General features: G+C 42.2%; 3 protein-coding genes across 9 annotated transcripts; all 3 read left to right on the top strand.

Moving 5' to 3' along the window:
• The first annotated feature begins 23775 nt into the window (after positions 1-23775).
• LOC139368481 (proto-oncogene tyrosine-protein kinase Src-like) lies at positions 23776-68924 on the top strand. 3 transcript variants are annotated; one of them, XM_071107413.1, is made up of 12 exons: positions 23776-24152; positions 56443-56707; positions 57043-57142; positions 60112-60129; positions 60771-60869; positions 61324-61427; positions 62776-62925; positions 63084-63239; positions 63775-64031; positions 64167-64320; positions 64538-64669; positions 64932-68857. In XM_071107413.1, exons 2-12 carry the CDS (start codon positions 56452-56454, stop codon positions 65138-65140), a joined length of 1635 nt encoding a protein of 544 aa, XP_070963514.1. In that variant the 5' UTR covers positions 23776-24152; positions 56443-56451; the 3' UTR covers positions 65141-68857. The 3 variants fall into 3 exon arrangements, with proteins under 3 accessions (XP_070963514.1, XP_070963515.1, XP_070963516.1); XM_071107414.1 differs by lacking the exon at positions 60112-60129 and having other exon boundaries at positions 64932-68924; XM_071107415.1 differs by lacking the exons at positions 23776-24152; positions 60112-60129 and adding an exon at positions 47463-47596 and having other exon boundaries at positions 64932-68877.
• Positions 68925-73218: 4294 nt separating this feature from the next.
• On the top strand, positions 73219-95028 carry LOC139368480 (F-actin-monooxygenase mical1-like). 3 transcript variants are annotated; one of them, XM_071107411.1, is made up of 26 exons: positions 73224-73314; positions 73738-73857; positions 75881-76182; positions 76581-76788; positions 78446-78553; positions 78728-78823; positions 79012-79167; positions 79591-79691; positions 80601-80858; positions 81121-81236; positions 83218-83344; positions 84094-84181; positions 85393-85540; positions 85805-86001; positions 87257-87357; positions 87907-87969; positions 88352-88565; positions 89165-89235; positions 89480-90125; positions 90276-90488; positions 91181-91299; positions 91377-91490; positions 91784-91877; positions 92094-92187; positions 92467-92540; positions 92717-95028. In XM_071107411.1, the coding sequence occupies exons 3-26, from the start codon at positions 75925-75927 to the stop codon at positions 92923-92925; spliced, it is 3873 nt and encodes a 1290-aa protein (XP_070963512.1). In that variant the 5' UTR covers positions 73224-73314; positions 73738-73857; positions 75881-75924; the 3' UTR covers positions 92926-95028. The 3 variants fall into 3 exon arrangements, with proteins under 3 accessions (XP_070963511.1, XP_070963512.1, XP_070963513.1); XM_071107410.1 differs by lacking the exon at positions 73738-73857 and having other exon boundaries at positions 73219-73314; positions 90270-90488; XM_071107412.1 differs by lacking the exons at positions 73224-73314; positions 73738-73857; positions 75881-76182; positions 76581-76788 and adding an exon at positions 76812-76831 and having other exon boundaries at positions 90270-90488.
• A 12953-nt stretch (positions 95029-107981) lies between these two features.
• On the top strand, positions 107982-117906 carry LOC139368479 (calcium/calmodulin-dependent protein kinase type 1D-like). Of its 3 annotated transcripts, none has more exons than XM_071107408.1 (11): positions 107982-108056; positions 110283-110391; positions 113882-114007; positions 114141-114215; positions 114594-114856; positions 115065-115140; positions 115513-115704; positions 115969-116056; positions 116390-116706; positions 116866-116975; positions 117120-117906. In XM_071107408.1, exons 2-10 carry the CDS (start codon positions 110306-110308, stop codon positions 116927-116929), a joined length of 1287 nt encoding a protein of 428 aa, XP_070963509.1. In that variant the 5' UTR covers positions 107982-108056; positions 110283-110305; the 3' UTR covers positions 116930-116975; positions 117120-117906. The 3 variants fall into 3 exon arrangements, with proteins under 3 accessions (XP_070963509.1, XP_070963510.1, XP_070963508.1); XM_071107409.1 differs by lacking the exon at positions 107982-108056 and adding an exon at positions 108131-108195; XM_071107407.1 differs by lacking the exon at positions 107982-108056 and adding an exon at positions 108301-108636.
• Positions 117907-118367: the final 461 nt, after the last annotated feature.

The raw sequence follows: 118367 nt of genomic DNA, 5'->3' as shown, positions 1-118367 counted from the left end.
CTATCTGGTTGTGTTTTGAGAAACCCATCACAAAAATACAGAACAATTCCTGTGAATGTTAGAGAGCTTGGGCTGGTATCTAATTTCCTCATCAGCATATTAATTCCTTGGACCATGTTGATCGTGTTCAGCTTCGGGTATGAGATGTCGAATTTCGATAGCCTCCACTTCCTCGGCAGTAACAAAGGCGAATGCCACATCTGCAATTGGCTATGTTTCTGTTAAGGTGTCCAGTGATTTTCTTGTCGACATTTAGAAAGTGCTCGCATAGAAAATAGATGCGACAATTGCCTGCTAGGGTGAGTTTCCATTTAGGCTAACTATCTTGTGTCGATAAAAGCAGCATAATGACATCACACCTAAGAAACATTTTTTTGTTGTTGCAAAAACCTATGGTCAGTGTCGAATACAAATGTGGTGGTTGAAGTGTTTCCATTAGCCATTTTGGCAAATTGCACGTTAATAAATTGGCCACAGCCTGTAGGCCTATGTGTCATGTGTCAGGTAGCCCGCGAAAGCCTGCATGTATAGAATGCAATAATTGACTAATATTTGCCAGTCTAATAATTATCCTGTGCCAACCTATCGCCACAGTCCATGCCAGGGTGGAACTTGCACTCATGTAGATCTGAAATAATTGGATGGTGAAACTAGAAAAGCAAGGCGAAGCAATTCGGGTATTCTGGAAAATCAGGACAATCCTTGTCCTGCAAAGAAACATACATTTTATAGCTGAAAAAAAGGGATTTTGCAAGCAGTAGGCATTTAGAAGTAAATGTGGGTGGAGTGGAGTTTTATAGTTATGTGGGTGACATCAAGTGCCTTCAAAATTATTCAGCATTTTTTTTAAAACATTGTTTCCATCATAATTTGTCACAATAAAGAAAGTTAGACAAAAGACAAATCCACCTGTCAAACATATAAAAAATTTGTTGATCTTTAGAAAATGTTTGCTATTGGCCTATCTGCGTTTCCATTATGGAATAAACCTGGGTCAATGGAAAACTGCCTATAGAGCCCCACTGTGGAGGTGTAATAATACCCATAAAACCTAGCGGTCAAACAGGGAAATGGTTCCAATAATTTTTCCACCATTCATTTTTCCCATTGGGAATTTTAGAAACACTTAAAATAAGGGCTGTGTTTCTTGTAGTCTTACCCTGGCGTGACGTTTTGATAACCATGCAAATCTCTCTCTGACAAGGTGACTGTTATCAATATATTAGGCTCTATTTACTCTCAGATTTGAAAATGCTAATTAGCATCAAAGTAAACATCATGCAAGACTACAAATCCCTGCAAGCTCCTGCACGTCATCTCTAGCTGACACCTATGCTAACAGGTATTGTGACAATTTAAAACATGCACGAGACAGTTCACAGAATTGTTAATTTAAAGAAATGTAGCCAATTTATTCATTGCTAAATTTAGCTACCGTTCTCAATCAAATCATATTGTATTGGTCACATACACTTGTTTAGCAGATGTCATCGTGGGTGTAGTGAAATGCTTGTGTTTCTAGCTCCAACAGTGCAGTAATATCTAACAAGTAATATCTAACATTTTTACAACATATACCCAATACACACAAATCTAAGTAAAGGAATGGAATTGAGAATATATAAATATATGGTCAAGCAATGTCAGAGCGGCATAGACTAAGAGTAGAATGGAATATAAACCACCGGTCAAAAGTTTTAGAACACGTACTCATTCAAGGGTTTTTCTTTATTTTTACTGTTTCCTGCATTGTACAATAATAGCGAAGACATCAAACTATGAAATAACACATATGGAATCATGTAGTAACCAAAAAAAGTGTTAAACAAATTAAAATATGTTTTATATTTGAGATTCTTCAAGTAGCCACCCTATGCCTTGATGACAGCTTTGCATACTCTTCGTATGCTTTTCCAACAGTCTTGAAGGAGTTCCCACATATGCTGAGCACTTGTTGGCTACTTTTCCTTCACTTTGCTGTCTGACTCATCCCAAACCATCTCAATTTGGTTGAGGTCGGGGGATTGTGGAAGCCAGGTCATCTGATGCAGCACTCCATCACTCTCCTTCTTAGTAAAATAGCCCTTACACATCCTGGAGGTGTGTTTTGGGGCATTGTCCTGTTGAAAAAAAAGAAGTCCCACTAAGTCCAAACCAGATGGGATGGCGTATCGCTGAAGAATGCTGTGGGAGCCGTGCTGGTTAAGTGTGCCTTGAATTCTAAATAAATCACAGACAGTGTCACCAGCCAAGCACCCCAACACCATAACACCTCCTCCTCCAAGCTTTGCGGTGTGAAATACACATGCGGAGATCATCAGTTCACCCACAACGCATCTCACAAAGACACAGCCGTTGGAACCAAAAATCTCCAATTTGGACAAATATAAAATATATTTAGATTTGTTTAACACTTTGTTGGTTACTACATGACTCCATATGTGTAATTTCATAGTTTGATGTCTTCACTATTGTCACATCTTCTCCCGCTTCCTCTCTCTGGCGCTCATTGTCGACAGTTTACTCATTATTATGCACACCTGCCACCATCGTTACACGCACCTGCTCCTCATGAGACTCTGGTCTCCATTACCTTCCTGATCACCTCCCCTATATCTGTCACTCCCTTTGGTTCTTTCCCCAGGCGTTATTGATTCTGTTCCTGTGTTATATGTCTGTATGCTACTTGTGTTTCTTGTTTTGGTCCATGGTTCATTTATTTATTAAATTCCCTCCCTGTACCTGCTTCCCAATTATTAGCGTACAAAGGGAAGCAACAGGGATGTTTTATTTATTTTTTACTGGTGATGTCGGGTCCAAGGGTGGCTGCTGAAGCAACTGGGGATGCCTCAGCTGGCTCATCAGGCTTCCATGCCTCAGCTGGCTCGACATGTTCACAAGCCCCGGTTGGCTTGTCAGTTTTCCATTGCCGAAGCTACCAGGGATGTCTCAGCTACCTCGTCACGCTTCCATGCCTCAGCTGGATCGACAGGTTCTCAAGCCTCGGTTAGCTCATCAGGCTCCCATGCCTCAGGCGGCTCTACAGGTTCCCGCACCTCAGCCGGCTCTACAGGTTCCCGTGCCTCAGCCGGCTCTACAGGTTCCCGCACCTCAGCTGGCTCTACAGGTTCCCGCACCTCAGCTGGCTCTACAGGTTCCCGCGCCTCAGCCGGCTCTACAGGTTCCCGTGCCTCAGCAGAAGCGACCGGACCGCTCCTGGTCCTTTGGACGTCCCTCTGGTTGGCATCCTGCGGCTTGAGCCGTGTATCAGGGATGCGGTACTGTCACGTCTACTCCCGCTCCCCCTCTCTGGTGCTAGGTCTCGCCAGTTTACTCATTATTACGCACACCTGCCACCATTGTTATGCGCACCTGCGCCTCATGAGACTCACCTGGACTCCATCACCTTCCTGATGACCTCCCCTATATCTGTCACTCCCTTTGGTTCTTTCCCTAGGAGCTATTGATTATGTTCCTGTGTTATATGTCTGCACACTACTCGTGTTTCTTGTTTTGTTCCATGGTTCGTTTATTTAGTAAATTCACTCCCTGTACTTGATTCCTGATTATTAGCGTACACGTTACAACTCTTATTCTACAATGTAGAAAACAGTAAAAATAAAGAAAAACCCTTGAATGAGTAGGTGTTCTAAAACGTTTGACCAGAAGTGCACATATGAGACGAGTAATGCAAAATATGTAAACATTTAACAAAGTGACTAGTGTTCCATTTATTTAAGTGGCCAGTGATTTCAAGTCTATGTAAACAGGCAGCAGCCTCTAATGTGCTAGTGATGGCTATTTAACAGTCTGATGGCCTTGAGATAGAAGCTGTTTTTCAGTCTTTCAGTGCCAGTGTTGATGCACCTGTACTGACCTCGCCTTCTGGATGATAGCGGCGTGAACAGGCAGTGGCTTGGGTGGTTGTCCTTGATTATCTTTTTGTCCTTCCTGTGACATCGGGTGCTGTAGGTGTCCTGAAAGGTAGGTAGTTTGCCCCCAGTGATGCGTTGGGCAGACCGCACCACCCTCTGGAGAGCCCTGCAGTTGAAAGCGGTGCAGTTGCCGTACCAGGGGGAGATACAGCCCAACAGGATGATCTCAATTGTGTATCTGTAAAAGTTTGGGAGGGTTTTAGGTACCAAGCAAATTTCTTCAGCCTCCTGAGGTTGAAGAGGCGCTGTTGCGCTTTCTTCTCCACACTGTCTGTGTGGGTGGACCATTTCAGTTTGTCAGTGATGTGTACGCTGAGGAACTTGAACATTTCCACCGTCTCCACTGCTGTCCCTTCGATGTGGATAGGGGGGTGCTCCCTCTGCTGTTTCCTGAAGTCCATGATCATCTCCTTTGTTTTGTTGACGTGGAGTGAGAGGTTATTTTCCTGGCACCACACTCCCATAGCCCTCACCTCCTCCCTGTAGGCTGTCTCGTCATTGTTGATAATCAAGCCTACTACTGTTGTGTCATCTGCAAACTTGATGATTGAGTTGGAGGCGTGCTTGGCCACAAAGTCATGGGTGAACAGGGAATACAGGATGGGCCGAACACACACCTTTGTGGGGCTCCAGTGTTGAGGATCAGTGAAGTGGAGGTATTGTTGCCTACCTTCACCACCTGGGGGTGGCCTGTCAGGAAGTCCAGGACCCAGTTGCACAGGGCGGGGTACAGACCCAGGACCTCAAGCTTAATGGTGAGCTTGGAGGATACTTTGCTTTCTTGGGTACAGGAACAATGGAGGCCATCTTGAAGCATGTGGGGACCGCAGACTGGTATAGGGAGAAATTGAATGTGTCCGTAAACACAACAGCCAGCTGGTCTGCTCATGCTCTGAGGACGCAGCTAGGGATGCCGTCTGGGCCGGCAGCCTTGCGAGGATTAACACTCTTAAATGTCTTACTCACGTTGGTCACAGAGAAGGAGAGCCCAATGTCCTTGGTAGCGGGCTGAGTTTGTGGCACTGTATTATCCTCAAAGCGGACAAAGAAGGTGTTTAGCTTGTCCGGAAGCAAGATGTCGGTGTCCGCGACGTGGCTGGTTTTCCTTCTGTATTCCGTGATTGTCTGTAGACCCTGCCACATATGTCTCGTGTCTGAGCCGTTGAATTGCTACTCCACTTTGTCTCTGACGTTTGATTGCCTTAGATGGTTAATCCAGAGATTCTTACCTTTGCCTCGGTTTGGCAGTCCCGTCCAGATCATCATGGCATTTGTAGTTCTTTGATAGCCACATTAGCAGCTAATTATAATTTCATTTTGGGTGGGTAATTACAAGCGAATATATTGATAAAAGTCACCTTGTCCTAGAGAGATTTACAAAGTTCTCAAAACATCATGCCAGGGTAAGCCTACATGAAACACAGCCCTTAGTTTAAATGTTTCTAAAATCCCCTATGGGAAAAATGAACGGCAGAAAAACATTTGGAACCATTTCCTTGTTTGACCGCTAGCACATCAGAAGTTTTATGATTTGCTGTCGGTGCATATGTACCTGCCCTGACTTTACTCTTCGACTTCCGTCTACAGTTGGCTACTTTCAGCTTACCACTCGCGTGCCCAGTATTACTCAATGATAGACAAACAATAGCCCTTGTAGACTTCAATAAATGACTGCTGTACTGTTTTGTAGTTTACCGCTTATAAACTATGTTTTCTGGGTGAAGCCTGTGTGAAGCCTGGGTGAAGCCTCTTTTATTGACATGTTGTTACATAATGCACTTGAAGTGAAAAAAGCCGTATTGATCAAGATGTGAGCCACAGGGAATCTGTCAAAGTCTATCCATACTGTAAATAATATACAAATATGCATTTAAGATTATATGCTGTCAACTATGTGATTACCACCTATATTCTCATTACTTGGCTACAGCGTCCTGGGCCAGATCTTTAAAATAAACCCTTCAACAGGCAATCACTCCTAGATTTGACCTTTCCAGACTAAGAATAAAAACAGGCATATTTGCCTTTCAGCTATAGGATTTATGAGAATGTTATACCGCTAAAGGCCTGTAAAGGGCAAAGAGAAAGTGTCTGATAGTGTCGATAATAGACTAACATAGAATGCACACAATTTAAAATTTGACCCACTCTTTTTAGTCATACCACTTTCACGCTATTACAGGTGATTCTATTTTTTCTTATTTTTTTCTTTTATAGAGTTGGGTAGGATTTGAATGACCAGTTGAAAAAAGTTGTGATTAAGGTGGGCCAGAGAGAGGGCAGTTACTATTATGTGCTGCACCAGTTTAGCGATTTCAGATGGTCACACTCATTAACAAGACCACACCTTGCCACACCCACCAAACGGGAACAAACCTACCTCATTCCTCTTTAGGAATGTAGTGAACTAAAATTAAAAGTTGTTTAAACTATAAATAGTAAAGTACAGATACCCCCCAAAACTACTTTAAGTAGTACTTTTAAGTATTTTTACTTAAGTACTTTACACCACTATAAATTTCACATATAGGCTAGGACGTACTTAGAATTAAATACAAATTATACTAAAAATGACTTATTAGTGCCTTTGAATTTATTTTTAGAAGCACAAGTTTGGCCAGTCTGTGGCTTCAGGCTCATGCAATGTTGCCTGGAGAGTAGGCCAGGAGCGGAGAATATCCTCTCCACACTTGCAGAGCCACTGGGGATGCTTAACATCCTTTTGGCTGTTCTTGACAGGCTGGGTAGAAATACAGAGTTGCTTTTATTTTTATAGGTAGGCCTAAAGGTTTTTAGGCAAAATAATGTCTATTGGGCCAAAATAACAGATGGTCTATTGTATAGATAACAGAACAAAAAAATGAACGAAACGTTTAAGAGATCGGATTTTTAGTTTCTAAATGATTTGCTACAATGACACACTGAGTTATCTAACCACCTAATTTCCTTTCATTTACAATGTGGATGTAATAAGAAAACTATCATGCTTTTGGGATACTTGTCTTTTCAGATTCCATGATAATTTTTTAGTTGTAGACGCAACAACACGACACTCCCTCTCTTGCTCCTGGTCATCATCTTTGTAAGTCACCTTGATTTTGGACCTGTGTGTTTTATCAGTTTCTTTGTGAGAATATACAGCAAACTGCAGTACAGTAGCTAAAGCAAGGGGCTATAGCAGCACACAAGTAGACTACAAATGCATGGTGGGTCAGGGCATGAAGTGAAGTGAGCGCTACTGGAGCTAAATTAGAGTGGGCGAGAAGGCCAAGTCTCCAGCCTTTGGGAATCTCGCTCCACACTCCAGTCAAATTGGGATCGCTGTGTTCCAGCTCCACTCACATACACTATATATACACAAGTTTGTGGACACCCTTTCAAATAAGTGGATTTGGCTATTTCAGCCACACCCATTGCTGACAGATGCAGGGGCACAACTTTCACTAGGGACGTGGGGGACATGTCCCCTCCACATTCTGAAATTGCATTTTTGTCCTCCCCAGTTTTATCATTGAAATGTGATACAAAACACGGCACCGGTGTGCTTTAGGACAATGCGGACGCCTCCGAGTGGTCGGGTGGGCTGTTTGGAGTGTTTATCCGACTAGATAAAAATAAATAAATAAATGATGCCCCCCTACTTCTAAAACCAAAGTTGCACCCCTGGACAGACGTATAAACTCGAGCACACCGCCATGCAATCTCCATAGACAAACATTGACAGTAGAAGGTCTTTACTGAAGAGCTCAGTGACTTTCAACATGGCACCATCATTGAAAGCTACCCCTTCTAACAAGTCAGTTTGTCAAATCTCTGCCCTGCTAGAGCTGCCCCGGTCAACTATAAATCTTAATCTTGGAACACCATCTAAATCTCCCATAAATCAAATCAAATTTTATTAAATTGGAATGCCGACTGTGGACCAGGCCTAACCGCCCAACATCATTGTCCGACCACACTAAAGCTCGTGGCTGAATGGAAGCAAGTCCCCGCAGCAATGTTCCAACTTCTAGTGGAACATCTTCCCAGAAGAGTGGAGGCTGTTATAGCAGCAAAGGGGGGACCAACTCTGTATTAATGCCCATGATTTTGTAATGAGATGTTCGACAAGCAGATGTACACACACTTTTGGTAATGTAGTGTATTCTATTCTTAAGAGTGTCAAATCTGGTTAACAAAAAAGGTAATGGTTTATTTGCTAGGTGTGGCTTATTGATCGAATAGAAGTTTCGTAATGATTAGGTTGTTAGAAGTGTACTGATACAAATAGGAAACGTGACATCCCAGTAACTAAAAAACAACAACGTTATATCAGAGGCCAGTTGTCTCAGTGACTGCTGCTGGGCTAAGAAATATGCACCTCGTCCTGTTTTCAGTGTTCCCTATGGGAAATCAGACTAGTGACACAAAACCAACCAGTGGCCAGAATTACATTACACCCGGGTTGTTTTAGAAACCCCATTGACAATGCATGGGAAATGGTTAGGGCTGTTGAGCCAAAGAATCCGCACGCTGGGACAACTAGCAAGCTGAAGTTAGCTAGTGAGTCACAGAAATGTACGTTCAGCCTGTTAATTACTTCAGTCCAATTGGATTTACCTTACTAAATCAGCATGGCTTAAATAACATATTTAATTTTTCGACTTTGACATTCTTGCTGGATAGATAGTTTGATAGCTAACACGCAAGCACTGCTAGCTAGCTAATGCTAACAACGCTAGGTATGTGGATGCCTCTAGTTCCGAAGAGCAGCAGACCAATAAGTTAACTTTGCTTTCAAACTTTGTGATCATCTCTAGTGGTTTTACATGCAACCATTGCTAACTAGATGGACCTTTAGTTAAAAAGACTGTTGGTGCCATTGGTTGTCTCTTTGGAGCTAAGTTAACTAGTTAAGCTAATAGCTTAAATTAGATACTATTATCGAGCGATTACACATTCATGCAGATGTGGTGGTGCCACATTGTCTTTATCCATACCATAGCTGCTGCTATTGATATGCCTTTTACTTGAGTGCTCTACCCTCTTTGCTAGGTCTTCCTTGAATTTTTTGTTTGTTATTTTTGACCTGGTGAAATAAGCTAACGGTTGTGTGTACTCTCACTAGATTGAATTGTGCGGTTCGGTTCGGTGGTAGATTTTCAAAAGAAAATAGACGTGCAGTATATCATCAGCAATTCGCAATCAGATGAGATAAACAGCTAACCCACCTTGAATTTCATTCATAAATGTGTCCATTTATTGTTGATATTACAATTCTTTAGGTCCTTCCAAAACCCGAAGCCCCCTGTCCCCAGCAGGAAAGACAAGGAAAAGTGTTGGCTTAAGGTACAACTTCCTATTGAGGAAATGTAAGATAACTCAACTAGAGGTCGACCTATTTCCCATGTCGATACCGATTACCGATTATTGGAGGACCAAAAAAAGCAGATACCAATTAATCGGCCGATTAAAAAAAATTAATGTATTTGTAATAATGACAATTACAACAATACTGAATCAACACTTATACATCAATAAAATCTATTTAGCCTCAAATAAATAATGAAACATGTTGAATTTGGTTGAAATAATGCAAAAATAAAGTGTTTAGGAGAAGAAAGTAAAAGTGCAATATGTGCCATGTAAGAAAGCTAACGTTTAAGTTCCTTGCTCAGAACATGAGAACATATGAAAGCTGGTGGTTCCTTTTAACATGAGTCTTCAATATTCCCAGGTAAGAAGTTGTAGGTTGTAGCTATTATAGGAATTATAGGACTATTTATCTCTATACCATTTGTAATTCATTAACCTTTGACTATTGGATGTTCTTACAGGCACTTTAGTATTGCCAGTGTAACAGTATAGCTTCCGTCTCTCTCCTCGCTGCTACCTGGGCTCGAACCAGGAACACATCGTCAACAGCCACCCACGAAGCAGCGTTACCCATGCAGAGCAAGGGGAACAACCACCCCAAGTCTCAGAGCGAGTGACGTTTGAAACGCTATTAGCGCGCACCCCGCTAACTAGCTAGCCATTTCACATCAGTTACACCAGCTTAATCTTGGGAGTTGATAGGCTTGAAGTCAAAAACAGCTGCTGGCAAACGCATGAAAGTGCTGTTTGAATGAATGCTTACGAGCCTGCTGCTGCCTACAATCGCTCAGTCAGACTGCTCTATGAAATCATAGACTTAGTTATAACATGATAACACACAGAAATACGAGCCTTAGGTCATTAATATGGCCGAATCCGGAAACTATCATTTCGAAAACAAATAGTTTATTCTTTCAGTGAAATACGGAACCTTTCTGTATTTTATCTAATGGGTGGCATCCATACGTCTAAATATTGTTGTTACATTGTACAACCTTCAATGTTATGTCATAATTACGTAACATTTTGGCAAATTAGGCAGCCCAAACCGTTGCATATACACTGACTCTGCGTGCAATGAACGCAAGAGAAGTGACACAATTTCACCTGGTTAATATTGCCTGCTAACCTGGATTTCTTTTAGCTAAATATGCAGGTTTAAAAATATATGCTTCTGTGTATTGATATTAAGAAAGGCATTGATGTTTATGGTTAGGTATACATTTGAGCAACGATACGCACTGCATCGATTATAGATAGATAAACTAGTAATATCATCAACCATGTGTAGTTAACTAGTGATTATGATTGATTGATAGTTTTTTTTAAGATAAGTTTAATGCTAGCTAGCAACTTACCTTGGCTTCTACTGCATTCGCGTAACAGGCAGTCTCCTCGTGGAGTGCATTGAGAGGCAGGTGGTTAGAGCGTTGGACTAGTTAACTGTAAGGTTGCAAGATTGAATCCCCGGAGCTGACGAGGTAAAAATCTGTTGTTCTGCCCCTGAACAAGGCAGTTAACCCACCGTTCCTAGGCCGTCATTGAAAATAAGAATGTGTTCTTAACTGACTTGCCTAGTTAAATAAAGATTAAATAAAGGGGTAAAAAAATAAATAAATCGGTGTCCAAAAACACAGATTTCCGATTGTTATGAAAACATGAAATGGGCCCTAATTAAATCGGCCATTCCGATTAATCGGTCAACCTCTAAACTCAATGTCATATTTAGAGTTACTGACATGAAGAGAAGCATATACAAGCACTCAATCAATGTTGTTTTACATCGGCAGTTGTCACAAAGTGCTTATACAGATACCCAGCCTTAAACCCCAAAGAGCAAGCAATGCAGCTGTAGAAGCACAGTGGCTAGGAAAAACTCCCTAGAAAGGCAGGATCATATGAAGAAACCTGGAGAGGTGCCAGGCTCTGAGAGGTGGCCAGTCTTCTTCTGGCTTCAGGGTTCTATAGGCGCAGACAGAAACAGCATGAAACTGGATCAGTAGCACGACCAGGTGGGCTGGGGACAGGGACAGGAGTCATCAGGCCAGGTAGTCCTGAGGCATGGTCCTAGAGCTCAGGTCCTAAATTCTTTATTTAATTTAAGTGTAGACTATGCCCGAGAGGTTTTGTAACTTCACATGATTTAGCCAACTTGTCAATCCTAATCTGAATATTTGATATCCTTTTTACTGTACAATGTTGATAGTATTTTTTTCCAAAGCTAATCACTGAATGTCCTACTACAAAGATGTGGTCAGGTTGACACACTTCTGAGTGTAACGGCCGTTGTTGGTGGTGGAAGAAGAGGAGGACCAATGCGCAGCGTGGTAAGTGTCCATATTGATTTAATAGAACAGAACAATCGAACACTGAAACAAAACAATAAAGTGACACCGACCGAAAACTAAACAGTCCTGTACGGTGAATACACAGAACAGAAAATAATCACCCACAACGCAAGGGTGAAAACAGGCTGCCTAAGTATGGTTCTCAATCAGGGACAACGATTGACAGCTGCCTCTGATTGAGAACCATACCAGGCCAAACACAGAAATACCAAATCATAGAAAAAAGAACATAGACTGCCCACCCAACTCACGCCCTGACCATACTAAAACAAAGACATCACCAAGGAACTAAGGTCAGAACGTGACACTGATTCACAATAACACAGAACACATACACCACAGTTTGTGAGTGCAAGTACAATGAGCAGTTGGGAAAATGAAGTCTGCTGCGTGGTTGCCCTATACACTCACACAAACACACACACTTCATTTAGGTTAGTGTGTAGTCAAGGCTTTGTCATTAACATAATATTGTGCCTATCGTTCAGATCTGCCAACTAGGCTCGGTGGGTGACAGGTGTTTCCACCAAGCTGTTCCAGACCTGGAGTGGCACTCTGGACCTAGAGGCTTGTAGACTTGAGGTAGTGTGATGTGGTCCAGATAATTATCGCACACACGTATACACACTCACTCACTTAATCACTCTGTTTTGTATAATTATTTTCACTTAAGAAAATTGTGCCGCTCTCTTTTAGATCTGACACCCCTATTAGCTCAAGCATAGCCCTCATAGATGCAGTCATCTGCTCCTTTCACCTGTTACACTGGCCACGACAGGTGATACAGGGAATTATCACATACAGTACCAGTCAAAAGTTTGGACACACCTTGGACACAGTTTTTCTTTATTTGTACTATTTTCTACATTTTAGAATAATAGTGTAGACATCAAAACTATGAAATAACACATGGAATCATGTAGTAACCAAAAAAGTGTTAAACAAATCTAAATATATATTTATTTTAGATTCTTCAAAGTAGCCACCGTTTGCCTTGTTGACAGCTTTGCACGCTCTTGGTATTCTCTCAACCAGCTTCATGAGGTGGTCACCTGGAATGCATTTCCATTAACCTTGTTAAAAGTTAATTTGTAGAATTTCTATCCACCATAGGGGTGGCTACTTAGAAAAATCTAAAATATATTTTGATTTGTTTAACACTTTTTTGGTTACTTCCATATGTGTTATTTCATAGTTTTGATGTCTTCACTATTATTCTACAATGTAGAAAATAGTAAAAATAAAGAAAAACCCTTGAATAAGTAGGTGTTTCCAAGATTTTGACTAGTACTGTACATGTATACACATATCCATAGTCTCCATCACTTGGGGCTCTATTCAATCACATCCGCTTTAGCCGACATCCGCATAGTGTTTGTTTTGGTGGTGTCATTGGCGGTGTAATCATTATTTCTAAAACGTCCTCTCACTGTCAATTGCGTTTATTTTCAGCAAACTTAACATGTGTAAATATTTGTATGAACATAACAAGATTCAACAACTGAGACATAAACTGAACAAGTTCCAAAGACATGTGACTAACAGAAATGGAATAATGTGTCCCTGAACAAATGGGGGGTCAAAATCAAAAGTAACAGTCAGTATCTGGTGTGTCCACCAGCTGCATTAAGTACTGCTGTGCATCTCTTCCTCATGGATGGCACCAGATTTGCCAGTTCTTGCTGTGAGATGTTACCCCACTCTTCCACCAAGGCACTTGCAAGTTCCCTGACATTTCGGGGGGTATTGGCCCTAGCCCTCACCCTCTGATCCATCAGGTCCCAGATGTGCTCAATGGGATTGAGATCTGGGCTCCTCGCTGGCCATGACAGAACACTCACAATCACACACAGTATGAGCAGTATGGCTGGTGGCATTGTCATGCTGGAGGGTCATATCAGGATGAGCCTGCAGGAACGGTGCCACATGAGGGAGGAAGATGTCTTCCCTATAACGCACAGCATTGAGATTGCCTGCACTGACAACAAGCTCAGTCCGATGATGCTGTAACACAGCGCCCCAGACCATGACGGGCCCTCCACCTCCAAATCAATCCCACTCCAGAGTACAGACCTCGGTGTAACGCTCCTTCCTTCAACGATAAACGCGAATCTGACCATCACCCCTGGCGAGGCGAAACCGCGACTCGTCTGTGAAGAGCACTTTTTGCCAGTCCTGTCTGGTCCAGCGACGGTGGGTTTGTGCCCATAGGCGACATTGTTGCCGGTGATGTCTGGTGATGACCTGCCTACAACAGGCCTACAAGCCCTCAGTCCAGCCTCTCTCAGCCTATTGCGGACAGTCTGGGCACTGATGGAGGGATTGTGCGTTCCTGGCGTAACTCGGGCAGTTGTTATTGCCATCCTGTACCTGTCCCGCAAGTGTGATGTTCGGATGTACCGAGCCTGTGCAGGTGTTGTTACATGTGGTCTGCCACTGTGATCAGTGGCAGCTGTCCGTCCTGTCTCTCTGTAGCTCTGTCTTAGGCGTCTCACAGTACGGACATTGCAATTTATTGCCCTGGCCACATCTGCAGTCCTCATGCCTCCTTGCAGCATGCCTAAGGCAGATGAGCAGGGACGCTGGGCATCTTTCTTTTGGTGTTTTTCAGAGTCAGTAGAAAGGCCTCTTTCCTAAGTTTTCATAACTGTGACCGTAATTGCCTAACGTCTGTAAGCTGTTAGTGTCTTAGCGACCGTTCCACAGGTGCATGTTCATTAATTGTTTATGGTGCAGTGAACAAGCATGGGAAACAGTGTTTAAACCATTTACAATGAAGATCTGTGAAGTTATTTGGACTTTTACAAATTATCTTTGAAAGACAGGGTCCTGAAAAAGGCACATTTCTTTTTTTATATAGCCTACACTTTCTCGTTCGGAACTCACGAGTAGGATGGGTGTGGCTTTGTGACAATGATAAAGAGCAGCTGCATACCGATTTTACAACTCCAACGTAGTTAAACCTCAGACACCGCCAAAACATCAGCTATGCGGGAGTCGGCTATCTGCGGCAGGTATTCTAGTTGTTAGAGTGTTGGGCAAGTAACAAAAAGGTTGCTAGGTTGAATCCCTGAGCTGACAAGGTAAAAATCTGTATTTTTTTAACCTTTATTTAACTAGGCAAGTCAGTTAAGAACAAATTCTTATTTTCAATGACGACCTAGGAACGAACAGTGGGTTAACTGCCTGTTCAGGGGCAGAACGACAGATGTGTACTTTGTCAGCTCGGGGATTTGAACTTGCAACCTTCTGGTTACTGGTCCAACACTCTAAACATTAGGCTACCCTGCCGCCCCATTCAGCCACTGAACAAGGAAGTTATCCCACTGTTCCTAGGCTGTCATTGTAAATAAGAATGTGTTCTTAACTGACTTGCCTTATTAATTAAAGGTAAAAAAAAATCTTTAGTATCTGATTGAATCTAAAAACGTGTGCCTCTCTCTTTCTGATCTGCCACCCTCTGCAGTTCAGCTGCAGCCACAGCAGTCCTCTGCAGTCCTCTGCTGCACCAGGTCCTACTACACTGGCCGTGAAGGGAGAAACTTTTATTACATTAACACACACATTAACTCAGAGCAACAGATGTGCACACACAAACATGTTGTTGAGCTATATACTTACTGCCACTTTGTGCATCTCTCTTTCAGATTTACCATGCACTCCACCAAAGGCCGAAAGCCTCACCCAGACGTGCGTACACTGGGCCTATCAAGACTGACAAAGCAGAGATGGGAGAGTGACAAGGAAAAATAAAACATAACATGCACACACTCCTTCTCGCTGTCACACACACACACACACATTATCCCCAATGTAAATCATTTGTAATTACTTGTTTATTTTATGTATGCTCCATTTTATTTTAGGATTGGAGATATCTACTCCTGCATATCCATTATCAACATCTACATAATGAATCTAAATAGCTATCAAATCCAAGTGTGATTAATAATATTGTAAAAGAGTATTGCTTAATGTGTACAGTTTGAGGAAATTCTGTGTGCTTTTTCTGTTGAAAAACATTACTCCCTCTCATCTCTCTCTCTCCCTCACATACAGCATATACAAGGTTCCCAGGAGTGGCAGGCAGATAGTTTATTGTCCTGCAAAAGTGTTTTTAATGTACTAAGGCCCCTAGCTACCCATCACATTGCTCTGGCCAAACTAATGTTTGTTCTCCACAATGGATGTATGTAGCAATTTAAATTCAGGGTGAGTCATCAGGCAACCAAGGCCAAGGCATGGAGAGAGAGATGACCTGGAGGGAGTTCCAGACCTCAGCTTTTTATGAAGCAGAAAAGCAGAGATGGGTGGCTGACAAGGAAAACATAAAACAACCTGCACACACTCTCTCCTCTCTCTCTCACACACACACACACACACACACAGTCTGTAAATATATAAATACATTGTAAGATATCTAGTAAAAAAGGTTTATCATAAAAATTATCATTAATAACGGACACAATTATATAATTAATACATAGAATAATAATACATAAGAGTGACCAATAGTTACTGTATTGTGATTGTTTAAGTGTTATAATTAGTCAACAAGTAGTGCCCCAAGGGGGGATCGAACCATGTACCAAAAGCAGCAGAAAAGGTCAAATAAGGTCACAAGGTCACAAAACTGTTCATTATGGCTATACAAGTCTGGCAACAACGTGGTGCCTTGTCGTCACTAGTTACCACAAACACAAAGTCATATAATCCCAACTATTTATACAATCTATCTTCTCAAAATGTGATTTTAAACCTAATTCTATCCTTAACCACACTACTAACCTTATGCCTAACCCTAACCTTAAATTAAGACCAAAAAGCACTTTTTTCTCCATACATTTTTAGGATACAGTTTTAACTTTGTGGCTGTGGTAACTAGTGGAAACCGTTGCACCTGTTCACATGCATATCCGTTCTCTCATTGGCTAGAATGTTCCCACCTGATCTTGCCTTCTCCAACTGCCTTCCATTTTTGAAGACATGGGACACGTTCGAGTGTATCGTTGGTCACCGCCTTTCAAAACGTGTTGTGTTATGTGCATAACAATAGTCTGACTTGCTCCCACATGTAGACTGCATGGACTTTACAGAAATCATGTGATCAAAGGTAATGAAATTGACTGCAAGCTGCTCTTCACCAACTTCCTCCTGTAGCCTTGTCTGCATTGTGGGAGGCACTATTGTAAACCAATCAATTGGGTGTTTTTGTTTGATCCATCTGAATGGGACCAAAGACATGTCTGAAACAGGAACCAACTTCTTGTATACAGTGGATAACCTATATACAAATTAATGTGATATTTGATACTCTCGGTAAATAATTGAACAGTGAACACACATCATTTCAGTTTGTGAGCGTGTGATATGGGTATTGGAGCCATGTTATTTTGACATTATAAAGAAAAACTTTGATAAACAATGACAACACTGGGATGTTGGTCTGAGCATTGCTGTTAGAAAATCACTGCCCAACTTTTGGCCATCGAAGATGCACCTCCCCCACTTCACTACTCGACTTTTGTCTACAGTCGGTAGCTTTCGCTTACAACTCAAACACACCCATTGGTAGTGTTTGAGAGCATCAAAACGACTGCAGGTGACTGACTGATCTACAAACCTTGCATCATAAATAACAACTAATTATTGGTAGATCAGTCAGTCACAATTGAACCATTATACATTGCGGTTTTGATCCTCTCAAACACCACTTATTTTCATTGATGTTAGAGCAGCCACTACAGTATCTGGTCAATATAGTGGATAGTCTATAAAATAACACAAGAAATCTGTTATTTCTTACATTTTTGTAGAGAAGATCATAGTCACCCAATTTTACGTATCTTATGATGAGCTGTAGACCATGCTATCGACCTAGAGAGTTTTCATATATATTCTTTTTTGCTGTCTATTTACCGACCCAAACCGATTCTGGCACTAAGTCTACACTCAATGAGCTGTATACGGCCATAAGTAAAGAGGAAAACGCTCATCCAGAGATGGCACTCCTAGTGGCTGGGGACTTTAATGCAGAAAAACTTAAATCAATTTTACCAGCATGTTAAATGTGCAACGAGAGGGGGGGAAAAAAACAACTCTGGACCACCTTTACTCCACGCACAGAGACTCGTACAAAGCTCTCCCTTGCCCTCCATTTGGCAAATCTGACCATAATTCTATCCTCCTGATTCCTGCTTACAAGCAAAAATTAACGCAGGAGCACCAGTGACTCGTCAATAAAAAAGTGGTCAGATGAAGCAGATGTTAAGCTACAGGACTGTTTTGCTAGCACAGACTGGAATATGTTCCGGGATTCTTCTGATGACATTGAGGAGTACACCACATCAGTCACTGGCTTCATCAATAAGTGCATCGATGACGTCGTACCCACAGGGACTGTACATACATACCCCAACCAGAAACCATGGATTACAGGCAACATCCGCACTGAGCTAATGGGTAGAGCTGTCGATTTCAAGGAGAGGGATTCTAACCCGGAAGCTTATAAGAAATCCCGCTATGCCCTCCGATAAACCACCAAACAGGCAAAGCGTCAATACAGGACTAAGATCAAATCGTACTATATGGCTCCGACGCTCGTCAGATGTGGCAGGGCTTGCAAACTATTACAGACTACAAAGGGAAGGACCATCGAGAGCTGCCCAGTGACACGAGCCTATCAGACGAGCTAAATTACTTCTGTGCTCGCTTTGAGGCAAGTAACACTGAAACATGCATGACAGCATCAGCTGTTCCGGACTACTGTGTGATCACGCTCTCCGCAACCAATGTGAGTAAGACCTTTAAAGAGGTCAACATTCACAAGGCCGTATGGCCAGACGAATTACCAGGACGTGTACTCAGAGCATGCGCTGACCAACTGGAAAGTGTCTTCACTGACATTTTTAACCTCTCCCTGTCTGAGTCTGTAATACCAACATGTTTCAAGCTGACCACCATAGTCCCTGTGGCCAAGAACACGGAGGTAACCTTCCTAAATGACTACCGACCCATAGCACTCTGTAGGCATGAAGTGATTGAAAGGCTGGTCATGACCCACTCCAATTTGCATACTGCCCCAACAGATACAACACAGATGACACAATCTCAATCGCACTCCACACTGCCCTTTCTCACCTGGACAAAAGGAACAACAATGTGAGAATGCTGTTCATTAACTACAGCTCAGCGTTCAACACCATAGTGCCCACAAAGCCCAGGAGGTAAGGGTAGGCAACAACACCTGCCACGCTGATTCTCAACACTGGGGCCCTTCAGGGGTGTGTGCTTAGTCCCTTCCTGTACTCCCTGTTCACCCACAACTGCATGGCCAAACATGTCTCCGAAACCATCATTAAGTTTGCTGACGACACAACTGTGGTAGGCCTGATCACTGACAACGATGAGACAGCCTATAGGGAGGAGGTCAGGACCTGGCAGTGTGGTGCTTGGACAACAACCTCTCCCTCAATGTGAGCAAGACAAAGGAGCTGATCGTGGACTACAGGAAAAGGCTGGCCGAACAGGCCTCCATTAACATTGAAGGGGCTGTAGTGGAGCGGGTCGAGAGTTTCAAGTTCCTTTGGTGTCCACATCACAACAACCTATCACGGTCCAAACACACCAAGACAGTCATGAAGAGGGCATGACAACACCTTTTCCCCCTCAGGAAACTGAAAATATTTGGCATGGGTCCCCAAATCCTCAAAAAGTTATACAGCTGCACCATCAAGAGCATCCTGACCGGTTGTATCACTGGCTGGTATGGCAAATGCTAAGCATCTGACCATAAGGTGCTACAGAGGGTGGTGTGTACGGCCTAGTACATCACTGGGGCCAAGCTTACTGCTTGCTATTAATGACCTATATACTAGGCGGTGTCAGAGGAAAGCCCCAAAAATAGTCAAAGACCCCAGCATGGCAAGCGGTACCGGGGAACCAAGTCTAGGACCAAAAGGCTCCTTAACAACTTCTACCCCAAGCCATTGGACTGCTGAACAATTAATGAAATGGCCACCGGACTATTTACATTGAACCCCCCCCCCCACTTACATAGTCACTTCACCCCTACCTACATGTACAAATTACCTCGACTAAGCTGTACCCCCGCACTTTGACCCCCTGTATATGGCCTCGTTATTGTTATTTTATTGTGTTACTTTTTAAACATTTTTACTTTTGTTTATTTGGTAAATATTTTCTTAACTCTTTCTTGAACTGCACTGTTGGTTAAGGACTTGTAAGTAAGCATTTCACTGTAAGGTTGTATTCGACGCATGTGACAAATAAAGTTTGATTTTGATTTGAGTAAACCGGGTGGTAGCCGGCTAGTGACAGTGACTAAGTTCAGGGGAGGGCATTGGGTGGAGGCCGGCTAGTGATAGATATTTAAACAGTCTGATGGCCTTGAACTAGAAGCTGTTTCTCAGACCATGGTCACCTGCATGCTTGGTGGCCACACCCCTCCACATGCTACAAGACAGATCTCATAAACAAACATTTGTAAGACAGATGGCCCAGTGGGAGTGGTATTTTTGGAGGTAAATCTGGGAGAATCCTAGATGTGAGAAATGTGCGGGAGGACATGAGACAAAGGAATGTGTAGTATCGGTGGGAAAGGTTGTGTGTGTAAACTGTAGGGCTACCCATGGTGCTGGAGATCAGAGGTGTCCGGTGAGAGAAAGGCAGGTTCAGCTTACCAGGATCAGAGTAGTGCAGAAGGTGTCGTATGCTGAGGCAGTGAAAGTAAGTAATAGAGGAAGATGGGTCCAGGTTCATTGATCCTAAGAGGATCCCTGTGAGTAGGCCGAGGACCAAAGTGATAGGAATAACATGTGCTTCAGTAAGTTTTTTTTTTTTTTTTTTTTTTTTTTTTTTGGCATTCATGTTCATGGTTGTCAGTTGTACCGCAGGAATTGTACCGCAGGAATGGAATGTAAATCACAGAGGACAGAAGTTGTGGTGGCAGCTGCAGAGAAGAACTTGGGTGTTTTAGATTTTACAGCAGATGAGTTACAAGATGTTTTGAACTATAGTATCATGTCCTCCCAGCCTGCTGGCCTGGAGTAGGATCCGATCAAGGTAGTGGAATAGTGGTTTTAATGGGTGAAGGGTTAGCTGGTAGGGCCATTTATTTTCATGAATTGCAATGAATTCATACTGGAGAATAGTAGGCTGATACACAGTCAATACAGTAGGTGGCGGCATGCACCTGTAACATTTGTTTGTGTACTGCCATAATACTGAAGAAGAACAGTTGTAATAACTGCTTTAGACTGGCAAATAGTACTGCTTTAGACTAGCAAAGTAACTATACTGAACCGAAATATAAATGCGACATGCAATTTCAAAGATTGAGTTACAGTTCATATAAGTAAATCAGTCAGTTGAAATAAATAAATTAGGCCCTAATCTATGGATGTCACATGATTTGGAATACAGATACCTGAAAAAGAAAGGTAGGGGATTTGATCAGAAAACCAGTCAGTACCTGGTGTGACCACCATTTGCCTCATGTAGCATGACACCACCTTTGCATAGAGTTGATCAGACTGTTGATTGTGGCCTTTGGCATGTTATACCCACTCCTTCAATGGCTATGCGAAATTGGTGGACATGCTCAATGGGTCACATGTCTGGTGAGTATGCAAGCCATGGCAAAACTGGGTCATTTTCAGCTTCTAGGAATTGTGTACAGATCATTGAGACATGGGGCTGTGCATTATAATGCTGAAACCTGAGGTGATGTTAGCGGTTGAATGGCATGATAATGGGCATCAGGATCTCATCACGATATCTCTGTGCATTCAAATTGCCATCGATAAAATACAATCGTGTTCGTTGTCCGTACCAATACCATAACCCCACCATGTGGTACTCTGTTCATAATGTTGACATCAGCAAACAGCTCACCCACACAACACAATACACATTGTCTGCCATCTGCCCGGTACAGTTGAAACCGGGATTCATCCGTGAAGCGCACACTTCTCCAGCGTGCCAGTGTGCATTGAAGGTGAACATTTGCACACTGAAGTCAGTTATGATGCCGAACTGCAGTCAGCTCAAGACCATGGTGAGGACAACGAGCACGCAGATGGGCTTCCCTGAGACGGTTTCTGACAGTTTGTGCAAAAATTCTTCCATTGTGAAAACCCACAGTTTCATCAGCTGTCCGGGTGGCTGGTCTCAGTCGATCCTGCAGGAGAAGAAGCCGGATGTGGAGGTCCTTGGCTGGCATGGTTACACATGGTCTGTGGTTGTGAGGCCGTTTGGACAATACTGCCAAATTCTCTAAAACGAAGTTGGAGGCGGCTTATGCTACAGAAATGTACATTAGATTCTCTGACAACAGCTCTGGTGGACGTTCCTGCATTCAGCATGCAAATTGCACACTTTCAAACTTGAGACATCTGTGGCATTGTGTTGTGTGAAAAAAACTGCACATTTTCGGGTGGCCTTTTATTGTTCCCAGCACAAGGTGCACCTGTGTAATGATCATACTGTTTAATCAGCTTCTTCATATGCCACCTGTCAGGTGGATGGATTGTCTTGTTAAAGGAGAAAAGCTCACTAACAGGGATGTAAACAAATTTGTGCCCAACATTTTAGAGAAATGTTTTTTGTGCATATGGAACATTTCTGGGATCTTTTTATTTCAGCTCATTAACACGGGTCCAGCTCAAGGAACAACAACAACAATGGGTCCAACACTTTACATGTTGCATTTATATTTAGGAAGAGGTTGTCATTTCATGGATTCTGTGACGGAAGCAACCACATGAGCAAGTGGTAAGCAATTTAGGTCCCCAAATTTGTTTTGCACCAAGTCAAATGAAAGTATTGTGAAAGAGGTGTTATTATTGTATCTACATCAAAGTAGATCATTTTAAGATTGTTCTATACATCAGTTTGGGTCTCTATACACATCAATGGGAGGTACTAAATCTAGTATGAAAGTGCATCCTTGTAGTTGTGTGGGCTAATATAGGCAATGTTTGCCATGGTAAGTTTAGCCAATGGCCATGAGGTAAGTTGAGCTAATCAATGGTTCAGTCAATAGCAAGTTGAAATTGAAGGGTTTTCTTCCCAGGTGTAATGCAATGCATTATCGCTGGGATTTGAGGTAAGAACATGTCCTATGTTATGTGTGAAGCCTGTGTTAAAATATGCTTAGTGATTAAATTACAAAAAGGTCATGTGATATAAATATAGACATTGTTTTAAAAATGTAGTTGTAATACTCTGTACAGAAATTTTCAGGCGTCTTAGATGCCTCTTAAAGCTGCATTATGTACCTTTTTGGGCGACCCGACAATTCAGACATTTTTGTTATAGATATTTCATTCTCATTGAAAGCAAGTCTAAGACGCGCTAGATCTGTTCTATGCTTCCCGTGCTTAAATTTAGTTTTTGCATCTTTTACTTTGAGGTTTGGTACACCAGCATCAAACAGCTGAAAATATATTTCACAGCGGTTTAGATGGTAGAATGATTCTCTACTACACTATACTTGCTTGTTTTGCCAAGATATTAGATTATTTCCAGGGATACACAACATCCTGAAATCTATGTACATATGTTTGTGATAAAGAATAATATATTTCCCTTGACCGCGTGATGCTGAAAGTAAAAAATGACTAAATTTACGCCACCCTCCCATATATTGTTTTTCTATATTTAGCCTACTGCCCTAAAATGATAGCATATTTTCATTAACCTAAAAATGTAGACTCAAGGACTGTGCCCAAAGTAGGTCCGTTGATTTTTAATGACCTGCAGTGAGAAATGGACAAATTGCCTGTCAAATTATAATGCATGATTATGTATAATAAATGCATATCTAATTGTGAACATGACCCGCCTTATCCCAATCACAGCCAATGGCAACATTGTGGATACTTCCAAAATAGAGTATGTGTGTGGACTCCCACATTTTTGCGGGCGGTGCTCAAATGCGGAACAATTCAAATGAGCCTAAAGCTAATTATGCAGAAACAGTCTATTAGGTCTCCATAGTCAGCTGTCCCAATACTCCAAATCCCTCCCCTTACCCCCTCCTATCCCACACTCTGCCACCCTCTATGTTTTGGTCCTGAATTCTCTCTGCTTGTGTGTGTGATTTACTACGCGCAGCACTGAACGCAGTAGCCTAGATATTTTTCCATCGCAAAATCTAGCCATTTCTTAGGCAATTGTCAACCTGCTTGAAAGCCTACTCCCTTTTCATAATTATTGGGATTAAAATTATTGCAGCAATCAGACTAGTTCTGACTGCCTACGTACAGTGATTATCGGGCATTCCCCGTCATGACCTAGCCCGCCCCTCTGGTTGAATGGATGGGAAACCTCATTAGTTCGACCATAGATTTTCTGCTGTGAACGTCGTCTGTAATCTGTTATCATTTTTGGGTTTACTTCGATGACGGATCTGTTTTCTGTCGTTACATTCGATGAACTATTGTCCATCTGGTAAATAAACGAGCAACGCAATACACTGGTACGCGTTAGGGTAAGTGACTTGTTATTTTGGTATACGATGAAACCATTGATTGAACAGAAACAATGTATCACAAATGTATCCAGTCCGGCAATATTTATTGAAATGCATTCTGATCTCAACAATTCTTCTGATAGGCTACAGTTGATATGAAATAGCTGGATCAGGGTGCTGAGGAGGGGCTTTAAATCCAATAAATGATTTGAATGCATGTTAATTGTGTGCTTACCATTTTACATAGATATTCAGTAGCTAGTACTATGATTGGGACACAAACGCCATTGACCATCGCATCATATTTTTCAAGTAGCTACATGTGTATGCCAATATGTAAGTCAATCAACAATACACTAGTGTGTGAGGGGGGTGATATGTTATAAGGTGTTGATATACACTGACTATACCAACCATTAGGAACACCTTCCTCAGAACAGCCTCAATTGGTCGGGGCATGGACTCTACAATGTGTCAAGCGGTCCACAGGGATGCTGGCCCATGTTGACTCCAATGCTTCCCACAGTTGTAAAGTTGGCTGGATGTCCTTTGGGTGCTGGACCATTCTTCATACACATGGGAAACTCTTGAGTGTGAAACTCAGCACCGTTGCAGTTCTTAACACAAACCGGTGCGCCTGCATCCTACTACCATACCCTGTTCAAAGGCACTTAAATATTTTGTCTTGCCCATTCACCCTCTGAATGGCACACATACACAATCCATGTTTCAAATGTCTTAACAATCCTTCTTTAACCTTTCTCCTCCCCTTCATCTTCACTGGTTTGAAGTGGATTTAAAAAGTGACATCAATAAGGGATCATAGCTTTCACCTGGATTCACTTAGTCAGTCATTGTCATGTATACTCAGTGTATAGACCGGTCTCTGCCGGTGCCTATGTCCTATTTACTAAACTATGGGCTGTGTCATATGCTCAGGATTAGTGTTATCCCACTCAAGATGGCTGGCCCTCGCTTCATATTTGTCGCCAAACCCACCAGCTCCAGGTCATCTATAAGTCTTTGCTAGGTAAAGCCCCACCTTATCTCAGCTCACTGGTCACCATAGCAGCAATTGAATTTATCCAACACAGAGTTGTCATAGTCCTTAAGCATTTTTGCAATTCGTTCCAGTCATTGGCAGCAGAGAACTGGAAGGAAAGTCGGCCAAAGAGGAGTTGGCTTTGGGGATGACCAGTGAAATATACCTGCTGCGGGTGTAGCACGTGCTCCAGCAGGTATATTTCACTGGTCATCCCCAAAGCCAACTCCTCTTTGGCCGCCTTTCCTTCCAGTTCTCTGCTGCCAATGACTGGAACGAATTGCAAAAATCGCTGAAGTCTTATCTCCCTCACTAACTTTAAGCATCAGCTTTCAGAGAAGCTTACAGATCATTGCACCTGTACATAGCCCATCTGTAAATAGCCCACCCAACTACCTCATTCCCATATTGTTATTTATTTTTTGCTCCTTTGCACCCCAGTATCTCTACTTGCACATTCATCTTCTGCACCTCCATCACTCCAGTGTTTAATTGCTATATTGTATTTATTTCGCTACTATCGCCTATTTATTGCCTTACCTCCCTAATCTTCTACATTTGCACACACTGTATATAGACTTTTCTATTGTGTTATTGACTGTACGTTTGTTTATCCCATGTGTAACTCTGTTTGTCACACGGCTTTGCTTTTATCTTGGCCAGGTCGCAGTTGTAAATGAGAACTCGTTCTCAACTGGCCTACCTGTTTAAATAAAGGTGAAATAATTCAAATAAAAAAAGATGACTTAGACAAATATTGACTCTTAATGAAGCGGTATCCTAGCATGTCTAATTCCTGTTTTTGAACATACGGAATGAATTATGTTTTCCCCAGTTGAGTATGGCTATAAAGAATAATGACATAAAACTCTGTTTCAGTGTTGAGATTTAGGGAGTGGTCTACACTTGAAGTAATGGGTTCGCCTCAGCCTCATGGCAATTGAATGTATCCAACACGGAGTTGTCATATTCCTTAAGCACGCACACATAAGTTACACAGTATACATTCACTTTGTTTACGCCCTGCTGAGTGTGTTGTCTTGTACCTTTTTGATCTGCCTGAAGGCAAGATATTGTGTGAACAAAAGGCAAAAATCTCATCTGAAATCCAGAAATTCACCCAGAATTTAGAATCACAAATTTGCCAAGGAATTTCATTCTATTGAATTCGCCAGAAAATGGTCAACTGTTCATCGATTTATTAGATGAATTGAAAACGCATCCTAAATTGAATATGAACTAGGAACCATTCAGTTGTGTGTTCTGTGAGGATGAGGATGAATTTAGAGTGCATGAACAGTAAGCCTATATCTCTTTCTCTATTATTGAGGAATTATGTTGTTTGGCAGAGCATTCTGAAGCTATTAACATCTCTGTATAGGCTATATCCTTTCCAAAAATCAGTTAATCTGTCTCCCAAAATCTGACACACAGATTTACGCTCCATGGATATTTAGTTATACCGTTGTAATGCCCCAAAGCATACAATATGACGAGAAGAGCACTGCAGTCTTTAAGATTTAATTTAAAATGTGCTTCTTTTGTAATAAAACAATGGGATATTTCAATATGATTTTGCCGATTTCTTGGGAGCCATCCTCTCACTCTCTTACATGTCTTTTCAGCTGGCCAGTCAGGCATGGTGGTGAAACACTCGTGACTAACAGAATCTTCCCTGGCTGATTTGGGGGCCATTGTCGAAGGAAAGGCCTCACAGACAACACTTAATGGCCCCTTGGAATCCTATGAAAGAATGTCAACCAGTGAAAGCTTTGGCGCTTCATATTGGTTCCGATGAGATCACTGCAAAGTGGCTCTTGAAGCAGAAATTCCTGTCAATTGGTGGATTGGCCCCTTTTGTTCCCCCTATATACTGAATCACTCTGTCTGACAGGGCAGTACACTACACTGGGCCTGGCGGTAGTCAATGACTTGCTTGTTTCTGAAGCCAGGCGTCCAAGCCTTGAGAATGATCTGCCTCGGAAACAAGTTGTGACTTCCTTTCATAAAATGTCTTTGTTGTGCTCATAATGAAAAAGTAAAATGGAAAGGGCATTTCGACAGGCCTTGTAGAACTACTTGAGGAGTGACTCCATTACCATGAATCTCACTTGAGGCCGTCTAATATGTACAGTTTTGACCCTATATTATTGTCTTGAATTGAAATGTTAACCTAATTTGGCTGTAGGACTCAATCTGGGCAAATAGAATGAAAACAGAACAGTCTAGTTAGTTTTCTAGTGAAGATCATTTCAGGTGAGTTGCTCCAGGTCACTTCAGGTCAGAGGAGGATTCATTTGAGGAAACGTCTAACTACTTAATTTGCGATAATATTATGAGTAGGGGTCTGGTTTTTTGGGCCCGGGGAATAGGATAGAAATGATGAACAAATGGTGGGATGATGAAAACAATAAGCCATACAGAAGTATAGACGTACTGTTTTGTTGGTCCAAGTAGAACAGCGCAACGTTCCCTGATATCTGATGCCAACAATCCCCCTAAGTTTTGGCCTTCGGATGTATGATTCACAGTCACACTGCTCAGTGGAGTTGTATTGGTACTTTGGCTAGCTGGCGCGAGCACTGTGACTGTGACAGCCTCTGAACTCATTGAATTTTTCATGTGGCAGACGCACACTCTGACAGACACCAAACTTCTGTTGCTCTATCTGGCCCAGTTTTGGTGCTAATTAGTGCCCAGCGATGTTCAAGGGCAGCCATTTTAAGAGGGGAATGGAAATACCACCTGTTCTCTGTTGAAGCAGACTTTGTTTGGGGTAGTATTTCCATAAATGGTGGAAGAGGACAACTTATTTTTCCTTTAATGCAGGCCTATCCTTTATTTAAACAGGGCAGACACATTAAGATTGACATCTGTTTTTAAGGTGATCCCTGGCCAAGTGAGCCCTGGCCATCTTCACAGAGCTGGGTGGGGCTGTCTAAGCCTCATTGTAATTTACTGACAAAGCTTCATGTAAAAGTGTGTTTGTGAACGTGTGTGTAAAGGGAACCAAACGTATGACCTGGAGTGTATTCCCAAGTTACAGGTTACAGTCAACTGAGCAGTGAACACCCCGCAGGATGTCACCTGAGTTGCATAAGTAGATTTACGTAAGGGTGCACAATATGCAAAAGTCAAACCATTTGTTAAATCAATGTTGTTAGTGTTTGGCTTAGCAACCACTGTATATGATAATAAGAATGGAAAGGAGTTGCACAGGTAGCTGCATGGAGAGAGGGCTGGGTGAGTGACTGCTATCTGTGGCTGTTCCTGTGGCTGGAGACATTTGAATTGAATATCTGATTGTGGTTCATTGAGCGGAATAGAACAGAGGAAGGACTGTGTCCTCCCAGCCCTCCCAGGGTTTCAGGCTACTGAGGCTAGTCACTTCCTGTTCTGGCCTAGCCTGCTCTGTGAACAGGGTGACAGGGGCCATACTTCTCATCTCAATCCCTCCACTGTTGCAAGGGAGTGTGGATGGGAGGGCTATCAGTCAAAATATCTTGTATGGATTTTCTCCCCCCCCCACTTGTCTTGACAGGAAATGGCTCCTTTGCATTCAGAGGTGTCTCTCTGTCTCCGTGTCTTAATGCAGTCACAGCTGGGCCACTAAGTCAAGTTGTATGACTGCTTGCGGCTTGGGACTCACCTGGTTGATAAATACAATTTTGAGATGCAGGACCAGCCTTGGTCTTTGTTCCTCTGCCCTGCCTGAAAATCACTATATTGGAATGGATTTTATGTAAATGTTGTATTGACAAAATTTGCCTCTCAAGTTGGACTTGCTGTCCTTTACCCTGTGGTTGTAAAATGACTGAAAAGACAACACAATCTTTTTTTTTTTGTCTGTACATTTTAATATGAGCACAAGAGGATGTAGGTAGATAACAACACAATCTCAGATCCTCTCATTTACAGGGGAATGGAAACACACAATTCTCCTTTCTGGATTCACTGTGTGACTTTAGTGTCTATCGTAACAAAAGACAGACCACACCTGCATCACTGTGATTCCTGTGGGGGCTATTTGTTGACAACAACCACTACTAAGCCAGAGCAGGTCAAGGAGAAACAGATAGGGGAATTATCTGTGAGTGGGAATGGGTTCAGTCATGCTTGAAAAGCAGCCTTTATCTATAACTGAGAACCTGTTCCAGTCCTCACATGGACAGACGAGCAGTTTTCCTGAGTGGTGGCCTTAGTTGCCCCTGAATGCCCTGATGCTTATCTGTGTGAGTGCGAGAGCTGCTCCCTGGGGTCCTCTTCCTCCTCATCAGTCGTCTGAGCTGAGCAGCAGCAGCCACGCCCTGGGGACTGGAAGCTATACAGCTGGTGTATTTATTAGTGCACACTGTAGCAAAACATTATGCAATGAAAAGCAAAGCTAAGCGTTTCTTATTGGATAAGTCCAGGTAGTCCCTCCCTGTTGCAGTCTGTTTTCTTCTATTTAGTGCCTAATGAACATGGCCCTGCTGTCCCCTACCCAAAGAAAGTTGCCCCTGGTCCTCACGCCTGAATGGCAGTGTTAATTTGAATATTGAAATCCGGCTCTGTGGTGAACAAAGGCTGATATAAAAGCAATGGAGGATATCGCTCCATTGATGGGGCCCTCACCCTAAAATCAGTTTTGGAAATTATATGTTTTGATGATCATGCGCAATTCCACGATAACAGAATTTTCACTTAAACATTGATTAAATAAATATAAAAATAAGAAAGTTTAACAAACCATACAACTCTGCACAAGGACTACTTTTAACAATTTACACAATTGTTTTAATATATACATTTATTAGAATGACTGTGCAGATGCAAAGTTCGGTAACAGTTTGTCCTCGTTTTCCAAAAACTCTGTTAAATATATGCTCCGAATTAATAAGATTCAACGATGTCTGCTGAAAGAATGGAGGCATGGTTGAAAAAATCGAATCCAATGTAATTTGCCACGTGCTTCATAAACAACAGGCGTAGACTAACGGTGAAATGCTTACTTACGGGCCCTTCCAAACAATGCAGAGAGAGGAAAAAAATAATAACACAAGGAATAAATATGCAATGAGTAACGAAAAGTTGGCTATATATACACAGCGTAGCAGTAACAAGTCTGTGCAGGGGTACGAGATAATTGAGGTAGATATAGGTAGGGGTAAAGTGACTAGGCAACAGGTTCCAGACTTGGTGCATCGGTAACGCTTACCTTGCGGTAGCAGAGAGAACAGTCTATGACTTGGGTGGCTGGATATTTTAAACATTTTTAGGGCCTTCCTCAGTGCCTGGTGTAGCGGTCCTGGATGGCAGGGGAGCTCGGCCCGAGTGATAAACTGGGCCGTTCGCACTACCTGCTGTAGTGCCTTGCGGTACGATGCCAAGCAGTTGCCATACCAAGCGGTGATGCAGCCAGTCAAGGTGCTCTCACTGGTGCAGCTGTATAACTTTTAGAGGATCTGAGGGCCCAATGTGATCGTGTATGTGGACCATGTTAATACCTTAGTGATGTGGACACCGGGGAACTTAAAGCTCTCGACCCGCTTCACTATAGCCCCGTCGGTGTGTGCTCGGCCCTCTGTTTCCTGTAGTCCACGATCAGCTCCTTTTTGTTTTGCTGATGTTGAGGGGGAGGTCATTGTACTAGCACCACACTGGCAGATTACAGACCTCCCTATAGGCTGTCTCATCACCGTTGGTGATCAGGCCTACCACCACGATGTTGTCAACAAACTTACTGATGGTGTTGGAGTCGTGGGTTAACAGGAAGTACAGAAGGGGACTAAGCACAGGGGCCCCGTGTTGAGGGTCAGAGTGGCGGATTTGTTGTTGCCTACCCTCCCCACCTGAGGGCGGCCCGTCAGGAAGTCCAGGATCCAGTTGCAGAGGGAAGTGTTTAGTCCCAGGGTCCTAAGCTTAGTGATGAGCTTGGAGGGCATTATGGTGTTGAACGCCGAACTGTAGTTGATGAACAGAAATCTCACATAGGTATTCCTTTTGTCCACGTGGGAGAGGGCAGTGTGGAATGCAATAGAGATTGCGTGATCTGTGGATTTGTTGGGGCGGCATGCAAATTGGAGTGGGCCCAGGGTGTATGGGATGATGGTGTTGCTGTAAGCCATGACCAACCTTTTACAGCATTTCATGGCTACAGATGTGATACTACGGGCGATAGTAATTTAGACATGTTACCTTGGCGTTGTTGGCACAGTGACTATGGTGGTTTGCTTGAAACATGTAGTTATTACAGACTGGGTCAAGGAGAGGTTGAAAATATCAGTGAAAACATTTGCCAGCTGGTCAGCGCGTGCTCTTAGTATGCGTTCTGGTAATCCGTCTGGCTCTCAGCCTTACTCACTTCGCCGGAAAGTGAGGTCATACAGTCGTCTGGACAGCTGATGCTCTCATGCATGGTTCAGTGTTGCTTGCCTCGAAGTGAGCGTAAATGCATTTAGCTTGTCTGGTTGGCTCGTGTCACTGGGCAGGTCGCGGCTGGGTTTCTCTTTCTAATCCGTGATAGTTTGCAAGCCCTGCAACATCCAACAAGCGCCAGAGTAGGATCTTAGTCCTGTATTGATGCTTTGCCTGTTTGATGGCTCATCAGAGGTCATAGTGGGATTTCTTATCAGTGTCCAGACTAGTGTCCCGCTCCTTGAACGCGGCAGCTCTATCCTATATCTCAGTGCGGCTGTTGCCTGTAATCCATGGCTTCTGGTTGGAATATGTACGTACGGTCACTGTGAGGACGATGTCGTCAATGCACTTATTAATGAAGCCAGTGACTGATGTGGTAAACTCCTCAATGTTATCGGATGAATCCCGGAACATATTCCAGTCTGTGCTAGCAAAATTGTCCTGTAGCTTAGCATCTGCTTCATCGGAACGCTTCCCTATTGAGCTGGTACTTCCTTTTTGAGTTTTTGCTTGTATGCAGGAATCAGGAGGATAGCGTTTTATGGTCAGATTTGACAAAGCGAGGGCGAGGGAGAGCCTTGTATGCTTTTCTGTGTGGAGTAAAGGGGATCTAGAATTTTGACGCCTCTAGTTGAACAAGTTTGGCATGCTGGTAAAATGAGGTATAACTGATTTCAGTTTCCCTGCATTAAAATCACCGGCCACCAGAAGCGCAGCTTTCTTGAAGTGCGTTTTCTTGTTTGCTTATGGCCCTATACAGCTTGTCGAGTGTGGTCTTAGTGTCAGTATCAATTTGTAGTGGTAAATAAACAGCTACGAAAACTGGTAAATAGTATGGTCTGCAGCTTATCAAGAGGTATTCTAACTCAGGACAGCAAAAACTCTGGACTTCCTTAAAGGGTAGGTAGCATAAATATAACCAATTGTAGCATATGGATTTGCATTAGAATGCCCATCAAGAGTCCCAATGCAAAGTTACAATTATTACATAAAACTGATCAGAATGCCGGGGGAAAAAACATATTCGGGGTGTGACGTAATATGAAGGACGGGCAAGCAGCCTATTCCCTATAATGTAAACTCCAACAGAAATACCTTCAAATGTATAACTTCAAATTGAACCAAATTGTTTGCTCTCATGACTACTGGTTTCAATTTAATTTTCTGCCAACTTACAAGCAAATCATTTATGGTTACAAATCAGTTTGCAAGGTTGCTAGCCAAATAGCCTGCTAATTTTAGCCCAACCAGCCTGCTAACTTTACATTAGCACTGCGCGAGTCAGACAGTTGCTATCAACACCTAGCTTCCAGCTACATTAAAGTAAACCAAAGTTTTGGAAATATACCACGCAATCTAACCAGTTATCAAATAATGTCACTGGTATATGCTGTTATCTTGGCCAGAAAGCCAGCCAGCTAAAGTCAGTTATTTTAGCCTAGCCAGATAACTAGCCTAGCTCACGGTTGACATAGTTAAGTAATAAACGAGAGAACAACTAGTTTTGACTGCATTTTATGTTTTTGAATAATACAAGTTCTAAATATGCTTAGTTTATGACCAATGTTCCCTCTAATTTATTTTCAGCACTGAGCAAATTTCAGGTCTGCTGAGCGCAAACTTGAACGTTGTGAAAATTCTGTGCAACATTCAGCGTACGTTTACTGTAAACACTGAGGCTGAACCCGCTTTTAAGTTACAGTTTCAGACAAAAGGTCAAGAAGGCTACTTTGGCTATTTGTTCATAATGTCAGCCTACCAGAGTGGTCTACCATAAAAAAATGGAGCAAATGTATCCCATAACTTTTTATTATGGAAATAGCTGTTCTGTCCTTCAGCCTATAGTAGCAGCCAATGTGTGGTGTTCAATGTAGGCCTACATTCCATGAGACTTTTGAAAAGAACATGCAGGGCTTGACATTAACCTGTTTATCCACTTGTCCTTCAGACAAGGAGGTGACTGAAAATGTTGTTTGATGCAATAAACCACTTTAAAAAAATTAAATGCATTATTATTCCATACCATTATTACAGAAAATAAAATAAATTTTGCTACCCTCTGCCTATTGGCTACTTAGCCTATTCAAGCCCATTTAAAATACAACGCTACCCCTTTTAAGACCAAAAAAAAGCTCATTACCCACTTTTCAAAGCTGTCTAGAAATGTACACGTTTTGTGCTCTTGTAGGAAGCAATCCCTCCCCCATTGCTGACTACAAGTTATCTATAACTGGGCTAATAATTAACTAACTATCAACGGATATGAACACGTGCACACGTGGCTACATGCAGCTCTCGCTTTGATCTCAAAACAAGCGCACGACCGCTCTACTCACGACCGCTCATGCTGTAAACACAGTCAAGTTCAAAGTGAATGGCACAGATCCATATATGGCAATGGTATAGGCCTATTGCAGCTCTGATTGGTTATGCCGCACCGGGTCTGTGTAGCATTATGCCTACAACAAAATGTACTGCATAGTTAGTTTTGCATACTAAGTCTTGCATAGTTTGTTTTGCTTCGGTATGTTGCGTTGAAAGTGACTAATATTGCGTTGATTCAATCACAATTCCAACAGTAAAGGGAAAAGCTATAGTGAATGTTTCTACTTTTGTAGAAAGATTTTTTGTATTTAATTTGACCGTTCTGTTCTGCAGGATAGTTATTGTCTCATTGAAGAAGTGCTCTTGTCTGAAGCCTCAAGAGGAAAATATAATCAAAGTTTTAATTATTTCCACGCTAATTACGAACCAAACACTGATTCAGTCGGTTCTATAATATATGCCATTTAGCAGACGCTTTTATCCAAAGAGACTTAGTCATATGTGCATACATTTTACGTATGGGTGGTCCCGTGAATCGAACCCACTAACCTGGTGTTACAAACACCATGCTTTACCAACTGAGCTACAACGGACCACACTTCTAAATCCAAACATCCACTAGTCTGAAGAAGTCTGTGTTGTTGATGAGAACAACGATCAGTCTTCCATTAGTTCTGCTTATTTTTTTAAAGAATGGAAACACTCCCGTAACCTTTTTCCTACTCTAAGTTATTGTAAAACGTTTCTATGGCCTGTGGCATCATGAACATCTATCCACATCCTGGGCGTACGGTGTCTCTACCTGTTCCCAGAGCATTCCTCAAGTGGGGTGTGTTAGTGGGAGAGGAGATAGGACCTGCCTTATCCTCCAATCTACATTCCTCAACCATGACTGGGGCTGCCTCACTCTCTCTCACTGTTGTAACAAACCTGAATGCACAGACTGTACGTAGACACACAGCCCGCCCAACAAACCGACCCACTACACACACACACACAAACCTGGTTGTCTCATTCCTCATTCCTGTTGATGGCTCATACCTGTAACGGAGACTAATATTTGGGCTTGTGTGTAAGCACACGTGTTTAGAGTTGCTGTGTACTGCCATTTTACATTTATTCACTTTTCCTGATGGAATTCTCCAATCTATTATAGACTATATATACGAAGGTATGTGGACACCACTTCAAATAAGTGGATTCTGCTATTTCAGCCACACAAGTTGCTGACAGGTGTATAAAATCAAGCACACAGCCATGCTATCTCTATAGACAAACATTGGCAGTAGAATGGCCTTACTGAAGAGCTCAGTGACTTTCAACGTGGCACCATCATAGGATGCCACCTTTCCAACAAGTCAGTTTGCCAAATTTCTGCCCCGCTAGAGCTGCACCGGTCAACTATAAGTGTTGTTATTGTTAAATGTAAATGTCTGTCCTCTGTTGCAACACTCACTACTGACTTCCAAACTGCCTCTGGAAGCAAAGTCAGCACTGTTCATTGGGAGCTTCATGAAATGGGTTTCCATGACCGAGCAGCCGCCCACAAGCGTTACTTGGCTTTGCGCAAAGCCAAGTGTCGGCTGGAGTGGTGTAAAGCTCACCACTATTGGACTCTGGAGAAGTGGAGACGCGTTCTCTGGAGTGATGAATCATGCTTCACCGTCTGACGGACAAATCTGGGTTTGGCGGATGCCAGGAGAACGCTACCTGCTCGAATGCATAGTGCCAACTTTAAAGTTTGGTGGAGGAGGAATAATGGTCTGGGGCTGTTTTTCATGGTTCGGGCTAGTCTTAACGCTACAGCATACAATGACATTCTAGACAATTCTATGCTTCCAACTTTGTGGCAACAGTTTTGGTAAGGCCCTTTCCTGTTTCAACATGACAATGCCCCTGTGCACAAAGTGAGGTCCATACTGAAATGGTTTGTCGAGAACTAGACTGGCCTGCACAGAGCCCTGACCTCAACCCCATCGAACACCTTTGGGAGGGATTGGAACACTGACTGCGAGACATGCCTAATAGCCCAACAGTGCCCGACCTCACTAGTGCTCTTGTGGCTGAGTGGAAGCGAGTCCCCGCAGCAATGTTCCAGCATCTAGTGGAACGCCTTCCCAGAAGAGTGGACGCTGTTATAGCAGCAAAAGGGGGACCAACTCCATATTAATGCCCATAAACATTTTTGATGAGATGTTCGACGAGCAGATGTCCACATACTTTTGGTCTTGTAGTGTATATGTTTCCCTGATGGGACTTCAGATTTCAGAGCTACATGGATTTTTCTTAATGGTAACAGTACTAGGCACTGCTGCCTAGATCAGAAGTTAAATGGTCAAACCCCTGAGTTACTGAAGGATGCAGCGCTCTCGGGTCTCTGTGGATGCTGGCTGGTCAGATGTTAGCTCAGCTGCTCTGATGTTCCCTCCCTTTGAAATAAGATTGAAAAGTGCTAGAAGCATCATTGAAGGGTTATACTTCATAGAATCTCATTGCCTTCTGTAGGCTTTGTAACATGTTTGCTAGTTTTCTCCTTTATTATCCTATATTTCTGCCCTTGTCATTTATGTTGCATAGTTTTGGTAATCTGTTCTGACAGAGTTTTTATAATGTGAACAAGCAAAACCGTAGGGAAGAAAATACATTGGCTATATTTTCTAATACATTTCTATACGGATCGGTGTGTTTTTCAACTACTTGTAGTTGACTAGTTCAGTAATATTTGGGAAGCAGGCAAAGAGGATGTTTTTCCTTGTCATGTGCCGTAATAGGCTGTGGATGAAATTGGTATATTTTATACATTTTCCTTTTAGAAAAAAGAAGAAATCTGCGCACTACTCTTGATAGTAACAGTGCTCTTTAATTAGCTTTACGTATCGGCCTCACGGACTTCGTCATAGCTTTTGAGAGTTTTTTTTTGTTTTCCTAGAGATCTTAATGATGAAATGCTATGTATGTTATGTTATGATGTGAATATGAATTATGTCCCCATTTCAGATTAATCTGACGTTTTTCTTGTGCTGTACCCAATGATTTATGAAAACTTGCTTGGTCGGTCGATGTCCTCATTGTGGTTTTACAGATGTGTTTTAATGTTTTATGTACACACTTTGTGAATATTTATGAAATGCACGTTGTATTTGGTAGCACTTATTTGTTTCTCCCTCGACTCCAACCCCATTCGATGCATGGAACAGATGTGGGTGGGGCTATGTCTACATGTAAAAAAATAAAAAAAAATTAAAAAAAACTTTATTTAACTAGGCAAGTTAGTTAAGAACAAATTCGCAAAGCAAGGGGAAAAACCACTCCAAGTCTAAGAGCGAGTGACGTTTGAAACGCTATTAGCGCGCATCCCGCTAACTAGCTAGCCATTTCACATCGGTTACACCAGCCATTAGGCTGATAGGCTTGAAGTCATAAACAGCGCTGTGCTTGCGAAGAGCTGCTGGCACAACGCACAAAAGTGCTGATTGAATGAATGCTTACGAGCCTGCTGCGGCCTACCATCGCTCAGTCAGACTGCTCTATCAAATCATAGACTTAATTATAACATAACACACAGAAATACGAGCCTTTGGTCATTAATTTAGTTGAATCCGGAAACTATTATTTCGAAAACTAAACTTTTTTTATTTCAGTGAAATACGGAACTGTTTGGTGTTTAATCTAACGGGTGGCATCCCTAAGTCTAAATATTCTTGTTACATTGCACAACCTTCAATGTTATGTCATAATTACGTAAAATTCTGGCAAATTGGTTCGCAAAGAGCCAGGCTGCCCAAACTGTTGCATGTGCCCTCACTCTGCGTGCAATGAATGCAAGAGAAGTGACACAATTTCACCTGTTAATATTGCCTGCTAACCTGGATTTCTTTTAGCTAAATATGCAGATTTAAAAATATATACTTCTGTGTATTGATTTTAAGAAAGGCATTGGTGTTTATGGTTAGGTACAGTCATCCAACGATTGTGTTTTTTTCGCAAATGCGCTTTTGTTAAATCATCCCCCAGCGTTGCATCGATTATATGCAACGCAGGACACACTAGATAAACTAGTAATATCATCAACCATGTGTAGTTAACTAGTGATTATGATTGATTGATTGTTTTTTATAAGATAAGTTTAATGCTAGCTAGCAATGTACCTTGGCTTCTACTGCATTCGCATAACAGACAGGCTCCTCGTGGAGTGCAATGAGAGGCAGGTGGTTAGAGCGTTGGACTAGTTAACTGTAAGGATGCAAGATTGGAGCCCCCAAGCTGACAAGGTGAAAATCTGTCGTTCTGCCCCTGAACAAGGCAGTTAACCCTCCATTCCTAGGCCGTCATTGAAAATAAGAATGTGTTCTTAACTGACTTTCCTAGTTAAATAAAGGTATAATTGTTATGAAAACTTGAAATCGGCCCTAATTAATCGGCCGTTCCGATTAATCGGTCGACCTCTACTACCTCCAGTATGTGACGATTTCATTTCACAGGATTTGTTTTTGATCGGAAGCTGTAGAGAGGGGTAAGAAATGGCACTTCTGTAGCAAAATATCATATTCCTTCCATTTTTCTTCAAGTATTACATTCCCTGATGTGGTGGTGCATTGCTCAGTTATACAGTTTAAAGCTGTTATTTTTACCCAAAGTCTACCTTTAATAGACCAATAAGAAAGAGTTCCAAACCTTTCAGTGTTCCCTTTCCTACCACTCATAAGATGTCAAACACCCGGGGGCAGCAGCACCTCAACGGTACCACTGATGCAACTCATCACTATGAAGTTGTGCAGCTGTTCCTGTATGCCAGTGATCATAGAGAGGCGTGATCACTTCTCCTTTGACACCTTGCATCGTATTTATTTACTTTCTGAAAATAGACACGCCTTATCGCACCATGCGGTTAAGTTTGAACCAGGAAGCTTCAGCTGCTATTACGTTTCTGCTCGTTCTTTTCAAAGCTTTTTACTGATGCATGAAGGGTGCATCATCGCTTCAATCGAGCGTCTAAATATTTTCCCATAGCCTCTCCCCCTCCATCAACGCCTCTGACATCGCATGGCCTTAGTGGATGACGAGAGTAGCCAGCGTAACATCATTGTTTCCTTTCATTTTTATCATAAGTAAACTGATTCAATAAGACAGATGAGCTCGTTTTACAACGGAAAAAAACCCTAGTGAGTTAGGGTTGGAAGAGGAACTGCCAAGATGAGTTGGAGTTTGATTACCTGTTTGAATATGAACCACATGCCATATTCGTGCCCAGTAGCACATGTCCTAGCAAAATTATTGCTTGAGAAATTGATGTTTCCTAAAAAAGCTTTCCTAAAAATAAATTAAATACCATTTTAAATTCTAAAACGAGCATGGTAAGGTACATATTTGTTACGCACAAAAAAAATCCATCTTTAATTGGAGATTCTGCTGAATTACATATCGATGAACCATCTCTTTAAGATCCTTAACTCTCAATGCAGGAGAAAGTGACTAAGGCTTTGGGTTGCTTGCTTCAGTCTCTTCTATATTTATCTGAAGATATTTTGCTAAGATAGCAGTCGTGAATCCTGAGCCCTGAAATCAAACACGCTTTTGTATAGACTGTTTCACAACATTACTGTAACTGAATAAACTGCTTTTATAACGGCCTAATCTGTATGGCTTCTAGAGCTGACCCCAATTTATATATTTATATATATATATATATGTATGTATATATGTGTGTGTGTGTGTGTGTGTGTGTGTATATATATATATGTATGTATGTATGTGTATATATATGTATGTATATGTATGTATGTATGTATGTATATATATATATATATATATATATATATATATATATATATATATATATATATATATATATATATATATATATATATATAGTACCAGTCAAAAGTTTGGACACACTTAATCATTCAAGGTTTTTTCTTTATTTTTACTATTTTCTACATTGTAGAATAATAGTGATGACATCAAAACTATGAAATAACACAGATGGAATCATGTAGTCACCAAAAAAGTGTTAAACAAATCAAAATATATTTTAGATTCTTCAAAGTAGCCACCCTTTGCCTTGACAGCGTTACACACTCTTGGCATTCTCTCAACCAGCTTCATGAAGTAGTCACCTGGAATGCAGTTCAATTAACAGGTGTGCTTTAAGTTAATTGGTGGAATTTCTTTCCTTAATGTGTTTGGAATTTATTTCCTTAATGTGTTTGAGCCAATCAGTTGTATACCAGTTAAACGTTTGGACACCTACTCATTTAAGGGTTTTTCTTCATTGTTACTATTTTCTACGTTGTAGAAATACTTATTTATTTTTGCCCATCTCAGTGAACTAATCCATTGCGGAGGCCTAGACTAAAAGCCAATTTATGCTTGATCCAAAAATGTGGTCAGAGACTCCATATGGAGGGTGTGACACAATTGCGGAGCTTCCAGAGGCATGCAGAGGCCAAATCGAGCTCTGTACCACATCGCCATGTGACTCCCCAATTTTGAAAACAATGCCAAGGGCTCTGTATAGCTCCGCACTGGCATGATTGGTTGACCCTAGGTGGGGGCGTTTCATCCTGTATAAACACAAACTCACTTCTCTGACTCCAGCTAGGCACTGCTCCGTGAAGCGCAAGAAGTATGAATGCCTTGATTTCTGCCGAGGCCATTTCACCGTGAATGCTGCATCTCCAATGCAGACATAGGATTGACCATGTGCCCAGATGCCCAATGCACTGCTTTCTCCCGCTTTATCCCGCAAATTTGTGCACATTCATTGTTTTATAACTTCATTGTGTGAATTGTTTGCGTTTGATTGTTTAGTGTATATGTATTCCCCATCCCATGTAGTACATTTACCGTTAATTCCTATAACTTCAAATCTACAATGTTTCTTACTTTGGTCATGGTCATTTATTTTAATGCATTCAATATTATTCCATAATTCTTCCTGTTCTCATTGTCAGAGTGGACACGTTGTTTGCAGAGTGCACCACCTATGCTACACTTGTGAGAAACAAGTTTTTGTTTGATTTAATTCCACTTTTGAGTTCTGTCAGTTCAGTCATTGTCTTTTTGTTTGCAGTGCTCTTGCGAATAGAAGTAGGCCTATAGGCTACATGTCCTGCGTGCAAATGTAGGCATATAAATGTGCCCATTTGGGGATTTGATAGTATTTCTTATTTTTCTTAACCCACCACTATTGACCTGTGGAGCTTCTCAAAGTAATGTTTTCTTCACTTCAAACAGCAAGCAAATTAAGTCCGTTTGTACATCCATTGAGAATTACACTAGTTCCTCAATGTATTAGATTTTTATTAGAGCTCTCTCCCTTTCGATAACCATTCAGCGTGAAAGGGAAAAATGTCATGCTCTGATCCAGTGGAAACGTCATAAAATAGGCTTCTTATCAGTGCTTGACTTGGATTGAAATCGGTTCTGGTAATCGTTTTTGGTGCTGCTACTTCACAATACTTTTGAGCTAATATTCTATAAGAGGAACAGGAGCACAACAGAAGCTCCTGCCCAAGTCAAGCACTCCTTCTTATCCCTTGCGCAAATAGTCTACAGCTGTGTCTGTCCCGAGCTCACTGGCTCAGGAAACTCTGAGGGCCCAGAATATTTTATACAATGTTGCAAGTTTGCTAGTGCAAGCTTCTGCCAGACCCAAGTTAATGGTTGATACAATGTTTCAAGTTCGTTGCAGATAAGCCATGTGTAGCCAATGCGATTTATAGGATATTTATTTTCATCCGGATATTTTGTCCCTGCAGCTGCAATGTAGACTATTTTTAAATAGTTGGCAATGGCAGTAGAAATTACTTTTTAGGTTTATCATTTTCATTTAGATTTGGATAGAATTTTGATTAATCACATGACAATGATTTTGAGATACGAAGATGTTATTATAAATCAATTGATAAATCAATTTCATGGAACTTTCCATATGTAAACAATAGAAACTGGAACGCAGATCAGTAGAAATGGTAAGATATAAATTGGCATTCCACATTAGAAAGGTTGTCGAGTCCTTGTGTAGCCTGTTACCGGCAACTTCGGGAGAGTAATGGCAGAATCTGCAAATGCCAGCAGGAGCAGGAAGAGAATAGTTGGGTCAGGTGAAGTTAAAAAAAAAAAATCTAGATATCTGGCACCCTCTTGAGGCATCAAACCATAAGCTTAAAGCATCAGACAAGCGCTCTCTCTCTCTCTCTCTCTCTCTCTCTCTCACTCACTCACTCACTCACTCACTCACTCACTCACTCACTCACTCACTCACTCACTCACTCACTCACTCACTCACTCACTCACTCACTCACTCACTCACTCACACATATAATTTGATTTTATTAAAACACACAGGGTGTGTCTATATATGGAAAAATATATTTTTAATTTTCGAGTAATCGATTGGTCAAAAGAACAGACTACTTTCGGTCTACCAAGATTTTTTTTTTTTTAGTCGGGGACAGTCCTAGTGGCTTCATGACTGCTCTGAAGCTGTCCACATCAGTAGTGGTTTTTGTTTGCTACCTCCTTATTAGTTAAGCAATGATGATCACTTTTGGCACTCTAGGACTTGCCTCTTTTTGATAGTCTCGTGATTCAAAACAGTCAACCAATTTTTGCTTTTCAATTCCAAAATCAGTCAACAGCTTGAACCTGTTACAGAACCTCAGAGACGGAAAGAGTCATATTTTGTAAATCCACTTCCCAAACTTGTGTAAGCTAACCATTTTTAATTCTCCATGTCTGTCTCTTAAGAGCCTCTTATAAGCCACTAGGCATGGTACAGCAAAGTCTGTGTTGGGATGGTTGTAGGCCTATGGCTCAGTCAGTCAGAGTTGCGTGGAAACAGTGCTGTGCTTCTGTCTAACATGGGATTGTACCTCGGTGTGGGCTAAATCTGTGGATGATTCACACACACAGAGCTGCTGTGGGACTGGGGCTCGTCTCCTACTGTGTGTGGCTCAGATCAGATGGGCCAAGCTTGCCTGGGTGGGAGGCTCACTGCAGGGATGGAGAGAGACTGGCGTGCTGCGCTCTGCTAGCTCGGCCTCAGCTCTGCTCTTGCTTGCCACACTCTCAATTTGGTTACAGAATAGTTGTCCTGGAATGACTATGCCTCTGAATCATGGTTGCAGAGAGCAGTGAGGGTGCTAGAAGTTGCTCCTCTCTACTCTTGTAACGCTCTCTAATTTTGTGATGCACAATATTGATGTGTCCTATGCTGAGTGACTTGACTGAATTATAAGAGCATAGAGAATGTGGAGTGGTATAAGTTTGTGCTTTGAGAGATGATGTGGGGTGGTTCTGCTAGGGAATGAAGAATGAGTGAAGGAAGGAATGAAGCAAGGGAGAGTCGATTAAAGAAAGCAAAAGGAGGGTTGAAAAAGTGAAAATATCCTTATTTTTCCTTACTTTTTTGTTGCTCTACGGTAAGTGAAGTACCTTTTCTATTTTTTTACACTCCCTCCCTCTATGACGTCACAGGAACTGTCCTCTGAACTAATCCCTTCTTATACAAAATGGCCCAGATTATTTTTTGAGTTGAGCCTAAATTCCCAAATGATTTAATATGTGTTGCAGTGAGATTAAGAACTGGTGATAACAGGCCTTTAGAAAATCCATGGATCTGGGAACCCTGCCAGACCAGTGGCTCATTTGTTGTTGTGAAGTCGTAAATATGAAAGGCCTGCCTGAAGAGACAGGGTTGTAAAGGCCAACCAGCCTCAGCCTCTGAGGCTTTTTTGAGAGCGAGAGAGCTGTCACTCTGCGCTCATGGTCACACTGACCGGATGTTTTGTTTTAAAACCGAAGGTGATGTGAACTTAGTTTGGGTTAAGTTCACATCACCCCCCCCCCCCCCCCCCCCCAAACACACACATACTTGAGCAGTGAACGGGAACAGGACTCTCCGCAGTACAGTAGACTCTTAAGAGACTGCTGGGGAAAGGAAAGTGGGTAAACGCTGCGTCCCAAATCATAGCACTGCCGCAACGGGTAATATTTTACCGCAAACTCTGCACCAGAAGCAAACTCCTTCCTCTGCTACTCTTTCGTCCGAATGAGGCTACAATACATTGAGTTTCCCAAATGGCACCCTATCCAATATGTGGTACATTGCTTTTGACCGGAGACATATGGGCCACTTTTTAAAGGGAATAGGCTGCCATTTGGGATGCAGGCCTGTGTTTTTACAGGACTCTCTGGAGATCAAACATAAATGGAAAGAATTTTCCGGGTGATTTCACTTCAGTCGCTCTCAGGACATGACCGGCATCCAACCTGATAGCTCCGAGACAGCCAGGGAGACTTCCCTCTCTCTCTCTTTCTCTCTTTATCTGATAAACTTGCTGCTGTTTTCTGCACATTTCTCTGAAAAAGAAAAAAAGTGGGTGTACAAGTGCATTTTGGCCGTTGCTTGTGGAATGCCAGTGTCCTCTCACTCACTCACTCTGTCTGTAGGGGAGATTTACTGTTGGGTGCCTTCTCGTATTTAGCACACTGCGGCAGATGGATTTGTCTAGGCAGGATAAGATATGTGCTCGCTGCATGTAGAAGTCCGACCGGTATATCCGGTCTTTCAATTTTGTTGTAGCCATCTTGTTCTGTTACAGCTAGTCTTGACTCTCCATATGGGATGTCATCACGGCATAGCTGAACACGATTACAGAATTGATGTTGATAATCTGGAGAGAACAAGCAGACGGTGGGCAGTGACGCAGGAAAAGGAGGGCCGAGCCAAAGCCTCCCACTTTCCTTGCTTTCCCTTAAGTAATTACTTAGAGAGCATTAAGATGAAGGAATACATCCAGGGCCTGATCCATGGCTGTGTCTAAAAAAAAAAAAAATAAAAGTTACATCTGTAGCCGTCAACTCCTCGCTTCCTCCATTCTTGTTTCCTCAGTTCCTCACCAAGCGTATTGGAGGAGGGACCTTAGATCCTCTCCTTCAATTCACTTTGAGAAGAATTGAGGAAGCAAGAATGACAGTCGGTAACTGTTTCGGACACAGGACCACATGCTGCAATTCCCTGGTTCAATGCTGGTCTAACTTGCCCTCAACCTTCTTTTTCTCAGGGAGTTGATGTGGAACTTCTGCCTAAATGTGAACATCGTTGAGCAATGACATGAAACCGTAGCCTCAGATATTTCGCCCATGATCCGACCTTTCGATACTTGATGTACAGTACCTCAGTGTTTTGATATGAGTATTTATATGAATCCTTCCTTTAGCATCCCCAGTTGACTATACCTGTGGCTCAGACTTGTCTCCAGCTGATAACGATAGTAGTAGCCTGGGAAGCAGTTCACATGTTATGTAACAGGACAAGAGTTGAGCTATATGTTGATTTGTTGTTAGAACCTATGCGGTAAAATCATGGATTGGCCACAAAACGGCCGGCCCGATTTTAATTTAAAGGAAATGCATAAAGAAATACTAAATGAGTAACTTCGTTGGGGTTTCAACTTACTGAGAGTTAACCTGTGTATTCTACCATTATATGTCAGTCACTGACAGTCACTCAATTAGCCCATGTCAGCTAACATTTTTTTAGGTGAGTAAATTAGTTGGCTAGACGATCAATTTGTAGTAATCATGGACGAATTAGCGACCGATATATAAAAAAACTGCAAATGTTTCTCTCCAACCTATGGCAAAAGGTGTACAATTGCAGCAAACCTGTTTTAAAACTACAACATTTTCTTTACGCCCCATAGCAAAATGTGTAGAATTGCAGGAAATTCACAACTTAAATGTTTTGTTCGCAAGGTGGGGGTGGGCCCAATAAATTGTACTTAGGGCCCCCAAAAGGCTAGGGCCGGCTCTGACTGCATATTTGGGTATGCAGACCAACGACCAAAAATCTGATGAGTTCAGATTTTGGGTTGCCTCCACCTCCATCAAAGTTGCCCATCCCTGGGTTAGATGTACTATAAGTTGCACACCATGTGAAAGAAGAAATTTAGTTTTTCCTGGCCTGAGCCTAAAAAAACACACACTGTACCGAGCTGTCCAGGTCTCAGATGCATACAGCATATTAAAACAATATTTGATGTCTTACTCTTACTCATGCAAATAGAATAAAATCACAATGATTATCTCTCCACCTGTCTGGCACCTGTTGTTCTGTCACTCATGCAATGGGAGGACTGTGGAAGGAAGGCTAGTGGATAAGACGGAATTTAAATGTCAAGCCTCACCACTGACGTCAGACTGCCACAATGACAACTTTCAGGCTCATTATGTTTGGTCTCCCCTGTGGCGATTTCTCCTTCTCATGAGTTTTGTTTTGATTTCCTCTGTGTGGTTTTCAGCTGTCTCACTGGAATGAGCATGCAATTCTCACTTACATGGCTTCAATCTTAGCCTGAAAAAAATCTAATCAAGCAGGTCGCTGTTTTATTACTTTCATAATATAATATGACATTTTGCTGACTATTTTCTCCAAAGCGACTTACAAGTAGTGTGTGCATACAAATTGATATGGGAAAGGGAGATACCTAGAGATTTGTCCAACTGAATGTATTCAACTGAAATGTGTCTTCCGCATTCAACCCAACCCCTCGACAGATTTTTACCTTGTCGGCTCATGGATTCGATGCTGCAACCTTCAGGTTACTGGCCCAACGCTCTAACAACTAGCCTACCGGCCGCCCCATATGGGTGGGCCCAGCGGAAATCAAACCCACAACCCCATGTCGTTGAACACGCCATGCTCTACCAACTGAGCCACGAAGCACCACCATTCATGAGTAAATGATAACTTCTCGATTATCAGTAAGGAGCTAAAAAATTAAGCAAAAACACTGAATTCATCAGGGATTTCTTTCTTTTTTTTATCAATGTGTTATTGAATTAATAGGAAATGTTCAGACAAAGAAGTGATTTAATAGATTAATGACACCATAGCCTTTGAATAGTCTGTTTCACTTTCCTAGTCGGAGATGATCCTTTCAGAAGAAACAGAAAAATGAAGAGAGAACAACAACAGAATATACAAAAAAAACAACAACGGCAGCGAAGTGAAAAGACGACCCCCCCCGCCCCCCATTCAGCCAAAGCCCATGAGACTGGCAGGATTTGGAAACCATTGCTGGTTTCTTGTGCATAATTATCCCTCATCACCCCCTGCCTTGCTGCCAGAGGGATTTTACTGGGTTTCTTTCTGCATCGTAGTGAGTAGAGCAGGTGCTTAGTTACCTCAATCTTATTAGTCAATGAGGCACTGACAGGACCTCGCTGGTTTATTACACAGTGTACATGCACAAAGGGCAGAATCTGGGTGGTATAGCGCTCTCTCTCTCTCACACACACTCACACGCAGTAGCTTGGGCATGGGCAAAGTGCTGCCTGTTTCAAACCATGCAGTAGCCGAGCCAACGCAGGGCGATCCAGGTCGGATCTATAGTGTGAATCGAGTCTATTCAAATAAATTGTGTTTGATTGTAAAGGCTTGCTGGGAGTGTGAGCTGACAGTAGAGTTCTTTGTTTGAGCAGTAGTGTAATAGAGGAAGGGTGGAATGCCCCAGAGCTCAGACTTTGAGACCCATCTGATGTTTACTTCACTCAGCTGTCTGAGACGTGGGTAGATTTGGTCAGATCTGACAAACAAGCTTTGGTGGAGTTTTGTTTTTGGATGTTAATGGGAGGAAATTCTGTCGGAAAAAAAAGAAAATAGGGATTTTTTCTCTCAGATCACATGGTATGTTAAGCTCTTGTTGCATGCTATAGTCTAAAGCTGATCTAGATATTACATTGATTTCCACTTATGAAATGGGTTCAGCGTATTCACTAAGAAACGTATGTGTATTACTAAATAAATACCTGAGACATATTCAAATAACATCTCCATCATGAAAGTGCCAGTTGTGTGAAATGTGACTGGTCATTTGATGGAGACAGTGAGATGGTAGAGGAAGTGTCTGAAAAGGCGTATTAACCATTCAACCACAATCAGAATCACTTTATTTGCCAAGTAGCCTACATTTACACATGCCCAGAATAGGTGCTGCCAGCAATAGACAATGTACAGACAGAATAGACAGTCAACATTGTCACCATACAGAATAGACAATATACTTTATTAAAGACAGTAAACAAACGTAAAACTCTGGAGTATAGGCTGATTTACAGTGAGGATATTTAATATGCAGTGGATGAGACACACAAAAGACACAAAGACTGGCTTGCTGTGCTACCCGTCCTCTTTGTGTCTGCTCGAGTGTGTGCACTGACTGCGCTCTAACCTGGCCACACTGTTTTAGCGACTGTACAGTAAAACTACCCCGTTGTACAGACATACCCTTGGGGGACATATCGACTTCCTTTATCCCCATTGCCCCCTCTCGCTCCCCACCATCCCCCCTTTCCTTCCAACAACCAGCCCCCTCACACACCCTGACGCCGGCTGGGCTAGAAATGTAATGAGCCCCCCTGGTTCAGCTTTTCTTCCTCATGAAAAGTGAGTGTGTGTGTGTGTGTGTGAGTGAGAAAGATGGAGGCTGGCAGGATAGACTGGCTGCTGCTGTGTCCTAGTCTACATTGGATCCATAGGAATCTCCTCAGCTGTTTGATAAGCAGCAAGAGGCTATGGGGCCTCCGTCTCCAATCTCCTGGCTGCCTGCCAAGCATGTGTGTGCGTGTCTCTCCTCTGACAGATGAGAAGCATGGATAGGTCTCAGAATGTTCCCCCTGGTGAAAGAAGGGTGTTTTTTCTTTGTGTGTCATACATTTTTCCAGCGTGTCATCAGTACATTGCAAGCCTCTGAGAAGCTGTCTGTCACCCTAGCCTTGCTACCTTGGTTTAGTTTAGCAGGATTATAGACAGACACATGGCAGCCTGGTGAATGACTCCACTACCACACAATGACTGACTCCATAATTAGATCAACGGGATAGAAAGTAGCTGAATCCTTTGGATCTTACTTTGGAATTTGGTTTAGTTACTTTGGAGTTTGGTTTAGTTACTTTGGAGTTTTGGTTTAGTTACTTTGGAGTTTTAGTTTAGTTACTTTGGAGTTTTGGTTTAGTTACTTTGGAGTTTTAGTTTAGTTACTTTGGAGTTTTAGTTTAGTTACTTTGGAGTTTTAGTTTAGTTTATTAGAATCCCGAATTAGCTACTGAACATGCAGCCGCTACTCTTCCTGAGGTCCACATAAAATACAAAGTACATGACAAAGTACAGAACAGTTATAGACAATAACAACATATTACAGATGCACAAAGATCATGCCCCCAAAACGTGCTAACCTCTCACCATTACCAATAACAGGGAGGTTAGCAATTTTGGGGGAATGATATTTATGCATCTAACTTTCTCACTCATTATTCATGATTCATTCAGGATTATCCGTAATCCTGGTAGCATCCACATTAATATAGAAGTGTTCAGAAATATATTCTTATTTACAGTAAAAGTAACTCCATAATGACACACTACATTATTTACCATAAATTTCTACTGGGCACAAAATAATCTGAAACACGACCAAAATGAACTGCAAATGTATCCAACAAGTTTGTAGAGTCACAAGCTTGATGTAGTCATTGTGTGCTAAGAATATGGGACCAAATACTACACTTTTGACAAAATGTTATACATCAAGGAAATTTGTCCAAATACTTGACACCTTGAAATGGGGGGACTAGATACGTAGTGCTTTAATTTCTAAACAGTAAAACAGACATGTACATGACCTCAAATGAAAGGTGACATTCTGTGCTGTCGCCTCATGTGAAAACATTTGATATCAAATCAAATGATATCAATGAGACAAATGACAAGTTTAAGCTTCGCTGTCCAAATAAATACATAGGTTAGTGTGTATCCATCCATAATAGTAGTGGAGGATTGAGTGCCTAAATTATCCTGGATCTAGTGTAATGATTACATGCACTAAACTGTGATTAGACTGAGATGCATCATGTGTTTATAACTGGAGCCTCTTCCGAAGAATGCCGGGAGCTTCGGAGTAAAGAGGCAAGAGTCTTTAAGAGATCTTAGTGCCTTAATTGCACGTTAAAGTGTAAACTCTCCTCATAGGTCATTGTTATACTCTGGACAAAATCTCTGGTGGAATTGCAGCTCTTGGTTTTTCTTTTTTCTTTGATTTAACCTCCTTTTATCCAGGCTATTCTTCTTGAGATAAAAAGAGAGACCCGCTTTGTTTTAAAGCTGCTACAGTACATGCAGTACATGCAACAACCAAATACAGGCTGGTTGTGTGATTACACAGACTGATTCAGCAACATTGTCAATATTTATGCTCAATTGAACTCTATCCAATTATGTGTCCGAGCCCATTTGTAAGCCTTATGGCCGGATGGACTGAGTCGCCTTGGGCAACATGTTCACAGCATTCATTTGGAGCAAATGAGCTCGAGCGATGGCACGGCAGCAGGTCACACTATTCACCGGGTGGTAGGGGGATGTGAATGAGAGGTTAGGTTGGGTACCGTACAGCCAACCCTTTGCCCTGACTGGTAGTGAGTCTATTGATCCTGACTCATTAATATCAGTGTGTGGAAACTAGAGCTTGGCTACATGGGTAAAAATCCATATCGCAGTAAATTGCCTGAATTGATGCGATAACCATAAATAAAAATATACGTTTAGAACGCCATACTTTTTTTTATTATCCTTTAAACTACTCCTAGTTTAGGTTATAGCCATCATTGTCCCATTTAACAATCACCCATATTAGCAAACGTATTTCATTTCAAACTTCACATTTCCCTAGTATGGGCTATTATCGTTATGAACAATGTCAGCAAAATGCCCGCGATAAGTGATCGGTATTGTCGGCAACGATCATTTTCGGTGTAAACTGAAGTCTGTGGCTATGTCCTCTGCCCTGTGCCATTGACTAGTGTTGTAGTGCCACTGCAAAAACCATGATGGCGGAGAGCAACGGGCTCTGCCATTTGAACACTGGAGGCCATACAGTGGCACAAAGCCATGATGGCGGAGAGAAAAAAGATCCAAGTCCATACACTTTAGTTGCTGATTTCTTGCTCTCTTAACATGATCTTTCCCATTCTGTCTTTTCTGTATTTCATACATTTCATATTCAATCATCTCTCTTGGGGTGGAGAAGCCTCTGTTTGGTATGTTGTGGGTGGGTGTGGGTGAAAGCTAGGATGAGGGGTCTTACAGCTGTGGCTTCCTGTCTGGTGGCTGAGGAGTGGCAGCTGCAAGCCCATCCTTAGGGAAGCATTGGTTAAGCATATATTATTGCTGCACATGACTACTTCTGTGGGTTAGAATATAGCAACTGTATGGCTTCCCATGTATCTCTGGTTTCTGCTCTTGGCCCTGCCCTCTTAAGCAGACTGGGATCAGCGAGGTGAGTGTTCAAATATAACATTTTTTATCAAAGTTTATTGGTCACGAACACAGATTTGCAGATGTTGCACTGTGAGTGCAGTAATGCCTAGCAATACACACATTAACCAAAAATGTAAAATAAAGAAATTAAGAAACATCAGAACGAGCAATGTCAGGGTCCAGAATATAAATATTAGGGTTGTCCCCGACAAAAAAAAACAAATTGTTGAGTCTTCTGTTCTTTTGACCAAACGATAGGTCAAACTTTTAAAATGTGTATTTTTCCATCTATAGACACTCCCTATGTAGGCTGCTGAGCTTGTCTGACGCTTTAAGCATTGCAATTAAAAATGAAGACATACAAATGACTAAAGAGGGAGCCAGAGATAAATATAGCCTAACTAGAAGAAAGGGAACCTGTTCCTGAGCCTCCTCCACCCGCTGCTGCTGGTTTTAGCAGATTCTACTGTTATGCTCCTGAAGTTGCCGATAATAGGCTACACCAGCGGTCGCAAACTTTTTCCATTTGGAGTGCCAAGTTATCTTACCATTTCTACTGATCTGAGTGCTAGTTATGATTTTCATATACACATTTTTGTGGAACAGTTTTTAATTTAATTTATAATAAAGACTATCTTAATGTGGTTTAATAAAAATTCTAAATGAAAATGATACAAATCTAAAACTCATATTGCCATTGCCAATATGTAAAAATAGCCTACATAAAGCCAACAAGGAACTTGAAACATTGTATAAACTATAGTATTAACTTGGTCCGGCCTGAAGCTCGTGCTAGCGAGCATTGTATGGAATATTCTGGGTCCTCAAGGGTTTTCCACACCAATGCACTCCAGACAAACAGACACAGCTCTAGGCTATTTTGTGCAAGGGATAAGAAGTACTCAGGTAGGCCTATTTTTATAATGTTTCCACCGGATCAGCGCATCACATTTGTTTCCCCTGTCATGCCGAGTGCTAATCGAAGGCAAGAGAGCTGGAAAAGTTTTTACAATAGGCTACGTTGAGGAACTATTGCCATTCTCAATGGATGTTAAAACAGACTTCACTTGCCGTTTGAGGCGAAGCAAAAACAAATTTGAGAAGCGCCACAGTGATGGAGAGTTAAGACCATCAGAAATGGTATCAGATCCCCAAATTGGCACATTTATAGGCCTACACTTGCACGTAGGCCAGGTAGACAAGTCTGGAGCGCTCCGAACAAAAGACAGTGAGTAATTGACAACTCATAAATGGAATGAAATAAACACAAACCTTTTTCTCACCAGTGTAGCCTAGGTTGTGTGCTCCTCCTCTCCTCCAATGACAATGGAAAGACTGTAGTAGTAATAATAATAATCTCAGCAAAAAAAGAAACATCCCTTTTTCAGGACCCTGTCTTTTCAAAGATATTCCGATTTTTACGAATTAACTTCACAGATCTTCTTTGTATAGGGTTTAAACACGGTTTCCCATGCTTGTTCAATGAACCATAAACAATTAATGAACATGCACCTTTGGAACGGTCATTGAGGCACTAACAGCTTACAGACGGTAGGCAATTAAGGTCACAGTTATAAAAACTGAGGGGCCTCAGCTCTCTCCCCTATCGGGGTTAGGTTTGGGCCACGGAGCTCCGACCGCCGAAAGAGGCCTTTCTACTGACTCTGAAAAACACCAAAAGAAAGATCCCCAGGGTCCCTGCTGATCTGCGTGAACGTGCCTTAGGCATACTGCAAGGAGGCATGAGGACTGCAGATGTGGCCAGGGTAATACATTTAAATGTTTGTACTGTGAGATGCCTTAGACAGCACTACCGGGAAACAGGACGGACAGCTGACCGTCCTCGCAAGTGTAACAACACCTGCACAGGATCGGTACATCCAGACATCACACCTGTGGGACCGGTACAGGATGGCAACAACTGCCCGAGTTACACCAGGAACGCACAATCCCTCCGTCAGTGCTCAGAATGTCCGCAATAAGAAAGCCTGTTGTAAGGCAGGTCCTCACCAGACATCAACGGCAACAACGTCGCCTATGGGCACAACCCCATCATCGCTGAACCAAACAGGACTGGCAAAAAGTGCTCTTCACTGACGAGTCACGGTTTTGTCTCACCAGGGGTGATGGTCGGATTCGCGTTTATCGTCGAAGGAATGAGCGTTACTCTGAGGCCTGTACTCTGGAGCGGGATCGAGTTTGGAGGTGGAGGGTCCGTCATGGTCTGGGACGGTGTGTCACAGCATCATCAGACTGAGCTTGTTGTCATTGCAGGCATTCTCAACTCATTACAGGGAAGACATCCTCCTCCTTCATGTGGTACCCTTCCTGCAGGTTAATCCTGCAGCATGACAATGCCACCAGCCATACTGCTCGTTCTGTGCATGAAGACAGGAATGTCAGTGTTCTGCCATGGCCAGTGAAGAGCCCAGATCTCAATCCCATTGAGCACGTTTGGGACCTGTTGAATCAGAGGTTGAGGGCTAGGGCCATTCACCCCAGAAATGTCAGAACTTGCAGGTGCCTTGGTGGAAGAGTGTGGTAACAACTCACAGCAAGAACTGGCAAATCTGGTGCAGTCCATGAGGAGGAGATGCACTGTAGTACTTAATGCAGCTGGTGGCCACACCATATACTGACTGTTACTTTTGATTTCTACCCCCCCCCCCCCCCCCCCATTTGTTCAAGGACACATTATTCCACTATTCTGTTAGTCACATGTCTTTGGAACTTGTTCAGTTTATGTCTGTTGTTGAATCTCGTTATGTTCATACAAATATTTACACATGTTAAGTTTGCTGAAAATAAACGCAGTTGACAGTGAGGTTTCTTTTTTTGCTGAGTTTATATGGAATACATTAACAGAAATGTCTGTAACCAAACAAGCGTTGTAGATTAGAAATGATTGGAATTGGCCTCCCATGTGGGGCAGTGGTCTAAGGCACTGGATCACAATGCTAGCTGTGCTACTAGAGATTTGGCACTAGAGATTCTGGGTTCGAGTCCAGGCTCTGTCGAAGCCGGCTGCGACTGGGAGACCCATGGGGCGGCACACAATTGGCCCAGCGTCATCCGGGTAAGCAGAGGGTTTGCCGGCAGGGATGTCCTTGTCACATCACGCACTTACAACTCCTGTTGCGGGCCGGGCGCAGTGCACGCTGACACGGTTGCCAGGTGTACGGTGTTTCCTCCGACACATTGGTGCTGCTGGCTTCCGGGTTAAGTGGGAATTGTGTCAAGAAGCAGTGCGGCTTGGTTGGGTTGTGTTTCGGAGGACGCACGGCTCTCGACCTTTGACTCTCCCGAGTCCGTACTGTGGGGTTGCAGCGATGAGACAAGACTAACTACCAATTGGATACCACGAAAAGGGGATATTATTTTATTTATTTTAAAATATAAAATAAGGAATTATGGGAATTAACCTCTCTGGGATATGTGGGAGCTGGTAGCGTCCCACCTCGCCAACAGCCAGTGAAAGTGCAGGGCGCCAAATTCAAAACAACAAACATCTCATAATTAAAATTCCTCAAGCATACAAGTATTTTACACCATTTTAAAGATAAAATTCTCATTAATCCAGCCACAGTGTCTCATTTAAAAAATGCTTTACAGCAAAAGCACCACAAACGATTATGTTAGGTCACCACCAACTCACACAAAAACACTCTTCTAGCCATTTTTCTAGCCAAAGAGAGGAGTCACAAAAAGCACAAATAGAGATCAAATGAATCACTAACCTTTGATTTTCATCAGATGACACTCATAGGACTTCATGTTACACAATACATGTATGTTTTGTTCGATAAAGTGCATATTTATATCAAAAAAATCGCATTTTACATTGGCGTGTTACGTTCAGTAGTTCTAAAACATGCTGGGATTTGTGCAGAGAGCCACATCTATTTACAGGAATACTCATTATAAATGTTGAGGAAAATACAAGTGTTATACATGGAATTAGAGATGTACTTCTCCTTAATGCAACCGCTGTGTCAGATTTTTTTTTTAAACTTTACGGAAAAAGCAAACCATGCAATAATCTGAGTACAGCGTTCAGACAACAAAGCAGCTAAAAAGATATTCGCCATATTGTGTTGTCAACATTAGTCAGAAATAGCATTATAAATATTCACTTACCTTTGATCTTCATCAGAATGCACTCCCAGGAATCCCAGTTCCACGATTTATGTTTGATTTGTTCGATAATGTCCATCATTTATGTCCAAATAGCTTCTTTTGTTAGCGCGTTTGGTAAACAAATCCAAACGCGCGTTCAGGTCCAGCCTTAACGTCGGACGAAAAGTTCAATATGTTATATTACAGCCCGTAGAAACCTGTCAAACTAAGTATAGAATCAATCTTTAGGATGTTTTTATCATAAATGTTCAATAATGTTCCAACCGGAGAATTCCTATATCTGTAGAAAAGCAATGGAACAGAGCTCGCCCTCATGTGAACGAGCGTCACGAGCTCAAGGCATTCTGCCAGACACCTGGCTCAATCAGCTCTCATTCGCCCCCACTTCACAGTAGAAGCCTGAAACAATGTTCTAAAGACTGTTGACATCCAGTGGAAGCCTTAGGAAGTGCAATATAACCCCATTTACACTGTATATTGGAATGGCAAAGAGTTGAAAACTACAAACCTCAGATTTCCCACTTCCTGGTTGGATTTTCCTCAGGTTTTCACCTGCCATATGAGTTATGTTATACTCACAGACATCATTCAAGCAGTTTTAGAAACTTCAGAGTGTTTTCTATCCAAAACTACTAATGATATGCATATATTAGCATCTGGGACAGAGTAGCAGGCAGTTTACTCTGGGCACCCTATTCATCCAAGCTACTCAATACTGCCCCCCTGTCACCAAGAAGTTAATGGTAAATGTACTACTGGTGAGCCAACCCTGCGGCCTCCAATGGATCAATCAACGCAGACAGGCGTGAAATATGATATGTCTCATGTGCTATATATATTTGCTACTGCTCGACTAAAAAAATCTTGGCCTATTGACCAAACAAAATAAATATACAGTATCTAGGTATCGAATGGTGTTTGGCTGAAGATTATTGTAGCTATTCTAAGCCTATACCATCATGTAGAAAGGAGAAGTCTGAACTGTGCAATATAGTATTGGATTAATTAAACAGCTCAAACTCCTAGCATTTTATTGTCTTTGCTTAAAGTGCAAACGCTCATAAGTCTCTCTGTCTGTCTTACAGGCTTAGGCCATGGGGGGAACCAAGAGCAAGCCCAAAGACACAGGCCTTCGGACACGGAGTCTTGATGGTAACATCAGTTTAGGAGGAGGGGGTGGCAGCTACAACATCAGCCCCGCCCAGCACGCCCTCACGCCCAATCTGAGTCCAGCAGTGGGCGGAACACGCCGGTCCACTCAGCCGTTGATCAATACCCCGGAGCTGGCACTGTTTGGGGGAGTGGAGTCCGCCAATAGTGTAACGTCTCCTAACAGAGGGACACTTGCAGGTAAGACTGTAGGGCCCAGATACCCCACTAATACCTAGAATGGAATATAAATAAATTATTAAATCACTATAGTGATTAATTTCACTAAAGGTAAGATTGTTATCTAAAACAGGCAGAGGTGCATTGAATGCTACTTATTTGATGCTACTGACTACTGTAGTACATGCACATCTTATTCAGTACAATGTATGTTTGATACCCTTAATGGAAAAGCTACACAGTTTACTCTGCACATATGAATAGTACTGTATTTTTAAAAATGGTATTGCAATATCACTTAATATTTGATGACCCATCCTCTGAGGTATGAGTGTCTGTCTGCCTCTCCCCCACAGGAGGTGTGACGACGTTCATGGCGCTGTATGACTACGAGTCTCGCACTGCCTCCGATCTGTCTTTCAGGAAGGGGGAACGGCTACAAATAGTGAACAACATGTGAGGCAACTCCACACACACTGGGATGAGTTTTTCAAGTTTCACATTTTATTAGTCGTATGTACGGGAAACGCATGATATACAGTTGAAGTCGGAAGTTTACATACACAGGTTGAAGTCATTAAAACTAGTTTTTCAACCACTCCACAAATGTCTTGTTAACAAACTATAGTTTTGGCAAGTAGGTTAGGACTTCTTTGTGCATGACACAAGTACATTTTCCAACAATTGTTTACAGACTATTTTATTTAACTTATAATTCACTGTATCCCAATTCTAGTGGGTCAGACGTTTACATACACTAAGTTGACGGTGCCTTTAAACCGCTTGGAAAATTCCAGAAAATGATGTCATGGCTTTAGAAGCTTCTGATAGGCTCATTGACATTGTTTGAGTCAATTGGAGGTGTACCTGTGGATGTATTTCAAGGCCTACCTTCAAACTCAATGCCTCTTTGCTTGACATCATTGGAAAATCAAAAGAAATCAGCCAAAAAATTGTCGACCTCCAAGTCTGGTTCATCGTTGGGAGCAGTTTCCAAACGCCTGAAGGTACCACGTTCATCTGTACAAACAATAGTACAAACAAAAGTATAAACGCCATGGGACCACGCAGCCGTCATACCGCTCAGGAAGGAGACGCGTTCTGTTTCCTAGAGATGAACGTACTTTGGTGCGAAAAGTGCAAATCGATCCCAGAACAACAGCAAAGGACCCTGTGAAGATGCTGGATGAAATGGGTACAAAAGTATATTTATCCACAGTAAAACGAGTCCTATATCGGCATAACCTGAAAGGCTGCTCAGCAAGGAAGACACCACTGCTCTAAAACCACCATAAAAAAGCCAGACTACGGTTTGCAACTGCACATACATTTTGGGGAAATGTCCTCTGGTCTGATGAAACAAAAATAGAACTGTTTGGCCATAATAACCATCGGAAAAAGGGGGAGACTTGCTAGCCGAAGAACACCATCCCAACCATGAAGCACGGGGGTGGCAGCATCCATGTTGTGTGGGTGCTTTGTTGCAGGAGGGACTGGTGCACTTCACAAAATAGATGGCATCATGAGGAGGAAAATGATGTGGATATATTGAAGCAACATCTCAAGACATCAGACAGGAAGTTAAAGCTTGTTCGCAAATGGGTCTTCCAAATGGACATTGACCCCAGCATACTTCCAAAGTTGTGGCAAAATGGCTTAAGGACAACAAAGTCAAGGTATTGGAGTGGACATCACAAAGCCCTGGCCTACAAACCTGACTCAGTTACAACAGCTCTGTCAGGAGGAATGGGCCAAAATTCACCCTACTTATAGTGGAAAGCTTGTGGATGGCTATCTGAAATGTTTGACCCAATTTAAAGGCAATACACTCAATTAGTATTTGGTAGCATGTAAACTTCTGACCCACTGGGATTCTGCTGAAAAAATAAATGAAGCTGAAATCAATCATTCACTCTACTATTATTCTGACATTTCACATTCTTAAAATAAAGTGGTGATGCTAACTAACCTAAGCCAGGTCATTTTTACTAGGATTAAATGTCAGGACTTGTGAAAAACTGAGTTTAAATGTATTTGGCTAAGGTGTATGTAAACTTCTGACTTCAACTGTACATCGTCCAACGAAATACTTACTTGCAGCTTCCTTCTAAACAATGCAACAATAAGAATAATTAAAATAAAAGAATACAAACATAAACTAAATGGCCCAGTAGAATAGAATAAACATATTAGCATTAGATGAGGATGGGGACATATCCCCTGGGATAGACGCACATGCCCCCCCCGCATTCTCTCTCTCTCTCACACACACACACACCGTAGTCTGCATGTCTGGTCTCTTGCTGCGCTGGCTGGCTGTTTTGCCCCCAAACCCTGTGTCAGTCACCCGCCCTTTGTAAAGCCCGTAACCATAGAAACAGTCTCCCTTTACCAGTATCTGTTTTGTGTGAGCTGACACGTTTTTGTTGTAGATTTCCTATTTTCTCCTGCTCATTCACAAAAGTACAGCTGTTCATCTCACTGGTGCGTCCACTTGGAGGCTGATATGTTTCTACCCCCTTCCCGTTTGTTACTAGCCCCTTCCTGCTGCGACTACTTCCTGCTGCGACTAGCCCCTTCCTGCTGCCTCTACCTTAGTTGAAGTCTTGCTCGATAATTGTCTGCGAAATAACTGTCATTGAAACGTATATGTTAAAGTGACAGAAATGACCATTCATTCTAATAATGTCAGTCTGTGCTGCTTTTACAAATTTGAGTCTTTCTCTAATCAATAGAAGTGCAGTGGACCATATTATTCTAGTGAGCCGAGCCCCCAATACTCTAGCTATAACAAAGTGTTGACCTAGAAGGCCTGAGCTGAGGACAATAGAACTATAGTGGATTATTGTGATTAGTGCATCTGCCCCCGAAGCTGCTACAGCTATTCCCTTAGGGTTACCAGGTCAAATACGTCAACTCTGTGAACTCACCGATTTATGATAACCACAAGATAATGTTTCACCATTTCCTGTGTTATGAGCCAACCCGTTCTCAGCTTTATTTCTGCACCATGCACTTGGTATAATGTTCTGAAGCTTTCTTGGTGTTAATATTAGGTCTGCACCTATCATATTATCTGTCCTCTGTTTTAGGTATGCTGCTGAATGTCTCTTCTTTCTATGCAATCAGTCAATAACCTTGTTTCCATGTACATACAGTATGATCTTTAGACAGACTTCTGGTTTAATGGCTGTACTGTATATCTTTGCAAAGGGAGCTAGGTTCCGCTGTAGTGTTGGGATGAGGGGTTGGTGGATACCTGTTGTAATGGTTCTGTGTACTGGATCTCTAGCTACGAATCTGCTTCGCTAACATGCTTTCTGTCTCTTTTTTTTTTTTTAACCTCATCCACCCCCTTCGCATCTATTCTCTCTCTCTCCATCTCCCCAAACTATTTCTCCGTACCTTTTTGTAATTGTATGTAGGAGAAAGTTGAACAGCAGGTCAGTGAAGCTTCTCGTGTCTTTTGTGTCCTTCGTGTGTGTGTGTGTGTGTGTGTGTGTGTGTGTGTGTGTGTGTGTTCACGTCACTAATACATCATAGTTGCTGGTTCACATGATAACTTCCCGGCATTTGGTTAATGGTTTCATAGTACACGTCTGTGTTTGAATCCACCCTGCATCCATTCCTTTAGTATTCCTAGTAGTTGTAGGGTTGATTTCCTGGACACAGATTAAGCCTAATCCTAGAGAATCTATTGGAGTTTAATGGAGAATCTTCATTGACGCATCCTCTTAGTCCGGGAGTTTTAATCTGTCTTCACGAAACCGCCCTGTAGTCTACGGATATTGTAAATAATTTCCTCCCGTTGAGTCGACCCTGTATGAGCGTGTGTTACTGTTTCACCGTAGTCCCTGTCTATGCGAAATAGAAAGCTCCATGTGAAGAAGAGCCTCTGTGAAGACTATATTCAATATTTGCCTCCCAATGTGAATGTACAGTGTGCAAAGGGTTTCCTTCACTCAAGAGTCCTGTCTTAAGTATCCCACCATATGAAGTAGAATCCAAATCACCCCACGTAAACTGGAATCACAAACTTGCAAAGGAGACCATCTGTGAAACCGTTCCGTTCTTGTCTCCGCAGAGAAGGGGACTGGTGGCTGGCTCGCTCTCTGACCACTGGAGAAAGTGGTTACATCCCCAGCAATTATGTGGCTCCTTCCGACTCCATCCAGGCAGAAGAGTAAATCCCTCCCTTCTCTCTCTCTCTCTCTCATCCTCTATTTATCCATCCCACCTTTTCTTCTCTCTCCTGTAATTTCATTGTAATCAAGAGTTGAAAATAAAACTGATGGAATTCAAAAGGAGCTCCATCTACAGTATCTCTCTATGCACCTTGAAGGCATACACACTCCACAAGCTGACATGCACATACACACACGTGGATAATAACACACACACAATCTAACCTGTGTAATGATTCCATTTCTTACCTCTATCCTACCAGTCATCTCAGATTGCCTATGGCTTCCAGGTAAGGGGCAGTAATCAGAATGCAATACTTCTTTGATTGGGGCATGCACAGAAGGCAGTTCTCTCTCTCTCTCACACACACACACAGCCACACTTTTTTTTTCTTTCTCCCTTCCTCTTAACCTGGTCCCTGTGTCCCCTGCTCTCTTCCCTCTCTTCCCTAGGTGGTATTTTGGGAAGATCACACGTCGCGACTCGGAGAGGCTCCTCTTGAGTTTGGACAACAGGAGAGGGACGTTCCTGGTGAGAGAGAGTGAGACCACCAAAGGTGAGTGTCTGAGGCTGGCATCTCCAGTGGAAACACCTCACAGATTACACCAAAGCATCTCCACTGACAATTAAGACCACATTGGAATGCTGGCCCGGGGATCAAGCCGTGTAGCTGTGCAACCATGTTCTTTTAAAATAGCTGTTTCGCAACCCTTTTATGTAGAAAAAGCTAACCTCTGATTTGTAAAATAAGAATTGAGACAAGGATTGTGTATGTGTGCCATTCAGAGGGCGAATGTGCGACAAACAATGTGGGGTCCTTTTGAAGGGGGTATAGAAATACACGTCGGGCGCACCGGTTTGTGTCAAGAACTGCAACGCTGCTGGGTTTTTCACGCTCAACAGTTTCCTGTGTGTATCAAGAATGGCCCAACACCCAACGGACATTCAGCCAACTTGATACAACTGTGGGAAGCATTGGAGTCTACATGGGCCAGCATCCCTGTGGAACGCTTTCGACACCTTGTAGAGTTCATGCCCCGACAAATTGAGGCTGTTCTGAGGGCAAAAGGAGGGGATGCAACTCAATATTAGGAAGGTGTTCCTAATCATTTTTGAACCTTTTATTTAACTAGGCAAGTCAATTAAGAACACATTCTTATTTACCAAGCATGTGACAAATAAAATTAGATTTGTGGATTCGATGTGACGCCCCTGGGGCACAGCGGAGTTCGATGCCTCTGATCGTCAGCGGCTGCACTACAGCACAGCCACAGTAGTGTCGCGCATACACGCTCTCCATGGGCCGAGCTCAGCGGAGAAAGAGAGAGGGTAAAGAGAGGTGGAGGGAGGGGGCGGTTGGGGGGCGTTGCCGGGAACTGAGTGGGAGCAGTGGGGAGCCCTCGGGTGAGTGAGTAAGACAGAAGTAGGTCATTGAGGAGCCAGGGGCGCGTTTAGCAGGGCACTGTGTATGTTATGTAAACATGCCTCTAGATAACAAAGAATAAGGAATCATGTCGGCTCTATTCGTGAAATCTCTATCTGCAACGTTCGACAACCAGAGGCATATCACCCAGTTTAAACAGAGAAGGAAGGAGGGGGAATTGCCCAGGGGTTCTTTGAGTTCACTTGTCAGACTGGCTCACTGGGCTGGTGCCGCCCTCTGGTGGCAGACTGGATGTATTGTTTTGTTTTTGTGGGACCACAAGGAATGGAACTTGTGAACACAAAATGACACTAATAAAGCAATTTATTTCAAACTATTCTTCCTTTGGGCCCCAGGAAGACTAGGAGTCGCTAAAGGCATCATCTAATGGAAATGTGAATAAAGGATTAGACAATATTTCTTGCCCAAGGTTATCTTGCTTTCTTTACTGATTTCCTGTCTCTAATGTACCTCTTCCTAGGTGCCTACTGTCTGTCAGTCCTGGACTATGACAACACTAAAGGACTGAATGTGAAACACTACAAGATTAGAAAGCTGGACAGTGGAGGCTTCTACATCACCTCACGCACTCAGTTTAACAACATACATCAGCTGGTCACACACTACCACAGTGAGTCACACACACATTGCCAACACTGTACAAGTGTAAACATCTCAACCAATTACTTCTAAGCAAATACCTCTGAGAAGAGACTATGTGTGATGAACAAATAACACTACCAGAAGGTGATATTAGAGCTCACCGTGTTTTCTTCCCTGTCCTCTCAGAGCATGCAGACGGACTGTGCCACTGTCTGACGGAGGTATGTCCCGTACTAAAGCCTCAGACCCAGGGCCTGGCCCGCGATGCCTGGGAGATCCCTAGGGACTCTCTATGCCTCGACCTCAAACTGGGACAGGGATGCTTCGGAGAGGTCTGGATGGGTAAGACAGCCTCTCTCCACTACGAGCTAATTGAATTGTATATAGGAGTATGAATAGTGTGTAAATAGTATATATGTTGTCTCTTGGTGACTTTCCAATATATAACTCTTATTTAATATATATATATATATATATATATATATATAATAATGTAACCGTTCTGTACTTTGTCATGAATTTGTACATTTTTATGTGGACCCCAGAAAGAGTAGCTGCTGCATGTGCAGTAGCTAATGGGAATCCTAAAAAAAACAATACCATCTCTGCTATGTTGTGATTTAATCAGCTACTTCATGAATCAGTTAATCAGTGGGATCCATTCTGATCTTCAGCCTACTCCCTAAACCAGCTGATCCTCTCAAACAAAGCAGAGGGTACTGCCATGTAGAGGAACTAAACATGTCTATAGAGTGCATTTGTCATTGCATCAACACATTCCTTGGCAGTTGGCACCTATTTGACAGTTTTGAAAACATAATCTGACGCTGGAAATGGTTACCACAACAACACAACTAGCTGTGCAACCTTTATGTAGGCACGTGGAACGGGACAACGCGGGTAGCGGTCAAGACCCTGAAGACCGGTACCATGTCCCCCGAGGCATTCCTTATGGAGGCCCAGGTCATGAAGAAGCTGAGACATGAAAAACTGGTCCAGCTGTACGCCGTGGTGTCTGAAGAACCTATCTATATTGTCACGGAGTACATGGGACAAGGAAGCTTGTTGGACTTCCTGAAGGGAGACATGGGCAAGATGCTCCGCCTTCCTCAGCTGGTTGACATGGCCTCACAGGTAAGCAAGTTTAGAGATGGTCAGTGTAAATACCGTCTAGTATTACACACACACACACACACACACACACACACACACACACACACAAACACGCTGGCTGTTTTAGTCAAACCTAAACATGTGTCTTCTCGTCAGATTGCCTCAGGAATGGCGTATGTAGAGAGGATGAACTACGTCCACAGAGACCTCAGGGCTGCCAACATTCTAGTGGGAGACAACTTGGTTTGTAAAGTGGCTGACTTTGGACTGGCCCGTCTCATAGAGGACAATGAGTACACTGCCAGGCAGGGTAAGACCAATAGAGGGGGCTGATTACCATCTCTTCCTTTTGTCTGTCTGTTTTTTTCTCTCTCTCTCTGCTCTCAATGTTTTGGCCCGCCAGACCAATTGGCATGCGTTGAAGCCATCGCCCATCAGACCTTATTGGCATCGTTTTTATTCTCAGGTTTTCTCACCACAACTTGAATTACAGAGTCTTGTCTAACGTGTGTCTCCTACCCTTGCAGGAGCAAAGTTCCCCATCAAGTGGACGGCTCCTGAAGCTGCGCTGTATGGCCGCTTCACCATCAAATCAGACGTCTGGTCGTTCGGGGTCTTACTGACAGAACTGGCCACCAAGGGGAGAGTACCATATCCAGGTAGCAACTGTGAATCTTCAAAGATGTCGCTTTGGTGAAAGGATCCCTTGTCTGATAGAGTTGCTTACCACTGTGAGCACATCCCAAAGATGCACACTGCTGGCAAGCGAGTCTACCTATGTGAAGACACTGTTGGCCTTTAACCTTTTTTGAAACCATGAAGGTCAATGCAGTATCTATCTCTCCTGCCATTCGGTACCTGTATAATGATGTTTGTGTTCTCCCCCTCCCTTTCCTCTCTCTCGCTCTCTCTCCACCCCAGGCATGGTGAATCGGGAGGTGCTGGACCAGGTGGAACGTGGTTACAGGATGCCTTGTCCTGCTGAGTGCCCTGACTCCCTCCATGACCTCATGCTCACCTGCTGGAGGAAGGATGCTGAGGAGAGGCCCACATTCGAGTACCTGCAGGGCTTCCTGGAAGACTACTTTACCTCCACTGAGCCACAGTACCAGCCCGGGGAGAACCTTTAGTCGAGAACCTGAGGTACTATAGGGCTCATGTTGGAAGGGGAGAGGGGAACGGTGCTTTGGATACAGCCAGACTGACCTCTGTTGCACCTGGAACTGAACTCCCAATGACCACACACCTACTCCTGACCTATATTATAATTATTCAATGTGACGATATCGTTATTTTGTTACTTGATTGATGTTGATATCCTTCTGATTTTGAAAAGGACAGCACTAATCTACTGGTTTATTTTGAGTTCATCTACATTCACACCTGTCAGTTACTGTGTGCTCCTATTGACATTGTGCGGTAGCTCCACCCCCCCTTCATTTATCATTGGACATGAGTAGCAACCAACTGTATGGATCAATTCAGTCCATCTCTTTAGAGGTACACCTTTGGAGATCTAAAGAAATAACAGATTTCTCATATCCCTATTGGTTCCTCTCTACAATGAGATTCCATGTTTAAGGATGGGTTCTTGTTCTGGTATGTCTTCCAATCTATTCCCACAGACTGCTTGAGAAGCAACTCTGAGGGGTACTGTTGTCAGGATATCGCTTTATGTTTTTGATCAAATTTGTTCTAAAACCTGGAATATTTGGTATTATAATCAGGCCACAGTTATTTCAGATGAACATTTCCCCTCTACATTGTAGCCATTCTTGGCAGCTTGAGGTGCTGTTTGTAGTTGACCGAGGTGGGCGGAACTTTCACTACGCAGACACTTCCATGAAACAAATTAGAATTGCTATGCATGGAATACCCCTCCCCAGGCACTCTTAAAGAAGTTGAGAGGAGAATATTGTTTGTTATTTTTCATTTTATATTCACAGCGTTTCTAGAAGAAGACTTAAAAAAGGCTACTGACGATCACTCAGTCTCCTCTCAGGAAGGGGACCATGAATCCTGCTGCAATGTTTTTGTGCCAATGCTGTAAATTTACTATTTTCTACTCTCTTCATTGTTTTAAAGTTTTTGTTTTTTCTTACTACAAAGCTCAATAAGCGTTGCCCTGTAATTATACACACTATTTGTAAATCATTCCCAAACGTGTGTTTGAATAATACCATCCATCTGAATAATACCATCCATATTCCATCAAATATCTAAGGCATGTATTTTAAGGCTTTGGTTGTTCAAACATTCAGATTAAAACTCCAATGTTCTGCAATGGTTTTTAGTTATTTTCAGGAAAGGAGTAACCCTAAGACCTTTCACAATCTATTATTTGAGAAGTGATATCAGTGCAGCCGCTGGTTGAACGTAGACTCAGCGAAATGACGTTGCCACGAGCAGCACTGCAGATATTGAGATGAGCGAGATGCAAAACTTCACTATGTCATATCGCTGAGTCTACCTTCCAAAAGTAAGTGGACATCTGCTCATCGAATATCTCATTCCGACTTCATGGGCATCAATATGGAGTTGGTCCATATTGTCTAGAATGTCATTGTATGCTGTAGCATTAAGATTTCCCTTCACTGGAACTAAGGGGCCTAACCCAAACCATGAAAAACAGCCCCAGACCATTATTCCTCCTCCACCAAACTTTACAGTTAGCATTATGCATTCGAGCATAGTTCTCCTGGCATCCGCCTAACCCAATTAGTCTGTCGGACTGCCAGATGGTGAAGCTTGATTCATCACTCCAGAGAACGCGTTTCCACTCCTCCAGAGTCCAATGGAGGCGAGCTTTACACCCCTCCAGCCGATGCTTGGCATTGTGCATGGTGATCTTAGGCTGGTGTGCAGCTGCTCGGCCATGTAAACCCATTTCATGAAGCTCCCAAAGAACAGTTATTGTGCTGACGTTGCTTCCAGAGGCAGTTTGGAACTCAGTAGTGAGTGTTGCAACCGGGGACTGACTTGTTGGAAAGGTGCCACATTGAAAGTCACTGAGCTCTTCAGTAAGGCCATTCTACTGCCAATGTTTGTCTATAGAGATTGCATGGCTCTGTGCTTGATTTTATACATCCGTCAGCAACGGGTGTGGCTGAAATAGCTGAATCCACTCATTTGAAGGGGTGTCTACATATTTTTGTGTATATATAGTGTATTTAGTGGTTTTGTTTTCATTGAATGATTGAGAAATTATTCTGAAGATATGAGAGGAGCAGGTTAGCATTTTTCATCATGAACCTTGTTCTGGAAACAGCTCTGCAGAGTGGTCTAGCTGGCACAGCCATAAAATCTGATTTTAAACCTAACCTTAACCGTAACTACACTGTCAACACGTATGCCTAACCTTCAATTATGACCAAAAAGCTAATTTGTGTTTTCATGAATTTTTACATTATAGACAATTTTGACTTTGCAGCTGGCTTATCTAAGGCAAAATCGCTCAGTTGTGCCTCCAGGACAAGACTCACGACAATAAACGTCAACCTGCGTGAGACGACAGAGCTTCCCAGTGGCCTGAGAAGCTGAATTGCCATTTTGAACGTCCACTGTCATTGGGCAATTGTACATAAATATCCTCAGTGCTACTATTTTTTGTTGTTGTATATATCCTGTTTCTAATTTATTCATATTATTAAAGGTCCTTTTGATTTGTCTATTTATTTTCAGCATCATTCTGCCTGTTGCCATGTCTACGGTACATCCCACTATTATACTGGGAGCTCATCAGTGACGATTGAAGAAACATTGTTTTTTTTCTTTTTCTATTGTTTTACATCTTTCTTTATACGCCTGTCTTTTGTACCACTTTTTACTTTGTTTCCATCTTTTTACGAAGCCATGCTTATTGGTACTACATCTGACTGAGGAACTGCCCGAGGGACATGGTTGAAAACAAGCTTTCATCAGTGGTGCGTTCAGTACGTTTTTGTTTAACGTTCTGGAACATTCAATTGAACGGAAACGGTACTGAACGGCCAGTTGAAAAAACGTGGTTGGGTTGGGGAACGCTATTAGCATGGCCACTGCCCTGTTTTAAATACGTCACTCATTGCATCAAGCCACACCCACGCAAAGGCAGCAAACGTACCTCAATATCTGTTCAAGAAGGTACAAGAACATTTTTGGGGGAACGTTGTAGTTCAGTACAAACTGTTCCGCAAACGTTTAAGCAAACTGAACGCACCTCAGGTTTCATCTTCCTCGTTTCAGAATAAGAGAGCACCTTTTTATGTAGCCTCTAAAGGTGCCACTGATTCTATTTTGGCTATGAAAAATTGCATTCATCAGTCATACGTTAACATGTCGAAGTCTTTCCTACTCTTAAGGCCATTGATGGGGAGGCTGGCTTGCGAACTGAAGGTCAGTGTTTTTTTTTTTATAGAAGACAGCTGATGTACAGTGCTGTGGTACAGCATGGTTTCTATGTTACTGTGGCAAGAAGACTTGCATCAAGAATCTGAACTGGGTATTGTGGTACTGTAGGGCTTCTTGAGTGCTAAGATTTCATAAACCACTAGAAATTCTACACTGTTTTCATTGAATTCTCAGACATTGGCCTAGATTATTAATCTGAGTTATGTTTTCTGTCCTGTGAATATATGGAGCAGCAGACTGACTAGTCTGTCGTCTTAATCCTAATCCCCATTGTATGATCATATTGATAAAACAAGGACGTCTCCATTGACTTCTTTGGGTCTTTTTCACCTCAACCTATGCAGTTTTTTGGATCTGTGATATTCCTTTTGTATAATCATTTTTACCGTATTCAGTGGAAAATGCAAAAATATTGCCTGAAATTCTTACTATTGTTTAAAATTCAAATGACAGTTGGAATAAAATGTGTACATTGCAAACTGTAATCTGACAAATGTTGTAAAGTGCATTAAATGATGTTTCTTATATTGACTATAACAGCATTGGTTGAGCAACCAGGCAGTGAGTCAGTTGATGTCTATCAGTTTACAGTAAATAGTGGTAATAGTGGTAAAAATAAAATTGTATTCTCTCAATTTATTAACAAGCCACAGAGTGACCTCACATAAGGTCATGATCCCTAACAGACTAGAACTTTATACCTTTCATTTCATTCTGAAGTGACGGCTTCCTTTCGGTGAGTTTATACAGGGTGAAGGTAAGATGCAGTGTCACAATGTCATTTTATCCAAAAGCCTCCTGTAGTTCAAGGTACTGAGAGCTAGGGTTGGTCTAGATAATTGCATATCTTTGAGATACTAACCCAATGTCTTTTTTTAGAGGTGTCTTTAAACAATATAGCTTGGTAAACAAATAGTATGCCAAATCCATATTGTATGTTGTTATGAGGCAGTAGATCTAGGCTACTGTAGGCCTGTTTGTGGTTGTCAGATCATTCGATATAAGATGTGATTGAGTACAAAACAAAGAAGTAAACATTTGTGTTATATTACTTCAAGTGAAGCGATACCCTTGTTCAGTGGTGAAAAAAGTACCCAATTGTCGTACTTGAGTAAAAGTAAAAATACCATTTTTAAGTAAAAGTGAGTCACCCAGTAAAATACTACTTGAGTAAAAGTCTAAAAGTATTTGTTTTTAAATAAACTTAAGTATCAAAAGTCAATGTAATTTCTCAAATATACTTCAAGTTCAAAAGTAAAAGTATAAATAATTTAAAATTCCTTATATTACGCAAACCAGACGGCACCATTTTCTTTCTTTAAAAAAACATGTATGGTTGGTCAGGGGCATACTCAAACACTCAGACATCATTTACAAAGGAAGCACTTCTGTTCAGTGAGGCAGTAGAGATGCCAGGGACGGTCCAATTCTCGCACTTATTAAGAGAACATCTTCCTATCCTGCTAAGCATTCAAAATGTAACTAGTACTTTTGGGTGTCAGGCAAAATCTATGGAGTAAAAAGTGCATTATTTTCTTTAGGAATGTAGTGAAGTAAAAGTTGTCAAAAATATAAATGATAAAGTACAGATAACCAGTTTTTTGGGGTGAGTACTTTTTAAAGTATTTTTACTTAAAAGTACTTCACACCACTGTCCTTGTTGCATAATATGCAGAAACTCCCTCTTTTATTCATGGTCATCACTAGTTACCACAGCCACAAAGTTATAATTATGGCTAAACCCACATTTTTCTACAATTTCTCTTCTTAAAATCTGATTGTAAAACCTGACCTTAATCCCAACCACACTGCTAACATTGTGCTTAACTCTAACCTTAAATTAACCTCTACAGGATCGGTGGGTCCCCTGCTGGATGATTGAGCTAACCTAGACTAATGTGATTAACATGAGGTTGTAAGTAACACAAAAAAAATCCCAGGACTTAGACATATCCGATATTGGCAGAAAGCTTAAATTCTTGTTAATCTAACTGTGCTGTCCAATTTACAGTAGCTATTACAGTGACAGAATACCATGCTATTGTTTGAGGAGAGTGCACAGTTATGAACTTGAAAAGTTATTAATAAACCAGTTAGGCACATTTGGGAAAATGTTGAACAGAAAGGCAATGGTTCATCGGATCAGTCTAAAACTTTGCACATACACTGCTGCCATCTAGTGGCCAAAATCGAAATGGTGCCTGGGCTGGAATAATACATTATGGCCTTTCTCTTGCATTTCAAAGATGATTGTATGCTGTCCCTAGGAGAGGTGCGTCACTTGAGTGGGTTGAGTCAATGACATGATCTTCCTGTCCGGATTGGAGGTGTCCCAGGATGGTAAGTTGGTGGTTGAAGATATCCCTCTAGTGGTGTGGGGGCTGTGCTTTGGCAAAGTGGGTGGGGTTGTATCCTGCCTGTTTGGCCCTATCTGGTGGTATCGTCGGATGTGGCCACAATTTCTCCCGACCCCTTGTGTCTCAGCCTACAGTATTTATGCTGCAGTCGTTTGTGTCGGGGGACTAGGGTCATTCTGTTATATCTGGAGTATTTCTCCTGTCTTATCCGGTGTCCTGTGTGAATTTTAAGTATGCTCTCTCTAATTTTCTCTCTTTCTCTCTTTATCTCTTTCTCTCTCTCTCTCTCTCTTTCTCTCTCTCTCTCTCTCTCTCTCTCTCTCTCTTTCTCTCTCTCTCTCTCTCTCCTTTTTTTTCTCTCTCTCCTTTCTTTCTCTCTCTGAGGACCTGAGCCCTAGGACCATGCCTCAGGACTACCTGGCCTGATGACTCCTTGCTGTCCCCAGTCCACCTGGCCATGCTATCTGCTCCAATTTTAACTGTTCTGCCTGCGGCTATGGAATCCCGACCTGTACACCGGACGTGCTATCTGTCCCAGACCTGCTGTTTTCAACTCTATTGACAGCAGGAGCGGTAGAGATGCTATGAAAATCCAACTGACATTTACTCCTGTTGCACCCTCGACAACCACTGTGATTATTATTATTTGACCCTGCTGGTCATCTATGAACATTTGAACATCTTGGCCATGTACTGTTATAATCTCCACCCAGCACAGCCAGAAGAGGACTGGCCACCCCTCATAGCCTGGTTCCTCTCTAGGTATCTTCCTAGGTTTTGGCCTTTTCTAGGGAGTTTTTCCTAGCCACCGTGCTTCTACACCTGCATTGCTTGCTGTTTGGGGTTTGGTTGGTTTTTCTTTGTATTATCTTTTACTAGATCTAATGTGTTGTATTCTCCTGCATTAATTTTACATTTCCACAAACTTCAGTGTTGTAGTTAGATTTGGGTATGTCTTTTTAGGTGAAAATTGGAAGGGGGGAAAAAAGGGGCAGATACTTAAGAGTTAAGACCTAAAAACACATTTTTGTTTTCATGAATGGTTACAATATAGTCCGTTTTGACTGTGCGCTGAACGTGCGTGCAGGTGAGAATGAATGATTTATTTCTGGAATTCCCTTCAACTGTGATCAGACAGTAGGTAGCCTGCAGATCCGACACCTTATGCTTGCTCTCAGCTGCACTAGAGGGTTGAGCAGAGCATTTGCTTAAATTATAACACTGTTGAGCTGGCGTGAGAGATGGCTCAAAAAAACCTTCCCTCAATCCAGTGAGGAGAAATTGCGTTGTACTCTGAATTATCCCATTATATCAACTGTTACACAGAGAAGATTGAATGACAGCTAGTAAACAGTAGCAGTCCTTCAATCTTCTCGGTGTAACAGTTGGGATAATGGCACAGTAAAGTTTTATTCTGAAAGTCCAGTAATATTACAGATACTAGGCCCACTTTGTTATTGAAACCAGGAAGAATGTTCTGCAGGGCAGGATTGGCACACACCATATTATTCAGCAACCCATTTTCCCCTGTTATTTCATTTATCAATTTCCCATTATTGTATATCAAGCAACCTTGGTAGCTGAGAATTCTCAACTCCACAATATGTACATCACATCTCAATGGAGTTGAGTGCCGATTTGAGTTTTTAGTTTGAAGGCGAACCACCAATTCCACTTGTTTTTTGCTCATGCTAATGTTGTTCACAACACACTGTTCTAGCACTTGAATTAAAGGGTAACTACACCCGAAAATCTAAATTGCACACATTTTTCCCAGACCTCAAAAGTAGTCTCCTGATAGGGTTTAAGCAGTGTTGTGGTCTTAACATTTTCAATGTCGTTTTTTCCCCCTATACATTTTTAGTTTATTTTGTTACCTTTTTTTATTTGGCTGGCTACTCTATTACTTGTGGAAAACACTTTTACTGTGTACCTGTGCTTGTCCTGACTTGTTATTAGAGTTGTCAATGAGAGTTTGAAGCCATAGTTCTATTTTGGCATCTTCCTTGCAGGGCTGCTCCTTCTCTGTTAACAAACAACGGCTCCCTGGGTGGAGGTCGAATGAAATGCTATTTTTATCAAAAATGACAAATTGCAGCACCCAAAGAAAATAACACCTTTACACAGGACAAATGGGCACAAGGTACACATTTAAAGAATGTACATTTTTACATGTATCGATGTGATACCGACTCGATGTAGCCGGAGGTACACTTCGCCAAAACTCATTGCCACTCAACTCCATTAGAACGTGTAACGTGAGAATTCTCAAGTACAACCTTGGCATCGTAGTTGTTTTGTTTTTGGCAAACGAGCAAAAACACATTAGTTCACTTCAGGGAAATATGGTTAGCATCTCATACCCAATTCACTCACCTTTCTTTCTACCTCTCTCATTTGTGCTGTGTCTACTGTTCTGCTGTCCCGCCCCTTTCCTGGCCCCAACTTTTGGCTGCTCTGTCACGTTAGAGGCATTCAGCAGCTTGATCATATACACCGCAACGTTTGCAGACCAGTCATTGTGGCAGACCCTTTGTCCTCAGCCGGCACGCGACGGGGTAAGACAAAAACCCTTATCCACTGTTCTCCTCAGGTAAATGTAACATCTGCCTTGTCTGTCGGAAGTATAGCAATAACTTGATCATTGCTCAAGCAGAGCAGTCTACTTCATAAGGAAAGGTTCTTCCTCACTCAAGGTTTTGTTCCTGGCCATTTCCATATTTGTCATGACAAGACTTGTTTGAGTAGAACCTCAGGAATGAAACAGACCCTAAATGGTGCGTGTTAACTTGTACCAGGCAGATGTTCTGTGCTTTTGCAGGGTGCAGCATTCTTAACCACATACATCATCACAAGAGTCAAGAGCAGGCAACTGTCTACTTTCTTTCTCCACCACAGCAGCCAACACTTCATTGAGGCTGTCAACTGTCTTTCGACAGTATGAACAAATACCGTTGCTCTTGTCTCTCTCTCTCTCTTAGATGAAATACTCCGGATGTTGCGAATGACACAACGTTCTGTTTGCAGATGTCTGTTGCTTAACAAAGGAGAAGGATGCCAGAAATGTCACATCTAAAATGAAGCTGAACAAACAGTCGTAGGTGTGTGACAGACTTGAATGACCGACTGGCATAAGACGACTCCGAGAAGATGAGATGCTGGGGATAGTAGGACATTCAAGTTGCACACCACCAATACTGAAAGTGACCTGCTTACATGTGTTGTATTGGACACACTTTTATTTGTTTCCTTGAGGTCTAGTGAGAGAAGGACTTTTACCCTGACCTTTGTGCCCACATGGAAGCTGTTATTGTATTTGATAAGAGAGGATTAATCATTACCAGGCAGAAATTTGTGCCCACATTTTAGTGTGGTTGTGTGCCTCTTTTATACCAGCTTTATGGCAGTCACTTCGTCACTGTAAAGCTGAGTTCAAGAGCGTGCATGACTGGAGAGCGGTGCAGTTTTGATTTTAATGATATGGTTTTGAGGAATTATGTTCAGTCGTTTTGTCTCCAGTGTAGCAATATCCTGTGTATTTTGACAGATAAAGTTCCCTTGCATAGCTACAGTGTGACTGTTGGGCCTGGGTTGATATGATACTGCTAGATCTGACAGCTGAAGTGTTCCAACTATCAAGGCTATGTCTGATTTTATAGCTCTGCCTGAGGCAGTGACGGAGAGGTTCAACTCTCATCCGCAATGTTGTTCTATCAATGTCCAGTATAACACTTGAGTTGTTACAGAGCAACTATATGAGGGCCAAAGAGAACTCCAGGGAAATGCTACAGTACATAGAGGGAGATCTACTGAGAGGGTGAGGGTTCCTTGTGCATAATGTACACTGTAGACTAGAGCCTGTTTTTATGACCTTATTCTTAACATCCACATAATAAAGACCTGGACAATCTCGGTCCATTGAATGAATAGCTCTTCATACAGTTATGTTTGGTTGTACTGTACAGTAGCCTATATTTCTCCCACAAACGCATCTATTTTTATAGCTCTATGGCCATAAAAAGCCCTCACCCACTCTGTCCAATCAATCGGGTGTGTGTCTGTCTGCCTCCGGTGTCTAGCAGAAGATGCTGAACATAACCAGCAAGTTACAGCGTTTGTAAATGTCATCTCAGGAAGTCATGTGTGAACAAAACATTAGTTCCAGGAAATGATTTGCCAACCACAATGCACTAAATGCTTGACACATACAGTAAGTAGCCTGAGTAGAGTTTGTCACCTAGTTGTTGTCACTGCTGTTAAACATTTTAGGTTGGTCTACATTTGCCTGCACATTTAAAATGGAGTTTAATGATTCTTCTGTCCATATCTGTGTGTATATTTACTGCTTTATTTTGACTGACATGTAGTGGTGGTAGTAGCAGTACAGGTGTATGGAAGGAGTTCTAGTCTGTTTTAGTCATTGCAATGCTCAGCTATGTGATCCAAGTAAGCCCTTTTCAGATCTATTAGTATTACCGCGCCCAGAGCCAATGCTGACTAAGTGATTATTATCTAACCAGTTTAAGTAAAGAGGATAGCGACTGTATTATTTGTGGCCAGTGTGTGAAGCTAAGATTATCCCATCTGTTCAGTGTGATGTGGCCAACAACTTCTGTCTCTCTTCCCTCTGATAGAGAAACACCGGACCAAAGGTACAGGAAGTGTGTTCTATTAAGAGTAGACTGTCTTATTTGTGTGTAATATAGCGTCACTAAGTTCAGTGGTAAACACCCATCATAGCATTCAATCTTAGGGAGCTGTCATAAAGATAACGAACCTACACAGAACACTTGGTTGGGGAAGTTAGCGATGACTATGACTCAGGTGGCTTTAAAACCATCTAATTTTAGGGTTTTTATTTTCAGACAGAGGGAATTGTCCCCAGTTGTTGTCTGTTAGTCAGACCTCTAGACCACCTCCATATATTTCCAAAGCCCAATGGCAAAAATGCATCACTTTGTTAGCTAGTCTTTATATTATAATAACTTCTGTAATTGAGCTCAGTTATTTTTAGGCAGAGTATTTAACATTTTCAAAAATGTGTGCCCCTTTAGAGGACAACTTTAATAATATAATTTATATATTTTAGTTTTCTCATGGTGTGTGTGTTTACTTTATCCACAGTGAACATCCAAGAATCTGGAGACACAGGTTGAGCATCCACGACCATGGTGAACCAGGACCCCACCAACCCCTCCCATGCCCTCTTTGACCAGTTTGTCCAGACCCAGACCTGTAAGGAGGTGCAGCGTACCTTCTCAGAGCTCTGCCACCACCTAGAATTGGACCCCCGGGACTACCAGAGTTTCTACACCAAGCTCAAGGAGAGGCTCAACTACTGGAAGGCCAAAGCCCTCTGGATCAAGCTGGACAAGCGGGCCCAACACCAAGACTACCAGCAGGGCAAAGTCTGTGCCAAAACCAAGGTGTGTGTGTGTTTATTTATTCTCATTTAAACAATGAAGAGGAATACTCAAGAAGTTATCTGAAGTAAAACACAGTTGTACAAGGAGGGTGGCTGTGTGGTGGTCTGTTAGTGTTGGCTCTCGTTGTGTTTAAGGTTTCAACATCAGCATTGTGTCTCTACATTGACAGAGTACTGTCAGTGCTTTTGATACTATCAAGGTGCATTCAGCAACTGCAGAGCGTTATCCGATTTCCTTCCTTCCTCTCTATATTTATTCCTTCTCTCTGCCTCCCCCCCCCCCCCCCCCCCCCCTCTCCCCTCTTCTCTCTCACACACCCTTTCCCTTTCCCCTCCGTCTCGCTCGCTCTTTCTCCCCCCTCTACCCACCTCTGTATCTCCCTCTCTCTTTCTCCTCAGTGCCTGGTGCTGGGTGCAGGGCCGTGCGGGCTGAGGACAGCCATAGAGCTGGCTCTGCTGGGGGCTCAGGTGGTGGTACTGGAGAAGAGGGACTCTTTTTCCCGGAATAACGTGCTGCACCTCTGGCCTTACACCATCTGTGACCTGCGTGGGCTGGCTGCCAAGAAGTTCTATGGCAAATTCTGCACTGGGGCTCTGGATCAAATCAGTATGTCTACCACTGCCATGCTATATCAACTAGATTTACTGATGTAATAATGGCAATCATATATCTTTATTCATTATGCATGACTAAATCAAACCTTATTTAGTTGATGAATCTATTACCGTTATTTTTTCACATACAGTGCCTGTGTACACTACCAGTCAAAAGTTTTAGAACACCTACTCATTTAAGGGTTGTTATTTATTTTTTACCATTTTCTACGTTGTAGAATAATAGTGAAGACATTAATACTATTAAATAACACATGGAATCATGTAGTAACCAAAAAAGTGTTTAACAAATCAAAATGTATTTTATATTTGAGAATCTTCAAGTAGCCACCCTTTGCCTTGATGACAGCTTTGCACACTCTTGGGATTCTCTCAACCAGCTTCATGAGGTAGTCACCTGGAATTAATTTCAATTAACAGGTGTGCCTTGTTAAGGCACCTTCCTTCTTAATGTGTTTGAGCCAATCAGTTGTGTTCTGACAAGGTAGGGGGATAGCCCTGTTTGGTAAAAGACCAATTCCATATTATGGCATGAACAGCTCAAATAAGCGAAGAAAAATGACAATACGTCAATACGGATAAAAAAAAAATATTCAAGTGCAGTCGTAAAAACCATCAAGCACTATGATGAAACTGGCTCTCATGAGGACCTCCACAGGAAAGGAAGACCCAGAGTTACCTCTGCTGCAGGGGATAAGTTCATTAGAGTTACCAGCCTCAGAAATTGCAGCCCAAATAAATGTTTCACAGAATTCAATTAACAGACGCATCTCAACATCAACTGTTCAGAGGAGACTGTGTGAATCAGGCCTTCATGGTCAAATTACTGCAAAGAAACCACTACTAAACGACACCAGTAAGAAGAAGCAGAGACCGGTGGAAAAGTCCAAATTGGTTGTTTTTGGTTCCAACTGCTGTAAAAGCATGAAGCAGGATGTGTTATGGTGTGGGGATGCTTTGCTGGTGACACTGTCAGTGATTTATTTAGAATTCAAGGCACACTTAACCAGCATGGCTACCACAGCATTCTGCAGCGATACGCCATCCCATCTGGTTTTTGCTTAGTGGGACTATCATTTGTTTTGTTTTTCAATAGGACAATGACCCAAAACACACCTCCTAGTTGGCCAAGAAGGTGAGTGATGGAGTGCTGCATCCGATGACCTGGTCTCCACAGTCACCCGACCTCAACACAATTGAGATGGTTTGGGATGAGTTGGACCTCAGAGTGAAGGAAAAGCAGCAAACAAGTGCTCAGCATATGTGCTAACTCATTCAAGACTGTTGGAAAAGCATTCCAGGTGAAGCTGGTTGAGAGAATGCCAAGAGTGTGCAAAGCTGTCATCAAGGCAAAGGGTGGCTATTTGAAGAATCTCAAATCTAAAAAATATTTTGATTTGTTTAACACTTTTTTTTGGTTACTACATGATTCCATGTGTGTTATTTCATAGTCTTGATGTCTTCACTATTATTCTACAATGTATAAAATAGTAAAAAATAAAGATAAACCCTTGAAAGATCAGGTGTTCTCAAACTTTTGACTGGTAGTGTGTATCCGTATCGTCAGTCAACTGTTTGGATTGAAGAGGATTGTTTTAATTCCCGGTGTGACAATATCATACATCTTTCTATGTGTCCGTATCCTTCAGGCATCCGTCAGCTCCAGCTGATACTGCTGAAGGTGTCTCTCCTCCTGGGGGTGGAGGTTAACACTGGGGTGGAATTCAAAGGCTTCGTGGAGCCCTCAGAAGCCACGGGTACTTCTAGACTCCCCTCTGTTCCCTCCCTGTATTAGAGAAATAAAATACTAGCTATTTGCATGGCTGTAAAAGCTTGTAGGGCAGTTGAAATAATCTGCCCAGAATCCTGTGTGTGATAATAGACCTTAATGCTATGCTCTCTCTGTGGTTCCCTATGGCTCACTCCATCAGGCTGGATGGCCAAGCTGTTTCCTGACGATCACCCTGCTGGGAAGTTCCAGTTTGATGTCTTCATCTCTGCAGGAGGAGGACGCTTTGTCCCTGATGGTGAGGAGTGAGGACACACTCACACGCTGTCATCCCGTTGCACATACTGTACGCACTTAGAAAACAAAGAATGTAGCCGGACACTCAAGCTCCGATACAATTGATTCATTAAACGGAAACACTCAATTATATGCACCTGAATTCAGACTGCATGTGCTTCTCCTCGATATGCATGTCTTTCTCCCCAGGCTTCAGGTGGAAGGAGCTGCGAGGAAAGCTGGCCATCGGCATCACATGTAACTTCATCAACCATCACTCAGCAGCCGAGGCCCAGGTGGCAGAGATCAGTGGTGTGGCCCGCATCTACAACCAGAAGTTCTTCCAGGACCTGCTCACAGAGGAAGGTAGGATTCTATTCTGTGACCCTGGTTTGGGTCTAGTGAGTGCCAACACTTCTACTGTTGGACGCTAACGTTTCAGCGACCGTGGATCAGGATAAAGAATATTGCACAGTCTGGGCATGGTGACAATTATTGCGACAGAGAAGGTGTGGACAGTGGAGAGTGCTGTCTTTTTAATCTGTGTCCCTCTTCCTCTTGTCAATGTCATTTGAATTGATGCTATCGTCTGTGATGCAATCCCCCTGTTCTTCTTCTCTCGTGCTGTTTCCCTTGTCCTGTCATTGTCTTGTTCTTAGTTTATCTCACTCATTCATTTCATTCTCTCTCTTTCATTCATTTAGTTTTTGATCTCTCTCTTTCTCTCTCTTTCCATATCTCCATCACCCTCTTTCTCTCTCCTCTCTATCTCTCCCATCCTACCTCCAGGTATTGATCTGGAGAACATAGTCTACTATAAAGACGCCACCCACTACTTTGTCATGACTGCCAAGAAGAAGAGCCTGTTAAAGATGGGGGTCATTAAACAGGTGAGGGAACCACATCATTACAACCAGCAGCAGCAGCTCCACACTAGGCCTCTAGAGGGCTTTTCACAATACTGAGACAAACTGGCCCAAGCCTGGATCCCAACATAGTCCTCCCCAAACAAGCTGGGGGCGTTTCCTGCTCTTTGGGATTAGCCGCTAATAAACCGTGTTAATGTAATTGATGTCTATGCAGCACAGGGTCTGCTCACTCTCGCTCCCTCTTGTCACACTAGTGGTCTGGAATGACAAAGCTAGATCCTCTTGTTTTGTCCTCAATGATTAGAGTCCACTCTGCCTGTTATCAAAATAGAGACTTTCCCCTGTCTCATCTGTTATAGTTCAGTTGCCAAGATGGGAGATGTTCTGCTGAGTAACTGTTTAGTATTTCTGTTGCGCTGAAGCTATAATCATTCTATATATTTGCGCATGATTATGGAGGGTTGGTATTTGTGTAATTCTTGTCACTGTTCCACTTTGTTTAAAGATGCTGACTCAGTGTCGGCTTGCTTCTTTATGTGGAGCATATAATGCTTGGCGAGACTACGTGGGAGGATTATATCCATTGTTTTCACATAAAGCTACATCTAGATTCTAGTCCGTGATAGACAGCTCTCTGATGTATGTCACCACCACCCCAGTGCTTGAATTATGCCGGTCTGCATCAGAAGTACAGACTATCAGCTTCTCCAATGTTCTATTGCTTGAGTATCGGCACCTCTTATATAAGAACACCAGTACTGTAAAATTAGAATGAGTACTGGCCTCTAAAATTCTCACTGGCACCTTTATCATTCCACTTCAAGCACTGACCACCCCCAATGTGTCCCCCATAGTTCCCCATTTGTATTTTTGTTTGATTTAATTATATGGTGTCCCCTCTGTGACAATTATGTTCCCTCTTGTCTCCAGGACTTCAGTGACGCCAATCAGCTCCTGGGCCAGGCCAACGTGGACCAGGACGCCTTGTTGCGTTACGCCCACGGCGCTGCCCACTTCTCCACAGGCCACCGCCTGCCCAACATGCAGTTTGCCCTGAACCACGCTGGCCAGCCTGACGTGGCCATGTTTGACTTCACCTGTATGCACCGTGCTGAGAACGCCTCGCTGGTCAGGGAGAGGAAAGGAAAGAAACTACTCATAGGCCTGGTCGGAGACTGCCTGGTGGAGGTGAGATGTCATGGACATGTGATGGATGATGACCTTGTTCTAAAATGTCTAACATATTCATGGTTTCTATATATATATTCATGGTATCTATATCACATACTGTATATACATTCAGTTATACACACAATGATACACTGATTGTACTTTTATATACGGTCCTCACTTAGGAAATGGAGTATAAAATCGTCTCGGGGTATAACAGTGTCTATATACAATTATCTGTTGTCATACAGCACTATTCTGAAAGTGTATGTGTCCACAGCCGTTCTGGCCTCTGGGAACAGGTATTGCCCGTGGGTTTCTGGCTGCCTTCGACACAGCGTGGATGGTCAGGAGCTGGGGCAAGGGAAAACCACACCTGGAAGTCGTTGCTGAACGGTAACCAAGCTTTTTCTATATGATCATAAACACCACCTCAAAAATCATGTGCCCATCCCTTTTCGTTGTTACTGTATCGAAGGGGGTTACCCTGGCCGGGCCTTTCAGAGAGAACTCTCCAACTGGTAATACCACTCTAGGCCTTTAACTGTTTTTCCTCACAATATTCTTTTGAACATCCATTACTTCACGAGCAGCTGCTTTAAAAAAAAAATAATCTTCCTGGTGTCGTGTCTTTGGCTATTAAGTGATATGACATGCTAATCTATAAAATAATGTATCCGTAATTAATATTACCTGATTGAGCTAATAATGTAAATGTAATTAACTAGAGAGTTGGGGCACCACGAAATAATATTTATAGAGCTGTTATCTTCCGAATAAACTCTTAAAGGCCTAGTAATATTTTACATCAATAGCAGTCAATATTAATCGTCACCTTAATTCAGTCTCATCTGAAAGTTGTAAATTCTTGGTTATCTGCACGAACCCTGGCTAACAAGTTGAATCAGCAATACAAAATTGGGTTCAATTATTTATTTATTAAATACCTAACTAATCACACAGAATTACACATACACATAATTAATCATAACTTGATTACAAATTACGTCATAAAGGAAAAGTCCCTGGCGGGCGGAACAGATATGGCAGCTTGTTACACAAAAGAAAAGGGGCTAGGTTTGAGTGAAAGAGCGGGAAGACTGAGGGACACAGGGAGAAGCTGTGCTATCGTAAATACAGTATCTTACAGTGCCTTGCGAAAGTATTCGGCCCCCTTGAACTTTGCGACCTTTTGCCACATTTCAGGCTTCAAACATAAAGATATAAAACTGTATTTTTTTGTGAAGAATCAACAACAAGTGGGACACAATCATGAAGTGGAACGACATTTATTGGATATTTCAAACTTTTTTAACAAATCAAAAACTGAAAAATTGGGCGTGCAAAATTATTCAGCCCCCTTAAGTTAATACTTTGTAGCGCCACCTTTTGCTGCGATTACAGCTGTAAGTCGCTTGGGGTATGTCTCTATCAGTTTTGCACATCGAGAGACTGAATTTTTTTCCCATTCCTCCTTGCAAAACAGCTCGAGCTCAGTGAGGTTGGATGGAGAGCATTTGTGAACAGCAGTTTTCAGTAAAAGTAAATATTTACTTTAGGTTGGTGGTAGATGGAAGGCTGTGTGGCCCAACCGAGTCCTTTGTCCTTTGAAGAATGTCTCTGCTGGTAAATTGGATACGTTGTAGTAATGTCGTTGTGTGGTAGACGGAATACTCTGTCTGTTCCTTCCTAACCTGATGTTGGCTTCGTTCTGTAGTTATTATCTGAACCATTCTGACATCGGACTGTCGTCCTCACATCCTCGGAACAGGAGGTTATATTGTCATCAAGGCTTTATATAGGAAGGGAGAAAAGGGGTGTGTTTCATAGTTTACAATCTATGTCTTTTCACGGTCCGGGCCACTGAGTCGGGCCCAATTCTCACATTTTAGAAGCTAAAATCACATTTCATCCCATCACAAATCATTTCGTATTCAAACATTTAAATTGAACAACAACTCCATGTGAATCCAATAACTCTGATGTGTAGACTTTACACTGCAGAGTTTGTCATCTTATCATTGATGAGAATGTCTCAGATGACAACCGAACTGACATCATATTCATTAAGTACCACTGCATATGTTCAATTGGTCGGATTACCAGAGCATAGTTAATTTCGCCCCACCTTCTGATGTTACCAGAATCTCTATGTTAACCAAGGGGTTTGCAAATGTAACATCAGTAGGGTAGAGAGAGGGAAAAGGGGGGGAAGAGGTATTTATGACTGTCATAAACCTACCCCCAGGCCAACGTCATGACACTGAACAAACCCATCAATCTTCTGTTCCTTTGGAGCTGCTTCTTCTTCAGTTCTACACTGAGCTTCTGAGGTATAAGTGTTTCTAGGAGATGTCTTTCCCTCTGACTGAAATAGGGAGAGTATCTACCAGCTCCTGTCCCAGACCACGCCAGAGAACATCAGTAAAAACTACAGTGCCTTTAGCATAGACCCGGCTACACGCTACCAGCACGTCAACCTCAACTCCATCAAGGCCAACCAGGTCAGAAACACACAAATATTATCTATTACATTGTAGTCCTTCTATTTCTATGGTCAGCGCAGACTCAAAGCTCCATTGATGCCTGATTCACAATATTGGACAAACCTGAAAGACACTGTGCTGGCTTGGATCTTTTCTTTTCAACACGGTTCCAGCAACTATAGTGGATGCGTAACCAGGCCAAGCTCAGTAAAGTTTGGTTCAGGTTGGTTCGATGGTGTGAAAAGGGTATAACAGTCTCACTGTATCAGTGCTAGCAAAGTGAATAGATATGGTGCTGAGTAACATTGTAAACACATTGTGAATTATATCAGTGCTGCTCTGCCATTTTGGGTTGATATTTCCCAGAGTATACATGTGTTGCCAGGAAACTGCTCTGTTTGTGTATGAAGTGTTGAGCTGGCTAGGAACTGCTTTTTGATTTCACCCACTAGAGGAGTATTGATCTGAAAGGCTTTAGTTTTCACAAACTACCAGATCAATTACACTGCATCAAACCAAATCCCAGCTTTCTGCATTTGAGAACCAGCTTTATGAAGCCTACTGTGTTCTTAAGCCTGGTCCTAGATCTGTTTGTGCTGTATATCCAACTCCTATTGCCCTTGCTTGACAATGACCGTAGGAGTTGGCAAGACAGCACAAGCATATCTGGGACCAGGCTACGGTGTTCTGGCTCTATTATAAAATTCAAGTCAAATCAAGTGCTATGTTGTTTATTATGATTCTCTCTTTTTGCATGCTTTCCAAAGTTGCAACATCTGTATGATGTTGAAGACCATATTGATTTGGGCCGACCAACCAAGAAGCAGAAAGGCAGGTTGTCTCACCTGCGACAAGGTTTGTCTAGCTTCACTTTACTAAAGCAGTAATGCATGAGGGGAGCATGGGCATGATTCATTTTTTTGTTTGGGCACGACTGTGCTGGGCAATTCCACTGTAACGGAATTACACTTTGACTCAGTTTTTTCCACTTTAAATGTATGCCAAACAAAAACCTTTTGATCTTAATGTTTTACAAACCATACAACTCTATGCACAAAGACTACCTTTAACCATTTCCACTGGAGAATTTAAAAAAGGAACTTAGTGGAAGAACTGTGCAGATGCAAACTTTGGTAACAGGTCTACATTTTACAATAACGTTGTTAAATACGTGCTCTGAATTAAGATTCAAAGATGTCTGCAGAAAGAATGGGGAGTCAGCTATGACATGACACCTTGAGTTTGAAAAATATATATTTTGGTTATTGAACTACAAGTGGATTTACATCTGGTAATGGAATTACGGTGACGGAATTACAGTAACGGAATTACATCATGGGTCCCTGATCTGTACTGTACAGAGATGCATAATTCTGGATCTGAATGTAGTTATTCTCATGTTTCACAAGTTTGGAAATCACAGTGCAGCACAGCAGAGCACTGTCCAGACTCGGTCTGTTTTAACATTCCAGGCCAGATAACAGAAAGACAAAGAAAATAGTTCTGAGCTGAACATTACACTATGCCAGTGGAAGGGAGGACAGTAGCAGGTGACCCAACTGTGGTTTGTGACTATTATGATTTCCCATTCAGTTGCAGTAATTCCGTTACAGATTTTTGGCGTAATTCTGTAATGGAATTTACAAGTTTTAATAGAGCTGCAATATGTACCTTATTGGGAGACCTGACCAAATGCACATAGAAATGTGAGTTATAGATCTGCCATTCTCATTGAAAGCAAATTTAAGAAGCAGTAGATCTGTTCTATGTGCGTTATTGCGTTCTTAAGTTTTAGTTTTTGCTGTCTTTTACTTTCAGTTTTGTACACCCGCTTTAAACATCTGAAAATACAATATTTTTGATTATGGAAAGATATTTCTCAGTGGTTTAGATGGTACAATGATTCTCTACACTATACTTGCTTGTTTTGTCACTAAACTGAAATTAGGCGAACTATTAGAATTTTAACAACCAGGAAATGGCGGAGCGATTCCTGCGTAGTGTAAGCCTACTGAGCATGCGTTCTAAATCCTAATGCAGTGTTCCTATGTGTGTTCATGGCCCAGATTCGGTTGGAGCTTTTGAGGAGCTGTTGAAGTGGTGCCAGCAGCACACGGCAGGGTACGACAGGGTGAAGGTGAAGGATCTGACCCAGTCCTGGAGGTCTGGCCTGGCCTTGTGTGCCCTCATCAACACCTTCAGACCCCATCTTATGTGAGTCTGTGGGCTTTATAAGGGGACAATTCAACTTATACACCACAAATGTAGCAAATGCACAAGTAGTACCGCAGGAGGAAAGACTACCTGTGAGTCTACAGTAAAATGTCATTGGTCTGAGAGGCTTTTCCAATTTCCAATTATTCAAATTCCATGCTACTACCTGTCCAATAAGAAAGCAAACGTTCATGTTCTATGGTGTGCCCTACTGAACATGGCCTTGGTCAACACAGTAACTATCCCTCACCTGTCCCTCCACAGTGACATGTCCTCTCTGAAGGAGTCTGATTCGGTCCACAACAACCAGCTGGCCTTCAGCCTCCTGGAGGAAGAGCTGGGCATCCCTCCCATCATATCAGCCAGTGACATGGCCACCAAGGAACAGATAGACAAGCTCTCTATGGTGCTCTACCTCACACAGATCCACGATGCCTTCAACGAAAGGACGCCCACTAGAGGTAAGCATCAGGGCAATGGCTGTCAGACATGTTACGTACAGTAATTAGCACCATGATTGTTTGGTTACTTGTAACCTTGACGCCAGCCACCTTGAACAAGAAAGTGTTGTTGAGGTCTGCTATCACGAGACTAGATTATGTATATTTGTAGAATGTTACTGTGACATTGTTATCTCGACATTATGCATAGTTGTATTCATTACATAAAGGTGATTTTCTTGTGCTTAATTTCTAAAAATGCTGGACCAAATTTCAGCAGTTTTCAATATTAACCATATCAAATATCCTACTATTAGTGAAAGCGATTGAATCTGGAACTATGTTTGCTGTTTAGACAGTGCATAGCTTATGTAACCCCCATTTGTACAACCTTGGGCCCAGGTGTTTTTTCTCTATGAAATGTGTTTTGTGTTGATAAGGAGAGAGAGGGCTGTCATTGTCCCTTTAAGAGCATTACCCAGCATTCCTCTGGTTATAGTAGCTGGGTCTGTGCTCATAACCAGCCCTGATTGACTGTCAGGGTTGTGCTGCTCTCCTGCGCTCAGTCGGTAAGCCAGGCAGCAGTCAAAGCAAACGGCACAGCAGCCCGTGAGGAAATGGCTTGTCAGGCTTGGGTGGGACTAGCCTCGGCGTCATCTAAATGATATATAATATTCCTGCTGTGAGGAAGAAGGATTTTCCCGGTCTGTTTTTGCTGCCGGGGGTATTTCTGGTAAATACTAGCAGAGTGTGTAGCAGAGATATTTTCAGTGGTGATCCAGCATTTGGTGGCAGTCTTGGAGAGAGGGTGTGACTTGCTCCGCTTGCCTTGTCGCTGTGATGCCGTAGGTAGCGTACCAGTAGCTCTCTGTAGGAGGATCGGCTGTCTGGCTTGCACACAGATGCGCATGCACGAGGGACATGTCCTGTCTGTCACCGGGCGCTTACACGGGAGTTCTCTCAGGGGGATTGACAAGTTGAATTTAATTACATCTTCTACAAAGCCTTGTTTTCAACAGCAGTGTGGAGAAGCTGGATGTGTAATATAAAATGACTTGACAGGATTTTTACATAAGAGAGATTGGTAGAGGAAAAAGCCAGAACACATTGTTTATGTGCAAGAAGCTGTGCACATTTTTAAAATGCAGGTTTCTCTGCTGTAGGGAGGGATTCGGGACAACACAGTGGGGTTAGGTTAGTGCCTGTGAAACGTGTGTGTTCTGGCAGAACAGGGACAATATGAAACTGAAGCCGGAGTGCGTTTGTGTGTCTGCAGCAGAACCCCCGAGCCTTCTCCTGACACCGTCGAAGACCCTGTCTTTTCAGGCTGTGTTCTTCCTCAACAAGCTCAAGCACAACTCTCTGCAAAGACGCAAGGTACGGCTCAGGCAATCAGCTGCATGTTGCCACTGCGACTGGTCAGCTGTTTCCTTAATAGAGTATCAGCGATAGCGCGCTAAAAAAAAACATTTGTCTGTCGGGTAAAATTGAGAGTAGGCCAACCTCAAGTTCACATCGACTGTCAATCTTTTTCATGCAACTCCCCGCTGTCGTTAACTATTTACTTACAGTAATATCAGAGTTCTCTAGATAGGAACCTTGAATTCACATGCCCAGCCATTTTGGTTTTGGTTCTTGTAATTATGCTTTGATTCATTCATTGTACGTTCATTGTCAACAGTTAAACAATGTGTTTTAGTCATAATTTGCTTGTTTTAGTTCGTTATTATAACTAATACCATACTACAGAACACTTACAGTAGACGTTTACCTTTGTTGGCCTTTTCCAAAATCAACTGTAATAGCAAAGACACCTTTTCAAGCATGTAAGATAATATCTAAAGCATCGTTCATTTTGACATCATCCATTATTAATTTGCATATTTTAAACCAAAGTGTCATGTGACTGTTTTATCTTTTACACAGGAGAGACTGGCAGCCGAGACAGAAGAAAAAGATAAAAGGATGAGGATGGGAGATGAGGAAGATGTGAGTAGTGTCTAGAATACAAATGCTATCCTCATTACCATAGGCTCCCATGCAGCGCTAACCTTTTGCTGTGTGATGGATGTATCTGCAGACTTCAGGGCTACTCCAACTGCTATTCTATACAATGTTTCCGTGCTATGTTATTGAACTACTGACATGACTGGCGGTTGTTCCTCTCTTTGGTTACTACTGTGGTATAACTCCTAGGGTACAGACCTTTGTAATAATTGTTGAACACGCCAGATTTGTCATTTTGAGTCGTTCGTCTTTCTTTGGCCTTCAGGACTAGTCGCTATTGTTACATCATAAGCACATGTTTGTGTGCTAAGTTATTGAAGTATTGTTCAAATATGATTGTTGGTCTCAATTTCTTTGCTCTCAGCCTGTAGCCCCTCTCTCAGCCCCTGAGGTGACCCCTGACCCTGAACTAAGCCCGACGTCAATAAACAATGAGGAGTGTTACTTCTGCGGCCAGCGGGTCTATGTGCTGGAAAGGATCAGCACCGAGGGCAAGTTCTTCCACCGTAGCTGCTTCACCTGCCAGCAGTGTGGCACCACCCTCAGACTTGGCAGATATACATTTAACCAGCACACGGGTGAGTGAGCACGACAACTTCTTCTACCGCCGAGTGCCAGTCTGTTTGTGCTAATCATGTTAATTCCTTAGCATGCTGATGAATTCCAAGGAGGTGACCTGATAGCGTAGACTGGCACTCAGTCTCGTGGGATTTCTGCTGGGTCCTAATGAGCCCCTTTGAATATTTTTGTTACAAGCGCAACATCATGTTACTATGCAAGTAGGACTTCCATGGTCGTTATGTACTCAAGTGTGGAACAAATGTTCTCTGTGACATGTTGTGTTCTGTCTTCTGAAATGTTGTCTGCTCACAAAGACGCAGCAAGCTACTCCCTCTTTGGACAATACAGAAACAGAATAGTTATTTCTGGTGCAACAGCTTCCATACCTGTAGTAAGTTCAATCCTCCAAGGCAAGGAACCTACATCCGGATGATAAATACAGCACAGTTTAATTTATTTATGCACCATATGAAAAATGAATGAAAGATACCCTTTTTACGTGTTTTGTGGTTCATGTGAAAAGGAGAACGGGAGAAAGGGTTGTCAAGTAGCATCTCTTAACATGTACCAGATCCAGAGTCTGTGCAAGCTGTTGTTTTCCCTCTTGTGCCCTCAGGGAAGTTCTACTGTGAGCTGCACTCTGAACAGCTAGAGATGGAGAACAGGGAACAATCCCCATCCGTTAAGGTGGGTCTCTCTGTTCTGAGTTTGAGCAGATGGGAAATGAAACCATTCTGTTGCATACCATGTTGCCAGCTTGTGGCTCAGCTTGTCTGTACAGAACAGTTAAGGACAGCTAGTGGGCAGAAGTAGTACATTGGCGTTGAGTCACAAGACTTGTTCATTTCCAACAGGGCAGTGTACCATGACCATTCATTTACAGAGGAATGTTTAATCACTACAATGCTTCTTTCATTTCGTTCCCTTCTAGGATACCATCGGAGGTCACGAGGAGGAGAGAGGTGTGAATTCGATCTCCAGTGAAGACCCCTCACCTTGTCCCTCTGAGGACGATGAGTACTATCTAGACTCGGGTCCTCCTAAACCCATGGAGCCTCTGCATCCTCCGAGTCAGGAAGACCCCAGTAGCAAACAGCCTAACCCTGTAGAGGAGCACCCTGTCTCACCAAAACCACCCATAGACGTTTTCACAAAGAAAGTTTTTGAGGACTGTGAGGTGGAGGAAGAGGGGAAGGAGGGGGGTGAGGATGCCCCCTCGGATCTTCTGACCCCTGTCCCAAAACCTCGCCACTCTCGCTCGTCCATCCCAAGCCCTCAGGCCTCCCCTCCTGTACCCAAACCACGCACCGTCCTACTCACCCCAAAAGGGGACACGTCACCAGCCCATGTAGGGGAGAAGGGGTCCCCCAGGGCAGAAAGGGAAAAAGGAACTCCCAAGGCAGCCCCTGACTCCAGGCCGAAGCCATCCCTGAGGAAGCTGCAGCTGACCGACGAGGAGAAGAACCACCTAGTTAACTTGAGCTTCAGCCTGGACTCTGACTCGGAGACACCCGGTTCTTCCTCCTGCTCCTCTTCCTCAGCCACAGCAGGGGGTCCCTGCCCACCCAAACCCCCAGGTATCTCTTTCATTACCTTTTCTTTGTTTAGTCTCTTCTATTGTTTTAACTGTTTAAAAATGTTGCGATTTTAAATGGGAGTGTGAACTATGTTTAAAATGGCCCAGTCGAAAGCTTGAAGGGTTTAATAAAGTGTGATTTGAGGTGCAGACGGCCAGGAGGAGGAGGGCTACTGGAGTGGGGGCCCTGGGTCGGGGGGACACATACGGGAGCACAGGAACCGCCGCTGCTTCAGGAGGAAAGAGGAACCAGCGGAGGGCAAGGGTCAGCACGCCAGGGTTCGCTCCAAGTTCTCCCCATGGAACTTATCCTCTCCTCGGCTGGGGAGGGACCAACGCTTCAGCGTCCTCAACAGCCACCCAGGTAAAGACCCTAGTGGGGTGTGGATTTACTGTCTCGGCCATAGAGATCCTATTAAATTACTAGAGGGGATATGTCATAAAACCTCAAAGTTCCAGAATGGGGTGAAAATGGCCGCCACTTTGGTCAGGGAGTAATCCAAACCAGTGTAATTGGAAAGAATGGCAGTAGAGGTGTAATCCTGATTTTAATTCTGCAGGAAAATAGAGAACGTGACACTATATCAGTACTTGTTGCATTTACAACGTGTCTAAATCCTATCATCAACTGATTTGAGCCAGTGAATATATGGCTGTGGATTGACTGCATTGTTTGACTAGAATGTTGGCATATTGGCAGTTTAATTAAAAAAAAAATATATATATATTAATGTAATCATTCCTCTAAAACTGTCTGTCTAGCTAGCCAACAAACATACAGTGCAGATAAATGATTCAAATTCATTATTTTACACTATCATATCACAGCACTGGCAAACTGTGGTTAACCAACTCCCTGATCAAAATGGCTGACCTTTATCCCATCATAAGAAGGTCCATGTCCATTTTAGTATTCTGATTCCTAATTATATGGTGTCAGTATGACAACATCTTTATACCTATCAATTATTTATGTATATGGCAAACAGCAGTTGTTAATAGCCATGTTCTTCATATCTATTCTGAATGAATAATTGTATATCTTTAACTTCAAAGAAGTACACCATGGCCACAGTGTATCTGAGGAAGATTGTGCTGATGATGATGATGATGACGAGGAGGAGGATGAGTTGGATATGTTTGCACCAGATGGCTTGGATTTATATGATGATAAGGTAAGGAGTGGGACTTGTCTGGCTGGCATATTAAGTCCATAGACATTGCACTCACACACACTCTCCCTTGTCTCTAGTTCCAGACCATCCCTTCAGACCCTGTGGAGGCTGAGAAACTGGAGCTGTTGAAGATGAGGACGTTGGATCGACGGGCCAAGACGTGTGAGATGCAGCGCTTCCACAAAGCACAGGTCGGTTCACTGTACTGAGATTTTCCAGTAAAGCATGGGATTGTGTTTACTAGAGAGAGAACATTAATTGTTGCAAAAGGTTTTGCTCTGGTGCATCCTACTGAATACTGCACAGGTCTGTTCACTGTCTGAACAGGACAGTGCTGATGCCAGATCAGAACAGCTCTACATTGGGATGGTTAGTCGTAACACTGGACCTGCCAGTATTGAGTATTGCTGCTTGTCCAGTGTTTTCTGCTTTAAAGCTCACCTTATTGTATGCTTGTGACCCCCCCCCCCCCCCCTCCACCCAGTCTATTCAGAGACGCCTGGAGGAGATTGAGGTGACGTTTAAAGAGCTGGAGGATAAAGGTGTGGTGTTGGAGCAGGTACTCCGAGGAGAGGAAGGTGCGACCCCCCCCCCCCCCCCCCCCCCCCCCCCCCCCCATAACACAGTACTTTGAACATCGCTTGTCTTGCAAAGATTTGCCTTTTCATCTTTTATCCTGTGATGCTCGGATGGATGTCCGTAGAGCGAAACATTGGCATTTGCCAAACTTTAGGGATCAAAGAACTCATAGTCTATTTCGCCCTCCCCCACCATGTCTTCTCATTCTCCCACAGGCAGTGGCGGTTCCCCAGAAATGATCGACCAGTGGATCCATCTGGTCCACCAGAAGAACGCCTTGGTCTCTGAGGAGTCAGACCTCATGGTGGCGTGAGTGTAGAACTTTTCAATACATTATACAGAGTGTGGTGTTCTTGTGTGGTCAGAGTCCCTAGCTGAAGTAGCCAGCGGGGGACAGAGAAGCAGACTGCACGCTCCTGACAGTTGTTTTTGTGTTCAACATAGCTGCACCCTTGTTTTGCCATGTTGACTCATGAGCTGAGTGTGAGCTGTGGGGGGGGGGGGGGTTTCCCTTAGCTGCAACTAAGGCCCTATTGAATGAAACCAGCCACTTCTATTCAACTGTTTTCTGTTTCCTCTGCCCCTCAGGTCTCGACAGCTGGAGTTGGAGGACAAACAGAGCATGCTGGAGATGGAGCTCAGACAATACATGGAGCTGGATGGTATGTTTCTCTACAAAAAGACTGGATCGTTGCATTTGTCTCACTGATAGCGTTGTTGAAAGCTCACTTATTGGGTGGAGCAAAAGAGGGAGCGGATAGGCTTTTTGTTCAGCTCCTGTGCGAAGTTTGACGTGTGTCCGTAAAATCCTCTTTTATCGTGTCCGTGTCCACCCCAGACTCTAAGAAGACGGCAGAGCAGCAGGCAGAAGAGGACCGTGTGCTACAGGAGATGCTGGAGGTGGTTGACATGAGGAACTCTCTGGTGTCCTTCCTGGACGAGAAGCGACTCAAGGAGATCGAGAGTGACAAGCAGCAGGCCACCTCGCTGCTAGAGGCCAAGAGACACTCCACAGCCTCAGCAGGGGCACAGGTGCACTGGGCGTGAGGGTGACACACACACACACGCATACATACATACATACATACATACATACATACATACATACATATATATAATACATACGCTAAAATGAAGGAAACAGTTGAGTAAATGAGGGATGCAAAGTATATTGAACGCAGGTGCGTGGTTCTTTAGTTAATTAAGCAATTAACATCCCATCATGCTTAGTGTCATGTATAAAAATGCCCAGTTGCCCATTATTTTGGCTACCATGGCTAGAAGAGATCTCCGTGACTTTGATAGAGGAGTCTCAAAGAAGCCTAGGGGGTTTAAAGTGTGTGTCTGTCACCAGATCTCAACCCAATTGAACACTTCTGGAGCGATGCCTGAGACTGTTTTCCATCATCAAAACACTAAATGATGGAATTTCTCGTATAGTAGTTTCTCGTATAATAGTTCCAGACACTTGTAGAATCTATGCCAAGGCGCATTGAAATTGTTCTGGCTCGTGGTGGCCCAACGCCATATTAAGACACTTATGATGGTGTTTCCTTTATTTTGGCAGTACATGCCTACATTAATACATATGTACAGGTATACATACACACTTAAATGTATTTAAAGAGAATATTGCTGCTTACAGACGCACATGCATGATCTTACATTTGCAAAGCCAAAGATGTATTGGTGAAGGTATTTCTTCAGAAGTGTTGTGCTCTGTGTTGAGCCGCAGTGTACTGTCCGACTCCAGATGTATAACACAGAAACTGGTCTAGAAATATGTGGCTTACAATCTGGATGCATCCAGGCCTTCCTGGCCTGTTCCCACTGGCCATACATCACCTGTGAAGGCAGTCCTGCGCCAGCAGCAGCCCCAGAATAAAGAGACCCCCACAGCCAGCTGAACTCGCACCAACCTGACTAACTGCTGACTGCAGTACAAAGCCAAGGAGTTGAACAGGTTCTTAACACAGGGTTAATATATTCTGTGGGTTGGACAGTGTTGTGTAAAATGCCTTTTTTTGTTGTTGTGTAACCCTGGATGAGTGAGTTCTGCTAAGCACCACGGTAATGTCACAATTCTACTTTTGTATACTGTATAAATTGACATAATTAGATATATTACAACAATTTGTTGTTTGAGAATTGAGTGGTCCATAACAATTCAATATTATTAAAGATGTTAAATATTAGATTATTTACTAGTATTTAAAATTAGTTATTCCTTTTTATTTTTGGCACTTTTAGTGACTCATGTTGTGGATTGTTTTGCATGTTACATTTATAGTTAATGTTTAGTCTCAGGGGTTAACCAGTGCACTCCTCTAGGAATCGTTGTTTGATGGAGGTCACTAATTGGATGTGTAAGGCTGTACTAAGGCTGCAATACACAGGCAGCCCAATTTGAATTGTTCTTTTGACCACTCACAGCAGATCTGATTGGTCGAAAGACCAATTGGTGAAAAATAAGATCAAAATTGGGTGGCCTGTCTAAATGCAGCTTTTATGGGTGAAATACATTCTGAAGTGACAGGCTACTTTCTGACACTATATTTATCATTTGCTAATCTCTAAGTATAATAGTATAGCCAAGGGTAAATGTTGTTAGTCAGACCCAGCCTTATGTATCCTCCAGTGTTGAATGCCTCCATGTTGTGCTGCCGGGACAGTACTTTGCAGAATATAAAATAAAGACCCTGCACTGTCATCTAATTTTATGACTTTTAAGGACATCCTCATATGTACGTATTGGATTTTTTTTGGTGTAAGTCTTGTCCCATGTTGTTTTGATGCTGTTCCTAATGGTTACCACTAGAGAGCATACCTACCCTGTTTGGCTGCATTGCATTAGTGGAAACCAAGACTGGTCATGGCAGACCTGATTGGAGTTGGATATTTTAGTTGTGACCGGGACAATTTTAGCTAACCCTCTTCCTAACCAGTTACGAAAAGTTGCTTCTGCTAGTCAAAACCGACACATCTGCCCTAAGAATAGTCTTGCTTTCCACTAATGTGATACAGCCCCTGTTTGACAGAGTTTATAGACACATGATTCATGTGAACTGCAATAGGTTCAGCAAGTGTTTAATTGTAATCTAGTTTATTCTGCACTGGCACTGGATTGACTAAATAAATACTCAGAATAAAGAAGTAGTCTTGTTTCACTGCAAATTGAACTTGCTCAGTGACGCCTGCTAGCAATGCAAAACAACTATATATCTAGCCTCTTGGAAATAACCTGAATATAATTCTGAAAGTAATAAGATACACAGTGATGTTTGCAATTTCATTGCTGATGCACTTATGTGATGTCCAATGCACCATTCTGCAACTAGGCTGCAGTTGTGCAATAGTTTCAGGTGGAGATCTTCCAGGTCATCCATATCGATCGACTTTGATCCTGTTCATCAGGACAGATATGTGCCAGCATTTCTATGCAGCTCACTGTCATTACATCTAAGTTGAGATGTGCTATTAGCAAGCCTCTGTTATTAAGCTTATAGCTGCTGTCACCATATCCATCGCATGAGGGTTGGCACCAGGGGCTTGGGCCCTGGTGGGCACAGGCCCACCCAATCAGATTAAGATTATTTTTTTGTTTAAATGTTATTGCTCTATTTGTCAGTGTTACAAATGGGACATTATTTCTCTTTTTACCTAAGCACAGTACTTGACTTGAATAGAACTGCACCTCCTAGAATATTAGCGCAAAATATTGAGTTCCTGAACCTAAATATAAACGGTACCGGCACCTACAGCTTTTCAGTCCAAGTCGAGCACTGGCATAAACATTCATACACCCATAGGGAGGGGGGTGGGACATAAATTGACAATAATACATTTTATTTTGCAGATGCCTTCTAGGACACTCAAGGACATCTTACATAAAATATAGTGCTGTAATAAAATATATTAGATCTATGTAATGGATATGAATTATGTTTGATTATTTACCAGGAAAAATAAATACAAATTGTTTAAAAAAATAATAATAATAATAATAGGCGGGTTCTGGCACGTGTGTCACTTCGCACTGATACCATGTGCAGTAAACAGTATCTATCGCTGTGTAGGCTATTCACCTTTAGCTAAGACTCATTAGGCAATTTGGCTAGCCAAAACAAGTAAAAGTATGGCCGAACAAAGTGCACTGTTAATTTTTTTTTCAGGAGACCTTGATGTTGGAGCATTTGCTAATTTATTTGATATCAGTGATTTCGCCATGAAGGGCCTCCAGTCTCCTCAGCAGAAAATTGCACTCGGCTTGCATTTTGACTCCTAAAGTGATCTCGACTAATAAAAGTTGTGATCACTGTACTAGTCTATATAGGCTATGGCCTATTATTATCTATATTAGCATACTGTTAGGCTATAATTTAAGTTTCCTTTGATGGTGTTTAATATGCAGCTTGTAACCTAATGCAAATCTGATCTACTTTGATTGGCCTCCATGCAAGTGATTAACATTAGAAAAGCCTTATGTAACATTTAGAATACGAAAAAATGTATTCAAGTCTTTAGGAATTTATTAATAAAAAATAAAATTCAAATGAAAAAAAATGTAATACTTTTAGTTGAAATATATTAGGGATTTAAGGGTTGAATTTGATTTATTTCACCTTTATTTAACCAGGTAGGCCAGTTGAGAACAAGTTCTCATTTACAACCGCGACCTGGCCAAGATAAAGCAAAGCAGTGTGACACAAACAACAGAGTTACACATGGAATAAACAAATGTACAGTCAACAACACAATAGAAAAGTCTATATACAGTGTGTGCAAATGGCGTAAGGAGGTAAGGCAATAAATAGGCCATAGTAGCAAAGTAATTACAATTTAGCAAATTAACACTGGAGTGATAGATGTGCAGATGATGATGTGCAAGTAGAAATACTGGTGTGCAAAAGAGCACAAAAGTAAATAAAACAATATGCAGATGAGGTAGGTTGTTGGATGGGAAATTTACAGATAGGTTATGGACAGCTGCAGTGATCGGTAAGCTGCACAGATAGCTGATGTTTAAAGTTAGTGAGGGAGATATAGTCTCCAACTTCAGCGATTTTTTGCAATTCGTTCCAGCCATTGGCAGCAGAGAACTGGAAGGAAAGGCGGCCAAAAGAGGTGTTGGCTTTGGGGATGACCAGTGAGATATACCTGCTGGAGCGCGTGCTACGGGTGGGTGTTGTTATGGTGACCAGTGAGCAGAGATAAGGCGGAGCTTTACCTAGCAGAGACTTTTATAGATGACCAGGAGCCAGAGGGTCTGGCGACCAGAGCATACAGGTTGCAGTGGTGGGTAGTATATGGGGCTTTGGTGACAACGGATGGCACTGTGATAGACTGCATCCAGTTTGCTGAGTAGAGGTTTGGAAGCTATTTTGGTAATGACATCACCGAAGTCGAGGACCGGTAGGATAGTCAGATTTACGAGGGAATGTTTGGCAGCGTGAGTGAAGGAGGCTTTGTTGCGAAATAGGAAGCCGATTCTAGATTTAATTTTGGATTGGAGATGTTTAATATGAGTCTGGAAGGAGAGTTTACAGTCTAGCCAGACACCTAGGTATTTGTAGTTGTCCACATATTCTAAGTCAGAACCGTCCAGAGTAGCGATGCTAGTCGGGCGGGCAGGTGCGGGCAGCGATCGGTTGAAGAGCATGCATTTAGTTTTACTGGCGTTTAAGAGCAGTTGGAGGCCACGGAAGGAGTGTTGTATGGCATTGAAGCTCATTTGGAGGTTTGTTAACACAGTGGCCAAAGAAGGGCCAGATGTATACAGAATGGTGTTGTCTGCGTAGAGGCTGTTGAGTCTGCCAATGAGAATACGGTAATTGACGGAGTCCAAAGACATGGCCAGGTCGATGAAGTACTGTGCAGCCGTCTGTCTTTAATTAATGGCGGTTATGATATCGTTTAGTACCTTGAGCATGGCTGAGGTGCACCCGTGACCAGCTCGGAAACCGGATTGCACAGTGGAGAAGGTACGGTGGGATTCGAAATGGTCAGTGATCTGTTTCTTAACTTGGCTATTGAAGACTTTAGAAAGGAAGGGCAGGATGGATATAGGTCTGTAACAGTTTGGGTCTAGTGTCACCCCTTTGAAGAGGGGGATGACCGTGGCAGCTTTCCAATCTTTAGGAGTCTCGGACGATACGAGAGGTTGAACAGACTGGTAATAGGGGTGGCAACAATGGAGGCGGATATGGAATACACTATCTATATACAGAAGTAAGTGGACACCCCTTCAAATTATTGGATTTGGCTATTTCATCCAGACCCGTTGCTGACAGGTGCATAACGTCAAACTCTCATCCATGCAATCTCCATAGACAAAGATTGGCAGTAGAATGGCCTTACTGAAGAACTCAGTGACATTCAATGTGGCACTGTCATAGGATGCAACCTTTCCAATAAGTCAGTTTGTCAAATTTCTGCCCTGCTAGAGCTGCCCTGGTCAACTGGAAGTACTGTTAATGTGAAGTGGAAACGTCTAGGAGCAACAATGGCTCAGCCACTGAAGCACGTAAAAATCGTCTGTCCTCGGTTGCAACACTCACTACAGAGTTCCAAAAAGGCAACGGTAGCACACAAACTGTTCGTCAGGACCATGAAATGGGTTTCCATGGCAGAGCAAGCGCACACAAGCCTAAGATCCCATTGCGCAATGCCAAGAGTAGGTTGGAGTGGTGTCAAGCTCGCCGCCATTGGACTCTGGAGCAGTGGAAACATGTTCTCTGGAGTGATGAATCGCACTTCACCATCTGGCAGTCCAAGGGACGAATCTGGGTTTGGTGGATACCAGGAGAATGCTGTTTGGTGGACGAGGAATAATGGTCTGGGGCTGTTTTAATCGCTAGGGGGGGGGATTAGAATCTGGATTATAAGTAGGAGATAATTACAAGAGGAGTTAGATTACCTCATTGACATGTCTCTCCAATCCCAGTGTGGCCATTAATCCAGCCTGGTCTCATAGACTACATGTAAAAGTGTAAATCCATGACACTCAAATGAATATGAGTTCTTTGCTCAGAGCATGAGCAGTTGGTGGTTCCTTTTAACATGTCTTCAATATTCCCAGGTAAGAAGATTTAGATTGTAGTTAATTATAGGAATTATAGGACTATTTATCTCTATACCATTTGTATTTCATTAACCTTTGACTATTGGATGTTCTTATAGGCACTTTAGTATTGCCAGTGTAACAGTATAGCTTCCGTCCCTCTCCTCGCCCCTACCTGGGCTCGAACCAGGAACACATCGACAACAGCCACCCTCGAAGCAGCGTTACCCATGCAGAGCAAGGGGAACAACCACTCCAAGTCTCAGAGCAAGTGATGTTTGAAACGCTATTAGCGCGCACCCCGCTAACTAGCTAGCTATTTCACATCGGTTAAACCAGCCTAATCTCGGGAGTTGATAGGCTTGAAGTCATAAACAGCGCAATGATTGAAGCATTGCTGGCAAAACGCACGAAAGGGCTGTTTGAATGAATGCTTACGAGCCTGCTGGTGCCTACCACCGCTCAGTCAGGCTGCTCTATCAAATCATAGACTTAGTTATAACATAATAACACACAGAAATACAAGCCTTGGGTCAATAATATGGTCGAATCCGGAAAACAAGACGTTTGTTCTTTCAGTGAAATACGGAACCGTTCCGTATTTTATCTAATGGGTGGCATCCATAAGTCTAAATATTCCTGTTACATTGCACAACCTTCAATGTTATGTCATAATTAGGCGGCCCAAACTGTTGCATATACACTGACCGCAAGAGAACGCAAGAGAAGTGACACAATTTCACCTTGTTAATATTGCCTGCTAACCTGGATTTATTTTAGCTAAATATGCAGGTTTAAAAATATATACTTCTGTGTATTGATTTTAAGAAAGGCATTGATGTTTATGGTTAGGTACACATTGGAGTAACGACAGTCCTTTTTCACGAATACGCATCGATTATATGCAACGCAGGACACGCTAGATAAACTAGTAATATCATCAACCATGTGTAGTTAACTAGTGATTATGATCGATTTATTGTTTTTTATAAGATAAGTTTAATGCTAGCTAGCAACTTACCTTGGCTTACTGCATTCGCATAACAGGCAGGCGTGCAATGTAATCAGGTGGTTAGAGCGTTGGACTAGTTAACTGAGGTTGCAAGATTGAATCCCTGAGCTGACAAGGTCATTGAAAATAAGAATGTGTTCTTAACTGACTTGCCTAGTTAAATAAAGATTAAATAAAAAGAAAAAATAAAATAAAAAAAAGGCCAAATCGGTGTCCAAAAATACCGATTTCCGATTGTTATGAAAACTTGAAAATCGGCCATTCCGATTAATCGATCAACCTCTATTTCAAACAGCTAACTTAGCTGTAAGTATTCAATATTCATTTTTTTGTTTTGTTCTAGGAACCCTTGATTACATTGCTTGCATTCGACACTTCCAATATACAGGACCTCCCAACGGAACAAAGGGTCATGTAAAGTATGTTTCATGCTTTAACCTTGTGCTCTGGGTCTGAATGAGTGAGTTGGCAAGCTGGGCCAGTGCGCATGGTGCCTTCTTGGGATTCAAGGCAAGGGAAGATGCAAAATATTAGCGTAGTTTGCCAGTGCACAAGTTATAGTCATTTTTTTGTCAGTATTATAAGGCACCGATGAGCTCTAGAATGGTCCTTTGGTTTGATTGTCAATGAGGTTGTCCAACAGATTTATATTTAGTGCAGAACGTTGGACTACTCTGCCAGGTCTTGGGTACCTTGGTAGGGCTTGGGAGTGAGCCCAGCCCTCCGGTTGAGGTAAGCTCAGTGTGGGAGAATACATACATCATTGTTATCATGCAACAGCTCTTCAGTACTCATCTCTGTTATGCAGTGGCAACCCGTCATTCAGGGCAGGTGGGGCTCGTTTAGCTAAAATATATATATATTGTCACGGCCCTGCATTGCAGGGGCGGTTCCTCCTGCAGGCAGAGGAGGGTCGTTAGTGATTGGAGCCACCTGGGCTCAGGGTATATAAACTGCTTCACTAACCACTTGTCTCTCTCTCTCTCGCTCTCTCTCTGCTCCTCCAGGTATGATCCTGTTTTGTTTGTGCCTTTGTGGTTTTACGTAGTTTTCACTCAGTCATTCACACACACAGATTCACGCATCCCTGCACTTTACATACACCCTACATTATGATACTTTCACACCTCATTCCCTTTTCTTTGTTTAAAGTTCATCGTTTTTGGTTTATAATAAAGAACCTTTTTGATTGGCCTATACCTATTGTTCGTGTCCCCTCATTTTTGCCACAGGCTATGAGCTGGCCTGTGACAATATATATTATTAAACAAATGTTTTGCCTGTTTTACATGTTATTTTGGCATTCATACATGTCAAGAATTAGTTTGCAAACAATGTAAAAAAATAAATATTTGTTAATAAAGCTGCATACAAACTGCAGCTGTTTCAGCCTTGCCCAGTGCTTTCTGTGGTGGTGGGGCAGCCAGCGGTAAAATACAGAGCATATGGGTTGCTAATGTCCTCTAGTTGCACCGTGATTGTCTCAGTGTTCTGTCACTCATGGGGACACTAAGTCACCGCAAAATCTACGGGTAGAGCTCGAAAATTCAATCCCATTTGGGTGCTACCATAGAGTTACAGAGGGAAACAAAGTATGTGAACCCTTTAGAATTACCTGGATTTCTGCATAAGTTGGTCATAAATTTGATCTGATCTTCAAAGTCACAACAATAGACAAACACAGTCTGCTTAAACTAATAACACACAATTATAATTTCTCATGTCTTTATTTATTGTAAACATTCATCGTGCAGGTTGGAACAAGTATGTGAACAGGTTGACCCTCCTTTGGCAGCAATAACCTCAACCAAACGTTTTCTGTAGTTGTGAATCAGACCTAAACAACAGTCAGGAGGTTTTTTTTTTCTACCGTAGCATTGATTGGACAGATCATGTCAACATCATACTTTCAAAATCTTAGCTAGACAAGCAGTCATCATCATGAATCAAGTCGACAATCTACTGGCAAACCCTTTTCAATCCTTGTCACATGAAGAGAAATTATAGATAAAACGTATCGGTGCTCATCGGACATTGGACATAAACATTGCACAACGAGTTGGAAATCGCAAATTCAACAATGAGTGGTTTGGAATGAATCAGTGGCAAGAGTTGCAAAGCAAGCACTAGCCTGCTATTCAGTGGAGTGTGTGGTCCAAGTCTTTAAGGGTCTCTTTTCCAAGCTTAAAAGGATAAACATTCAACACCATGGGCCAGAAAAGTTTGAATGCATTGGCAATGCTGTCAATCCAGCATGATTTCTGCTGCGTTCAAAACAATTGGAGACAGGGAAATCATATACATATGCAACCAAGGTTAATCCTATTCCACCAAGTAGCCATCTCGATATGGCTTGGATAACACTTTACATTAAATTGCTCCTATACATGCGCACTGTAATTACCACATTGTGCACTTGTGAAACAATAGCGGAAGTGCATAACGATGGCGCCCCCCCAGGCACTTACCACAAATCCTTGTTTTTTAAAGTTCTCCGTACTTTACGTTACTTTTTTTGTACGGTCATTAGCACAGTATTATCCCAATTTTAGCTTCAAGACACCTGCAATTAGAACAACTGAAGAAGTAGCCTAGATTGTGCTGATTTATTGGCACATTGAACCATATCGCGTTCTCTAGATTTTACAACTCAGTAGATATTGCTAAAATAAGATCTGCCTATGTTAAGCAGATCCTTAATTATAAAGCAAGTGAGGAGTTTTTGTATGGGGGGCAATGAGAGTGTACTGCTATTTTGATCTAACAGAACTTTCATAGAGCTTAGGTTTTTAGGAGTGTAGTGATAAGTGTGATGCACGTGACATCCTGGCAACTTTGAGAAAGAAAAAAAAACTTTATCGGAGTTGTCCCTGTGGGAGCTTGACAGCCTGCCGTTCCGCTCTGTGGACAACGAATCCCATTGTTAGGGTGGAGACACAAGCAACTCGTCATTACAGTATATCCAGTATCTCTGATGACCTCGTATCTAAATTCTGCTATCGTTATGCATGTTCGCCATTGTTATTAGACAGAGTTACTGCATGAGAGCTACTTCATGTAAAGTGCTGCTTTTCCTTTTGTAAAGAGCATGCAATATGTGATATTTCCCCTAATGACAATCATCACCTAGAGAAATGGAACGTTTCAATGACAGTGCCTATGACAACCGCATGAACTAAACCTGTAAACCAGCAAATTAAAGTCCTTAAGCCTGTGAAGCTAAATGGATGTTCTGTATTCACTCACAGACCAGTTAACTCTTGCTTTAAACCAATGTACTGACAGCTTGACAAGCTCAACGGCAATACAAGGATTACAAGCGTGTTTAATGTGTTTAATATGTTCATGAAATGTTCATGAAATAATTTAATGATCAATGCATTGCAGTGAAAATGTATAGATGAATTTTTTAATAACATTAATTATTTCAAATGAACCTGTAAATCTTTGAAAATTACAATAAAAACATTGAAAAGAAAATTGAGTGTATGCATTGTGTTTCTTATTTATACCAATATTCTACTGTATTTTGCCTGCAATTACACATGACTGTGCATTGTTGCTGTGTTTGACATTGCTTTTTCTTTGTCTTTGCATAGTGCTATGACAGGTTATCAAATTATCAACACCTGATGGAGATAAGCCTATGAAAGATGAATGTATAATGTGAAGGGTCAAGTAAAGGGCATGTATGAGCCGCCCAGTGCCCTTCACATCTGCAATATGCTGTTTTATACAACAAGTGGGTCTAATCCTGAATGCTGATTGGTTAAAACCTCATTCCAGCCGGTGTCTATTCCACAAGTTACCTCCGGTTAAATCTATGACATTAAAATGCCTATTTACTCTGTTCCATCTAACTGCGCAATCCACTGTCCCATCAACCCAGCCATGCAATTTATAAACTTGATCTCCACTATAAAAAGCATTTAGACATTATCTCACATTTCTTTTAGACTAACATTTCGTTTTCAACAGCGGCTATGTGTATCTCCGACATTTGCAATTTTGTTTAAATATTTAAATTCGATCGCCAGTTTTCGCATAGTAATGAACATGTCAGGATTCGAGATCAGACAGACATGCAGGCAGGCAGCGTTTCTCAGCCATTCGAAATCATGAATCGGCATCATTTTTAAGGATATATACATAGAAATATCAATAGAAAACAGGTAAAATGAAACAAAGTGCAGCTAGTTTGCAGTCTTTCCAGCTTCACTTTGAAGTGATTATGTTAGCTGTGTTGTTGGCTAGCTCCTCTGAACAGCTGTGTTCTGACGAGAACAAATTTTCAATGCCAGGTGAAATCGCTCATTGTTATAGATGTATCCAAATAAATGTCACTAGAAAAAAGCTTAAACAAATACAAATATAGCTACGTTGTTGTTTTCTGGCTGCACTGTCTGACGTGACTGTAAATTATCCGTAATTGGCTAGCTAGCAAGCAAGGGATAAGAACGTTGCCAGCCAGTATGGAAGTAGAACATTTAGAACGAACGATTGGGTCGCGTCCATAGATACCGAACAAAAATACTTGACTGGGTCACGTCTCTGGCAACCAAACCGATAGAACGACCAGTCAGCTTCGGTAGCAACCCAAGATTTGTGTCGGGGCTATATCTTGTGGTAGTAAGAATGTTTTATACAAATATGTAAATCATTATTTGAATATGTTGGTAACCCATTATATAAAAGTGATGTGATAACGCCCTCGAAGCCGGTGTTTGGAGGAAATATTTGCCCGGTGTGCCGGCCCTCGAGGAAGCGCCAATATATCCTCCTAACACCGGCTTCTCTGACAATGTCATTTAAATAATTCACACTAAGGTCATCAACAACTTGCTGGCATCCTGTTCCTTGAGGGAGTGCTGTTCTTGCATTATGCATGTTGACACATGATAGCTTATTACAAAACACTTCAAAAAGGTATAAAGCTTGATACATTTTTTCATATAAAATAATTACTGATATTTAATGTCTGAAATGTTAGTGTTTGCCAAATAAATAAACATACATTTAGAGCATGTATAAAGGTATTGCAATTAGGCAATAGCAGTGCTATCTCAGTATTTTGCAAGTGTATAATTTTTTTTACACTGAACAAAAATGAACACGTAACAATTTCAAAGAATTTCCTGAGTTATAGTTCATATTAGTAAATCAGTCAATTCAAATAAATTCATTCGGCCCTAATCTATGGATTTCACATGACTGGGAATACAGATATTCATATATTGGTCACAGATCTTTTTTTTTAAATGTAAAAGGTGTGGATCGGAAAACCAGTCATGACCACCATTTGCCTCATGCAGCGCGACACATCTCCTTTACATAGAGCCATTCACACTGTCTGCCATATGCCCAGTCTGTTGATTGTGGCCTGTGGAATGTTGTCCCACTCCTCTTTAATGGCTGTGCGAAGTTGCTGGATATTGTCTGGAACTGAAACACATCATTGATCCAGAGCATCCCAAACATGCTCAATTTGTGACATGTCTGGTGAATATGCAGGCCATGGAAGAATTGGGACATTTTCAGCTTCCAGGGATTGTGTACAGATCCTTGCGTCATGGGGCCAACCATGCATTATCATGCTGAAACATGAGGTGATAGCGGCGGATTAATGATATGACAATGGGCCTCGGGATCTCCTCACGGTATCTCTGTGCATTCAAATTGCCATCGATAAAATGCAGTGTTCGTTGTCCGTAGCTTATGCCTGCCCATACCATAAACCCCATCGCCACCATGGGGTACTCTGTTCACAACATTGACATCAAATCTGAAATGTAATTATAATTTTTTTTAAATCAGCAAACCACTCACCCACAAGACGCCATATGCCCAGTACAGTTGATACTGGGATTCATCCATGAAGAACACACTTCTCCAGCATGCCAGTGGCCATCGAAGGTGAGTATTTGCCCACTGAAGTAGGTTACGAATGCCAACTTCAGTCCGGTCAAGACCCTGGTTAGGACTACGAGCATGCAGGTGAGATTCCCTGAGACGGTTTCTGATAGTTTGTGCAGAAATCCTTCGGTTGTGCAAACCCACAGTTTCATCAACTGTCCGGATGGCCATTCTCAATTCTTTAAAGTGACTTTGGAAGTGGCTTTTGGTAGAGAAATGGCAAAAGCTCTAGTGGAGCATGCCAATTGCACGCTCCCTCAAAACATCTGTGGCGTTGTGTGACAAATCAGCACATTTTAGAGTGGCCCTTTATTAATCTCAGCACAAGGTCCACCTGTGTAATGATCATTATGTTTAATCATCTTGATATGCCACACTTGTCAGGTGGATGGATTATCTTGGCAAATGAGAAATGGTCACTAACAGGGATGTAATTTGTGCACAAAATGTGAAATATCAAAAAGAGAAATAAGCTTTTTGTGGGTATTTCAGCTCATGAAACATGAGACCAACACTTTACATGTTGCATTTATATTTTTTGTTCAGTATAGATGCAAGCATCAATAGCAAAATACTTGGTCAACATGTGCATTATGTCACCTTGATGTAAAGTGATACAGTATATCCTAACACTGTCCTATTGCAATGAATAGGCTACTGCACATACGTGTGAAAATAAAAATGTAAAGATCTAAAGATACAATATGTACATTTAACAGCCTGACCCTTCCACGTTGTGACTGATGGATGGAAAAATACAGTGGGGCAAAAAAGTATTTAGTCAGCCACCAATTGTGCAAGTTCTCCCACTTAAAAATACGAGAGAGGCCTGTAATTTTCATCATAGGTACACTTCAACTATGACAGACAAAATGAGAAAAAAAATCCAGAAAATCACATTGTAGGATTTTTAATGAATTTATTTGCCAATTATTGTGGAAAATAAGTATTTGGTCACCTACAAACAAGCAAGATTTCTGGCTCTCACAGACCTGTAACAACTTCTTTAAGAGGCTCCTCTGTCCTCCACTCGTTACCTGTATTATTGCATGTCCAGGCCCGTCTGAAGTTTGCTAGAGAGTATTTGGATGATCCAGAAGAACATTGAGAGAATGTCATATGGTCAGATGATACCAAAATATAACTTTTTGGTAAAAACTCAACTCGTCGTGTTTGGAGGACAAAGAATGCTGAGTTGCATCCAAAGAACACCATACCTACTGTGAAGCATGGGGGTGGAAACATCATGCTTTGTGGCTGTTTTTCTGCAAAGGGACCAGGACGACTGATCCATGTAAAGGAAAGAATGAATGGGGCCATGTATCGTGAGATTGAGTGAAAACCTCCTATCAGCAAGGGCATTGAAGATGATACGTGGCTGGGTCTTTCAGCATGACAATGATCCCAAACACACCGCCCGGGCAACGTAGGAGTGGCTTCGTAAGAAGCATTTCAAGGTCCTGGAGTGGCCTAGCCAGTCTCCAGATCTCAACCCCATAGAAAATCTTTGGAGGGAGTTGAAAGTCTGTGTTGCCCAGCAACAGCCCCAAAACATCACTGCTCTAGAGGAGGAATGGAGGATGGAGGAATGGGCCAAAATACCAGCAACAGTGTGTGAAAACCTTGAAGACTTACAGAAAATGTTTGACCTCTGTCATTGCCAACAAAGGGTATATAACAAAGTATTGAGATAAACTTTTGTTATTGACCAAATACTTATTTTCCACCATAATTTGCAAATAAATTCATAAAAAATCCTACAATGTGATTTTCTGGATTTTTTTTTCTAATTTTGTCTGTCATAGTTGAAGGCCTCTCTCATCTTTTTAAGTGGGAGAACTTGCACAATTGGTGGCTGACTAAATACTTTTTTGCCCCACTGTAACCAATTTGACAAAAAATGGTCCCAGTATTTATTTTCAAATCTGTAAACAACAATATGACGTTAGAGCGAAAGAACATATAGTGATGACTATCACTGCACTGCTCAATAAATGAACCCCTGTGACATCTCGGCACCGGGCCCCTCCCTCCCCGAACCGTTAACGGGGATGGAACTGCGCGACCTAATCTCTGACCTGAAAAAACGAGTTATTTCCGTGGCTGTCGACACGGTAATCTGTCCAGTCCTCAACGAGGTTTTGGCAGGAGAGTCAGAGAAGAGCTACCTTCAGCACCTACAGTATCTCACTGGTAAGTCAAAGAGAAATTCGCTCTGCCAGGGTAGACTAAACTGCCTCCAGGGTAGGTCTATCTCTTTCATGGAGGTCGGTCTTTTAAGTGCTTCTCGGTCTGAATTGAAGGATTGCCACCACGTCCTAGAATATAGCTGGTGGGTTTTCATATTAAAAAGGTAGTTTCAACATAATATTTTTTTGCCTAATGATAGACTATTCTGCGTGTGGATAACATTCAGATCAAAAAGACCCATAGACCTACAACTCAAGTTAAATAATGTATCTGTAAAAATATTTTTGAGATTGTATTACAATCAGAAAAGTGTAAAATAAGATGTTTTTAAACAGGCTAATTCGAGTGATTGCGCAGGTGATGCTGCAGCCAACTTGGTCCATCGAGCGGCTTTGAGTGCACAGAAAAAAAAACACTGGATGTGCGACGTCCCAGCGAATGTCGGTCTTTAAATACAAAAGAACACTCAGTCCTCTCGCATTTTCCCACGGCGTTTTCTACCAGTGTTGTCCTTGCATTGGCCGGACTGCCTGCATCCCTAAAGGCAAAACTACCTGTGGCTTGAGTTGTTATAAACTTTCAGGTAAGGCAGTCCAGCTTTAAAAGACACCGTCTGAGAACTGTCTTTAAAGTTTAAACTTACCAAGAATTTAAAGTAGCCTAATGTGATGATCAATAGATTTACAACCTCCGTTTAGAGATTTTTTGTCTTATAGCAAGGATTGATACTAAGGATTTTATACTCTGCATTTATTTAATTCTGGGAAAAAATAGTCATTATATTGTATTCTGGAATTGTGTGTACCATAACAGATGTCTGAAGCTGCATATCTATTTTATGACATGGTATAATTCTGTTTATGCTGAAACACTACTGTTCCATGGATGTACTGAACCTGCACTGATCTGGAAGTACTGATGTTGCTGCTTGTGCTGTATAATGCCCACATAATGACAACATATTGATGTGGGTAGACAGAGGACTTTACAGTGTGATATCAGGGAGACAAAGGAACAAAAGCATGACAGGTGGCTGTGGGAGAGAGACTGAGAGGGACCAGACAGGGACAGAGCTTAATCTTTTATCATAGTTGGTAGTAGCCAGAATTCTAGACATGAGAGGAGTGGAATAGTTATTCAACATTTTGGCTTTAGCATATACTAAAAATAAAAATAAAAAAAATCTTATGCTTGTCATGTGGCTACTGTATTACCTGACTGAGTGACAGATTTGACAGATAATTTGTCCGACAGTCTTAACAGGTTCAGAGAAGTTTTCATTTGTCTACTATGGTTTTGTCTATTTGGATATCAATGGAACCGACTTCCGAAGAAGATAGTTGGGAAGGAAATGTGAGAGGTAGTGATGTCAAATTTGCTTCCTACTTTCAAGATGGTTCCCTTTGTTTGTCTAGTTTCACATAGGAAAATCATCTTGCTTGTTTGTTACCATGTTCAGGAAATTGTTTTTCTTTGGTCTAACAGCTACACTTTATTTCCCAAGGGTTGTTTTACATGTAGAAATTGATTGTTAATTCTGTCAAGCGCTCTGAACATGTTCCATAAATGATTGAATCCTGTCCTTGGCTTGGTTTGCCTCTTAAACTGAGACTATTCCTGGCAAGGTCAGGGTCTACGGATCAGAAGTTTGTAATCTCTTATATAACGGAAACAAGGCAAAGCTACAGGGTAACTTGGCTGCATAAACTAGGTCTACCATAGCAGTAATCTTTCCCAAACAGTTTTGGTTGATCAGCCACGTTACCTAATTCTGAACAGCAAAAAATAAATACGTCGGCTAACCTCTGTAGGTATTGCATCTACGGCTGGTTTGGATGTTCATCTCAGAGTAATAGAGAATAATGGAGGCTCAATGATTTTACCATTGTCTATGTCAATCATCTCTCAATCAGATAACTAATGATTTAGCAGCCTTGTTAGACAGACAGCGGTGTCAGACTGTCTGGCATTATGGTGTGCTGTACATGGGCCAATGGAATACAGATGTTTAACCTGTGTGGCTGCAGACAATGTGTTGATTTCTCATGACTCTGAGAAATGTCATAATCCAACAGGACATTGTGAGAGTGTATGGGTGTGGATACAGAAATTATTATTTTGGGGTTTCGCAATAGCACTGCAGAACATATGTGAGTAGGCAACATTATTATACTCGATTCTGAAAACTGGTGTTGAATGACATTCCTCTGTTTTTTCCCATTGTTACAGAAATCCCTTTTAAAGAAGCAGACATGGGTCGTAAAGAAGCCGAATTTGACTGGAAGAAGACCACTGACAACATTCAGGAGGTGTTTGACTTCATGGAGGTTCTTGGCTCGTAAGTACAGCCCACACCCACCTACCTACCAAAGGACCATTTTCCCTACCTCATTAGAACATGCATGTGACCTCATTGAGGAAAGAGAGAGTGACCCTCATGACTATCCACTGGCTGAGGTGCATATCATGCAGTAGGTTTGATTGGATTACCATGAGACCTGCTTTACAGGTGTCTTATAGACAAGTCACTGTGGCAGCGCTGAGGGTATCAGTCCTAGACCTTCTGATGACATCTGGTACATCAGATGGCTCATCAGATCATTTACAAAATGGCCAATAGAAGTCATCTATGGAGCCATCTTTTGCTTGATATTCATTCAGTTTCAAATTCAAAACTGGATTTTGATTGTCTTTGGTACAATCTTGACAAAATTCCACAAGAACTCTTCAAAGATTTTTTCCCCAGATGTTTTTGATGGCCTTGTAGAAAATGTGAGTTATTGTAACCAGTTGTGTAAAGTACTTTACATAAAAATACTTTAAAGTACTACTTAAGTAGTTTTTTGGGGTATCTGTACTTTATTTTACTATTTATATTTTTGACTATTTTTACTTTTACTTCAATTTGTTTTTTACTCCATACATTTTCCCTGACACCCAAAATTACTACATTTCGAATGCTTAGCAGGACAGGAAGATGGTACAATTCACAAACTTATCAAGATAACATACCTGGTTATCCCTACTGCCTCTGATCTGGCAGACTCACCAAACACAAATGTTTTGATTGTGAATGATGTCTGAGTGTTGGAGTGTGCCCTGGCTATTCATAAATTTAAAAAACAAGAAAATTGTGCCGTCTGGTTTGCTTAATACAAGGAATGTGAAATTATTTTAGACTTTTACGTTTGATACTTACAGTAAGTATATTTTAGCAATTACATTTACTTTTGATACTTAATTATTATTTAAAAGCAAATACTTTTAGACTTTTACTCAAGTAGTATTTTACTGGGTGACTTTTACTTGTAGTTTTCTATATAATTATCTTAACTTTTACTCAAGTATGACAGTTGGGTACTTTTCCCACCACTGACTGTAACTAAGTAATTTGAGTAAATGTAACTAACAGTTTCAAACGATTTAGATAGATTTGGCACCAGTCAAAATTGCCTCATTTTAGTGCGTCAACCACCATGACTTAATCCATGGGGTCAATCAAATGTTCTTGACTGAGCTGTCCGGTCTTACTGAAACAGTCATGTTGAGAGGCTTAGGAAGCGGTGGTGGTGGATAATGAATCTGGGGCTGGGCCAGAGGTAAATAAAGGTGTGTAGGCTACTGCTGCCTAGAGGTCTGACATCACTGTACTGTGGGAACACAGACTTGGCTGGACCGAGGATTGGATATGCAGATAAGAGAGGAAGCCATGTAAGACAAACAACATTTGTGTGAACATATGTTTTGGAGAACATCGCCTCTTAACTAAGAAGGGATGTTCTTTTGGAATTTTCCTGAATGGAATCTTGATGTTAAAGGAAAACATTTTTATGGCAGAATGAAGGCACGTTGACTTATTGTTGCATGATAAGTCATGTAGGTGTAACTTGTTCTCAGCAGAGACCTACTTCAAAAAGTGACAGATCACATCTGGGGAAAATATCACAAAACAGAAACGTATAACATAAGTAAAAAATGGGGAAAGCATAATACAAGAATAAAAGTAGCATTATTTTCTCAGAATTATACAACTCTCTTTTCTTAGGGCAGGGTGATAGCTTTGCCTAGTCAGGAGGGGTTAGCTTTGTTCTGCTGGTGTCAGGCTAAGGGTGATCAGGTGAAGGGCAGACTGACACTGATAATCTTTCTCTCAGATTGGAATAAGGATCAATGAGCAGAAAGAACAGGTAAACGGATGGAGAAAGCTTGGACAGGTGCTCTATAGATCCGATTACTGTACAGTGAAACACCTGTATGTAAACCAAGGCCCCGTGTTATCTCTTGTTTCCTCTCTATAGGCCTAATTTATTTAATTAGCATGCACACAGAGTGGTTTCTAGACTACGGTGTTTGACGATCAACATATCACCATAACAAATGAGCGCAGAGCAGTCCCTACTGTATTTCCTTCCTATGTTCCATCACAAGGATCTATCTCGGGGAATTAGGGAGATCCATTGGATGAGGCTTTATGAAGCTGAAACCCACAGAACACAACAAAAACACAATCTAGTTCCCTGGCAATCTGACATACAGCACAGAGGCTTGCAGTCTGTCGTTACACACCCGTCTCTCATGTAGATATCATCGCTATCCTGATCGGTCCCTTTATCGTGGCTTATTTCAACAGCTGATGATGTATTCTGTCTGTCTTTTGTGTTTTCAAACTGTACATGAGGAGACAACAAGCTGACAACAAGCTTACTAATAGCTGCCTTGCATACCAATTCCTTTCCACGGATGCTGTTTGATTGATAATATCCCTTGTGGGTCATAAGGAGAATCATGGGGTTCTCTGGGAGAAGATGCTGCGTAGTTTGGGAGAACATAAAGACGTCAGCGGGTCTGACTTACGTCCTGGGGCCTACCTCTGTGCTCCATTTGAATTTAATGAGACAATGTGAGATAGTGTGAGACACAGCTGTCATAATAACTCTGCTTGCGTCCATGCTGTAAGACCGTTGGAACTTGGGACTGTCTGCTGCAGTTGAAGCAATCTCTGCTAATTATCTTTTGAATTAAGTTGGTTCAATCATTTGACCTTGCAGTGCTCTCATCTTGCATATGTGTTCTTTATACCTTCTTCAGTGGTGTAACCCAACAGAAAGGAGGCAGCACTTTTGCGGTACAGTGTCTTCTGTCAGCCTCTCTCTCCAGGTTGTGTGTGATCCAATATATGATCTGGCCGCTGCTTGGGGTAGAGGTCTGTTTGTGATGGCTGCATATGCTCCTGTTTGTCCACACCTCAAGCCTGCCTGCCACAGTGTCTGTTGCGTAAGGGATAATCAGGCTCATCCCAGACAATGCTGAAGATAGCTCGGAAACTGTACAGAACACTTAATTGAGTGAGCCCTTAAGCCACTCAATCCCGTCTTAGGCCTTAATAGGACCTTTTTCCACAGTATTCTGTTTTGACATCCTGCACCTCTCTCTGCTCTAAAATCAAAGGGTGCATGTAGGCCACCTGATACCCGAAGAACAATAGAAACCATCAACGGTGTATTGCAAACATTTATAACCTACTGCAGGTCCACGATAACTGTAGCCTACATCACAGCAAAATGTAGCAATTTTGATGAAATTACAGAAAAGGAGAAGATTAATGTCAGAAAATACATCTCAGGATCTCATTTCACATCCAGCATCACCTCAGTTTTATAACATCACGCCCATGAGGGCCTGACTAACGGTGCCCTTCATATTTTCTTATGGAAAATGTCAATCCTCCTAATAGGGTAAATAAGCTGATTTCTCAGATCCTATGTAGTAATTGCACTATTATAATTATGGTACCAGCCCTTTGCCTATGTGTTGGTGTGTTAATCCAGGGGCGCGTTCTCCGAGGTGTTCATGGTGAAGGAGAGGAAGACAGGCAAGCTGTTTGCCATGAAGTGTGTGAAGAAGAAGCAGAAGAGTATTCAGAATCTGGAGAACGAGATTGCCGTGTTGAGAAAGTAGGAGTTCAAAAACGTTCAATTGTCATTCAGTCCCATTTCAAATTGGATGACTCTTCCATACAGCTACTGTGTGTTTCATTGTATTTTCCATCTCACATTCTAAACATGACCTATATCTTCTCACTCCCAGGATCAAACACGATAACGTCGTTGGGCTGGAGGATTTCTATGAAAGTCGTTCTCATTACTACCTTGTCATGCAACTGTAAGTTCTACATATTTTACCTTCCATTACAGTAGAATGGAGAAAATATTATGATAGTTATTTCCTATAAAACCCTTGTGTACGCACAAACTCCACAAATAATAGTTATTGCCCATTGATTTAATGACAGCCACAATGTTCTGCCTGTCTGAGTTTGGGATCAGACCGCAACTTAGCACTCAAGTCACACAGAGAAGCATCATGCTGAATGTTCTCAATGCTGAGCCTGAACATGAGCAGAAGCTCATGGATTGAAGAGCATATGTCATCCACAAATGTTAGGCTGAGCAATGTTTCCGACAATCACTTCATGGTTAAGGTTAGGTTGAGTCAGCTTTAAGGGCTCAAGGTTAATGGCTGTTGTTCTTCTACCGGTAGCGTTGCTGGGGGTGAGCTGTTTGACCGTATCCTGGACCGGGGGATGTACTCAGAGAAGGATGCTAGCAGGGTCATCCAACAGGTGCTCCAGGCTGTACAATACCTCCATCAGAATGGCATCGTACACCGTGACCTCAAGCCGGAGAACCTGCTGTATTACAGCCAGGATGAGAGCTCCAAGATCATGATCAGTGACTTTGGCCTGTCCAAGATGGAGGACAACGGTGTTATGTCCACAGCCTGCGGCACTCCAGGATATGTGGGTAAGGAAGGAGACGTTTGGCCTCTACGGATAATTAACTGTGTGTACGGGTGATACACTGGGTCAGAAGAACCACACTCAAACACATAAGGGAGGCAACAAAGACATTACGAAACCTAATAGCCTGTCAAATACCATACAACACTAGTTGAGGAAAATGAACTAAACTTGGAGAATTGTTCTTACTTACTATGTTTCCCAACCTCCAGCCCCTGAAGTCTTGGCCCAGAAACCCTACAGCAAGGCAGTGGACTGCTGGTCTATTGGAGTCATCACCTATATCCTGTGAGTATTGCTCTCATTGATGACCTCCGGATATGTCAATATTGGACCAGATCTATCTTGGAAAAGAGATGTTATCTCATTGAGAAAAACCTGTATAAATAAAGGTAAAATAAAATTTAAAAAACAGTCTACTGTAAGGTATAGTTGATTGCATGTAAAGACTATGTATCTGACCAGGCAAGAGTGCATTTTGGGTTTTCAAGCTTGTTAGTCTAATCAAGGGTTATCTTTAGCATGATGAAGGCATCGTCATGCTGTTACAGTGGTGGAGTTAAAGCTCCACCTTGTGGACATTTAACACAGAGACAAACACACACACTATCATTTCGTAAAGACACAAACTTACACAGCATTATTTTTTGGTTTCTCTAGTCTCTGTGGATATCCCCCTTTCTATGAGGACACTGAGACGCGACTGTTCTCGAAGATCATGAAGGCACAGTACGAGTTTGACTCTCCCTTCTGGGATGACATCTCTGAATCAGCCAAAGATTTTATCCGCAACATGATGCAGAAGAACCCGAAGATGCGCTTCACCACAGAGCAGGCTCTCAGGCATCCCTGGTGAGTGTCATGATCAACAACATTATTGCTTCATCTATTTTTGTCTGTAACATCTACAACAACATATTCTCTGTGGTGTCCAGTGTGAGGTGTATTCAGGCTAGCCTGGAAACGGTTTCAGTTTCAATGACAGGAATGCCAGACTGAATTAGTGAGCTGAAACAAAGGTGAAATATAGCAGGATTTAGTCTAGATTACGAGACTAGATTCAGGCTAAAACCCGTCAGGAGATTACAATGTTATTTTCGGTTGTCTCTCCTTCAGGATCATTGGAAATACCGCACGGAGCCAGGATATCTACCACTCTGTCAGTGTCCAGATCCAGAAGAACTTTGCCAAGACCAAGTGGAAGGTGAGCCTTCCTCCCATACCGCTCAGAAAGGGTTCTGGCTCTCTCCCCCATTTTAGACATAATCCCAGTGTGTTGTTTGTGTGTACGACACATCTGATCTCTTTCCTGATTTAAGGGCCAAGAAATACTGTAAACATCTATGTGTTATTCAACATCTCTGATTACTCATAATCAAGTCAATATCAAGACCACTATAAAAGATTCTATGCCCAAGCTTTTTCCAAATAAAACCACATTGCCTAACTCATGATGATGGCTGTCACCTTGGGGGCGCATGCAGTACTTTTTCTCTTAGCATGTTTCTCATCAACTGTTGTCGGTGTGTCGTTACAGCAAGCCTTTAACGCCACCGTGGCCATCAATCACATGAAGAAGCTGCAGCTGGCCCACTCTGAGCTGGTGGTCAAGGCGCAGACCCTCAACATGCCCACCATCCAGGTTATCGACGTCTCCTCCCCCGCCAATTCCCACAACCCCCCGGATCCCGATAGGCTGGAACCCAAAGGGAACCAAATTACCCTACCAATCAGCTCCAGAGACACGAAGAGCCACCAGCCCTTAAAGATCAGCCAAAGCGAGCCGGCACACGCCCATACCCTCGCAGAGACGGGCAAATACGCCTACCACTCTGAGCCTGCGAACCTTAATACGTAAGGACTAACACAAACTCCCATATTTTCCTAAAAAGACGACTAGCCTCCATTCACTGTGCCTGAATGACCATTAAACAGTGGGGAATTTCCCCGATTTAGCCTTTGCGCCATCCTCTGTAACTATCTGATGGATGACTTTGCGTCCCCTTGTTTTAGGTACAGGGCAACGGCCAACCGCAATGGCCAAGTTCTCCAGACTGGAGTGTGCTCTGTCATGTGAAGGATCTTTGGAAGGACTTCCACTTTGCGTGGAATTTTTTTACTAGGTAAATATTGAACTATTACACATTACTCTTTATTTTAGTGCTGTAACGAGGTTGCGTTATGGTAGTTTATTTCTTATTAGTAATAGATATAGATCATCTGAAGGTGGGATTGTGTTTGACTAAGTGTGTGTCCCTCCTCTCAAGGTCAGTCAGCTGACTTGGTCATGTCTGCTTCCTTCCTGTGGGCCAGCCCAGGCACTGATACTGACAAGTGGATTCTCAGGATGGCCAGTGAGATCCAGAATCCGCCGGGTTTCTGAAAATAATTCTGAACAGTGCCTAGAAACCTCCTTGAACACATTCTGGACATACTGTACACCGACAGACGTTCACACACATACATGTATATAACAAGGTATTCCACGATGTCCAGAATCCCAGGGAGGAGGATTATGGAGCACTATGCTCACTAGGGACTGGGTGATGTATGTATTATACCATGAAGAAACAATTATTCACATAAGAATTTTGTGTTATAACCCTTGAAAAAGGAGTTGATGTCAGGGAAAGGTTTGGTTGCGTCATGATGTGGTGATGCGATGTGGAGCAAAGTTTAAAGTTGAAAGACAGCTAAAGAAGAAATAGGACTACTGTGTACATGACTATAAGACTGACTTAAGTGGTTGTGCTGTTCCATGGTGTGGGGAGATGTTCGAAACAGAAGGCAGGTTTTGATGTGGAATATATGACCAACCAGGATTTTATCCCTATGTACATTGATGGGGGAAGTTGATGGGGAACATTAAGTAACTAAACAATAGTGTTATCCATGTGCTCACTGTCAACTCATTACCAGTGTAAATACCACTCTTAATGATTTGCCAACTCACCAGCACTCATATTACTTGCTGTTGGTGTTTTGTAAATATTCTAGATTGGGTTTTTTTCTCTGTAGCTTCATTGTAAATAAATAAAATACGTACACAAACAATCCTATGTCTTTGCTTTTTTCCCCCTCTCTCTACGCTCGGTCATGTGACGCAATTCAGTGACCTAGATCAGGGCTTCCAAACTTTTTTCCCCAGCACCCCTTATAAATCTGTTATTGAGATAGCCTATATTAAATAGACCACCAGCTTGATTTAGTTTAATCTGAAGTCTCAGAATAGATCATACAGTATGGTCGGCTGAGCTGCAGGGGATAACACCAGGGGTTATTGATGAGACTGGATCAATGGCTTAGCCAGATAACTTCATATTATGAAACAAGTCTATAAAGAGGTGTACACGTTCTTATTGTTAAATTAGCTAAACCCACTCACTTGGCTAAACTATAATTAAGCAATATGGCCAATATACCATGGCTAAGGGCTGTTCTTATGAGCAATGCAGAGTGGCCATATACTGCAAACCCCCAAGGTGCCTTATTTCTATTATAAACTGGTTACCAAC

The sequence above is a fragment of the Oncorhynchus clarkii genome, chromosome 16 (assembly GCF_045791955.1).
Source record: "Oncorhynchus clarkii lewisi isolate Uvic-CL-2024 chromosome 16, UVic_Ocla_1.0, whole genome shotgun sequence".
NCBI classification, from domain to species: Eukaryota; Metazoa; Chordata; class Actinopteri; order Salmoniformes; family Salmonidae; genus Oncorhynchus; species Oncorhynchus clarkii.
The sequence above is the reverse complement of the archived record's forward strand: the minus strand, read 5'-3'. Positions and strand labels throughout refer to the sequence as shown.

Coding starts and splice junctions, on each gene's coding strand:
- LOC139368479 (XM_071107407.1), top strand. CDS start 108,492: ATGTCGGTCTTTAAATACAAAAGAACACTCAGTCCTCTCGCATTTTCC. Junction 114,216..114,593: donor TACTACCTTGTCATGCAACT/GTAAGTTCTACA, acceptor TTCTACCGGTAG/CGTTGCTGGGGGTGAGCTGT. Junction 115,141..115,512: donor GGAGTCATCACCTATATCCT/GTGAGTATTGCT, acceptor TGGTTTCTCTAG/TCTCTGTGGATATCCCCCTT.
- LOC139368481 (XM_071107413.1), top strand. CDS start 56,452: ATGGGGGGAACCAAGAGCAAGCCCAAAGACACAGGCCTTCGGACACGG. Junction 61,428..62,775: donor AGAGAGTGAGACCACCAAAG/GTGAGTGTCTGA, acceptor ACCTCTTCCTAG/GTGCCTACTGTCTGTCAGTC. Junction 62,926..63,083: donor GCTGGTCACACACTACCACA/GTGAGTCACACA, acceptor CTGTCCTCTCAG/AGCATGCAGACGGACTGTGC.
- LOC139368480 (XM_071107410.1), top strand. CDS start 75,925: ATGGTGAACCAGGACCCCACCAACCCCTCCCATGCCCTCTTTGACCAG. Junction 76,789..78,445: donor TGGGGCTCTGGATCAAATCA/GTATGTCTACCA, acceptor CGTATCCTTCAG/GCATCCGTCAGCTCCAGCTG. Junction 88,566..89,164: donor TACATTTAACCAGCACACGG/GTGAGTGAGCAC, acceptor TTGTGCCCTCAG/GGAAGTTCTACTGTGAGCTG.